The following is a 144,179-nucleotide window of genomic DNA, read 5'->3' on the forward strand; positions in this document are numbered from 1 at the left end:
TAATAAAAATATTCAACAAACTAGGAATAGAAGGGAAATTTTCCACCTGATAAGACACATCACTGAAAACTTTACAGCTAACATCATATTTACAGTAAAAGGGTGGATTCTTCCCCCCTAAGATCAGAAGGAAAAAATGTCCTTTATCAGGGATGTTCACTATTGTCACTTCTACATTATACCAGAGGTTCTAGCTGAGGCAATTAGGCAAGAAAAAAGGGAAAAAAGGCATCCAAGGGGGACAGGAAGAAGCAAAACTATCTTAGCTCATAAATAACGATTTTGTATTTAAAATCTTAAGGAATCAGTTGTTATTTCATGTTTTTCATTTCTTATTTTATTTATTTGGATCCTCTCTCTTTTCTTCCTGGTGAGCCTGGCTGGAGGCTTGTTGACTTTGCTTATCCTTTCAAAAACCCAGCTCTTGGTTTTACTGATCTTTTCTACTGTTTTACTGACCTTGTTGTTGTTTTTTAATCCAATCTGCCACTCTATGTCTTTTGATTAGAGCATATAGTCCATTGACATAATGTAATTATTGATACATGTGTACTTATTGCCATTTTAAACCTTGTTTTCCAGTTGTTTTTGTGGTTCATCTTTATTTCTTTTTTTTTTTTTTTCCTTTTTGTGATTGGATGGTTTTCTTTTGTAGTATGCTTGAGTTCCTTTCTTTCTGGTTTTTGTGAATCTATTGTATGTTTTTGATTTGTGGTTACCCTAGATTTCAAGTATGTTGACCCATAACTATACCTACTTGCTTTAAACTGATAGTTGTACACGTTCAAACACATTCTAAAAAATCTACATTTTATACTCCCCTCCCACACATTATGTGATTTTGATGTCCTATTTCACATTTTCATGCTTATTCTTTTGCTGTTCATTGTAGTTATAAATGCATTTACAAATTTTTTATTGTTTTTTTACTCTATGTAAAGGAAACACCTTAAGTAAACGTCAATCCTTTTATATATTTCTGATTTTCCCATTCCTATAGATTCTTGCTTCTTTTCAATTTAGAGTAGACTTTTCAACATTTCTCTTAGGTTAGGTTTAGTATTGCTGAATTATTTTAGGTTTTGCTTGTCTGAGAAATTCTTTATCTCTGCTTCTATTCTAAATTAAAATGTTGGACTTCCCTGGTGGTGCAGTGGTTAAGAACCCGCCTGCCAATGCAGGGGACATGGGTTCAAGCCCTGGTCAGGGAAGATCCCACAGGCCATGGAGGAACTAAGCCCCTGCATGACAACTACTGAGCCTGCTCTATACAGGGCACGTACCACAACTACTGAGCCCACGTGCCAAAACTACTGAAGCCCGTGCACCTAGAGCACATGCTCTGAAGCCACCGCAATGAAAAGCCCGTGCACCCAACGAACACTAGCCCCTGCTAACCACAACTAGAGAAAGCCCACTCCCAGGAAAAGAAGACCCAATGAAGAAAGAAAGAAAGGAAAGAGAAAGGAAAGGAAAGAAAGAAAGAAAGAAAGAAAGAAAGAAAGAAAGAAAGAAAGAAAGAAAGAAAGAAAGAAAGAAAGAAAGAAAGAAAAATCTTGCTGGGTAGAATATCCTAGGTGGTACATTTTTCCCTTTCAGGACTTTAAATATATCATACCTCTCCCTTCTGGCCTGCAAAGTTTCTGCAGAGAAATCAGCTGATAACCTAATGGGGTTCCCTTGTAATAGACTCTTTGTTATCCTCTTGCTATCTTTAGAATTCTCTCTTTATCTTTTAAAAAAAATTTTAAATTTTATTTATTTTTTTATACAGCAGGTTCTTATTAGTTATCCATTTTATGCACATCAGTGTATACATGTCAATCTCAATATCCCAATTCATCACAACACCACCGCCACCCCCCACCACTTTCCCCCGTGGTGTCCATATGTTTGTCCTCTACATCTGTGTCTCAATTTCTGCCCTGAAAACTGGTTCATCTGTACCATTTTTCTAGGATACACATATATGCATTAATATACAATATTTGTTTTTCTCTTTCTGACTTACTTCACTCTGTATGACAGTCTCTAGATTCATCCACGTCTCTACAAATGACCCAATTTCGTTCCTTTTTATGGCTGAGTAATACTCCATTGTATATAGGTACCACATTTTCTTTATCTATTCATCTGCTGATGGGCATTTAGGTTGCCTCCATGACCTGGCTGTTGAAAATAGTGCTGCAATGAACATTGGGGTACATGTGTCTTTTTGAATTATGGTTTTCTCTGGATGTATACCCAGTAGTGGGATGGCTGGGTCATATTGTAATTCTATTTTTAGTTTTTAATGAACCTCCATACTGTTCTCCATAGTGGCTGCATCAATTTACATTCCCACCAATGTTGCAGGAGGGTTCCCGTTTCTCCACACCCTCTCCAGCATGTTGTTTGTAGATTTTCTGATGATACCCATTCTAACTGGGGTGAGGTGATGCCTCATTGTAGTTCTGATTTTCATTTCTCTAATAATTAGTGATGTTGAGCAGCTTTTCATGTGCTTTTTGACCATTTGTATGTCTTTTTTGGAGAAATGTCTAATTTAGGTCTTCTGTCCATCTTTCGACTGGGTTGTTTCTCTTAATATTGAGCTGCATAAGCTGTTTATATATTTTGGAGATTAATCCATTGTCCATTGATTCGTTTGCAAATATTTTCTCCCATTCTGAGGGTTGTCTTTTTGTTTTGGTTGTGGTTTCGTTTGCTTTGTAAGAGCTTTTAAGTTTCATTAGGTCCCATTTGTTTATTTTTGTTTTTATTTCCATTACTGTAGGAGGTGGATCAAAAAAGATCTTTCTGTGATTTATGTCAAGCAGTGTTCTTCCTGTTTTCCTCTAAGAGTTTTATAGTGTCCGGTCTTACATTTAGATCTCTAATCCATTTTGAGATTATTTTTGTGTATGGTGTTAGGGAGTGTTCTAATTTCATGCTTTTACATGTAGCTGTCCAGTTTTCCCAGCACCACATATTGAAGAGACTGTCATTTCTCCATTGTATATCCTTGCCTCCTTTGTCATAGATTAGTTGACCATAGGTGCATGGGTTTGTCTCTGGGCTTTCTATCCAGTTCCATTGATCTATATTTCTGTTTTTGTGCCAGTACCATATTGTCTTGATTACTGTAGCTTTGTAGTATAGTCTGAAGGTAGGGAGTTTGATTCCTCCAGCTCCAAATTTTTCCCTCAAGATTGCTTTTGATATTCAGGATCTATTGTGTCTCCATACAAAGTTTAAGATTTGTTGTTCTAGTTCTGTAAAAAATGCCATTGGTAATTTGATAGGGATTGCACTGAATCTGTAGATTGCTTTGGGTAGTATAGTCATTTTCACAATATTGATTCTTCCAATCCAAGAACATGGTATATCTCTCCATCTGTTGGTATCATCTTTAATTTCTTTCATCAGTGTGTCATAGTTTTCTGCATAAATGTCTTTCGTCTCCCTAGGTAGTTTATTCCTAGGTATTTTATTCTTATGCTGCAATGGTAAATGGGAGTGTTTCCTTAATTTCTCTTTCAGATTTTTCATTGTTAGTGTATAGGAATGCAAGAGATTTCTGGGCATTAATTTTGTATCCTGCAACTTTACCAGATTCATTGATTAGCTTAGGTAGTTATCTGGTGGCATATTTACAATTCTCTATGTATAGTACCACGACCTCTGCAAACAGTGATAGTTTTACTTCTTTTCTAATTTGTATTCTTTTTATTTCTTTTTCTTCTCTGATTGCTGTGGCTACGGCTTCCAAAACTATGTTGAATGATAGTGGTGAGAGTGGGCAACCTTGTCTTGTTCCTGATCTTAGAGGAAATGCTTTCAGGTTGTCACCATTGAGAATGATGTTTGCTGTGGGTTTGTCATATATGGCCCTTACTATGTTGAGGTAGGTTACCTCTATGCCCACTTTCTGGAGAGTATTTTTTTATCATAAGTGGGTGTGAAATTCTGTCAAAAGATTTTTCTGCATCTATTAAGATGATCATATGATTTTTATTCTTCAATTTGTTAATATGGTATATCACATTGATTGATTTGCATATATTAAAGGATCCTTGCATTCCTGGGATAAATCCCACTTGATCATGGTGTATGATCCTTTTAATGTGTTGTTGGATTCTGTTTGCTAGTATTTTGTTGAGGATTTTTGCATCTATATTCATCAGTGATATTGGTCTGTAATTTTCTTCTTTTTTTGCAGTATCTTTGTCTGGTTTTTATCAGGGTGATGGTGGCCTCGTAGAATGAGTTTGGGAGTGTTCTCTTCTCTGCAATTTTTTGGAAGAGTTTGAGAGGGGTGGGTGTTAGCTCTTCTCTAAATATTTGATAGAATTCACCTGTGAAGCCATCTGGTCCTGGACTTTTGTTTGTTGGAAAATTTTTAATCACAGGTTCAATTTCATTACTTGTGATTGGTCTGTTCATATTTTCTATTTCTTCCTGATTCAGTCTTGGAAGGTTATACCTTTCTAAGAATTTGTCCATTTCTTCCAGGTTGTCCATTTTATTGGCATAGTGTTGCTTGTAGTAGTCTCTTAGGATCCTCTGTATTTCTGTGGTGTCTGTTGTAACTTCTCCTTTTTCATTTCTAATTTTATTGATTTGAGTCTTCTCCCTCTTTTTCTTGATGAGTCTAGCTGATGGTTTACGAACTTTATCTTCTCAAAGAACCATCTTTTAGTTTTATTGATCTTTCCTATTCTTTTGTTTCTAATTCATTTATTTCTGCTCTGATCTTTATGACTTCTTTCCTTATGCTAAATTTGGATTTTGTTTGTTCTTCTTTCTCTAGTTCCTTTAGGTGTAAGTTTAGATCGTTTGAGATTTTTCTTGTTTCTTCAGGTAGGCTTCTATTGCTACAAACTTCCCTCTTAGAACTGCTTTTGCTGCATCCCCTAGGTTTTGGATTGTCGTGTTTTCATTGTCATTTTTCTCTAGGTATTTTTTGATTACCTCTTTGATTTCTTCAGTGATCTCTTGGTTATTTAGTAATGTATTGTTAGCCTCCATGTGTTTGTGTTTTTTACGTTTTTTCCCCTGTAATTATTTATAATCTGATAGAGTTGTGGTCAAATAAGATGCCTGATATAATTTAAATTTTCTTAAATTTACTGAGGCTTCATTTGTGACCCAAGATGTGATTTATCCTGGAGAATGTTCCATGCGCACTTGAGAAGAAAGTGTAATCTGCTGTTTTTGAATGGAATGTCCCATAAATATCAATTAAATCTATCTGATTTATTGTGTCATTTAAAGCTTGTGTTTGCTTATTAATTTTCTGTGTGGATGATCCATCCAATGGTGTAAGTGAGGTGTTAAAGTCCGCCAGTATTATTGTGTTACTGTTGATTTCCTCTTTTATAGCTGTTAGCAGTTGCCATATGTATTGATGTGCTCCTATGTTGGGTGCATAAATATTTACAATTGTTTTTTCTTTTTCTTGGATTGATCCCCTGATCATTATGTAGTGTCCTTCTTTGTCTCTTGTAATAGTCTTTACTTTAAAGTCTATTGTATGTGATATGATTATTGCTACTCCAACTTTCTTTTGATTCCCATTTGCATGGAATATCTTTTTCCATCCCCTCACTTTCAGTCTGTACGTGTCCCTAGGTCTGAAGTGGGTCTCTTATAGACAGGATATATACAGGTCTTGTTTTTATATCCATTCAGCAAGCCTGTGTCTTTTGGTTGGAGCATTTAATCCATTCACATTTAAGGTAATTATCGATATGTATGTTCCTATTACCATTTTCTTAATTGTTATGGATTTGTTTTTGTAGGTCCTTTTCTTCTCTTGTGTTTCCCACTTAGAGAAGTTCCTTTAGCATTTGTTGTAGAGCTGGTTTGGTGGTGCTAAATTCTCTTAGCTTTTGCTTGTCTGTAAAGCTTTTGATTTCTCCGTCGAATCTGAATGAGATCCTTGCGAGGTAAAGTAATCTTGGTTGCAGGTTCTTCCCTTTCATGCCATTCCCTTGTGGCTTGTAGTGTTTCTGCTGAGAAATCAGCTGTTAACCTTATGGGAGTTCCCTTGTATGTTGTCATTTTTCCCTTGTTGCTTTCAATAATTTTTCTTTAATTTTTGCCAATTTGATTACTATGTGTCTCAGTGTGTTTCTCCTTGTGTTTATCCTGTATGGAACTCTCTGCATTTCCTGGACTTTGGTGGCTAGTTCCTTTCCCATATTAGGGAAATTTTTGAATATAATCTCTTCACATATTTTCTTGGGTCCTTTCTCTCTCTTCTCCTTCTGGGATCCCTATGTTGCGAATATTGTTACATTTAATGTTGTCCCAGAGGTCTCTTAGGCTGTCTTCATTTCTTTTCATTCTTTTTTGTTTTTTCTGTTCTATAGCAGTTAATTCCACCATTCCATCTTCCGGGTCACTTATCGGTTCCTCTGCCTCAGTTATTCTGCTATTGATTCCTTCTAGTGTATTTTCCATTTCAGTTATTGTATTGTTCATCTCTGTTTGTTTGTTCTTTAATTCTTCTATGTCTTTGTTAAACATTCCTTGCATCTTCTCGATCTTTGCCTCCATTCTTTTTCCAAGGTCCTGGATCATCTTCACTATCATTATTCTGAATTCCTTTTCTGGAAGGTTGCCTATCTCCACTTCATTTAGTTGTTTTTCTGGGGGTTTGTCTTGTTCCTTCATCTGGTACATAGCCCTCTGCCTTTTCATCTTGTCTATCTTTTTGTGAATGTGTTTTTTTTTTTTTCCATAGGCTGCAGGATTGTAGTTCTTCTTGCTTCTGCTCTCTGCCCTCTGGTGGATGAGGCTATCTAAGAGGCTTGTACAAGTTTCCTTATGGGAGGGACTGGAGGTGGGTAGAGCTGGCTGTTGCTCTGTCAGGCAGAGCTCAGTAAAACTTTAATCTGTTTGTCTGTTGCTGGGTGTGGCTGGATTCCCTCCCTGTTGGTTGGTTGGCTCAAGGTGACCCAACACTGGAGCCTACCAGGGCTCATTGGTGTGGCTAATGGTGGACTCTCGGAAGGCTCACACCAAGGAGTACTTCCCAGAACTTCTCCTGCCTGTGTCCTCATCCTCACGGTGAGAGACAGCCACCCCCCACCTCCCCAGGAGATCCTGCAACACTAGCAGGTAGGTCTGGTTCAGTCTCCTATGGGGGTCACTGCTCCTTCCCCTGGGTCCCGATGCACACACTACTTTGTGTGTGCCCTCCAAGAGTGGTGTCTCTGTTTCCCCCAGTCCTGTCAAGGTCCTGCAATGAAATTCTGCTAGCCTTCAAAGTCTGATTCTCTAGGAGTTCCTCCTCCCATTGCCGCACCCCCAGGTTGGGAAGCCTGACGTGGGGCTCAGAACCTTCACTCCAGTGTGTGGACTTCTGTGGTATAAGTGTTCTCCAGTTTGTGACTCACCCACCCAGCAGTTATGGGATTTGATTTTATTGTGATTCTGCCCCTCCTACCATCTCATTGTGGCTTCTCCTTTGTCTTTGGATGTGGGATATCTTTTTGGTGAGTTCCAGTGTCCTCCTGTCAATGAGTGTTCAGCAGTTAGCTATGACTCCTGTGCTCTCACAAGAGGGAGTGAGAACACATCCTTCTACTCTGCCATCCTGAACAATCTATCCTTCTTCACATTTAAATTTTGCCATTTTGATTACAATATGTCTTGGGTTCATCTTGTTGGGACCCTCTGTGTTTCCTGTACATGAATATCTGTGGATATCTGTTTTATCCTTTAGGTTGGGAAGTTTTCAGCCATAATTTCTTTAAATACATTTTTGATCCTGTTTTCTCTGTCTTCTCTTTCTGGAACCGCTATTATTTGTAGGTTGGCACACTTTATATTACCCCATAGATATTGTATGTTGCTCTCTTTTTTTATAATTTGTCTTTCTGGCTGCTATTCTGATTGGGTGATTTCCATTATTTTCCATTATTTTATCTTCCAGATAACTTTTCATTCTTTTCACCATTTAGTCTGCTATTTATTGCTTCTAGATTTTTTATCTCAGCAATTGAATTGAGTAATTTTGATTGGTTCATCTTTATAGTTTCTAGTTCCTTGTTACAGTGATCTGTATCGATGATTTTTCTTAATTTCTTTAGCATTTTTATTACCTCCTTTTTGAACTTGGGGTCTAGTAGACTGGTGAGGTCTCTTTAATCATTTCTTCTTTCAGGGAATTTGTCTTGTCCTTTTAATTGAGAGTAGTTCCTCTTCATTTTCATTTTAAGTAACTTTCTCTTTCTCTGTGAATTTAGGAAAAATGGTTATCTAGTGTGGTCTTGACGGAGTGTTTTTATGTGGGAGTGTGCCTGTGTAGAGTGTGTGAGTCCAATATTTTTGGTGTGAAGGCTGGTTTTGGTATGGATGCCAGCTGCATCTTTCCTCAGAGTGTTCTGGCCATTATCCCCTTGACAGAGGGCGGAATTTGTGTTGTGGTATTCCAAGCATGTGCTGGATGAGGGGTGGAACCTCCTCTTTGCTCTGTGGCTGTCAAAATCCTATAGGTAAAAATGGCCATACTACTCAAAGCAATCTACAGATTTAATGCAGCCCCTATCAAAATACCCATGATATTTTTCACAGAACTAGAATAAATAATCTTTTAAAATACAATTTTTAAAGGTTACTTTCATTTACAGTTACTACTAAATACTGGCTAGAGTCCCTGTGTTGTTCAATACATCCTTGAGCCTATCTTACACCCAATAATTTGTATCTCCCATTCCCCTATCCCTATATTGCCCCTACCCCATGACTGGTAACCACTGTTTGTTCTCTGTATCTGTGAGTCTGCTTCTTTTATGTTATATTTACTAGCTTGTTGTATTTTTTAGATTCCACATATAAGCAATATCATAGAGTATTTATGTTTCTGTGTCTGACATTTCATTTAGCATGAGGCCCTCCAAATTCATCCATGTTACTGCAAAGGGCAAAATTTTGTTATTTTCTATGGCTGAGTAGTATCCCATTGAATATATATGCTACATCTTCTTCATCCATACATCTGTTGATGAACACTTAGGTTGTTTCCATGACTTAGCAATTATAAATAATGCTTCCATGAACACTGGGGTACATGTATTTTTTTGAATTAGTGTTTTTGGTTTTTTTGGTTACATACCCAGGAGTAGAACAGCTGGGTCATATGGTAGTTCTATTTTTGGTTTTTGGAGAAACCTCCCTACTGTTTTCCACACTGGTTGGACCATAGAACAAATAATCATAATTTATATGGAACCACAAAAGACCCAGCATTGCCAAAGCAATCCTGAGGGAAAAGAACAAAGCTAGAGGCATAACCCTTCTGGACTTCAGTCTATATGACAAAGCTACAGTAATCAAAACAGCTTGGTATTGGCACAAAAGCAGACATGTGATCAACTGAACAGATTAGAGATCTCAGATATAAACCCACACACCTACAGTCAAGTAATCTATGACAAAGGATGCAATCATCTACAGTAGAGAAAAAACAGTCTCTTCAACAAGTGGTGTTGGGAAAGCTGGACAGCTACATTTAAATCAGTCATCATTAGAACACTCCCTCACACCATATACAAAAATAAACAAAATTGTTTAAAAACCTAAATACAGGATGTGACTCCATAAAACTCCTAGAAGAGAACATAGGCAAAACATTCTCTGACATAAATTGTAGCAATATTTTCCTAGATCAGCTTCCCAAGGCAAAAGAAATAAAAACCAAAATAAACAAATGGGACCTAATTAAACTTAAAAACTTTTGCACAGAAGAGAAAATCATCAAGAAAATGAAAAGACAACCTACAGAATGGGAGAAAATATCTGCAAATGATGTGACCAATAAGGGATTAATATCAAAAATATACAAATAGGTCAGGTAACTCAATACTGGAAAAACAAACAATCCAATCTAAAAATAGGCAGAAGACCCAGATAGACATTTCCCAAAGAAGATATACACATGGCCAACAGGCACATGAAAAGATGCTCAACATCACTAATTATTAGAGAAATGCAAATAAAAACCACAATGAGGTATCACCTCACAACTGTCAGAATGGCTATAATCAAAACGCCTACAAATAATAAATGCTGGAGAGGGTGTGGAGAAAAGGGAACCCTCCTACACTGTCGGTGGGGAAGTAAATTGGTGCAGCCACCATGGAAAACAGTATGGAGGTTCCATTAAAAACTAAAAATAGAGCTACCATATGACCCACCAATCCCACTCCTGGGTATATATTCAGAAAAGTCAAAAACTCTAACTCAAAAAGATACATGCACCCCAATGTTCATAGCAGCACTATTTACAGTAGCCAAGACATAGAAACAACCCATGTGCCCATCAACAGATGAGTGCCTTAAGAAAATGTGGTATCTATGTATCTATCTATTTACAATGGAATATTACTCAGCCATAATAAAGAATGAAAAATTGCCATTTGCAGCAACACTGATGGACTTAGAAAGTGTCATAACAAGTGAAGTAAGCCAGACAAAGACAAATATTATATGATATCACTTACACGTGGAATCCAAAATATAATACAAATGAATCTATATACAAAACAGAAGCAGGCTCACAGACATAGAAAATAAACATGTTACAAAAGGGGAAAGAAAAGGGGGGGAGGGATTAATTTGGAGTATGGGATTAACAGATACCAACAACTATATATAAAATAGATAAGCAACAAGGATTTACTGTATAACACAAGGAATTATATTCAGTATCTTGTAATAATCTATAATGGAAAATAATCTGTAAACTATATATATAATTGAATCACCTTGCTGTCCAACTGAAACTCACACAGTACTGTAAATCAATTATACTTCAATTTTAAAAAAATCTTAAGGAATGCACACAAACTTTCAGAAGTAATAAATAAGTTCAGCAACTTTACAGGATAAATTTATAAAAACAATTGTATTTTTATAGAGTAGCAATAAATAGCATAACATGAAATTTAAAAAACCAGTTCCATTTATAATTGCATCAAAAACACTTAAGAATAAATTTGACAAAACAAATGCAAGACTTGTGCACAGAAAACTACAAAACATTGCTCAAAGGAATGAAACAAAACCTAAATAAATGGAAATGTATCTTATGCTCATGAATTGTTAATGTGGCAGTGCTCCTGAAATTGATACACAGATTCAACACAGTCCTTATCAAAATCCCAACTGTTTGTTAGCAGAAATTCACAATCTGATTCTAAAATTCATAAGTAAATGCAAGGGACCCAGAATAGTCAAAACAATCTTTAAAATAAAGAACATAGTTGGAAGACTCACACTTCTCAATTTTAAAGCTTACTACAAAGCTACAGTACTCAAGAAAGTATGGTACTGATATGGGGATTATCTATCTATCTATCTATCTATCTATCTATCTGTCTGTCATCTATCTATCTCATTGGGAATAGAATTAAAAGTAATAAATAAAAAAATAAATAAGGAAACACAAGCTTTAAATGATACATTAAACAAGATGGACTTAATTGATATTTATAGGACATTCCATCCAAAAACAACAGAATACACATTTTTCTCAAGTGCTCATGGAACATTCTCCAGGATAGATCATATCTTGGGTCACAAATCAAGCCTTGGTAAATTTAAGAAAATTGAAATTGTATCAAGTATCTTTTCCGACCACAATGCTATGAGACTAGATATCAATTACAGGAAAAGAGCTATAAAAAATACAAACACATGGAGGCTAAACAATACATTACTTAATAACGAAGTGATCACTGAAGAAATCAAAGAGGAAATAAAAAAATACCTAGAAACAAATGACAATGGAGACACGACGACCCAAAACCTATGGGATGCAGCAAAAGCAGTTCTAAGAGGGAAGTTTATAGCAATACAATCCCACCTTAAGAAACAGGAAATATCTCGACTAAACAACCTAACCTTGCACCTAAAGCAATTAGAGAAAGAAGAACAAAAACATCCCAAAGTTAGCAGAAGGAAAGAAATCATAAAAATCAGATCAGAAATAAATGAAAAAGAAATGAAGGAAACAATAGCAAAGATCAATAAAACTAAAAGCTGGTTCTTTGAGAAGATAAACAAAATTGATAAACCATTAGCCAGACTCATCAAGAAAAAAAGGGAGAAGACTCAAATCAATAGAATTAGAAATGAAAAAGGAGAAGTAACAACTGACACTGCAGAAATACAAAAGATCGTGAGAGATTACTATAAGCAACTCTATGCCAATAAAATGGACAAACTGGAAGAAATGGACAAATTCTTAGAAATGCACAACCTGCCAAGACTGAATCAGGAAGAAATAGAACATATGAACAGACCAATCACAAGCACTGAAATTGAAACTGTGATAAAAAATCTTCCAACAAACAAAAGCCCAGGACCAGATGGCTTCACAGGCGAATTCTATCAAGCATTTAGAGAAGAGCTAACGCCTATCCTTCTCAAACTCTTCCAAAATATAGCAGAGGGAGGAACACTCCCAAACTCATTCTACGAGGCCACCATCACCTTGATACCAAAACCAGACAAGGATGTCACAAAGAAAGAAAACTACAGGCCAATATCACTGATGAACATAGATGCAAAAATCCTCAACAAAATACTAGCAAACAGAATCCAACAGCACATTAAAAGGATCATACACAATGATCAAGTGGGGTTTATCCCAGGAATGCAAGGATTCTTCAATATACGCAAATCAATCAACGTGATACACCATATTAACAAATTGAAGGAGAAAAACCATATGATCATCTCAATAGATGCAGAGAAAGCTTTCGACAAAATTCAACACCCATTCATGATAAAAACCCTGCAGAAAGTAGGCATAGAGGGAACTTTCCTCAACATAATAAAGGCCATATATGACAAACCCACAGCCAGCATCGTCCTCAATGGTGAAAAACTGAAACCATTTCCACTAAGATCAGGAACAAGACAAGGTTGCCCACTCTCACCACTCTTATTCAACATAGTTTTGGAAGTTTTAGCCACAGCAATCAGAGAAGAAAAGCAAATAAAAGGAATCCAAATTGGAAAAGAAGAAGTAAAGCTGTCACTGTTTGCAGATGACATGATACTATACATAGAGAATCCTAAAGATGCTACCAGAAAACTACTAGAGCTAATCAATGAATTTGGTAAAGTTGCAGGATACAAAATTAATGCACAGAAATCTCTGGCATTCCTATATACTAATGATGAAAAATCTGAAAGTGAAATCAAGGAAACACTCCCATTTACCATTGCAACAAAAAGAATAAAATATCTAGGAATAAACCTACCTAAGGAGACAAAAGACCTGTATGCAGAAAATTATAAGACACTGATGAAAGAAATTAAAGATGATACAAATAGATGGAGAGATGTACCATGTTCTTGGATTGGAAGAATCAACATTGTGAAAATGACTCTACTACCCAAAGCAATCTACAGATTCAATGCAATCCCTATCAAAATACCACTGGCATTTTTCACAGAACTAGAACAAAAAATTTCACAATTTGTATGGAAACACAAAAGACCCCGAATAGCCAAAGCAATCTTGAGAACGAAAAATGGAGCTGGAGGAATCAGGCTCCCTGACTTCAGACTATACTACAAAGCTGCAGTAATCAAGACAGTATGGTACTGGCACAGAAACAGAAAGATAGATCAATGGAACAGGATAGAAAGCCCAGAGATAAACCCACGGACATATGGTCACCTTATCTTTGATAAAGGAGGCAGGAATGTACAGTGGAGAAAGGACAGTCTCTTCAATAAGTGGTGTTGGGAAAACTGGACAGGGACATGTAAAAGTATGAGATTCGATCACTCCCTAACACCATACACAAAAATAAGCTCAAAATGGATTAAAGACCTAAATGTAAGGCCAGACACTATCAAACTCTTAGAGGACAACATAGGCAGAACACTCTATGACATAAATCACAGCAAGATCCTTTTTGACCCACCTCCTAGAGAAATGGAAATAAAGACAAAAATAAACACATGGGACCTAATGAAACTTAAAAGCTTTTGCACAGCAAAGGAAACCATAAACAAGACCAAAAGACAACCCTCAGAATGGGAGAAAATATTTGCAAATGAAGCAACTGACAAAGGATTAATCTCCAAAATTTATAAGCAGCTCATGCAGCTCAATAACAAAAAAACAAACAACCCAATCCAAAAATGGGCAGAAGACCTAAATAGACATTTCTCCACAGAAGATATACAGACTGCCAACAAACACATGAAAGGATGCTCAACATCTTTACTAATTAGAGAAATGCAAATCAAAACTACAATGAGATATCATCTCACACCAGTCAGAATGGCCATCATCAAAAAATCTAGAAACAATAAATGCTGGAGAGGGTGTGGAAAAAAGGGAACACTCTTGCACTGCTGGTGGGAATGTGAATTGGTACAGCCACTATGGAGAACGGTATGGAGGTTCCTTAAAAAACTACAAATAGAACTACCATATGACCCTGCAATCCCACTACTGGGCATATACCCTGAGAAAACCATAATTCAAAAAGAGACATGTACCAAAATGTTCATAGCAGCCCTATTTACAATAGCCCGGAGATGGAAACAACCTAAGTGTCCATCATCGGATGAATGGGTAAAGAAGATGTGGCACATACATACAATGGAATATTACTCAGCCATAAAAAGAAATGAAATTGAACTATTTGTAATGAGGTGGATGGACCTAGAGTCTGTCATACAGAGTGAAGTAAGTCAGAAAGAGAAAGACAAATACTGTATGCTGACACATATATATGGAATTTAAGAAAAAAAAAGGTCATGAAGAACATAGGGGTAAGACAGGAATAAAGACACAGACCTACTAGAGAATGGACTTGAGGATATGGGGAGGGGGAAGGGTAAGCTGTGACAAAGTGAAAGAGCGGCATGGACATATATACACTACCAAACGTAAGGTAGATAGCTAGTGGGAAGCAGCCGCATAGCACAGGGAGATCAGCTCGGTGCTTTGTGACCGCCTGGAGGGGTGGGATAGGGAGGGTGGGAGGGAGACGCAAAAGGGAGGGGATATGGGAACATATGTATACATATAACTGATTAAATTTGTGATAAAGCAAAAAATAAAAATTAAAAAAAAAAAAAAAAAAAAAAAAAAAGAAAGTATGGTACTGATATGGGGATTATCTATCTATCTATCTATCTATCTATCTATCTATCTGTCTGTCATCTATCTATCTCATTGGGAATAGAATTAAAAGTAGGGAAATAAACCCATACATGTATCATAAACTTATTTTCAATGGGGAAGCCATGACCACCCGATGAGGAAAGAGTAGTCTTTTCAACAAATGGTGCTTAGACAACTGGATATTCACATGCAAAGGAATGAATTTGAACCTGTACCTCACATCATATACAAAACAATTATTAATTTTGCATGATAAAATTTAAGAGCTAAAATTATAAAATTCTTGGAAGAAAATTTAGAAATCAATCTCTGTAACTGGGTAAGGCATTGATTCCTTATGAATGATACCAAAAGCATAAGTGACAAAAGAAAAAAAAATAGATAAAATGGACTTCATAAAAATTAAAGACTTTGTGCACTGAAGAATACCATTAAGAAAATGAAAATAATCCACTGAATGGTGAAGATATTTAAAAATCACATAACTAATAAAGGACTTGTATCTAGACTATATGAAGGATTTCTACTGCTCAACAATAATAAGGACAACTCAGTCTATAAATGGCCAAAGAATTGAAATAGACATTTCTCCAAAAAGATATACAGATGGACAATAACCTAATGATAAGATATAATACATCACTACTTATTAGGGAAATGCAAATGGGATACCACTTCACATTCACTAGAATGACTTTTTTAAAAAGGCAGATAATACAAGTGTTGAGGAGGATGTGGAAAAATTAAGATCCTAGTTTATTGTTAGTAGGATTGTAAAATAATGTAGCTACTTTGAAAAAAAACTTTGGAAGGCCTTAAATATATTAAACATGCTTACCACATAAACCACATAAACTTAGTTGTACACCTGAAGAAAACATACATCCACAAAAAAGTTGTATTCAAATGTTCATAGCAGCATTATTTATAACAGCTCCAACATGGAAACATAGATTTCCATCAAGTGATAAATGGATAAACAAATGTGTTATATCTATACAATGCAATATTATTTGGCCAAAGATTAAAGAAAGAGATGAAGTAATGGGTCAGTCTATGACACGGGTCCCAAATTCTCCACAGCCTTATCAGCACTTTTTGTTTTCTTTCTTTCTTTTTTTTGGGGGGGGGGGGGGTCGTGCAGTGTGGAGTCTTAAGCACTGGACTGCCAGGAAAGTCCCAGCACATTTTGTTTTCTGTTTTTTGTTAGTAGCCATTGTAATAGGTCTGAGGTGGTATCTCACTTAAATTTCCCTAATGATTAGTGGTGTTGAGCATTTTTTCATTGTTTATTGAAAATATCATATTTCTTCTTTTGAGAAATGTTTATTCATGTCCTTTACCCATTTTTGAATTGAGTTATTGGTTTTTGTTGTTGAGTTTTAGGAGTTCTATATATATTCTGGATATTAACCCCTTATCAGATATATGACCTGCAAGTATTTTCTAAAATCATGTGCATTGTCTTTTTACTCTGTCGGTAGTGTCTTCTAATGCATCATTTTTTTTGAAAAAAAATTTAAGAAACCCAACTGGTCTGTTTTTTCTTTTGATACTTGTGCCTTTGGTGTCACATCCCAGAAATCATTGCCAAATCCAATGCTGTGAAGGTTTTGTCCTGTTTTCTTCCAAGAATTTTATGTTTTAGGTCTTACATTTTGGTTCTTGATACATTGTAATTTTTTGATATGGTGTTAGTTAAGGGTCCAACGTTTTTCTTTAATATAGGGATATCCAGTTTTCCCAGCACCATTCATTGAAAAGACTGACATTTCCCCATTGAATGGTCTTAGCACCCTGTCAAAAATCATTTGACCATATATATATGGATTTATTTCTGGGCTCTCTCTTCTGTTCTATTGGTCTGTAAGTCTGTCCTTATGCCAACACAGCACTGTTTTGGATTACTGTCACTTTGTAGTAAGCTTTGAAATCTCTGACTTTGACTTTGTTCTTATTTTTAAGGATTGTTTTGGCTCTTCAGGGTTCCTTGAGATTTCATATAAGTTTTAGAATCAGGTTTTCCATTTCCAAAAAAAAAAAAAAAAGAAAGAAAAAGAAAAAAGTCATTGACGTTTTGATAGGGATTACACTGAATCTGTAGATCAATTTGGGTGGTATCAACAATTTAGCAAAGTCTTCCAATCCATGGATATAGGATGTGTTTCCATTTATTGATGTCTCCTTTATTTCTTTCAGCAATGTTTTGTAGTTTTCAGTGTACAACTCTTTCATCTTTTTGGCTACGTTATTTACTAAGTACTTTTTTAACGCAATTTCAAATGGAATTGCTTTTGTAGTATCCTTTACAGATTGTTCATTGTTAGTGTTTAGAAATGCAACTGGTTCTTAGGTGTTGGTTTGAACCCTGTTCCTTTGCTAAATTATTAGTTCTGAGTTTTTGTGGAATGTTTAGGGTTTTCTATACATTAGATCACGTAATATTCAAAGCAATAATTTTACTTTCTCCTTTCCAATTTGGATACCTTTTATTTTTTATCTTGCCTAATTACTCTGCTAGAACTTCCAGTACTATTTTGAATAGATGTGTTAAGAGGGCATCCTTGCCTTGTTCCTGATCTTAGAGGAAATGCTTGTAGTCTTTCACCAATGAGTATAATGTTCACGGTGAGTTTTTCATAAACGGCTTTTATTATGTTAAGGTAGCTTCTGTCTACTCCTAGTTTGCTGAGTGGTTTTATCACGAAAGGGTGTTGAGGGACTTCCCTGGCAGTCCAGTGGTTAATATTTATCTTTGCAATGCAGTGGGTGTGGGTTTGATCCCTGGTTGGGGATCTAAGATCCCACATGCCTTGAGGCCAAAGAAACAAAACAAAAAACCCAAAACATAAAACAGAAGCAATATTGTAACAAATTCAATAAAGACTTTAAAAATGGTCCACATCAAAAGAATCTTAAAAAAAAGGGGGGTGTTGAATTTTGTCAAATGATTTTCCTGAATCGAATGAGATATTCATGTGGGCTTTTTCCCTTTCAGCCTGTTGATATTGTGTATTACATTGATCAGTTTTCATATGTTGAACATCCTTGCTTTCCAGGAATAAATTCCATTTGGTCATTGTGTCTAATCCTTTAAATATGCTGCCAAATTCTGTTTCCTGGTATTTTGTTGAGGATTTCTGTATCAATGTTCATAAGGGATATTGGTCCATAGTTTTCTTGTAGTGTTTGTCTTTCTTTGATATAAGGGGAATGCTGGCCTCATAGAATAAGTTAGGAAGTATAGTCTTCTATTTAATTTTTTTAATAAGTCTGAGAAGAATTGCTGTTAGTTCTGTAAGTGTTTGATGAATTCACCAGTGAAGCCATCAGGTCCAGGGCTTTTCCTTTGTTGGGAGATTTTTGATTACTGATTCAATCTACTTATTACTTTTAGGTCTATCCAGATTTTCTGTTTCTTCATGATTTAGTCTTGGTAGGTTTTTTGTTTCTATGAATTTGTCCATTTCTTTTTTTTTTAATTTTTATTGGACCATAGTTGATTTACAATGCTGTGTTAACTTCAGGTGTACAGAAAACTGAATCAGTTATACATATACATATATCCACTCTTTTTTAGATTCTTTTCCCATATAGCCATTACAGACTATTGAGTAGAGTTCCCTGTGCTATAAAACAGGTCCTTATTAGTAATCTATTTTATATATAGTAGTGTGTATATGTCAATCCCAATCTTCCAATTTATCCCTACACCTCCTTACTTTCTGGTAACCATGTTTGTTTTCTACATCTGTGACTCTATTTCTGTTTTACGGATAAGTTCATTTGTCCACTTCATTTAGGTTATCCAATTTGTTGGCATACAATTGCTCATAGTACTCTCTTATAATCCTTTTTGTTTCTGAATCAATAGTAATGTCCCCATTTCATTTCTGATTTTAGTAATTTTAATCTTTTCCGTTTTTTTCTCAGTCCATCAGGATAAAGATCTGTCAATTTTGTTTTGATCTTTCCAAAGAGCTGTTTTATTGATTTTTCTCTATTGGTTTTCTATTCTCTATTTTGTTAAGCTCTGCTTAAATCTTATTTCCTTTATTTTGCTACTTTTGGATTTAGTTTTTTTCTTCCTAGTCTTTACATTGTAAAGTTAGATTGTTGATTTGTTTTAATAGAGTACATTATTACATTTTATAATATAAACACTCACAGGTATAAATTTCTGTTAGCACTTCTTTTTCTGGGCCCCATAATTTTTAAAAAAATTATCTCTATGTGTTTTCTAATTTCCCCCGTTGGCTTCTTTGTAGACCCATTTTTTTAGAATTATGCTGCTTAATTTCCACCAATTTGCAAATTTTCATTTTCCATCTGTTATTAATTTCTAACATCACCCCATTGTGGTCAAAGATACTTTGGATGATCTCAGTCTGTGGTATTTTGTTATGTCAGCCCTAACAAACTAATACAGATTTTAGTACCAAGAAGTGGAGTATTTCTACAACAAATATGTAACCAAAAAGTGGCTTTGGAACTAATTAATGAGTGGAAGCTTGACGAGGTTTGAGATTCTTGTTAGAAAATGCCTAGATTGCTTTGAAAGGACTACTGATAGAAATATGGATATTAAAGGTATTTCTAAGGACTTCCCTGGTGGTGCAGTGGTTAAGAATCCTCCTGCCAATGTGGGGGACATGGGTTCGAGCCCTGGGCCGAGAAGATCCCACATGCCACAGAGCAAGTAAGCCCATGCACCACAACTACTGAGCCCGCATGCCAAAACTACTGAAGCCCGTGAGCCTAGAGCCTGTGCTCCATAACAAGAGAAGCCACTGCAATGAGAAGACAGTGTACTGCAATGAAGAGTAGCCCCCACTCGCTGCAACTAGAAAAAGCCTGCATGCAGCAACGAAGACCCAATGCAGCCAAAAATAAATAAATAAATGTATATATATTTTTAAAAAGGTATTTTTCAGGAGACCTCTAATGGAAATAAGGAATGTTATTATACTGAAGAGGAAAGATGATTCTTGTTATAAAGTGAAAAACATCTTGGCTAAACTGTTTGCTAGTGTTTTGTGGACAGTAGAATTTGTAAGGGATGAACTTGGATATTTAACTGAGGAGATTTCTACTCAAAGTATTGAAATGGGCTGGTTCCTCCTTATGGCTTATGGTAAAATGTGAGAGGAGAGAGATAAATTGAAGATGAAGTTGATAAGCAAAAAGTAACCAGAACCTGATCATTTTGAATATTCTCAGCTCATCCATATTTCAAAAACAAAAAACAAAACAAAAAAAACCAAGCACGTTTTGAGAGAACATTAAGGGTATGGCAGAACAGTCATTTGAGAAGGAGATTACAGGTATGCTATAGAATGTTTGTGTCTCCCCAAATTTATATGCTGAATCCCCAACATGATGGTATTTGGAGTTAGGGCCTTTGGGAGGTCATTAGGTGATGAGGGTGGAGCCTTCACAATGGGATTGGTGTCGTAAAAAAGACACCCCAGGGAGCTCCCTTCCCCCTTCTGCCATGTGAGGACACAGCAAAAAGACAGTCAATTATTAATCAGGAAAATGGTCCTCACCAGACACCCAAACTGCTGGCACTTTGATTTTGGATGTCCCAGCCTCCAGAACTGTGAGAAATAATGTGTGTTATTTATAAACCACCCTATCTATGGCATTTCTGTAGCAGCCTAAATGGACTAAGAGCACCAGTGTTATTCATGGATCCAATTAGCTGTCTCAGCAGAAGTCAGGAATAGAGATATGGTTACACCCAGAAACACTGCTAGCTTGGACTAAGGGGGACAGAGATGGAACAAAATGAAGGCAGGCTATCGTACTTCTGGGATACTACAGAATTGGAACGTGTTTTATCCTTCAAGTAAAGGGAAGAATGACTCTGAAGGTAACTCAGAGATCAGTACAGGGCTGCCACTGCCACCACAGGATCATAGGGTACAGGTTCAGGTGCCAAGGCTGTTTCCTCTTTGATTACAAATGGCAGAGCCACCTCCAGGGTTTCAGTAGGTCAGACTGCTGCCCAGGGCTGTAAGGGCAGGCCTGACACCTAAGGCCTCAGGCTGGACTACCTCCCCAGTGGGCCTGGAAGACAGAGCATTGAGACAAAAAAATTATTCTCTAGTCTTAAAAATCTAATGGAATGTTCCCTGCTAGGTTTTCAACTCCCTTGGAACCAATGACTCCTGTCTTCTGATTTCTCCCTTTTGGAATAGAAATGTCTATCTTTTTTTTTTTTTTTTTTTTTTTAGTTTCTGCTTTATAACAAAGTGAATCAGTCATACATATACATCTGTTCCCACATCCCTTCCCTCATGCATCTCCCTCCCTCCCACCCTCCCCATCCCACCCCTCCAGGCGGTCACAAAGCACCGAGCTGATCTCTCTATGCTCTGCGGCTGCTTCCCACTATCTATAGAAATGTCTATCTTATGTCTGTTCCAGCACTGCATTTTGGAAGCAGATCTTATCTGATTTCACAGGTTCACAGCTGGATAAGAATTTTGCCTCAGGATGAATCATACTTTGACTCTTGCCCACCTGATTTAGATGATATTTAGATAAGACTTGGGACTTAGAGTTGATGATGGAATGGTTAAGACTTTGGGCAGTTGTGATGGGGATGAATGTATTTTGCCTATGAGAACATGATTTTCAGGGGTCCAAAGAATCGAGTGTTATGAGCTGAATTCTGTATCCTCAAAATTCATATGAAATCCGAATCCCCAGTTCCTCAGAACATGACTGTTTTGGGATATAGGTCCTTCCAAGAGGTGATTTAATTAAAATGAGGCTGTTAGTTTGGGCCCTAATCTATCTGACTGGTTTCCTTATAAGGAAATTTGGACACACTAAGAGACACCACTGATGTGAATGCATAGAGAACATGTGTGAAGACACAGCAAGAAGGCAACTAACTGGAAGCCAAGGACAGAACTCAGAAGAAACCAAACCTGCTGACACTTTGATCATGGACTTCTAGCCTCCAGAATAGTTAGGAAAATAATTTGCTGTTCAAGCCACCTAATCTGTGGTATTTTGTTATGGAAGCCCTAGCAAACTAGTACAGGAGTGTATGTCTCTATGTTATACCTCACACAAAATTTTGGTTATTTTATTTTTCTACCAAAATAACCAACACATAATGTTGAGGTTCTCTATTCTACAGAAATTGGTTGGTTTAAATTTTCTATTTCAAAATAGATCAATTTTGATAAATTATATATTTTTGAGAACTGTTGAAAATATCAAATTTATTTCTATAAATTTATGTATTCTCATTACTTAAAATTTTTGCTTTTTAAACTATTTCTCCTTAATAGTTCTCATTTTGTACATTTGTGCTTTATTTTTTAAAAGGTTAGCTAAAATTTTATCTATTTTACTGACTTCTCCCCAAAGCATCAGCTAATTGTCTTATTTGTTGTTTTTCTATTTTCTTCTTTGATCTTTTCTTAATTAAAATAAAATAAAGGCATGTAGATCTTACGTGTTCAGTATAATGAACTGAAAACTGTATACACCTATCACACACATCTACTTCAAGATGGAGAATGTCTGGATCATCCCCAGTAAAATTATCATATTAGTTTGCTAGGGCTGCCATAACAAAGTACCACAGACTAGATGGCTTAAACAAATTTATTGTTTCATAGTCTTGGACATGAGAAGCATGAGATCAAGGTGTTGGTAGGGTTGGTTTCTCCTAAGACCTCTCTTTGGCTTATGGATGGCCGTCTTCCTCCTGTGCCATCCTATGGCCTTCCCTCTGTATATGTCTATGTTCTCATTTCTTCTTATAGAACACCAGTCATATTGGATTAGGCACACCCTAATGACCTTATTTTAACTTAATCACCTACTTAAAGACACCATCCACATAGTCATATTCTGGGGTGCTAGGACTTAGAACTTCCAACATATAAATTTTGGAGGGATGTAACTCTGCCCATGACAATCTCTTATGCCCCTTTCCAGTAAATCTTTCCCATAAGGATCACTTTCTGACTTCTATCACCATAGTTTTTGCCTGCTCTCGTGCTTCAAATAAATAGAATTATACTTATATACTTATGTCTGTGTGTGTGGCTTCTTTTTCTCAATACAATGCTTTTCTGATTCATCCATCTTGTTGTGCATATCTGTAGCTTATTTCTTTTTACTGCCAAGCAGTAAGCCATTGCATAAATACACCTCAACTTCTTTATCCATTTTCATATTGAAAGTCACTAAGGTTACTGCCACACTTCAACTATTATTAAGATTGCTTGAAAGATTCTTGTTAGTCTTTTTGTAAACATGTTTTTATTTCTCTTAAGTAAATTCCTATGAATGGATTTTTCAGGGTCACTGAGTAAATGTAAGTTTAACTTTAGAAGAAACTACCAAACCATCCTCCAAACTGATTTATCAGCAAGACAAAAGGTTCAGTTTCTCATAGTTTTATCAACATTTGGTGTTGTCAGTATTTTATTATAGCCATACTATTGGATATGTAGTGGCTGTGGCATTTATTTCCATTACTCTGATGTTGTACATCCTTTTCAAGTCTATTCATGTATTTTATTTTGTGAAATATCTGTCCTTTGCACACTTAATTGAACGTGGACTTTTTATTTTTGATTTGTTGATTTTCTTTATATAATCTGCATACAACTTCTTTATAAAATATACATACTGTGAATATGTTCACCCAGTCTGTGGTTTGCCTATTCAGATGCTTAGGGATATCTTTTCATAAACAGAAATCTTAAATTTTGAAAAAGTCCTTAATATCATTTTCTTTGGTGTTTCTAAGAAAGTTTTGTCTCCCCTGATATCACAGGGGAGGATATCACAAAGACATCCTCCCAGGTTTTCATCTAGAAGCTATATGGTTTGGGATCTTTCTTGTAGGGTTGTGATGAACCTCAGTATCTCTGTCTGTACAGGACTGAGATAAATGTTGCAGCTCATTGTTTGGATATTCTGGTGTAAGAGCATCAGCTGTTGAAGACATTTTCTCATTGAATTTTCTAGGAACTTGGCTGAAAATAAATTGACTATGTATGTGGGGCCTATTTTAGGATTCTATCCCATTCCACTAGTGTGTTTATATATCTTTATGTCAATAACTACATTGTCTTGTTTAATATTATAATACATCTTCAGATCAGATAGTGTAAGATGTGCAATCTTTTCAAGACTGCTTTGACTATTCTAGATGCTATGAATTTCTAAATTTTACAATCAGCTTGTCAATTTCTTCAAAATATCCTGCTGGAAGTTTGTTAGGGGTTACATTAAACCCACAGATCACCTGGAAGAAATGGACAAATTCTTAGAAATGCACAATCTGCCAAGACTGAATCAGGAAGAAATAGAAAATATGAACAGACCAATCACAAGCACTGAAATTGAAACTGTGATAAAAAATCTTCCAACAAACAAAAGCCCAGGACCAGATGGCTTCACAGGCGAATTCTATCAAATATTTAGAGAAGAGCTAACAACTATCCTTCTCAAACTCTTCCAAAATATAGCAGAGGGAGGAACACTTCCAAACTCATTCTACGAGGCCACCATCACCTTGATACCAAAACCAGACAAGGATGTCACAAAGCAAGAAAACTACAGGCCAATATCACTGATGAACATAGATGCAAAAATCCTCAACAAAATACTAGCAAACAGAGTCCGACAGCACATTAAAAGAATCATACAGCATGATCAAGTGGGATTTATTCCAGGAATCCAAGGATTCTTCAATGTATGCAAATCAATCAACGTGATACACCATATTAACAAATTGAAGGAGAAAAACCATATGATCATCTCAATAGATGCAGAGAAAGCTTTCAACAAAATTCAACACCCATTTATGATAAAAACCCGGCAGAAAGTAGGCACAGAGGGAACTTTCCTCAACATAATAAAGGCCAAATATGACAAACCCACAGCCAACATCGTCCTCAATAGTGAAAAACTGAAACCATTTCCACTACGATCAGGAACAAGACAAGGTTGCCCACTCTCACCACTCTTATTCAACATACTTTTGGAAGTTTTAGCCAAGCAATTAGAGAAGAAAAGGAAATAAAAGGAATCCAAATCGGAAAAGAAGAAGTAAAGCTGTCGCTGTTTGCAGATGACATGATACTATACACAGAGAATCCTAAAGATGCTACCAGAAAACTACTAGAGCTAATCAATGAATTTGGTAAAGTAGCAGGATACAAAATTAATGCACAGAACTCTCTGGCATTCCTATATACTAATGATGAAAAATATGTAAGTGAAATCAAGAAAACACTCCCATTTACCACTGCAACAAAAAGAATAAAATATCTAGGAATAAACCTACCTAAGGAGACAAAAGACCTGTATGCAGAAAATTATAAGACACTGATGAAAGAAATTAAAGATCATACAAATAGATGGAGAGATATACCATGTTCTTGGATTGGAAGAATCAACATTGTGAAAATCACTCTACTGCTCAAAGCAATCTACAGATTCAATGTAATCCCTATCAAACTACCACTGGCATTTTTCACAGAACTAGAACAAAAAATTTCACAATTTGTATGGAAACACAAAAGACCCCGAATAGCCAAAGCAATCTTGAGAACGAAAAATGGAGCTGGAAGAATCAGGCTCCCTGACTTCAGACTATACTACAAAGCTACAGTAATCAAGACAGTATGGTACTGGCACAAAAACAGAAAGATAGATCAATGGAACAGGATAGAAAGCCCAGAGATAAACCCATGCACATATGGTCACCTTATCTTTGATAAAGGAGGCAGGAATGTCCAGTGGAGAAAGGACAGCCTCTTCAATAAGTGGTGCTGGGAAAACTGGACAGGGACATGTAAAAGTATGAGATTAGATCATTCCCTAACACCAATCACAAAAATAAGCTCAAAATGGATTAAAGACCTAAACGTAAAGCCAGAAACTATCAAACTCTTAGAGGAAAACATAGGCAGAACACTCTATGACATAAATCACAGCAAGATCCTTTTTGACCCACCTCCTAGAGAAATGGAAATAGAAACAAAAATAAACAAATGGGACCTATTGAAACTTCAAAGCTTTTGCACAGCAAAGGAAACCATAAACAAGACCAAAAGACAACCCTCAGAATGGGAGAAAATATTTGCAAATGAAGCAACTGACAAAGGATTAATCTCCAAAATTTATAAGCAGCTCATGCAGCTCAATAACAAAAAAACAAACAACCCAATCCAGAAATGGGCAGAAGACCTAAACAGACATTTCTCCACAGAAGATATACAGACTGCCAACAAACACATGAAAGAATGCTCAACATCTTTAATCATTAGAGAAATGCAAATCAAAACTACAATGAGATATCATCTCACACCAGTCAGAATGGCCATCATCAAAAAATCTAGAAACAATAAATGCTGGAGAGGGTGTGGAGAAAAGGGAACACTCTTGCACTGCTGGTGGGAATGTGAATTGGTACAGCCACTATGGAGAACAGTAAGGACGTTCCTTAAAAAACTACAAATAGAACTACCATATGACCCAGCAATCCCACTACTGGGCATATACCCTGAGAAAACCATAATTCAAAAAGAGTCATGTACCAAAATGTTCATTGCAGCCCTATTTACAATAGCCCGGAGATGGAAACAACCTAAGTGTCCATCATCGGATGAATGGATAAAGAAGATGTGGCACATATATACAATGGAAAATTACTCAGCCATAAAAAGAAACGAAATTGAGCTATTTGTAATGAGGTGGATAGACCTAGAGTCTGTCATACAGAGTGAAGTAAGTCAGAAAGAGAAAGACAAATACCGTATGCTAACACATATATATGGAATTTAAAAAGAAAAAAAATGTCATGAAGAACCTAGGGGTAAGACAGGCATAAAGACACAGACGTACTAGAGAATGGACTTCAGGATATGGGGAGGGGGAAGGGTAAGCTGTGACAAAGCGAAAGAGAGGCATGGACATATATACACTACCAAACGCAAGGTAGATAGCTAGTGGGAAGCAGCCGCATAGCACAGGGATATCAGCTCGGTGCTTTGTGACCGCCTGGAGGGGTGGGATAGGGAGGGCAGGAGGGACATGGAAGAGGGAGGGGATATGGGAACATATGTATATGTATAACTGATTCACTTTGTTATAAAGCAGAAACTAACACACCATTGTTAAGCAATTATACTCCAATAAAGATGTAAAAATAAATAAATATATATATATATATATATATATATATATATATATATATATATATATATATATATAAAATACTGAAACATAAAAAACCCACAGATCAACAAATAGAGAATGGGCATCTTAACTATATTGAGTCTTCTGATATATGAACACGGCAAAAATGTTTCAGGATTTTAAAATTCTTCACGGCAACTTATGTAGTATTCAGTGTAAAGGTCTTATACATCGATCATTTGATTTATTCTGAGGTATGTGACTTTTATGCTATTGTACATAGCATTCTTTTAATTTTCAAGTGTTCACTGTTAATACAGAACTGCAGTTTATCATTATTATTGAACTTCTAACCTGTGACCTTTCTAAATTCACCTATTAGTCCAAAATTAGTTTTGAAAATTACACAGGATTCTGTAAATATACAACCATTTTTCCTTGTCTCTTAATCATTTTCTTGCCTTTTGTATTAACTAGGGCTTCTATTGCAATGTCAAATAAAAGATTGCCTTCTTTCCAATCCTACGTGAAAAGGATTTAATATTGAACCATTAATTATGTTATTAGCTGTTAGATTTTCATAGATGTACTTTATCAAGTGGTGGAATTCTATGTCTAGTTTGCTAGAAATTTCTAATAAGAATGGTCAATTTTGTCAATTTTTTGTGTCTGTTTTTCTTTTATGTTAATGTGGCAAATTATATTGCTGGAATAAACCCCACTTAGTCATGCTATCTTTTTTTTCATTGCTAAGTTCTATTTCATTAAGTATTCTTAACATCTATATTCATGAGAGATATTAATGTTTTTCTTTTCTCATATTTGTCAAGTTTTTTTACCAGGGTTATGCTGGCTTCATAAAACAAGTTTAAAAACTCTCTATTTCTTGAAAGAATTTGTGAACTTAATATTATTTTTAACTTAAATATTTGACAGAATTCAACAGTGAAATAATCAAGGCCTGGAGTTTCTTTGGGGAAAGATATGTAATTATAAATTCAAAATTTTAATAAATATGGAGCTTTTTTTAGATTTTTTTTTTCTACTTGCATCACTTTTGACAAGTTACGGTTCAAGAGGCTTTTGTCCATTTCATAAGTTGTTGAATTTATTGGCATAAACTTGTCCATAACATGCTCTTCCTATCTTTAATGTCAATAGGCTATGTAGTGATGTCCTTCTCATTCCCAATATTAGTCATGTGTTTTCTCTATTTTTATTTTTTTTAAAGCCTCCTAGGATGTCATGACAAGTCACCATAAAGAGGGTGGCTTGAAACAAAAGAAATTTATTCTCTCACATTTCTGGAGGATAGAAATCCAAAATCAAGGCTCCCTCTAGAGGCTGTAGAGAAGGATCCTTCCTTGCCTCTTCCTAGTTTCTGGTTATTGGCAATCTTCGGCATTCTTTGGTTTGAGGCTGCATAACTCTAATCTCTGCCTCTGTCTTCATTTGGCCTTCTTTTCTGTTTCTTTGTTTCTATGCAGCCTTCTTATAAAACACAAATCATTGGATTTAGGGGCTCATTCTAATCTAGTATGATCTCATCACAACTAATTACATCTGCAAATGTCCTATTTCCAAATAAGGTCCCATTCTGAATTTCTGGATGGGCATGACTTTTGGGGGAATACTATTCAACACAATGTATTAGTCTTGCTAGGTGTTTATCAATTTTATAATTTCCAACATCTCACTTTTGATTTTGTTGATTTTCTGTTAATTTCCATCAATTCTGCACAAGATCTCAGTCAATATCTTTCAAACATTTCTTCAATACCATTCTATCCTCTTCTTCTGAAACACAATTATAAGATTAAGACCGTTTAATTTTGTCTTCAAAACTCAGATAGTCAATTCTTTTTATTTTCATTTTTTCTGATTTCCAGTTTTTATATTTGCAATTGCCGTCTTCAAGTTTATCAATCCTTTCCTCTGCGTAGTCATATTATATTCAATTCTAGAATTTTCTTTTTTGTTTTTCAAAATCTACATGTCTGCTGAAATTCTCCTTCTTTTCATGCATGTTTTCCACTCTTTTTATTAGCTCCTTCATCATTTTTATCATAGTTATTTACCTCTGATAACTGCAACACCTGGGCAATCTCTGAGTTTGCTTCTATTGACTATTCCCTGTCTGGATCAAATTTTTCTGCTCCTTTGCATGTCTTTATTTCTTACTGTATGCTGCATATTTTCTATAAAAGAACAGTAGGTATAAAAATAATAGTTGCCTCTCAAAAGGGTCATGCCTGTTTTTTTGTCAGGTTTATAGAATGGGAGGCTGAGTTAATACGATTTGCAGTTGAGGTGGAGATGAGCTTTACTGTTGTTCTAGTTTGATTCACTTTATTATTTGCTTCAAACATTTGAAGTGAACAGGATTTCCTTTCAGCAGGGATTGGAATCTGGTCATTGGTGAGATTCTACTGGAACCTTTGTGCTTTTCAGTTGAGCTGCCAGCTATCCAAACATGAGGAATTTCCCTCTGCACTACATTCCAACTGAATGTATTAGAATTTCTGAGGCATTCTCTTTATACTCCGATCAGGCCTTCTGAGTAGGTGAACTCTATTTCAGATTACTACGGCTTTTGGAGGATACAACTGTTTACGTTGTTAAGACCCATAATGCCTCAGAAAGAGTTTTCCTTTGTTTTAGGTCTATTCTACATTCTTGTCTTCTTAATAAATGAGTATGCTGTTTCTAAAACCGGCACTCTGGCTGGTTGAAAAAAGACAAGATTAAGGACAGTAATCCAACATTTACTCAACTTCATTTCACAGTGAATCTGTACAAGAACACTGCACAAAAGACAAGAAAAGTTGTCTTTCTCATTCATAAATCCATTGCACATTTACAATATGACACTATTCTAGAAATATACAATATAATCTTAGGAATCAGGATAAATAAAAACAGAGTTCTTAAATTATGTTAGATCTTTAGTTTGATATTCTAAAATCTGATTAAAAGTGGACTAGATCGGGCTTCCCTGGTGGCGTAGTGGTTCAGAGTCCGCCTGCCGATGCAGGGGAAACGGGTTCGTGCCCTGGTCCAGGAAGATCCCACATGCCGCGGAGCGGCTAGGCCCGTGAGCCGTGGCCGCTGAGCCTGCACGTCCAGAGCCTGTGCTCTGCAACAGGAGAGGCCACAACAGTGAGAGGCCCGCGTACCGCCAAAAAAAAAAAAAAAAAAAAAAAAAGTGGACTAGTTCAAGCTCCTACGTGTGATTTTGCCATCTCCTAAAAATCTTGTCATCAATATACAAATGGTGTAAAGAGAAAAAACTGGGAAAGAGCATTCCTGTTTTTCAAAATCTTAAAACGAAAATAGCAAACACATCCATTTCATTTACATTTCACTGGCTAAAATTTGGTCACATGCCTATACTTAATTAAAAGGGAAATGTAGTCTTGCTGTGTCTCCAAGGACATAGGAAATATCTGCTAATTTTGTCAGCTTAAAACCTCCTACTCTTAAAGCCAAACATTCAAAACAAAATTGATTGAACTACCTTAACCGTTCATCCAAGCTACTATATCTGACAGTGTTGGCAGGGCATATTTTGAGGTAGGATATGGTTGTCTTCCACTAATTCAGCCTTAAGATGAGGGATGAAGGCACATTCAAAAATCTCTTTATTTATAATCCCTTTTTGAACGTATTCATATTTTCAGGCCACGTTATTTCTAAAGATAAAAGTTAAATAATGGAACTAAAATACTATCCAAGTAATATTTTTTGTTTTAAAATAATTTAATGTTGTTAGTATACCTCTAATATTCTAGTATGGATGTACAAGTTCATGTGCTTCCCTGTGCCATCTCCCCCACACATAATTTATAATCTTATAAACTTTGATTATATCAATTTCCCTCTTACCATACCATGGTCCTTCACAACTTGGAATTACATTTCCTTGAGGGAAAGCAATCAGGACTAGATGCTGTTTCCCAGATGTGGTTGCACCATGATTTTCAGAGGCATGATAAAAATGTTTTATGGTTTGTATTGACAATTTTTTTTCTAGTGATGCCAGATTTCAATCAATGTTTATTGAAATGTCTCCCATGTTCACTGTTGCTTGATATAGCTAAACAGTATTTTATTCCATTTTCTCTGAGTCTAGAAGTCTTCAGAAATATTATTTAGAGTCCTATAACTAGCAACCTTTTCATAATTGAGATCTACATTTCCACCATATAACCATTTTTCCTTAAATTGCTCCCTCTTACACTTTAAACTTTTTCTCACCATCTTTTACTCTGGCTATGGACCCAATTCTTCTAAAAAGATAAACCTTGTTAATCTTCATCAGAGATTCTTTTGCAAACCAGTTTGTCACTGGGCACCTTCCAGATGAGCACTTTCTTCTTTTGAATTTTATCTGGGATCTGTAAACCATTCTCCATCTGCACAGATAGGGATCCAAGTAGAAGCTATCCAATCACTTGCATGACCAGAGAGAAAGAAAATTATTTTGGTAGATGCATGTATCACAATTATTCTGTACCTAGTTTTTCTGGATTGCCGATATTGTCCTTTAGAATTTGGGTTGTATAATACAAAGATCACATCCCATTAAAAAAGGCTCACCATTTGCCTGTTCAAGGCTACTTTTTCAAGTAATTATAATTTGCTATAAATGAAAATCTTCAGACACTCTTGAGTGCAGTTTGAGGTGACTTTTATTTTAATTATACTTACTGTTATTTACAAACTTCTCAGACTTGTGTAGGAACACTAACCATTGTCTTATGCAAAACACAACTGGAGTAAATTGACCTATAGCTACTTTTCTCATTCATTAATAATTAAAATTTCCTATCAGAGACTAAGCTTCATGAAACTATCACAAGCATGTGTATAGACCAGTTAGCATACTATCTGGCCTTGTGGCAGGAATCAAATCAATATCTACAGAATCTCTTGTGCAAAGCTTAAGCAATAAAAGTGCTCACATGAATTTGGGTCTGCTTCCCTTTAAAGTTGGATTCCAGAGGAAATAAATTTTATAAAGACTATAGGAAATGTATTAATATGGTAAAACTATTACTTCAAAACCCAATTTTAAAGGAGCTGTTGAGCATTGCTGATTATTTGGGGTCCTGAAACACATCTCACATAAGTGCTCCAAACAAAACATGGTTTGTAATGTTTTTAAAAATGTGAAAAGCTGGATTTTGCAGACTGCTTGGTGCACTTCTGGTTGTTTCTCTTAAAAAAGTAGAAAAAAATCTACAATTTTGTAGTCCTTTGGTTACATTTTCTGGGATAAAAAAGTATATGCATAAATGTTTTTTCATGGTCCTCTTGAAGATATCCTTTAAAACAACATCAAATGGCTTAATTCATGTCTCTTGATTATCAGGATTCTTTGATATCACTGTCAGCCTTGATTAACTGGTTGAAAATTTCAGAGCAGAATAAGTAACTTTCATGAATATTTCCCCAATCCCTGAGAATCATAATCACCATAGGTATATTTTGTCCTTTCATCATACATCTCTGGAAAGTAGCCGTGTTCGTTCATTGTTAATAGGGCAAGGAGCAGTGTCATAGAGGGTTAATCCGTGTAAAGTGGCTTCTACCCGTAAAGAAATTTTCTGGAACAGAAAAGAACATTACATACAGAAGTTTGCTCCTTAAAGACAGATCACATGTTCAATATTTTCTGAGGAATATCTTTTGGGATTAGGAATGTAAATCAATTCTAATGAGTAACAAGAGAGAGACAGCTGTTGTACTGCTGTAGTTCCAACAGAATTGCGAAAAATAAGCTTCTTTCCTCAGAAGTTCCTTGGTGTTCTTCGGTTTCTATGAGGAATTGGTAAAACTAAATGTTGAGGATGGCCTATGTAAATGTAGGCAGAGTTGATAAAAGTTCTCTGAATTTCTTCAAATTCAGTTGTTTTACAACCCTATTTCCAAGACTGGACCTTGCTAAGAAAACACTATTTCTCGAAACACAGAAACAATTCACCTGAGAAGTTCCTCTTCCAGCATCACTGCTTAAGAAGTTAATTTTCGAAAAGGCAAGAGTTGCTATAGAAAGCTTTCTTATTCCACCTGAAGGAGGTTTGACTGCATAAATCTAATTCTACATTTTCTTACCTGAAAATCACGAATATAAGTCAGGAAAAAACCGAAGAAGGAAAGTGACATAGACCATTCTGCTGCAGTAGTGATCATGTGAAGCACATAACCCTGAAGTGACAACAAAAAAAGAATAATTCTATGAAATTTCATTCAAATGACCTATAATTTTTCTCAAAAAACCTGTAATATTTATAAACCAATCTGTGTTCTGAATATCAACCCCTGGTTTATTTAACATATCTCTAGAATTAAGGCAGACATTAGAAAAAGTCCTAAATGATCTATCATAGTTTCATCCACAGCAAATAAAATTTTCATTTGAGTAACTAAGACAGGAGAACTTTACTCTACAACCAAGAAGTTACTACCTTTCCCAAAGCCACGAGTCATTAAATGCCACTAAAAAAAGTTTAAGTAAAAGATACTCATGATAAACTTACTGCTATTTTTTGAGCGTTAAATAATATATGGATTCTAATTAGGAGAACCTAGTAAATTATTTCATTTAGTCATTCTCACAAACATGTCCTATCTAGGCCTGATTCTTTAAAAATAATTTAAAATAAAATGCCACCTGAGTGGTTTGTGAAAACAGATGAACTCATTTTATTACCTACTCAAGTATATGTCCCACCTCGCTTTTTCTCAGTATCAGAGATGCTATGTCCATTCAGATATCCACTATATTGGAACCCAAATGCAGAGTCCATAATAATGAACTTCCAGATAACAAAAAGTAGGAAAAGAAATTTTTTTCAATTCAGAAAACAAGTATTCTACTAATAAAAGATTTCAGTCAGGTATATTGCATACTATATCCACCTTTAGAGGAGTCAATTTCTGAGAAAACTCTCTGCCATCACAATTCTCTTCAGATCTTGAAAATGTTCACAGACCACAAAGTGACAGGAGAATGTGGATGGTTCTACATAAACTCTATCATTTATAGAAAATAATCCTAATACATCACTGATTTTTCTACTGAAAAACTTAAATTGTTAGTAGTGAAATGAAAAATACATCAAAATCAACCAAAACAGTCATCTTTACTATAAAACTAAGTTTTATAGACTCTCAGTTCTTACTTTGTCCTCAGGATTCCAATGGAGTTTCTGTACTATATCAGCGCCAAAACTGCCACTGTACAAAAGTGATGAACAAGTCAGCACTGTAAAAAAAGTAAGTCAAGGAAGAATCTCAGGGAAGACCTGTAAGTTTAATTTAAAACAAAACAAAATCTCTTTAAAGATCTAAAAGGATTACACATACATTTGTTTCCAAGGTCCAAACCCATTTTCTTGAAGACTTCATGTTACATGGCAGTAGGAAAATTTAGAATGTGCCCAGAAGATTACTATGATGCATAGTCAATCCCTCTTTGCTCAATAATTCATTAGTTCTATCATAAGCTTTTGCTACATAATTGTTCTCAAGGAGGGCACTAACTAATCCTTCCTATCTCTGAAGTAAGTATGATTAGGCTAGACATTATCTTTGTTTCTAGCTCACCCACTAGGTCCCATGTAAAAATTTGAATTTCATGTTTCAAATTCTCTAATTTAGGGTTTACTAAACGCAAGAGCATCACCCACAAAAGGCCTACTTACGATATGCCAACAATGTTCACTTAAGTTTTGTTATTCAATTCCAAGTGTAGTCACATTTTACAGCAAAGGATACTGCTAAATGCACTTACTCCACACCAGATAACCAACAGTAGTCTGATCCAGAAGACTTGTTTGCCGTGAATTTTGGGCTGCATTTGGTAGGAAAGGATAGTCTGAACAAACATGTATAATGAGCCGATGCCAAAGGTGAGCACAGCTCCACATACATGTACAGCAAAAAAGGTGGTTTTCTGAGAAGTAAAAGGAAGAAATAAGTAAATAAAAGAAACCCCAAACGCATCAACAACACAATATTTAAAAGCACAAGCCCAGCGATTTCAATAGGACATTCACTGAGTGGAAAAACTCTGCAGATTCTACAAATTATTTCCTGACGTAATTTTTCCTCTGTACTCAGCATAAACCTGAGAATTACAGTAATCCAAATTACTTCATATGCTACTACTGAAAACATGATAGTAATTATTCATTTACACATTAAATAATAAACTTTAGAAATAAGTAAATTCCATAGTATAGTAAATGGTGATATGGGTTACAGAAAGAGTAGAACAAGTTAAAGAGGACTAGGATGCTTGGGAATGCAGGGGGTAGGGAGTCTCAACTTAAACCTAATTAAAATCCAAATGCAATATAAAGGCTCAAGAAATTAAAACATCCCCCCTTGTCTCTAGTTTGATTGGTTTTGATAAATTATACAATGAGGGATTACCATAAATTGTAGTTATCTTCTCCTTTACCTTACTGTTTTTACTTTTTAATTAATTTTTTTTCCTTTGCCTTACTCTTACCAGTATCCGTTTACATTTTACTCTATATGTCCCTGTTTAAAAGTGATGACAGTATTTCTCCAAAAATTCTACTATCAAAGGTCTTTGGTTGAACTGTATTTTTCTAAACTGATGCTGTCTGTATGTCATTTGCTTGAGAAGGTACTATGCAGCACTTGGTAAAGAGGATATGACAAAGGTAACAGGAGAAGAGAGGTTAGGTTAGGGGTTGGTTCCCTCCTTCTACAATCAATTGTGCTAATTCACGTAGAGTCCATTTTTTTAGTTGAAGATGTAAGAAGTTTCTAGTATAAAGAAATAAAAGGTAACAATTTATTTGCCAATGGCATTGGTTTCCTTTTGGAGAGAAAGTGCTACTTCGATAAGGTTTGGGGTGTTTTAACTGGCAGTAAGTTTGAACATTGGGAAGGGAAAAAAAGTAACTGTTACCACCACGCTGGGTAACAAAGAAAAAAAAACATTCAGCACCCATAAAACATAATACAAAATGGTAATATCTTCTTGCTTCATGTGAATTTACCTATATATATATAGATATATGGATAAAGGCTGCAAAAATGAAACTATTTTAGGGCTAAGAGCAAGAATATGGGTGAATTTTTCTCCTTAAAAATATTCTCGCATATATTTGTCGACTGAAGAGAAAAAAAAACACAACCTAAAAGTTGAGAATTATATTTTATTTGGCAGACTTTCTGAAGACTTCAAGCCCAAGAGGCAGCCTCAGATGGTTCTAAGGGACGGTTTCAAGACAAAAGGGAGGAGCCAGGACATATAGGATTTTTGCAACAAAGATTACTGTTAATTAAAGAAAACCAGGTATCTCAAATTAATTTTGTCCTTTTCTGTTTGGGAAGATGCAAGAGTCGGCGCTCACTGAAATCATTCCATTGATAAGCACCTTAGCTGTCTAGGGCCAGTATCCAGCCCCATCCTGAGTCCCCTCAGGGTGCACCGTTGGTGGGTGGCTGCAGGCCGCCCATCTGTCTCCATCCTGAGTTTCCTCAGGGCTCACTGCCCAGGTGGCTGTAGTGGCTTGATGGCTGCAATACCCTTTGTTTACTGAAATGGCAGGCAACGTTTTTCATTCACATATTGATGAAGCTAAATACAGATATAGCCTGACCAATGCCCACATGTGATCAGTACACAGTTCCATCAACAAAATCCTGTAGTTAAAAAGAAAAATAAAGAATGGAGAGCATTTACTATTGTATTTTTATAATCAAGAGAGGTATATAAAACTGGTTTTAACTGGCCAGCACTTCTGCTTAATTCACTCAATTTTGTCATTTTAGAGACTAGGAAAACAGCAAAAGATCTTGAAACGGGCAAGAGATTATCCTTTCAATGGAATACTAGAGCCTCTGGGAATGGTTCTACAGAAATGTGAATTTTACTTGTCTTTGACTAGGCTATTTTGCAGAGAGAACTTGTGCAATGATGGACATTATGTGTATAGACAAAAGTTAACTTATTGAAAATGCATAATAACACAAATAATCCATATAAAGAGAAATGCACATTGTGTCCTATTGAATGCAATTGACTATCACTCTGTGAATAATGACCAGTTTTGCTAGCTTTGCATCTATCTGTAAATTCATTTGAGCATTCCTTATCTGACTATAAATGTGTGGTACTTTGATTTCTCTTTTGAACTGGTTTGTATTACCCACTATTCCTCTCATTAATAAATTAAATACAATCTTTGACATGTACAAAAGTCACAATTTTATCTTCTTTAAAAATATATCATTTAACAAAGACAAAAATGTATTCTTTGACAAAGACAAGAGAAATTACAGAGATATGTGTGGTCAGGGGCAAATGTTTGCTATAGAACTTAAAAACTATGTATTGAGTGGTCTGTAATCTTCACCTAAAAGCAGTTAACGAAATTTAAGAACTAATCTTTATTCCTTCCAAAGTCTCCATGAGGATAAATTTTCTAGGAAGGGAGAATGCCATGTGACAACAGAGGCATAAATTATAGAGTTATGCTGCCACAAGCCAAGAAATGCCAAGAATTACTAGAAGCTGGGAGAAAGACATGGAATAGATTCTCCCTCTGAGCCCCCAAAAGGGAACCAACCCTACCAACACCTTGATATCAGATTTCTGGCCTCCTGAACTCTGAGAGAATAGATTTCTGTTATTTTTAAGCCACCCAAATTGTAGTATTTTGTTATGACAGCTCTAGAAAATTAACATAGATTTCTACCTAGTTATCCCTTTCAAGTTTCCTTGAGGATAAATATCCTAGTGCCAACTAAAGAATGTCACTCGCCATCTGGCCCTACAAGGATTGAGTCATTAGCCACTGTAGTCATTGACCTTCAACATACTCCGAAAGGAGTTCAGGGCAGAGATCAGGAATGAGGCACTCTGCTCTGTGGAAACTGGCAGAACAGGCCTTCAGACAGTTAGATGTTTTCAGGAGACAATTTTATGAACCCAATTTCTTGCATCTTCCCATACTTAGAAAAGCACTAAAATCATTAACTAAGATATCTGTGCCTTGTGACTAGCAGCGACCTTCTACTGAGATGTGTGTTTGACAGCACGTACCCTTTCTCCAATAACACATATATGCTGACCTCCCCCCTTAACCTCTTTGGAGCAGTCTCTCAGAGCTATATCTCAGAGGCTGCCTCCGGGCTATCGTCCTCAGTAAGTCCCCAGATAAAACTGCAACTCACATCCCTCACGTTGTACGTTTTTATTTCAGTAGACATTAGGAAGGGAAATATTCCTAGGCACTGAGGACACATATTTGTTTTGCTGCATGTTTTTTTTTTTTCTTTTGGCTGTGCGGCTTGCGGGATCTTAGTTCCCCAAACAGGGATCGAACCCGGGTCCTCAGCAGAGAAAGTGTGGACTCCTAACCACAGGATCACCAGGGAAGTTCCCTGCTGCGTGTTTTTATACACACTTGTTTTCAAAGAAATTAAATATGTATTTTTTTAAGTCAGAGTTTTTGTGCTAAGTACTATGTTAGGTGCTGGATATACAATGGTAAACAAAACCACTGAGCTATAATTAATGGAAATATATCAACTAAAAATTTTTTAAATAAATCTAAAAAACATAGATAAAAAATTAGACTATAGGGCTTCCCTGGTGGCGCAGTGGTTGAGAGTCCGCCTGCTGATGCAGGAGACACGGGTTCGTGCCCCGGTCCGGGAAGATCCCACATGCCGTGGAGCGGCTGGGCCCGTGAGCCATGGCCGCTGAGCCTGCGCGTCCGGAGCCTGTGCTCCGCGATGGGAGAGACCACAACAGTGAGAGGCCCGCATACCGCAAAAAAAAAAAAAAAAAAAAAAAAATTAGACTATAAGAAGTGCTGCACAGAATTAGTTTCCAGAGGCTTAGAGAACACAAAGAAAGAAAACCTGAAATATACAGGAGGAAATCTATTGACAAAAAAAAAACTTCCCTGAGGAAATATAGTCTGCCTACATCTATTTAGGCTTGGGGCTGTGGAATGTGCAACAGAAGAAACAATGTATGAAACAGAGTAAACCGGTCTTACTTAAGGAACACAGAAAGACCTGTGTTATGTACAATATTAGGAGGGGGAATGATGTAGAATGAGGCCAGACAGGTAGATAGTAGCCAGATCACAAAAGACCTTTGAGTTAATTAAGCAGTTTGGCACTTTAACAAATTATTTTTTGCTCTCTTGATGCTCTCTCTTTTCATGTGACCTTGAACCTGTGAGCTTTAAGCAGCGGTACAAGGAAACAGAATGAGGTGTACATATATTTCCAAAAGATTACTTTGGCTGAGGCATCAAATTAAAGGGATGTAACAGTGAATGCAGAGGAACTATTAGGGAGGCTAGAGCAGTAATCCAGAGGAGAGGTGATGAAATCTAAACTGGTTGAGAAGGAGATGGTAGAGACAATAGAAATGAAAATGGAGAGAAGCAGATGCTTTCAAGAAATATTTAAGAGATAAAACCAACAAGTCCCTACTTTAAAACAAAGTGCTTGCCTCTCTTCCAAGTTAAGCTCTCTAACTGTAAACCATTTATAGACCTGGTTTGTGTACAATTTTTCTATATATGAATCAACTAGAGTTTGTCTCTGCAAGAGGGAAGCGGGGACAGGAGAAAGAGACAATGCACTCACCACTTTAAATAAGCAGTGAAAGTTTACATTAGAAAGGAAGGAAGGAGAACTGTTTGATATGTAGGTAATGCTACAGGGTCTGCTTATAAATAGGGTCCAGCAATGAATCCATCAGTAAAAGACGTAGAGCATATTCACTCAACAGGTCCGAAGCTGCATGAAAATAGATGTTTTCAAGAGGAAAAAGTAATTTGATTCAAAATTACAAGGTCAATGGGACCCTTGTGATGAATGTGAATTAGAATGAAAGCTGAAAACAAAACAAAGAATGTATATAAATATAAACTGCTTTAGTAGCTGAATATCTAAAGGGAGAAAGGCAGTTTGCATGGGTGCTATTAGGAACTGCCACTGGGATTTACTGGGCTGTGTAAAAAAGTATCAGTTACTAACAGAAGGAGTATGTTATATGTGGAGGTCACTTTGGAATCCATTTTTACCATACAGTCATGAGAGATATTGTTAAACTGATCAAGGGATAACTGGAGCAAAGAATCACTATCCATATACTAAAAACCTCCAAATGCATTTTTTAAACACTGAGCTATACAAACTGATTAGGGAAGGCAGGACCCTATTTGTGGTAGGCAGCTAGCTAGTTGTCCACAAAAGTTTTTGTGTCCCTTCCATAGTATAGAGTTGCCCTGGGAACTGATGCCCAGCAAGATTACATTTCCCAGCCCCTCTTACATCTAGCAAAAAGGAATGTCAGTGGAATGATGCGAGTCACTGCCAGGTCCAAGTTTCTAAGAAGTAGGAGTGAATTTTGCATGTTCTCTTTGACTGTTTCAGGCAGCTAGATGCAGAAGACCACAGAGTCTTAGGGAATTGCAGGGCCCAAAGATGGACAGTGTCTAGGCCTTAAATCACTGTGGGAGGAAGGCCATCTATCAACCAAAAATACCTGCCCTGGATGTATGTATGTAAGAAATAAACTTCAACTGTGCTGTATGTGTATGGCTGATTCATTTTGTTGTGCGGTGGCGGCTAACACAACATTATAAAGCAACCATACTCCAATAAAAATTAAACAAACTTCAACTGTGTTAAGACACTGAAATTTTGGACTTTGTTATAGCAGCAAGCATTACCCTAATATCCACTTTGATTATACTTATACAGTTTACTAGTATTAACCATTACTAAAAAACTGAAAAATAGGAGCGTTCAATCAGAAGCATTATAGGAATGGAGAACTTTGAATAAAAAAGAGAGATGGAATATGCCTTTATACATGTATTTGTATGATGAGGGTGTGTTTGTATGTCTAAATAGTTACTAGATATCTAAACAGGTTATCAAATGTATAAATTGAAACTCTAAAGACTGCAGGGATTAATAAAAAAAAGCACCATATGCTTAGGATGCAGCTGGTATTACCAAAGACTCCTCTGAAAGAATGTCAGCAGAAAGGAACGTGGAGACTTTACAAATATTTGCTGAAGGCTGACTGCCACCTTAACATAAAGAATTCCCTGAGAAAAAAACTGGAAAAGCTATACCTCCTCCCTTAACTTCCTCATATAAGTGGCTGGGCACTTAGGGATGCAGGCAATAAAGAGGAACATCTAAACAAGAATATAAAATAGGTAAATGAGTGTAACTTGTTAGGCATAATAAAAAAAGAGTTTAAGTCTGTAATTGTATCACTTATAATTTATGTCAATTCTCTCTGGTCTTGGAGTAATCTCCAACTAAGTAGTAATAAAGAATCTAGTAAGTAAAGAGTCCCGAGGATCTTTAAAAAGTTATAATAATTTGTATTTGTTCAGAAGATTACTGAGAATGAATTTTTCTAATTTCTAAGAGGGTCAACTAATTTAAAGGCAGTGGATTCCATTTTGTTAAGGCAAAATACAATAACTACATGTAACTGAATCTTTCAGGTTTTCTTTCTTAGCATGTATTTTTATGTACTTCAGGAAAATACCTGTGCTGAGCTAAAACACAAACCTGGAAGTTTGCCACAATAGAAAGTCCTAAACAACTCAGTAATCCAAGTACAAGGCCAGCCTTGTTTAATTTGATGATACGACTCTCTTCAGGATTCAGAGCATGAACTTGCTTATAACGAACATAAATGGTCGCAATGCCTGGGAAGAGATAATCGGAAAAACAACAAAGTAATAAATAACTAAGGAATAAAGTTGCCAATAAAGAGCTCACAAAGGTCACTGCTATCCAGGAACATAGCGTTTCCTTTTAAAGCTAATCTGATAGAAGAAAAAACAATAAAAAACAAACCAAAAAAAGGCTGTAGATTTTAAAGAACTTTTAAGGTTGCATTGTGAAACTACTGCTACCTCTGTGTGACTGAGCAAATCGTTTGCCTCCCGTAGCCCTCATATTAAAAATATTTAGGAAAGGGCTTCCCTGGCGGCACAGTGGTTAAGAATCTGCCTGCCAATGCAGAGGACACAGGTTGGAGCCCTAGTCCGGGAAGATCCCACATGCCACGGAGCAACTAAGCCTGTGTGCCACAACTACCAAGCCTGTGCTCTAGAGCTCACGAGCCACAACTACTGAGCCCGCATGCCACAACTACTGAAGCTCATGCACCTAGAGCCCATGCTCCGCAGCAAGAAGCCGCGCACCACAACGAAGAGTAGCTTCCGCTCGCCGCAACTAGAGAAAGCCCACGTGCAGCAACGAAGACCCAACGCAGCCAAAAACAAACAAATAAATAAATTTATTTTTAAAAAATTAAGCAAAAATTTAAGAGATAAGTTTGATGTTTTCTGAAAATCTCTAGTAATAAATTTTACATAAAACACAAAATATTCTATATGATTAGCATTAATGTCTAAAGTAATTAGTTCTAGAATACGTATAAAATGAACATAGGCAAAAAACACCCAAGGATTATTTGCCTCTCTCTCATTTCATTTTATTTCAAATTACTACAACTTGGCTCAATCAGATATAGCAGTCAGTTACGAAAAAAAAAACCCACTTGACTGTCCTTATTGGTTAAGAATCATTTTTTTAACTTCAATGTTTGACCTGACCAAATAATAAACATCATATGGAAAAATGCAAATATTTAAAACAATCACCATTGATGGAAGAAGTATTATTTTAGTAAACCATTAATAAAAAAATTGGTTCAGGGACTTCCCTGGTGGCGCAGTGGTTAAGAATGCGCCTGCCAATGCAGGGGACACGGGTTCGATCCCTGGTCCGGGAAGATCTCACATGCCGTGGAGCAACTAAGCCTGTGCGCCACAACTATGGAGCCTGCGTGCCACAGCCACTGAAGCCCATGTGCCTCGAGCCCAGGCTCCGCAACAAGAGAAGCCACAGCAGTGAGAAGCCCGCGCACAACAAAGAGTAGCCCCCACTAGCCGCAACTAGAGAAAGCCCGCGTGCAGCAACGAAGACCTAACGCAGCCAAAAATAAATTAATTAATTAATTTCAAAAAAATAATGAACAGGAATGTAAAATACCATAGTAGAACTCCATTTCTTTGGCATGAGAATATCACTCGAAAATCAAAACATGGTTCCACAGCTATTCTCAAACTTCTGAAGTGTTTATCTTAAAGGAATTTTGTTGGGGTCAGCTGTGGTCAGTGTGTTTACAGCTCTTTGTCCTTTACTGGTTGCTTAAGAAATCCACTTAGGGCCTCAAGGAATATTTGGTTATACTTTACAACTTCTATAAGCAAGTATATTTGGTTATACTTTACAACTTCTATTTCTATAGTAGTCAAATAGCCTTATAGGTATTTTTAAAAGACTTATTCCCATAATTTAGCATTTCTAGAAATTGTTTTTACTTTAAAAGAAACATACCTGTGATCAATGATTTAGTGATAACATTCCTTCAATTGTAACTAGAAAGTAAAATAAATAACCCAACAGTGTTGAAAGAAGAAAAGGGCAATTCAGCTATTAATTTTGATTGTTAAAACCACTCTCACTACTTACATAAAACTGCGGCAATATTTAACATTGCCCCAAACAAGCATTTTTCTGGAGCTACTGTACCAGTGTCACTGAAAGAAAAAAAAAAAAAGGTATGAGGATTTCTCATATTAGATTTAGTATACACATGTATTTCTTCTAAAGGATAAGAAACAAAAGGGGTTATTTCAAATCCTTTATCTTTTTATAAATCTATGAGCTCAACGCTTACATAATTTTATAATAAGAACGTGATAATTTGAGCTCGCAATACTTGCCTCGTTCACTTTTTTCTTATATCACTTAAGGTTATTTCTTTTTCACATAATAGAAATCACTATGAATTGATAAAAAAGCTATCCTTATTATGTTAAGGCTGCGTTATTAACTTACATCAGTCAGGCTGCGTGTTTACCTGTCTCACTTGAATATTCCCTAAACACCAAAGGACCTTTCATGATTCTTTTGGCGTCTGTTATTCTCTGCCTATAATTCAATTAACACCTAATCGTTTCCTGATTAATTTAAAAAAATATTTATCAAGCACCTACCAGCATTGTCAGACAGCATTTTAGGGAAAGGAACACAGTGGTAAGTACAAGAGACCAAGCCCTTACCTTTCTAGAGATTCCATTCAAGACAGCCTTGCTGACTCACACAGCTTTCAGTCCAGACTTCTATTAAAATCACAGATCACACTGTGCTGCAATGTGTCTGTTACATGCCTGTCTTTCAGCACAGGGTGAAATGCATAGATCTTGATTAATAGCCCACCATTTACTACTAACTGGGGAACCTTGAGAACATTCTTTTATATACCTAAGATGGTTCCCTATCTGCGAAATGGGGCTATCAACTCCCTCCCTCATCAGATCAACATGAGGAAACAAAACTGGGGTCGTGCATGTGAAGTGTCTAGCACAGCAGCAGACACACAAGAGACACGCAGTAAATGTTAGTTCCTTCCCCTTCTCTCAAACTACTGAAAAGATTAAAAAGACAAAGTCTTTAGCCTCAAATTGAAGTACTATAGGAAAGAGGTAAGAAGGATCTCAACTCAGACAATGTAATGGGAATAAAAAAGAAATGGGAAGTCATATCCGCTAAGGAATCAATAAGATTTGGCGAACATTTGGATTAGGTTTAGGAAAAGTAAAGCATCAAATATGAATTCTAAGGATTGCTCCTTCCCACTCTAAAATGTTTCTTCAGACACAAAAGATTTTGTTACTCTTTGATCATTTTCAGGGAGTGGGGGATTATGTTTCATTGTTGTTGTTCCTTCTACCTTTCAAGTTTTCAAGAATAATGCATATGTATTATTCTCATAATTAGAAAAAAATCCATAATTTTAACAGTCATATTCCAAATGACGCTCCTGTTTTGGATTACCCCACAAGTAAATAACAGCATGCACTTCCAAGATGGCTGGCTAAGTACGCTCTGGATCGGAATGACAAACTGGCCTATAAGTGAAAACACCCATTAGCATCGCACTTCAACCCAGTAGTCATCAAACTATTTTGATCACACACCGTCAAAAAAAAATTGTCTGATCATCATTATATGTTATTTATCATATTATTATACATATATTAAATATAAGTTTAAATAGGTTTTTTTTTTGGCCGCACCGAGTGGCTTGTGGGATTTTAGTTCCCTGACCAGGGATTGAGCTCAGGGCCTCAGCAGTGAGAGTGTGGAGTCCTAACCACTAGACTGTCAGGGAATTCCCAAATATAAGTTTAAATATTTTGAAATAAAAAATACATAGAAGTTCTAAAAAATTCTTCTTATACCCCAGTGACTAGTCTCATGCACCCTACTTGAGCATTCACTACTTGAACTAAGAGAACACCTGAAGCACACTTGCAGTGGAATTGTCTTTGAATTGTGAATTGTCTTTGAAGTGAAATTTATATTTGGTTATGTCCTTTGGGGACTTTAATAATTAAGCCTCTTAGGTAGGGTCTATGAACTGAAAGGAATTCTGCAGAGTATCTAGTCTAACTCAACCATTTTTCAGATGAAAAAAATGAGCCTAGGAGAAGTAAAAATAAGTACCATTGAGTTTAAATATATTAGAATGTTGGAGAAAGTTCCCCGTGCAGCAATACTAAGTTCATTTGCAAAAAATTTAAAAGGTAGAAGGACAGAAACAGAAAAGGAAGTGCCTGGGGTTATAGCTATCAGAGAATCACATGCAGTACCATTAGAGAACTGAAAGTGAAAAAGAACTCAAACAGACAAGTTCTCTAAGGGGAAATAAAAATGCTGAAGGACGCTCAGGAATATCTATGCTCTCCTGGAGTTACTAAAGAATGAACTGGCTCCTTAAGCTGCATGTCCCTCTAGCAGAGTGGTAAACAGAGGTGACTACTTATCAAAATTATTACTAGAACTGGAAACTTAAATTCTAAAATATCTTTGGATTTTGTAAATCTTCCTAAAGTGGACTCAATTTGTCGGTGTCCTTTGTGCTACACCATACCATTGTGGTAACAACAAATGTAATGGCAATGCCCTGACCTCTTCTTGACATTTAAAAAAGATAAATTTAGCCTTTTGGTTTATCATCCTTTAAAAGTTCACTATTTTCTGTGTTGGAAAGGTTATTTTTCAGAAAGTAAACAAATAAATAAATGAAATAACTACAACAAGCAACAAAAAAAACCAAACTCTGGAAGGAAATCAACCAAACCATTAATCACCTCTGGAAGGGCAGGAACTAGAGGGAGGCTGGAAGAGTCTTTCACTTTTTATTTATAATCACTCTAGTACTGTTTAAAATTTGTTATAATAAGCACATATTGCCTTTATAATTGGGGGGAAAAAAAAGAGGGTTATGGACATAGCACATGTAATTGAGTACCCATACTTACATCATGAGTAGTTTTGAAATTTCAAAACTATTATCAATAAATTTAGATACTTAATGTGTCAGAAAGATCTAGGCAACATGTCATAAAGAGTAAGAGCACAGTCTCTAGAATCAAATGGCCCAGTCAAACTGAATCTTGGTTCCATTAATTACTGAGTCATGTGCCGTTGGACAAACAACTTAATCTCCCTGGACCTTATTTCCTCCTCTACCAAATGGGGGTAATAGTTCCTGCCTCAAAGGGTGGCTGTAAGGATTCAATTATTTAAGACCTGAAGAATGCTTAGAACATTACCTTGTACACAGTTAAGTGGATCAATTAATGTTTGTCATTACCATTATTTTTTAATATTATTATCATTGCTCTAGCATTTTTTAATGGTAAGGGGAGAATAATTCCAATTCTATCTTCTGAGACCTCAAGTAGTTATTTGGAAGACAAGGCACTGAGGTGTCACAATTCACTAAATGAATCTTAGCCCCCTGTCTCCACATTTCTCTATCACATAGAAAGAGCCAAATACAACTTCCTTTTTATGCTCCTTTCACTGTTGTAATATCAAACATAAAAGTTGAATTTTAAAATGTTAAATTTAAATGTTGGGTTCAATGTTAAAATATGAATAAGACATACCATTCTCCATTAAAAGAATACATTTCACTGACCTGATATAAGGCAAAACAGGGTCAACATGGTGAAGTGTTATAGCAGTGATATATGAAAATATGAAAGCAGCAGCCGTCCAAATTACAAGGGCTGAAGGAAGGAAACTGAGGCCTTGCTGAAACCACCACATCTCAAACACGTCTCCTGAAGCAGAGAAAAACAAATTAGAAAAGATTATTCACAAGTATTTCATCTATTCTACTTTAGCCATCCCATCCCACAACCTTGTACTTATCATCCTCAGCTGTTTCACTTCTCATTGGCCCCCACACCATCTACTGACACCTGCTCTCCTTCAGTTTCTCAGTTAATGAAACCAAGATTCACCCATTTGCCATATCTAGACACTATCTTTCTCCTCCATCTTTCCACACATAACCAAGTACCAAGGGCTCTTTATTCCACCTCCTAAATTTCCTCAAATCTACCCCTTCCCCCCATCTTCACTGCCACTACCCTACTTAAACCACCATCATTTCTTGACCAGATAATTATTATAACCACCTAGACTTGACTTAAAAATCAGAATGAGCCTTCTAATTCTAAAATACCAACCTGACCACTTTATTCTCCTCCAAAGAACCTTTTAGTGCCTCCCCTATGCCCTTATAAATTGTCCTTCCTCCTTAACATGTCTATAAGCTCTTTTTATTGTCCAATCTCTACTTAACCTTTCTGTATTCCTCTCCGGCCAGTTCTCTGTCTGCTCCTAGTTCCTTGCCCTAGCTATCATCATCTTCATCATCATTACAAAAGCAAACACAGTGTTTACTGTGTCAGCAAGGCTACTAAACACCTTAAATACATGATCTCGTTTACTCCTCACAACAGAATTATAGAGGTTAAGAGAATTGCCCAAGGTCATAGGGCTGCAGTAGAGACAGGACTCAAACTCAGGCAGTTCCAGTCTAACACCAATCACCATGCTATACTGCCGCAGCAAACTTCTTTCAGATCGTCAAGTGTGTCATGCCCTCTTGCGCACCTTTGAAACTTGGTGCACGTTGTTTTGCCTGGATGACTAGACTACTATGGTGTCACCCTCCTGCCCCACTACCACCAGTTAACTGCTATACATTTTCAAGCCTCAGCTCTTCTAGCTTCAGCTGAGTGTACCTGCTTTGTTCCCAACAGCAGGCTCACTTTCCCAACCAGGTCATTCATCACACTTAACTGTTACTTGCTTGTTTGGTTTTATCTTCCTCAATAAACTTGAAAGGGCCTACATATGCCCATATCACTCATCATCATTTTTTCCCTTAAATTCCAGACTGACGATGTTAGTAAGTAATAAGAGGTCAATAATATGAATTAGAAAATATTAATGTATTTCATACATTTAATTTAAAAAAATAAATACAGAAATATTTTCAAATTATAATTACTCCTACGCATGTGAAAATAATTTCGTATTTGGAGGAGTATTTTTTCAGTGTTCTGGACTGAAATTTAGTACTTCACAAGGACTCTGTAAAAACTTACAATTCTAATCTCCACACTCCTCCAATGTGCTCAGCTTCCTCATCTCAGACTGACCTTCCAGATAATAAAACCTCAGCCATTTTTGACTTGTACTTGTCATTTACTCTGATCATCTGACTTGCTGCTAAAATATGTACATCTAAATCTTGCCAAATAAGTTTCTTTTCCTTTATCCCTAAAGTCACCATTATACACTTGATTTGAGTAATTTCCTGTCTGAATTGTCATAATCTCCTCTGGTTTTTTTTTCCTGTCAGCCCTTAACATTCCATCAATTTTACTCTTCTGTTTAGCTAATCATGACAGTTCCTTGCCAAGTTCCTATAGGACTTTCCCCAACATAAGTTTCTGGGACAATAATTCTCAATTTCAATAAATTTTGATTAACTTCTAAAATCTTTCATGTTTCTCCTTTCATCTCTTTAAATGTTATTTTGTTTCTGATAAATTTGATTCTAAAATCTTTAGGAGTCTATTTCCGTATTTGTTGGTTCTGCCAGCCTTGTACATGTTTTTCTGTTTTTGACTATGAACTCCTGTTTGGATGATCTTAACAGGGAATATTCTAAGAGGCTTAGATTAAGGGTGAATCATTCCAGGGAGGGTCTGTATTTACTTTTGCCAGGCACTCTGGCACATTACGAACCTGGGGCGACTTTTAATTTCTTGGCTTCCAGGTTTTTTAGACCATATAGATAAGTAAATTTGAACCCTGAATCTGAGTGATGACAGGCCCTGTAGTTTCAAGTTCTTATGTGGTATCTTTATTCCCCCACCTGGAGCTGTGGTGAAAATGAACAAATTTCTTTGTGATCCCCCTTTGCCAGGAAGGAGGTATTTTTCCTAGCCCACCTTTCATTGAGTGTATAGATTTTTGAGGGTCCTGGCTGATTTGGGGGGAGGTGGTTCTCCAAGGCCATGAGTTGTACAATTTCAAGTAGAAATATTTACATTTTACTTTTTATGAAAAAGTCATCCCCTGACACACAGGCATCATCTACACAAACTATATCATGTGAATGGTGTCTCTGGAAGTTGTACACCTGGGAGGTCAAAGGGGTATGAATTCTATCTCTCTACCTTGGGTGGTGAGCAGGGGGAACCTATCATTTACCTTTGATTGTACTTTATTTCAAAGGCCCCAAAAGAGACACACTACTGGTTTATTACTCTGGTGTCAGCTCTCTTCGACTTCTTAGTCCTGAGAATTTCTGTTTCTTTCCTACGTGAACTGCTATGCATTTACAAGGCTAATATATTCAGCATTTCGGTGTTTTGGCAAAAGGGATTTTCAAAACATTTTGTCCACCCCATTGCTAGAAGTATGACCTCTTTTTTTTTCAAAAAAAAAAAAAACCCAAACACTACAACTCCCAGAATTCTGTGGGTCGCATTAGTCTCAGGTATGTTGGGAAGTTATGGTCCCACCCAGGTTCCAGAGTAGTAGATAATGTCAGAGAAGAGAGTGGGAGTGGTGGAGATAGATGTCAGAGGATTTCACTGGAGGGGCAAGTAGGCAATGGTTCATTTCAAAGTTGGGGGAAAGCACTGTCTTCCTCTAGGGAGAATGGGAGAGCCTATTTTATTTTACTTTTTTTGGCCACCCCACACAGCTCACGGGGATCTCAGTTCCCTGACCAGGGATTGAACCTGGCCACGGCAGTGAAAGCCGGGTATTCTAACCATGAGGCAACCAGGGAATTCCCACATGACCTCTTCCTTTAATTGTTTTTTCATGTCCAAATCCTTCCTATTCTTCAAAATCGAGCTGAAATACCATCTTCCACACACAACCTTCCCTAATCCCTTTGCATCTGGAAATAAACACCCCTTCCTCTGAGAACACTTGATTTGCACATCTGTTACAGCTCATTATGTTCCATAGTATAAAAGTCTGGGAGGGTGTCTGAAGTGGATAAAATCCTTGATGAGGGATTTCAGTTCTCTGCCCAAGCAGAGAAGAGGGCCTTGCTCATAAAAATTACTCAATAACCCAAACCAAATCCTCGTAAACCCCAAAAAGGTTCATTATTTTTCCATTTCAGTTAACAGTACAGGCGATCCCTGACTTACGACAGTTCAACTTAGAATTTTTCCACTTTATGATGGTGCAAAAGCAATAAACATTCAATCAAAACCTTACTTTGAATTTTGACCTTTTCCCAGGCTAGTGATATGCAGTACAATATTCTTGTGACAGCGAGATGCAGCTCCCAGGCAGACACAAAACTCACAAGGGTAAACAACTGATACACTTACCACCATTCTGTACCCAGACAACCATTCTGTTTTTCACTTTCAGTACAGAATTCAATAAATTACATGAGATATTCAACACCTTATTATAAAATGGGCTTTGTATTAGATGATTTTGCCCAATTGTAGACTAATGTGTTTTGAGCATGTTTAAGGTGGGCTAGGCTAAGCTACCATGTTCCCATAGGTTATATGTATTAAATGCATTTTCAACTTACGATGTTTTCAGCGTACAATGGGTTTATTGAGACATAACCCCATTGTAAGTGGAGGAAGATCTGTTCGTACTACTGTTTTTCCAGGCTATCCAGATTCTAAGGCCTCAGAGTAACCTTAGGTTCTCTCATCCAAAGCCCTCACATGTTGTCACTAAATGACAACATTTCTACCTTCAGTCATTGGCAACCATTCTTCTTCCTAGTTGCCAGTGTAAACACTCAAATCAGATTCTCAATTCTCTTGGCCTAATTTTTTCTTCCCCTCCATCCATTCTATGTGCACTGCCAAATTAACAGTCCTAAAACATTTTTCTGCTCAAAAACGTTTTTTTATTTTATTTCATTTATTTATTTATTTATTTATTTTTTGCGGTACGCTGGCCTCTCACTGTTGTGGCCTCTCCCGTTGCGGAGCACAGGCTCCGGACGCGCAGGCTCAGCAGCCGTGGCTCACGGGCCCAGCCGCTCCGCAGCATGTGGGATCTTCCCGGACCGGGGCACGAACCCGTGTCCCCTGCATCGGCAGGCGGACTCTCAACCACTGCGCCACCAGGGAAGCCCCAAAAAACGTTTTTTTTAAAAATAGAATTGTGCAAACTTGGGCAAACTTCATTAATTTCTCTGAACCAGTTTCTCCTTTGAAAAATGGCAATAACATTATTGGTAAAAGCTGCACTGTCTAATATAGTCACCACTAGCCACATGTGGCTATTTAAATTAAAATTTCAATTGATTAAAATAAAATAAAATTTAAAATTTCGGTTCCTCAGTTGTACTAGACACATTTCAAGTGCTCAAAAGCCACAGGTGTCTAGTGGCTACCATGTAGGAGGGTGAAAATATGGAACACTTCCATCATCATGGAAAAGTTCTATTGGACTGAGCTGGATAATTATTGCAGGAATTACACTGACATAGCACAAGAACCTAAACACATTGCTGATACCGGCAGCTTTTAGTAAATGGTCTAAAATAATACCCGCTTCACCAAACGTAAGGTAGATAGCTGGTGGGAAGCAGCCGCATGGCACAGGGAGATCAGCTCGGTGCTTTGTGACTGCCTGGAGGGGTGGGATAGGGAGGGTGGGAGGGAGACGCAAGAGGGAGGGGATATGGGAACATATGCATATGTATAACTGATTAAATTTGTTATAAAGCAAAAAGTAAAAAAAATAAAATAAAATAATACCCGCTTCAGAGAGGTTTATTCAAGAACTAAATAAGATAATATATGTAAAGATGCTCTCATAAGTGGTCAATAAATGTTTGTTCCTCTTTTAGAATGTAAAAGACAAATTACCTGTTTTACAAGTTCTCAAAATACCAGTCTTCAAATCTGCCCAAACCTTCACCTTTTGTAAATCCTGAAATACATATACAAAGAAAATAGAGGTTGTTTCAACCCACAGGCTTTAACAACATGTAAAATTTCAAGTCAATGCACCAATATTGTTCATGGATAGAACACTATGCTATATCATTATTAACGTTTTTTTCTGTTTCTTTAAAGAGTTGATACTTGTGTATTTTATAATGATGTACCATCTGGAGTTAAATAATATTTTAAATCTGGGATATCAATTTTCTCATCCTTTCTCACATTAGACATCTTTTGCTGATCTCAAAAAGGATAAAATAAAATGAAAAACACTGAGTTCCTTCCCACAGAAGGAAAGACAATAATGAGAAAAGAATGATAGCTTATTATTAAGCCAAATAAAGCACTGACTAGTCCCTGTGATGCAATGGAAAGAACACAGCTGTAAGATCAGGTTTATCTAAGTGCAAATCCTAGCTTTATCACATCCCAGCTGTATGATTTCTGGCAAGTTACTTAGCTTCTCTGAGTTTCAGTATTCTGATTTGTAAGGTAGCTGTTCCTTAGAGTAGTACAGAGTAAGCATACAATATAACAATGAAAGGTGATTTATCGATTCTGTCCAACCACAATTAGCCACAGGGATGGGGAATGACAACACTTCATTCTTTGTATATATGAATCATCTTGGATTCCTATCTCCTTAGGCTTTGAGGGTTCTAGTTATCTAAACTGACAATTCAGAGGAAAAGCAGGGCTTGAAATAGTTTACCAGTCTGCTAAGGACTACTGAGAAATTTAAGTGCACCGACTAGGTGAGGAAGACTACTATTGCCTATGTATTATCACACTGGAAAGCTGGAAGCATGGCTGGCTAAGTGCCAGCAAGCAAAATTAGAATTTTAATGGTTAACAATTTAAGAAACTTTTCAAGAGACTTGAAAATATGCAGGAATAACCTTCATATAGTAGTGAAAGTGTTTAACAAAATGTTCTTGTATCTCTCACCTACCTCTGCTTTCCTTGAAGATCCGTGAATCAGAACTGCAGTTACAATTTTTGAATTTCACAAATATTTAAATGCCACCGGTAAAAAGATGAATTCCTTACGCTGTCTCCTCTAAGTGGTGACTGCTTAGGAACAATAAAAAAGTGAATTCTGGATATTCCAAGTGAAGAAATAAAGCCCTAGGTACACAGAATCATGCCCAATGCAAAGCATAATAGTAAATGGTTATTTTTCTAAACTCTAATTTGGCCTTCTAACAAATGTAATATTTTCGTAACGGTTAAAAATTAAATAGTCTAGAAAATTAAGTAACTGTTTTACAAGTTGGATCAAATGTACAGGGAGAGAAGTCGGGGAGAATCTGATGATGCACGGCAAATTAGAGCTGCATTTGGGTACTGATTTACAAATATAAATTGGGAGAACTGGGAAAATGTGGTGTTTTGTAAATGTATCCTAATGTAAGCACGGTTGTGAGGATACAAAGGACCAGCCATTTACCTTTCTGTATTGGGCCCCCCGCGACAAAACTCCGCGTAGACTTGAGCTTCGCGTAAACACAAGGTCACCACATACCTCAATTTCAAACCTTCCTCCCCCTTCCCCCGCCCCCTGCAAAAAGGAATCTGAGCCCAGGGGTAACAAAGGGAATGCATACTCAACCACAGTGTTTCGTGGGACTGGGGCTAAGGTTCTCGGTAACCACTTAAAACAAATAAAACCAAAGAATTATTTAGACCCACCGCTGCCTTCTTCCGGAAGCGCGAAGCACTTGGACGAAGAGCTGGATTAACGCGTTGTTTGGTGCCGGGAAAAGATGCGGGAGGCGGAGCTCGGTCGGGCTTGGGGCAAACGGGGCGCGGAGAGGAGGGGAGCGTGGGGGAGAGAGAGCAAGAACCCGGACGTAAAGGTGAGTAGCAGAGACCTGAGCCCAGCCTGCACCCGCTCCCGGCCAGCCCCCCCCCCCCTCCCCAAGGCCCCCTCGCAGCCCGCCCGCGGCTCCGGCTAGCACCTGGTCCCTCTCCCGCGCGTCGCTCAGCGTAGTCTTTGGAGGCAGGGCGAGCTGGCACGTGACTCGCACGCCCACCACGGGGGTGGGGGGCTCCCGGCAGCGTCCGCGTCCCTACCCGCCCGATCCCATTCTCTGATACACACCCCTTAGTGGGAACTGGGGCCGGTCCTCATCCCCTTTTTGGCCTACCTTGCTTGGATGACCCTGCCCGTATGGACTGCCGACTCCGGAGGCTGCCGGCAGGAGAGAGATGGTGCAGGGCCCCGAGGCGCGCGCACCCGAGCAGCTAAGCCGGCCCCGGGGCGCGCTCACCACGCGGAGGTGCGCGCTCGCGCCGCCGCCTGTTCCGACCCTATATCCCTTTACGGCAATCGCGAAAGTGTCGTGAACGTGCTGCCGCGGATCAGAGTCACCCAGTCGGCTGGAGGCGGAGGTCTGTTTCCAGGGGTGTGCTTTTGGGGGCCGGGGTAAGGCTGCGGGGCTCGGTCTTGGGAAAACGGCCAGGGTGTGAAGGATATGTCCGGGGGCACGACTCTCAAGAGGGCTGGAGAGATGGCTGCAAGCTCTGGGGTGGGGCATTGGAATATAGCTGTGTATGGATGGACTCGAGCGAGGCAAACGCAGTCCTGCCTCGCGCGCGCTTGTGGGGAGGGCGAGGGGCGACTGCTCCTGTGGCCCCGGATGGAGAGATTGATGTGGGGCATTGCCAGCGGTAGAGTCCGGGGGCTGCTGTGCTGGGAGTCGGGGTGGGGAAAACCTCGGCGGCCCGGACTGGGCGGGCCGAGGGCGCTGCCCGCGCGGAACCGACCTTGGCTCTCAGGTCCACACCCTCCTGCTCAGGTGCTGCCAGGTCCACAAACGAATTACATCCTGTGCCGGATTTGCCTTCCATTTGCAATACGGTGCTGGTGATTCGTGGCTAGGGCCGCACTTCTTGGTCAGCAACTTTTCTAGAAATTTCAGGATATATTGACAAGCTCTGAGGTTGCCAGCTAGGGTTTATTTCAGCAGTATTCTTGGAAGGAGAAAGGACAGGAGGGTTTGGTAGTCTTTGCCGGTGTTCCAAGAATACTGGATGAATGGGATCTTTACGTTTAACTTGTTTTTTCTTCATTTCCGTGCTTGGCGTTTTTATGTCATTTTTGACGTTTTGCATCATTGGTATTAATATATAATTTTGCTTGAAGTCTCAGTTCATTGATGAATCCTTGTTACGGTAGTAGGCAAATTTATAATTATCTTTAAACAAATGTTAGTGTCTTGTATGTGAACAAAGAATAAAGATTCGGTTTCTACTCTCATACTAGTAGGTATGTGTTCAGTGGAGGTGTTGAACTGACTAACAACCCGAGTAAGACTGGTGAAGGCATTTAGGGCGTAAGGACTTTAGAACCATTGGCGTTCACGTAAAATTCCAGAAATTGAAGTTCTAAAAGCAGTTTGCTACATATTCGTTTTGTGCTGAGCAAAAGCTAGTCAGAAGCCCCTTGTACAACTTGTCTTTACAACCCTGCCATTTAAGAAATAAGCTAGATAAATATGCCTCTTGTATTAACCTGTTCTGACAAAGGTGTCTTTATTTGTTGTCCAGTTAATAGATTATTATTGAATATTTACAACTGTGGTTTCATAACTTCATTCTTCTTCCTCTCCCACACCCAGTCTCTTAAAATTTACGTTATAAACACTATTATGTTTGATATTTAACTGTAAACTTGTTTTATAACCCCAATTATATTTTATTGCATAGTCAATGTGTTTTCTAGGCAGCAGTAGACTTCTTTAAGCTGGCTAAAGTGCTGGTGATGTTCTTTTTGAGGGTCACGCTGTGCTGTCTCTTTCAAGGGAATAGGAAAACAATCCACAAAATGCTAGGCTTTGGCTTTGTTTGTTTGTTTCTAGAGGAAGTTGCTTCCTTTTTTTTAAGGAATGCAAGATTTCACTTCAGCAAAACAGTAGATCTAAATTGTGTTACACAGTACTGTTTAGCTTCCAAGTCTGCTGAAAAGGCTTTTGTTTTTGCTAACTTGTTCTATGTAGCACTTGTTAGATAATGCTGAATGTAATCCTGTGATCCTATTAGGTTTTTTTTAACTTGCTTTTTATGATTTGCTCTGCCTCCCAAATATTGTTCGCCATTAGTATTTTCCTCTAGTCGTGCCATAAAAGTGGAAAGAGCTGTGTAGTCACCAATTCCTGTGAGAGGACTATAAACATACTGCTGAATCAGCACAGCTCAAAACTTGGAACCCTTAGACATGGGAGGATGGGAATTCTGGAATTTCACACTACAGGTTGGATATTGTGTAAGCTTACCTTATGCTCTGCTGAGCAGTTGGAGATTCCTTTTTTAGTGTGATACTTGTCAGGTGTTCCCCAGTTCTGAACACAGGAATAATGTAGGCAGCATGCTATTTCCTCAGCTGCTATAAGCACAGATGTTCTACATCATAGATTTAAGGTCCACGAATTTTGTATAATTTTAGTAAAGGTATTCATTAAATATCTCTGATTTTATTTTTTGTACCTTTGTTGGACTTTTCACATAAATATTCATGCCTGCACAAAGAAGAATTTGGGTAGACCATATGTGCCCCCTCCTCTGGACTCCCACAACAGTTTGTTCACAGTATAACTTAGCTGTTTACAAGACTCCCCACCACTACTTTGAGCTTGAGAGCATGGATGGCATATTTCAATCCTTCTGTTTCCTCAAGGGTCTAGAGCAACTAGGTGTTCATTAAATACTAGATGAACCATATTTGTTCATTGTTCCACAAATAAGTACTGATTACCTACCTGATGTTAGGTATGGTCTGAGATTCTGGGAAAAGAATATTAAGACATGCAAGGCCCCTGCACTCCTGTGTCTTACATACCAGTGTGGGGAAAAGACTAAAAACAACGACATCTAGCAAAAAAGTTCAAAATGTGGGAAGTGCTATGAAAGGAGTATCACATTTGAGCCAGGTTATAGCAGAGGAGGGGTATTTGCTGACTACAAGTGGAAAGGTTACAATAGGTATAGGACAGTGATCAGTATTAACATAAACTGAATTCCAGGTGATGAGAATTTTTAAACGTTTAAAATACTCACTTTTACTGTTACAATTTATCAAAGCATTTCCTCAGTTAACAAATAGGCTGTGCTACAAAATTATAGGAATCTTTTCAAGCTAATTGATGGCTTTCTATAACATCAGAATAAAATCTTAACTCCTTGCCAAAGTCTATAAACCTCTGCATTGTCTGGCTTTTCAAACTTTATTTTATCCCACTCTTTCATATGGTTTACTACTGCCCAGCCATAGTGATCCCAGAGGTATGAATAAGAAAAATAAGCTCACTCTTGGGTCAGGGCCTGTTCTCCCTTTCTTGGACTGTTCTTCCTCTTGCTCTTGGGATGGCTAGCTCCTTCTATTCCTCTGAATTTGGTATAAATGCTTCGTCTTCATAGTCTTCAATCACCTTATCTAATAAAATATGCGCCCTCAACTATTTCCTAGCTCCATACCTTGTTTTCTCCATAGTGCCCATCACAGTGTGTAATGTTATTTGCTTGTTTACCTTCTTTTAGTTATTTTCCCATTGGACATGGGAGCTGGGACCATGTCTATCTTGTTTACTGCACTCAGATATTGGTTGAATGCGTTTGAAACTTGGAATCCATTTTCTCATAAAAACTTATGACTGGTGGGTAGGTTTCTAGGCTAATAACCAGCAATAATTTTAATTTCTTGCATTAATTTTTTAGTTCCTTAGAGTGTGGGTAGAAAAATGACATTTTCTCCTCAACCTTTTGGGCATAAGCTTGACGTTAGATAAAAATCTCAAGTGGCTAAAGTAATTTTTGTAATGTTTGTACCTCCTTTCCATATTCCCATCTCACATCCTTTTCCTCTTTCTCTCCACAGAGTCTGCTCTTCTATTGTAGCAGCCTACACTGTCCTGTTCCCTTGGTATGCTTGCTTTTCACTTGCTGAAATTCAGAAATGCCTCTTTTTTCCTGATACGGTTTTCGTGGCAATAGCCTCCTGGTCTCAGGTGATGGGAGGAAGGAGGAGTGGAGATGGATCTGTGGTAGTGACAGCAACCTCTGTGGCCACCTGTTGAATGCAAAGTAGCTAACTATATGTCAGTGGCAACATGTATCTGAATTTTTATTTGAAATCTTGTTACTAATAAGCTTCATGGAGACAGTGTTCCAAATTGAAATATTCTTTTTTTTTAATGTATGAATTATCTAATGACTAGATCTAGAAAGGTTTGTCAAAATGTAGATTTTTCTAAAAGAGAAATAGAAGGAAAAAAAAATCTAGGTCAGAAGGGGAAAACACTTAGAGGGAAAGTATCAGTTTATCAAATAGTCCTGCCAAATGCTCAAACTTAAAACCATTAGGATCAGTTGCTTGTAGCTGTTTAGTGCCAAAAGCAGGCCAGCATCCTCAATATGTCACTTTTTAACTATAGGAGAATGGAACACTGCAATAATAAAATATAAATTGAGTTGGCTAAACTTTTTATTACCATTTTAAGTGGAAATCCATAAGAGCTGATTGATTATAGCTCACCAAATATGAAAATACATCATTCAACTTGACTTTTGAAAATTTGGCTGCTTTATAGTACAGTATTTTGGTGGTTATCAGTCTGTCATTTCATCTAAAGTGATTTTGTAACCAGTTGTTTGACATTGTATAAATATTACTTTAAAACAGTTTTAATCAGTTGCTTTTGGTACAGTTGGGTGTGTGGAAGAATTCTTTGAAATAGTAAGAAATTAGCTTTCATTTGACTTGGCTTGAAAATTATTACAATATTTTTATTTCAGAGCCCTTCAGTTAGTTAAATTGGGGTACTGATGATTCTTTATAGATTTTTGAAAATTTATTTAAGTCAGTTAATGACTACAATAACTATTCTCTAAACCAATTATTGAGATACATGATTGACTGAGGTTTGGGATGCCACTTTAGATCATTCGTGACATTGAAATTTTGGAATTTGTTGTCTTTGGGAGTAGAGAGAAGTCATGGGCATGTTTTGCTACCAGATCCATTGTTGAGATGTCCTAGACCCTGTATCACATTCTGTGTTCCCACAGTGCAGCATTTCTGGGGATTTCATATTGCATTCTGGATAGCTTTCTGCCAGGAGATCAGAGTACACCTGTGTTGGTTTAATGCCACTACCCTTTTAGTTCTATTAAGATTTTCTTTTTTTTTTTCCTTTTTTAATCCTTTTATGGCTTCTCTTCCTGCTCACTAACCATGAGTTTCCCACAAGGTTCTTTATTCTTTTCCTTTTCTCTTCATACTTAATGCCTTCAAGAAATATTCTACTTTCTAGTCTTTAACTAGACTTTAGCTTCCAAGTTGAAAACTTGAAATTTCGATCTCTTACCCAATCTCCAGTCATTTGATTTTGTCTAAAACATCTCTACTTACAAGTTGCATGTATGTCGTTCCTACTCTCATCCCGAGATCCCCTCTCACCCACACCCGCCAAAAGCCAAAATAACAAACTGATTTTCCTTCCAAACTCTCCTTTTTGACAGTAGTACCACTAGTCTTTGACTGTTGATTTCTTTTTTCTTCTACTTATTTACCCCTCATATCTAATTCCTAAGTACCTCCTCTTGATTCCTCTAAGTAGAAATTACTTAGAGATTTGACTGTCTTTCATATTTCCATTTTTACCACCCTACTCTAGGCCCTCACCACTTCATACCTTTGATATCACCATACTGATTTTTAAGTGTTAAACTTGTCATTGTTTTCTTACATTGGTTATTAACTTATGATAATTATGTTATTTCTGATCTTTTCGAAGTCAAGTGCAAGTACTTCAGGGATTTAAATTTAAGTTTTTTTATGAACAGTCATCACTTAATGTAGCTACAGTTTTTTCTTACTACTTCAATTTATCAGGTCACTGCTAACACATAAATAGTGTCCTCTTAAAGTTAATTTTTTTCATTGTTGTTTATCCCCTCCTGGAATATCATTTATATCCCTTTCCACTAATAAGTTTTATCTTTTAATTTAAACAGAAACCTTGTGTTTGTTTGAACCTTACTTACCAGCTGTGTGAGTTTGGACAAGTTAATTAGCCTCTCTGTGCCTTAGTTTCATTTTCTGTAAAATTAGGGATAATTAATAGTCTTTACCTTCTGTGTGGTTGTTGTGAGGATTAGATGAGTTAATATATAAAACTTGCTTAAAGTGTTTAGTACATAGTAAGTGCTCAATAAATATTAGCTATTCACATTAAATAAATATCTAGTTTAAGACCCATTTGGTTCAAGTCATTCCTCCACTATTAAGACTAATTTGCTAGCTGTCTTTGGGTATGCCTTGGACCTCAGTTTCCATATATGTGAAATGATTAGGTCATTTCTAGGATTTTTTTTTTTGATTTATACTACTGAAAGCAGTGTGAGATAGAAACAAGAAGATCATGAGCTTCGAAGTCAGATAAACTATAAGGTAACAGGAAGCATATTACTATTAAAGTTCTTAATTTTCACTTAAAGGTGAGGTTATATGACTTCTTCTGGCTTACATCATCAGTAAGAATTAGAGCTAAAAACAGATCCCTGGTGTTCTGATCCCTGTTTAATATGTAATATTCTATTACCAGTTTGATTTTTTGTTCAATTTACTGACATTGATATAAACAGTGGCTGATGAATATATCTTTTTTTTTTCCCCAGGTAAAGACTATCCACAAAAAGCTATAAAACAAGATAAATTATACTCCCTAAATTTAAAAAAGGCAAGATCCATGAGTGGGCATCGGTCAACAAGGAGACGATGTGGAGATTCTCACCCGGAGTCCCCTCTGGGCTTCGGGCATATGAGTACTCCAGGGTGTGTATTAAATAAATTGTTTCAGTTACCTACACCACCATTGTCAAGACACCAACTTAAGCGGCTAGAAGAACACAGGTATCAGAGTGCTGGACGGTCCCTGCTTGAGCCCTTAATGCAAGGGTATTGGGAATGGCTAGTTGGAAGAGTTCCCTCCTGGATTGCCCCAAATCTCATCACGATCATTGGATTGTCAATAAACATCTGTACAACTGTTTTATTAGTCTTCTACTGTCCTACAGCTACAGAGCAGGTAAGAGGAATTTCTTTAATAACAGATATAAACATTTATTGCATGCCAGAAACCCTATAATTGGGATTTTTAGGTCATTTAACTAAAGGTAAGATAATCTGACAGCTATTTGTCAGCTGTTTTAAAGTATCCTATCATATATATTGTTAATAAAGCTCATAGCTACAACCTACTTTATATACACTATGCTTATGAGAAACCAGAAGCAAAGTGTGGACTCTGATCCCAGTAGATAAATTAATGTTAGTTAAGATTAACATGTAAAATATTCCTTTAAAATCAGTAAGTCTCAATTCTTTAAAAAAGAGTTTTATCACATTTTTTAAAAATGGCCAATAAAGTCTTAGCAAAGTTTAAAATGATCAGAGAGGAAAGTCTGTGATAGTAAGATGACACAGCTATAAATCAGTCTTATCAAAAGTATTCTCTTGATTCCAGTAAGAGTTATTGAATATCCCTTTTCCCTTCCTGTAAACATATGTGGCTGATAACCTCAGGAGTATCTCTCTTATTCTAAGAAGGCAAAAGAAGTGTAAGAAAGAAACAGTATAATGTATTTCCTGCTCTGTATCCTGCTATGGCTGCCATTAAAAAAAGGGAAGCATGTTATTGCTTACAAAGACTCTCCCTGGGCCTTCTCAAATATAAGTCTCTCCACTGCTATTCCCTCTTTTACTTTCTCTACTCCTTAAAACCAAAACTGAAACTAGAGCCCTTCATCTGAATGGGTAAATTGATGTTTAATTGATTTTAAAATGTTCTTGTCAAAAAGTGAACTGGGTAAATTAATGTTTAATTGATTTTAAAATGTTCTTGTCAAAAAGTGAACTAAGGTAGTTAGGTAGATGAAGGAGAATCAAAAACATTTATTGTTCCTGTATTAATCAGAATGATCAGCCAGAGGTAAACCAAGAAGATAGAAGGTGATCCTCAACTAAAGCTGTTAAAAGTGACTGAACCATGTAAATCATAATGGCCACAACATTCCTTGTCTTGTTTTAAGCTTGAAGTAATTTTTTTTTATGTAGTCTTTTCAGATGATTTTTTGAGATAAAATTATCACCATTCAATTCTTTATACCTTTCTGTTTTCATTAATTCATTTGTTACCACATATAGCTCTTAAAGTAGCTATTGAGGGTCACAGTTACCTATAAAACATACTTAGTTTTTGTTTTTTGTCTTTTGCCAGATGTTTATTTTCCCCTCACCATTGAATACCTTTATTTTAATTCCTCTTTTACTATACAGGTACAGTTTATACAGATTGTATGGATATATTCTGGTTTCCCCTCATTTTCGTAACTATCTTGCTTTACATCAATCAATAAACTTAAAAATAAACACCAGTACAATTGTTTAAATATGTCCTGGGATTCTTTATAACATTCTTCGAGCTGTTTTACTCTTGGCTTACTTGAGGACCTGACATATGCTTCCAGAGGAATCTGGTCCAGATCTCACACATCTTTAGAGGTACAGAAGAGCAGGGAACTGGGTTGGTTCCAGTTGAAGCCTTCTAAGTCCGAAACTAGTTCCAGGATGGGGATCAGGGAATGAGAGCAGGGTGGAAGTTAGCTTGGCCACAAATAGTCATTTATTCAACACCCAGAGTATACCAGGCACCATGTTCCCTATAATACTTTTCCTTATCCTCTCTTCTTAAGTGATTTGGAATTATTAGAGTAACCTTAGAATTAGTTAAATCTTTGGGGAAACTTCCAGAATAGGAACTACACTAATCACAGAGAACTTTTCAGAATGCTGCTGGGAGGACTCAAGGTGGAATATGACTGTACAGTAATAGTTTCCTGATTGATACATTCAGTGTATCAGGCTCTTAATGCAGCTGAGACCAGACTGGCTCCTGAATGAGAAGGCTTTCTTCTTAAAACACCTATGAGAGTTGTGAAATAATGGAAACAAGGAAGAAATATATAAATATTAGTTTAGCGTTCTACAGATTCACCAGAAGAAAGAAAAGTCCAAAGATAAGAAGGCTTTGCTCTCTCTTATATATGTAATAACCATCTTGCTGTTTTCTAGGATTATGTATATACTAATACTTGAAGTTGTCTCTGTTCCAGAGTAACACTTTTCCCCATTAAAATCCTAAAACCCCCAAGAAGTTCCTTGTTTTCTAGTCCCCTAAAGCAGTACTGTTCAATAGAAATTTCTGTGATGATGGTAGTGTTCTGTGTCTGTGTTGTCTGATATGGAGGCCAAGGATACTTCTGGCTATTGAACAGTTGAAATGTACCTAGCAACTGAGGAACTGAATTTTTGGTTTTATTTAATGTTAATGAATTTAAACTAAAATAATCACAGATGGCTGGCTAATGGCCATTGTATAGGACAGTGCAGCTCTAGAGAGTTACTGGATTCCTCTAAGAGTAAGAAGCAGTAGACCCAATGTCTAGAAGGGTAGAGTTCTTAGTCACATAAGATAAATCACTTAGTCCAGTGCACTGGCATGTAAACTATGGTTACATAACCACAGTTATTGTTTTCCAGGTTTGTAACTCGAGCCTGGGGGAGGTATGTACAATGATCCTTTTAGCAACCTCAGTGTTTTAAAATATGAGATTCCAAGAAAACATTTAAGAGAAGATCTTTACCTTTAATAACTGAGATCTAAATAGACCTCTGTCAGAGAGATACCTCTTTGCAGTGCAGAATATACTGAATATTTTTTGCAGCTCTGAGTAGTTTTAATTTGCAGCCCTGAGCATTTAATATGGTTAACTTGATACCAATATCTGAGAAATATCTTGTGGTTATAAAAATTTTGTCATGGCCTGGGCATGGGGAAACAGTAAAAAGTGATGCAAAACACTCTGACACATTCTTACGGAGAACAGACCAAATAGAAGCTCTCTTTATTTATTTATTTATTTATTTATTTATTTATTTATTTTATTTGTTTTTGGCTGCATTGCGTCTCTGTTGCTGCGCGCAGGCTTTCTCTAGTTGCGGCGAGCGGTGGCTACTCTTCATTGTGGTGCGCGGGCTTCTCATTGCAGTGGCTTCTCTTGTTGTGCAATATAGGCTCTAGGCGCACGGGCTTCAGTAGTTGTGGCAGGCGGGCTCAGTAGTTGTGGCTTGCGGGCTCTAGAGCGCAGGCTCAGTAGTTGTGGCGCACGGGCTTAGTTGTTGCTCCGTGGCATGTGGGATCTTCCCAGACCAGGGCTCAAATCCGTGTCCCCTGCACTGGCAGGCAGATTCTTTACCACTGCACCACCAGGGTAGTCCCAAAGCTCTCCTTTTTTAATTCACTACATTTAAATTCAGTATTAGTGGTTCAGTTTCTGTCTGGGAAAAGAGAAACCATTCCTTGAAAATGTGACCATAAATATTTGAAAAATAATATAAGCACTCTGTCTAGTAAGTAGATCATTATTTTCCTAGTGTTGTTTCATGGAACATTGAAGAGATGCCTAGAGCCCGTGCTCCACAACAAGGGAAGCCACCGCAATGAGAAGCCTGCACACTGCAACAGAGTAGTCCCCGCTCACCGCAACTAGGGAAAGCCCACCCGCAGCAACGAAGACCCAGCATAGCCAAAATAAATAAATAAATAAATAAAATAAATTTATAAAAAATAATAAATAAGTTACATGCTCAAATAAGTTTGGGAAATGGCAGCATGTTGTATCCCCCTTGAGTATGCACAATATGCTTTAGTGAATAATCACAATATGCATTAGCAATCTTAAGGGCTAGAAGGAGTCTGGCAATTGAAAAATCTGTTTTAACATTGTTTAATCCAATGTTACCCAAGTGAGTTTAGCATGGAAATTTTCTTTTCGTGTAATACCTATAAGCGTCTTGAAAGATACAATTTGGGAAAAACTGTACTGGATTATTCATTAATTGATTCTTAGAATCTAAATGTTAGGAGAGATCTTATAGAAGTTACCTAGCCTAATCTCTCATGGGATTTCTATATTATCCCTGTGAAGTAGTTATCCAGCATCTGTTTGAGTACCCCTACAAAGCAAGGAATCTTAATTCTCTTATAATTCTGATTGTTTACAGAAGTGTTTCATTATGTAGCACCTGGATCTTCTCTCCCATAGCCTCCAACTTCTCTGAAAAATGAAGATAAAATATCTGCAAGTAAAAATATATTAGCCAGATATAGTAATTAATATGTCTTATTACTCTTGCTTTTCTTATTTTATTTCACAGGCACCTCTGTGGGCATATATTGCTTGTGCATGTGGCCTTTTCATTTACCAGTCTTTGGATGCTATAGATGGGAAACAGGCAAGAAGGACCAATAGCAGTTCTCCTTTGGGAGAACTTTTTGATCATGGGTGTGATTCACTATCAACAGGTATTGTTGATTTTTTAATATTAATGATTAACAGAGTTAAAAGGAATATGATAAACAGTGATAATAAGATAAATAAGAGGTTCCTGGTGTTATAATAGTTATCAGAGTAAGTGGTTTTTTGTATTACAAGTTTTAGTATTTTCAAAAAATATAAATCTGGTTAATATTTGTTCATTATTTGGTGGTATTGGGAAATTTAGAAATTAATTTCTACTTAAGTTATTTTTAACCCTAAATATTATTGTTTTGGCACCTGTTTTTAAATTCTAAGGGCATAAATTGTTATCATGAAAAAATCTCATAAATTATAGATGAGAGTTCAATAATGGGAGACTAGGAAATACGTAGTCTTTATATTTAAATGGATACTATGTAGACATTTAAAATTATGTTGTAGACTTGAAGTATAACTGTGATAATGGGCTTGGATGCAAAGACTAGAAAAAAATACACTAAGGTGCTAGCAATAGATAGGTTACTGTAATTAGATTATATGTGGTATGTCTTTATTTGTACCATTTAAAAAATAATATTTCGGTAGTTTTTTAGAGGGAAAAAAGAAATTAGAAATTAAGTGACAGTTTCTAACTAGTCTTCCTTTGAAGAAATCCCCTCACCCTGACTTCCCACCTGCCCCCGACACACACACACTTATTTTTTATTTAGCAGCTCAATTGGTTTCTTGTCATTTGGCATAGCATTTAAAATATTTTAAAAGAAGCAAACAAAAACCCTTGATGGTTTTACCTTGTGAACTCAGATTCACAGACGTAGGTGTATGCTAAGATCATTGTTTCAGTGTATCCTGACAGCAGCTTGCTTAGTAGAGGGGAAGGAACAGCTAAGCTCTTATAAAGGCTAGTTGGGCATCTTGAAAGGCTATTATAATTTAATTAGTTGGCAGCAGAATGATAGGTGTCCTGTTTTTTAAGTGATAGTCATTTTTGCATTAGTAGTTTGAGTTCCAGAGTTTTATAGCAAGTCCTTTTTTTTTTTAATGTATAGTACCCATAATGAAATCTGCTAAATAAGAAAAGACAACTAGGTCCCTTTGTGAATTATCTAGGCCTTTTGTTTTTCTTTCTTTTTGACCTTCTGCCTTGTAATTTTTCACTGATAACTGGTACTGTAGAGTTGGGGGAATACAGACATACCTCAGAGATATTGTGGGTTTGGTTCCAGACCACTGCAATAAATATTGCAATAAAGCGAGACACACAAATTTTTTTGGTTTCCCAGTGTATATAAAAGATATTTTTACACTACACTTTAGTCTATTAACTGTGCAGTAGCATTATGTCTGAAAAAACAATGTACATACCTTAATTAAAAAATACTTGGGCTTCCCTTGTGGCGCAGTGGTTGAGAGTCCACCTGCCGATGCAGGGGACACGGGTTCGTGCCCCGGTCTGGGAAGATCCCACATGCCGCGGAACGGCTGGGCCCGTGAGCCATGGCCTCTGAGCCTGCGCGTCCGGAGCCTGCGCGTCCGGAGCCTGTGCTCCGCAACGGGAGAGGCCACAACAGTGAGAGGCCCGCATACGGCAAAAAAAAAAAAAAAACTTTATTGCTAAAAAAATGCTATCATCTGAGCCTTCAGCAAGTTGTAATCTTTTTGCAGTAGTAACATCAAAGATCACTGATCAGAAATCATCATGACAAATATAATAATAATGAAAAAAGTTTGAAATATTTTAAGAATTACCGAAATGTGACACAGAGATACTAAGTGAACAAATGCTGTTGGAAAAAAAAAAAAGGCACTGAAAGACTTGCTCAATGCAGGGTTGCCATAAACCTTTAACTGGTAAAAAAAAAAAAAAAATGCAGTATCTGGAAGCATAGTATCTGCAAAGTGTAATAAAATGAGATATGCCTGTACTCCAAAAACTGCTAAAGTATTTTAGTTGCTTTCAAGAAGTTTGGTTCCACTAAGTGGTGTAGTGAAAGAAGAGATTGAAATTACAGGGTAAAGGATAATGTAAAAGATTATATCCTACTTTCCTGTTTGCATAGATAACTGAGAGAAGATTGTACGTTCACGGCATGTTTTCATTTTGCCTCATGTAAAATCATTTCCAGCTCAGTTAATGTTTGTTATTCAGATTTTTCAGTTTTCATTGTGATCTTTCTTTTTCAGTTTTCGTGGTTCTTGGAACTTGTATCGCAGTGCAACTGGGGACAAACCCTGACTGGATGTTTTTTTGTTGTTTTGCTGGGACATTCATGTTCTATTGTGCACATTGGCAAACATATGTTTCTGGAACATTGCGATTTGGAATGTAAGTAACACTTAATGGTGATTTTGTTTTCTCTTTCAAATATGTAGAATGTTGCTTATAGGTATTTGAGTATTAGGACTTGATTAAATCACTAGTTTAGTAAATAAAAGAAGTTTAAAAGTCTCATTATTTTAGCTACTATGTAACGGCCTCAATCATGTGTCCTTCTGTCACACTTTTTAAAAGGAAATATTAGAACCTCCCAACCAATATTTTTAAAGTAACATGAAAAACAGTAGGCCCTTCACTCATATCCACTGTATTTCCCTCAGACAAATTCATTTTTCTTTTTCCCCACTGTTATTCACCTTAACACTATGTTTTACTTTGACACATGAAAATGTATTTTCAGGAAAGAAAAGATAGTTTATGAAAGCAAAGAGCAACTCTTATCTCTAAATATCATAGCTTAATTAGATTTTATTCTTTTCACATCATTTTATTTATGAATCTATAAATATCTAAGCTCTTGATAATTTAGTGGATATGAGCACACCATATAGATTACTACTGCCAACAAAATGCCTAACAATTTAAAAAATGAAATAGAAACTTTCTTCAAACTCCGAAGTGAATAGTTCCTACCTGGTGATTAGTACTTTTCCGTAAATATTAATGAGTAAACCAGTCTTGGAACAAGGTTAAGGATGGAATTCACCAACCGGTGTTTAATTAAGTATCACAGATCCTATTTACACTGCTCAAGTTAGTCTTTTATTTTTTTAATGGTGTAGGATTAAAAGATAACCTGAGAAAAGACTCTGAAAACTTCATGGAATATCAAAATAAAAATCTTGATGTCAAATGATAGGAGAATATCTTAACCTAATCTCTCATTAAGGCAAATCATTAATGAATTTTAAAATTTTAGATCACTGATAAACTTAGTTTTCTAGGCCTTGAAAAAGCCAGAATGCATAGAAATTTTTAGCTGTTCCCTACAAGTTCACTTCAGGTGATTTTTGCTAACCTTGTTTAAATAGAATTTAAGATGTTCTTATGACAGTAAATGAATAATTATTAATACTTTGGATATTAACTAAAAGACATGTCTTGGAAGAATGTAAAAATAAAGGGATTTAGAGAATATGTTTAAGGCACATCTCAAGTGACAGTAGCGGACATGAGTGTCCAGTTGAAAACTGTATGCCTGTGCATTAATCAGCAGTTTATAAAATGATCTATGCTCAGAAAATATTGAAGATATCTGGTATTAAAAAAGAGCAGTAATCGAAAATATTATATGCAGATGTTTTTCCTCAGTATTTTCATAGCCTTTACATTATCTCAGTAATGTTTTCATAGTTTTTTTCTGCTTTAGGTAAAAACCACAAATTATGATAGACTTCTAAGATCACTTGGTTTGCCCTAATTCAGTTTTAATTGTTAGTGATGTTACTGTTTTCAAAAATAGCAGAATTTGTAGTATCTGTTTTTCACATAGTTTATGTTCATTGGTTATTATCTCACAGTTAACTTTCAGACCCTTATTTTGAAAGCTTATCTAGCCCTAATTTATTTTCTTTCCCTTTCAAGTAAAGCAGCACCAGCTACATGGTGTAGGAACTGAAGGAAGGAAAGAAAATGAACCGTGGAAGCAAGGGAAGAGTTAAATAGACAGTGTTTTTAGGAGTGATTTGCTATCACAACTTTCTTTTTGCCGGTCTTAACATTTCCCTTGCAGTGTATTCCTTTGATGAAATATGTACTTGAAGAACTGCAAGCAGTTCTATATTGTTAAATCATAAGATGCTTATAGGGGTGTGGCAGGAGATAAGGCTGGAGAAGATCCAGAAAATTGAGGGCCTTCTATGTCCTGCCAAGAACTGAGGGCTTTTTATCCTGAATCTATTGAGAACCTTTGCAGGACCTAAAGCAGGGAAATGACAAAAGTACCTTTTGGAAATACCAGTCTGGCAACAATTTGGAGGGTGAATTGGAGTGGGCTGTGACAGAAGTAAGAAGATCCCTTAGGAGGCATCATCATAATTAAATGTGAGGAACAATGAAATCTGAACTAGCACAATGACAGTGCTATCGAAGAGAAAGGGATAGGTTGGAGAGAGACTTAAGAGGTAGAAACTGTAGGACATAGTCTGTATTTGGTTATGGAGAATGAATGAGAGAGCAGAGACTGGAATGACTCCCAGTTCCCCTCCTTGGGTGGTTCGATGGAAGGTGGAGAAAGGCCCTGAAGGGAGAGGAACCTATTCAAAGGAATAGTTTTATCTAGAACATGTATGTGAGGGATTTTAGACATCCAAATAGAATGAGAATAGCAGAAAACAGAGCAAGCCTAGAAAGAAGCCCATGAAAATTATTGAACAGCCAGAGTAGGAGGAGGCATACCAGAATGAAAAGCCAGTAGAGGGATGAATTTCAAAAGAGAACAATGCTAAGTGCTGCCAAGATTCAAAATGAGGCCAGACTGTAGGGAACAGAAGTGAACGAAATAAATAAGCACACAGTTAATACAGGTTACTTACAAAATGTGTAGCTGGGATGGGAAGGAGCAAGGCATCAGTTAGAGGAGCAAACATGGGCTCAAAGGAAGAAGGGGTTGGTATTTTTAATGGGAAAATTTTGAACATACAGAAGAAACTGACTTAGAAAAGAGATTGAAGACACCTGAAGAGAGGGGGCGGGGTGATGTATCGAGCTTAGACTGCTAAAAATGCAGGACCCAAAGGAGTAGAGTTATCAGGCAGTTGGGACTAGATTAGGAGCACACTCTCCCTCTGAGACTGCAGTGCTTCCTTATAATGGTGTGAAAAAATATCTAGAAATATCGAGACCAGTTGGAATTAATTTCTCAGTTTAAATTAAATATTTGTATTGTAAAGGATTTTTTTTAAATTGAGTTTCTTTCTTTCTTTCTTTCTTTCTTTCTTTCTTTCTTTCTTTCTTTCTTTATTTAAATTGGCCGCGGCTTGCGGAATCTTAGTTCCCCGACAAGGGATCAAACCCATGCCCTTGGCAGTGAAATCATGGAGTCTTAACCACTGGACCTCCAAGGAATTCCCTAAGGGATTGGTTTTGATTTGGGAAAACTGTATACAGTTTTCTGAAATCTTGCATCCACATTAAAGCAACACCGAATTTAGTTATTTTTAAAATTAAAAGCAAGCTACAACCTTCATAGAAATATACTGCGAGTGCTTTACATTTAAGGAAATATTTATCAGAATACCAATGTAATGGAAGCATATGGAATAATATAGATATTTCTAAAGTAGTTTTAAAAATGCCATTTTAGATTTCACATATTTTTTAAGAGCAGATATAATAGGCAGATGTATAGTAGCTTAAATATTGAAGTAAAGTTTATATGTGTAGAAGAGAAAGTCCAAATTTTATTTATTTAATTAGGAAAGGTCAATCCTCAAATATAATTTGAGAAAAGAAATTTTTAAAAATCACTTGCTTTTTCTTCCTCCTTAGGGGAAAGCAGCCTTAGGCATCTTGGGAATTTTATTTTAAAACATTTTTATTTTAATTGTTTTCTTTTGATATTTATACACGAGTGACAAAAAAATCACGAGGTTTCTCTAATATATATATAATAAATCCAGGTTGTTATATGTTTAATAACCTTATAAAATAGTATATTTACCAAAGAATAAATTTTGTTTGTTTTCCTTAGTCTCCTAATGTCCCTATTTTTTGTTTTTAAGTGTGCTTGCACAAAAAATGGCATAATAATTTATCCATAACTAAATAATTTTCATTCACAGTCAGGTATTGTGAAAAAACCAATGTGATTTGGATACTTCTTCCCTGAAAGTATGAGCTATACTTTATAAAGATAAATATATCTTTATTCTGATCACTAAAATCTGATTTGCTAAAAGCTGCCTTGCACAGAGAATATCAGTACCTGTCATAGCTAGACAGACCTCTGTCCTGACAGTGCTTCTGGACTGAGTAAGTAGAGAGCTGATGGAGATGGGTACTGCTCATGGGGACCTTCCAAACCCAGCTTAGACCTTTAGGATTTTTACTAGCCTGGATATGAAAAACTGAGGGAGGGATATGGGCTTAGAGGCTAGAACTGCATAGAAGGATTGGGTTAGTGGAAGAAGAGAAGAATTATGAGTTGAAGCTCATTTGTAAACGTTTATAAAATATTCTTTTAATGTTTATGGATTATATTAAATGGAAGAGTTCACATTTCTTAAGACCTAAACCCTCTATATCCAGATACTTTTAAATATATAACTTGTAGATGTATGTATAGAATCATTTTTATAAATTAAATGCTTAGAAACCCTAAACAATCTATAATAAGATTATATTTCTGTAAAACATAGGTCTTAAAAAATCTTATACACTGTGAAAGGTAAAACTCTTAAGTTATTTCAGAAAAAAGATACTCTTGTTATCTTTTTGGGAGAGAATAAAAGAAAGGAATTTTAATAGATTGAACTCAGGCCAGTGTGTCTTGCCTCAAGTGTTATCTCCAAATTATCTGTATATCAGCTTGGGCAAGGCCCATGACTTTTGTGGGCCTCATTTCCCAATTTGTAACGTAAGAGTTTTGGATACGTGATATCTAAGGTTCCTTCTGAGAGTCTATTACTTTTACAGATATTATTTCTAGTGTGCTTATTATAGTTATGGCAGGCAGAGTATCTTCACTTCATGACATTTTTCAATTCATGCATCTAGGGTTTCACATTTACATTAGCTAAAATGCCTGCCACCAACATTTATTCCTATGTAAGTAAATAACTTCTGGCTTTTTCTTTTCTGTAGTTAATTGAAAAAAGTTAATAGTCTGTGTATTTACTAGTAGTGTGACAAATCCAGTTCATCTTCAAATCCAAATAACCTCTAAAGAATAAGTATTCAAAGACCTGCTACTTGCAAGTAATTAAAAACTGTTGTCCGTCATATTGTGTTGGCCAAAAAGTTTGTTTGAGTTTTTCCGTAAGATGGTATAGAAAACCCCGAATGAACTTTTTGGCCAATCCAATACGTAATCCACTTTCTGTGGATTAAGAGTTAGGAAATTTCCTATATATAAAATAGATAAACAGTAAGGTCCTACTGTATAGCACAGGAGACTATATTCACTATCCTGTAATAAAACATAATGGAAAAGAATATGAAAAAGAATATATATTATGTAACTTATCTATTTATAAAGTATGTTGTATGACATATACATACTATACATATTATATTTTATATATACATATTATATTTTATTAACTGAATCACTTTGCTACACACCAGAAACTAACACAACATTGTAAATCAACTATATGTCAATAAAAAATAAAAGAATTAGGAAGCTTCCTACTGAATTCCTATATAGGATCTGCCTATCTTTAAATGTTTAAGATTTATCGCATGAATTATTAAATACCAGAGATTTTCCTTTTAGTTTCTAGTTTACCTGTTTTGTTTTGTTTTTTTCCTCAGCAATGATTCATTCATTTGGACTCTGCCCATTTAAATTTTATCAAATTATTATAGACAATATCCTAAAACAACTACAACATTTGTATTAATGTAAAACCTAGATTGTAGTTTGAACTATCAGATCATCAGGTAAAATCATGGACCTCTTTCTATCTCATTAGCATTCCTCAGTTCTTAATTTTGATTATGTAGTTTTTATTTGAAGCCTGTTCTATACTACTACTCTATTTCTGTCACCATTGAATTGGATGTTTTAACTATTTTTACGACTAATAAACTAATCCAATATAGTAGAGAGTTATAATGCTGATGGGGAATTAAGGGAAGAGAAAGGAAAAAGGATAAGATTCTTAGACTAGAGGTTATCAGGAAACAGGATAAGGAAATGGCCAATTTGATTTTTGCTTTGGCCATATCAAAAGAAGTCATACTTTCACTTTCCCTCTTGCCCCTTCCACATCCATGTGGTAATTTTACTGAAATAGCAGAGGTAGGAGCAGGATGAGGTGTGGAGAAGTGAAGGGTATAAGATGATAAGCGGTTTTTCAAGCACATAGATAGATGACTGTCCGCTGGGGCTTCTGAGAAGCATTTCTATCCACAGGGAAGTCTGGATAGGTTCTGGCACTGAGGGGACCTGAATCACAGACAGTGTGATTATTTGGCAAGTAGTATTCACCATTCCTAGGTAATTAAGAATTGACTGCATTTTTAGTTCCAGTGTTTCCAGCTGCCTATTTATAAGTCATTTATTCAGTGTATTACACTTTTAAATTTTAAACTTTTATACTGTTTTGATTTGGGTAAAAAGTATACCTGTATGCGTAAGGATAGCAATTGTACTGTATAAATTGCTTCATTGAATCTTTAGATGTCTTTATAAGGAGAATGCTACATTTTAAATCTATTTTTGCTACCTTGTTTTAGTAGGGCTCTTTAGCAAAAGCTCTGAATAAAGTTATTTTGAAATGTTTGTTTCCTTATGCATAGATTCGATGTTACAGAGTCCCAGATCATAATTATAATATGCCAGCTTCTCACAGGAACCCTGGGTCCTTGGTTCTGGAACTTCACGGTAACTGCTAGAATATTCATGCTGTCCAGTGAACAATGGCATGAACTCAATAAAGACGGCACCTTTGTCATGCACAGAGTAATTTAAAAACAAAAATTCAAAAGTCTTCTTGTGGTATTTCACAGACAAACAGGTTATTAGAAAACAAATAATTTTAAGATATAATAGGGCAATAAAAATCCACCCTATTAAACAAAATTTTTTGAAATATAATATTTCTGGTGATTTGATGCTAAAAACAATTCTCTCTCCCATTTACCTACTGTACCTTGTAACATTTTTGCTCTATGAAATATTTTTGAAACAAATACCTTTCCACCATTAAACAGAACTTTTTGATATTTACATTTTTAACAAAATAAAGCAAGCAGAGTTTTCCTTAGATAGGTAAGTTGAGAGGACTCGTTATAGTAATGTAGGAAAAATTCTGTTTATATATTCTCTTAATATTCTTTAAGAAACCTGGTACTAGTTTTTCTGCTTCTATTAAATGATCTTGGTTTTAAAAAAATAAAAAATTTAATGTTAGAAGCTATTCTCACTTCTATTTGTTTTGTTTACTGTTTTCCTCTCTTAGTTGTGCTTTAAAAACTAAGTATTCTTAGCTTTTCATGTTACTGTAGTTATTCTTTGAATACCCTCCTTTTTCTGTTTTGTTTTGGTAAATACCTATTTCCTGAATTAATGCTAAGAGAGTAAGTAATATCTTTTTTTCTTTCATATTAGAATTGTAATTTTGGCCTTATGACTTTTGAAAGTTTAAAAAGATTTATTAAGAAATGGTTTCCCAGTGGAATTTTGCAGAATCCTTCACACTTTAGTATGAAAAGGTTTATTTACAAGAAAAATAGTTTTTTTTAAATTTTTGCAGTTTAGGGAGTATTGGGGAACTGTTCATATTACAGATCATTCTATCAATACAAGGCTGCATTAGGTTTTGTGCATTGAGTCCCCATACCCAAACGTGCTTCAATAATATGATAGAAATAGTGAGTCTCTGATAGCAGTTCTTTCTGAAAGGTATCTTGTAGCATTATAAATCCAGTTATTCAATGGTAGTAATGATGGCTTTGGGGACAAATCAGTAGTGAGGGATATCCTACATCATGTTTTCAAATAAACTTGGAATATGAAGTATACTAAAAAGTACTATAGGCATGTTTTAGGAGCAAAACTAAAGCCATTTTCAATTGAATTTACAATGTATTGGCATAATTATTTGTGGGATTCCCACCTAGAGTAGAATAATGTGCATAGCTCAGGATGTGTCATCCTTTAGCACTCCTTTACCCTTAACCTGTTTCTAGTAATTTCTCCAAAGACCTGAAGCTTTTTATGCTCACTGCAGTTGTCTAGATTTATAATTTTTGATAGCTCATTTATTAATATTAATTAAACTTACAAAAGGTTTTTTTCCACCAGTGTTCTTAATGAAATTAATAGTCAGGATACTGGCTATTATTTACCTTCACCTTGTCTGTCTATAATAACAAAGTACCCTCTGTTTATAGAGCCCTTCCTATTAAAATGTTTCTAGAACTAAAGCATTTTAACATCATGAAAAATGTTTTGGAAATACATTTTTTCTTCAGATATACTGTCTTCACTTTTATCAGTTGCTAACTTGCAGAGATTTTCCTTTGCTTTTAATGTGTGTTGCTTTAACTGATTTGGTCATTGAAATGAAATTGTCAGATGTACTTTCTTTTTTCTTTACAAAGTCAGAGGAAAATATAAGCTTCAGAAAGAGTTGTTCTTTGTAATTTGTTTCCAAATTATTTTAATTTATTAGCATCTAAACTCCTGTGTTAGCTATTGCCTGTGGTATTCTGCCATTTTAGGGAAAACTGTGTTAGAATGCAAGAACCTTCATCCTGAAACATACAGACATCTTAGTGATAACAAGTTAAAAACGTATGACAAATGTTTGTCCCCGTTGATTAGCAGACTAAAAATTAGAAGAGTTTTAGTACTGTGTAGGAACAACACTAATTCCTTTCAAGGCTCTGCCACTTATCATTTCTGTAAAGTTTGAAAAGTCACTTACCCTATCTGACCAGATTTCCTCATCTATAAAATGGTGGTAATATTTCCTACCTCCTAGGATAGTTGTAAAGATTAAAAGAGTAAAGCATGTTATGTGCTGACTACAGTGCTTGTCATAGTGTTTATTATCATTATTATTATATTTTAAAACCTGTGTTAGTAATTCCCAATAATTTCCAGATTTCTTTCAAAATTGATTGTGCTATTTTGAGAGGAAGAATATGTCCATGATTCCTTTATTTAACTCTGAGATGATTACTAAATGAGGTGAGAGGACTGTCTTCTAATTTTTCTGTTTCCAACAGTGATAAGGATAGGCTGCCCCCTTAAATTTGAGACCTAAACTTTAGTTCCTCTTAGAGGACTTGTTCTATTCTAGCTTTTGCCTATTTTTTTCTTATTCAAAGTCACTGGGTGGGTTGTTGTTTTGTTTTAGTCTTCTCAGATAGTCTAAAGATCTGTATAGTCACTCATGTGGTAGATAATACTGTTTTAAATAATTCAACTTATCTCAAAAATAGATGCTTAGACTTTCTCTGTATATAACACTTGACTTTAAAATACTCATAGTTGTCACTCAGCTGTATAGTTTTTTTTTTTTTTTTTTTTTTGCGTTATGTGGGCCTCTCACTGTTGTGGCCTCTCCCGTTGCGGAGCACAGGCTCCGGACGCACAGGCCCAGCGGCCATGGCTCACGGGCCCAGCCGCTCCGCGGCATGTGGGATCTTCCCAGACCGGGGCACGAACCCGTGTCCCCTGCATCGGCAGGCGGACTCTCAACCACTGCGCCACCAGGGAAGCCCAGCTGTATAGTTAATGTTATTAACATTAAGCCTGTCTTGCCCCTTATGAAGGGTAGGAAGTAAAATATTGGAAGGCAGTATGTTGAATTTCTAGGTCAATCTTCATTCCAGTGTACCAGTACTTCACCCACCCTGTTCCCTAGAACATCATATCCATTTACAAATAATTGCAAATCTGTAGTTAACAGCAATCTAATCCTTGACTAGGACTCCAGCCCCCTTCAATGACTTCCTAAGCAAAATGCTTCTCTTAAAATAGTAGTTAACAAGTCAAATTGTACAAATCAGAATTTCTATGACATTGCAAATCTAGCCCTAGTGCGTATTCTCTGTTAAAACCAAGCTAGTAGCCAACCCAGTGACAACGAAATTATGTTTATTATGTATAGTTTAATTTAAAAAATTATGTTTCCAAATTAACTGCAAGTATATCTTTGAAATGCATATGCCATATGTAGATGAAAACTAGATTAAATTGTCTTATTTTTGATATTAAAAATGCTAGGAAATGACGATTAACATGCTTATCAACGCTCACAGAATGTCAGTTAAATCCCTTCACATTCCTCAGTTAATGCTGAGTCTTGTTGGAATTCAAACCAAATGCATTTCTTAGGAATCTCTCTGAACACTAAGAAATAAAAATGAGACATTCAAAATAGAAATTTTCTTTATAGTTAGCTAACTTAGATGGTTTGGAGTTGTTGCACCCCTTAATCACTTTTAAAAGCTGTACTTCTCATGTAATAACTGTCCTGATCAGGGAATTTTTTAAGCTGTCTTTCTCTGGTAATGAAGCTCCCCTAGGATCCTCACTCCAACTAGAAAGCTTCTATTTCTTGTTCAGAAGTTAAAATTACTCATAATTTATTTAGGACGCCTTGATATCTGTACCTCTTAATCAGTTGACCATTAGGATGTTGTAAGGAGTGATGGGCCCAAGGGATTTGTTATGAGTGTTGAAGGTTATTTTCACTGTGAACTGCCACACTTACAGCTTCCCTGTCAGAAAAATGGGAGAGCTCAATCTCCACAACTGGTTTGCTTTTCTCCATCTTTCTTCTGTGACAACCATCAGAATGGGTTGTTTGTTGCTGGCTTGTTGTAGTAATTTAAGTGTGTTCTGACCAGAGTACTCATGGATTATCCACAGCAGTTGGGGAAGTTCTTTTTGTCCTTTGACAAAACCTATACTAAAATAAAGTAGAAGTAAGAAATTATTTAAGCAATACCAGTCAAGATATTTAAATACTTTCATGGTTATAGAAAATTATGTTTATTATCATCTAATTTCCCCCCTCTGAAACTTTTAGGCTGTGAAAATCTAATGCTATAGTTAAGAGACTTGTTTTCCCATGTCTTTTTAAAAAAGTCACTCTGGTGTTTTAGGTGGTTTTCTACCACATAGCCCTTGTCCCTTGAAGGGCTTATTTTTGGTGTAGTTGTGGAGGTTGATTTTTTTGTTTGTTTTTGTTTTGGAGAAATAGTTCCAACACTCGGAAATATTATCACCCATGTTATTATTTTGAAAATAACAAGTGACTACAGAAATGCCAAATTCCTGCCTTATATAATATTCTCCCTCTAGATAATTATGTCTTTCCTGCATAGCCAAAAAGCGTAAAATGAGCCCCCTCCTAATATGTGTTACAGTAAATTCAACCCATATTGAGAGACTTCTTAGTGGAAGGGTGGAAAAATGGACTGTCAGATAACCACTTCTCTTCTAAACAGAATCATTAACTCTTGTTCACTGTTAATCATTTCTGCCACCTGTCCCACTTAGCTTGCTTAGTTTCTCTCTTTCCGGATGGCCTCGCACTGCACGTTTTTTCATTGACAGTCAAGATTAGAGCCACACATCCAGAAGTGGTGATAGGCAATTCTCATGATTCAGAGCAGTAGGGCTTTATCCTGGAGTACAGAGTATTCCACTAAATCAGATAATCACACAGGAAAAAAATGTTCTTAACTAATTACCAACTGGTAAGTAAGTTCTCCCTCCTAACATTAAAGCGTTGTTGATCTCAATTCAGTGATAGTATCTGAACGGTTTACAGAATTCTGTCTTCCAAAATTTCCAAACAGGCTAATCCATAAAAATTTCCCAGGAATCCCAATTTGGGCTTTGTAAAGATCTTTCATGTTTCCTAATCTCTTTTACTTACATTCATCCAAGGTACAAAGATTAATTGCATGAGGTTCCCTCCATTTTTATTTTGTAATTCTATACTTCTGGCCCTTCCCCTCCCAAAAGGCTACTTCACATATCCAGCAAAATGTTGTAAGATGTCTACCCTCCTCCACCCAAGACAGAGTCGATCATCTTTGACACCTGCTTAGTCTCCTGAGTCTGCTACTGAGTGTAATTCCCCTTATTGGCAACATCACTCACCAGGTCAGCTCTACAGATTCTTTTGAGCCTAATTCAGTCCATTTTTTTTTCAATAAATGTGTATATCAAGATAACTACATCACTATATGTTTGCAGCTTAATATGCTTCTATTTAAAAAACATTCTTGAGCAATCAAAGATAATTTTTTTTAGTTGTGAGAGATTGGTTTCAATCTAGTTATTTATTATAAGCATAAAACTTACGTATCGTAAGCTCACATGATAGATTGTCTGCTTGAAGTATCAGTTTTAGAAATGGGGGCTCTATTCTGCTCTGGGATTTGAACCCCCTTGCTGTTGTTGCTATCAGTTTTCTTAGACTGACTTTTTTTTTAAGTTTACCTTCTTAATAGACAAATTATTCACTTTGTTTAAAAACTAACATTATAAAAAAGGTGTGCAGTGAATAGTCTCCTTCTCATCCTCATCTCCAGCTGTCCAGTTCCCACACTGTCCTCTCCAATAGGTACCCACTGTTCTTAGTTTGTAATGTATCTTTCCAGAAATTTGTTATGTAATTATCGGCAAAAATTAAAATGTAATATTATTTTTCTTCTTTTTTTACGCAAAAAGTTCATATATACATTCTGCAGCATTTTTCTTCACCCAATGTAACTTTGATATTTTTCCATGTCACCACTAGAGAGCTACCCCACTCTTTTTTTAAAGCTACCCAATAGTTCACTGTATGGAAGTACCATAATTTCTATAACTACTCCCTCACTGAGATATATTTTTAAAGTTTTGCAACTATTAATCTGTAATAAATAACCTTGTACAGACATTTTGTGCAAGCATATCTGTAGGGTAAATCCGTAAAATTAAAAGGCATTTATTTGGATCCAGTAATCTGAGAATGACAATCTCAAGATTATAAAAAATGCTAGTTTACAGAAGGAAAGGAACACCAGTTTTTGCTTTGCTCCTCAGTCTTCAGAATATGCCCATATTCTTTTTTCAGACTTTCAGGCTTCTAATTTCTACTGCCCTGTTTTTGTACCAGGTTTGTCTCTTCTTGACTGTAAGATCATTTTCAGCAACCTCAAAGCTAATTCTTGGCTGCTTTCAGTATCTTCTTTCCAGACATCTTAGAGTAGTTGACCTAATAAGCATAAGAATTTGATTGAGAATTGGGTGAAGTTTTTTTTTTCACACCCATATCATGGAAGGCATTAAATGAATATATCTAAAGGGCAGTAAGTTTTGCCAAGGTATCAGAGATTTATGTTACTTTAGTAAAAGCTCACCATTTCTTCCATTTGATACTACAAAGCACTTATTTCAAGATCTCATATTATATAGCAGTACAATGCAATCCTCTGCTTGACATTCAAAATTTAATACACACACACTTTTTTTTTTTTTTTTTGGTGAGAAAGGTTAAGCTGTAGTTTCAGCCCAACTTCAATGAGTCAGAAATTTTCTTTAGAAAGGAGGGGTTTTTATTGCTCTGTGAAATTCATCAAATTAAATTAAAACGCTCTGGATTTTATTTGATTTTGCTCATAACAAATTTTTGACTCCTCCTTTTTCCCTTTCCTCAATATTTGAGATTTTTTTTATATTGTGCATGATAGAGGAATGCTGCTAAGCTTGCAAGTAATTAACTTGAAATTGTTTTGAGTAATTCTGCTTTTTTGGATTTTTTGTACCTAATCAGAATTGATGTGACTGAAGTGCAAATCTTCATAATAATCATGCATTTGCTGGCAGTGATTGGAGGACCACCTTTTTGGCAATCTATGGTAACTCTGCACATTGTGTATCCCATGTAATGCATGTTGTCTTTTGCTTGTGTTTTTCTAATATAGTATAATCCAGTTAAAGGATGATACGTAAAATTATTTTATTCTTTCTGAAAACAAAACGTAACAGCAATGATAGGACACAAACTTCTCTTTAGGGCATAGTGAATTTTACTACTTGGAGTTATGTTGTACAGTAGATCCATTTCAGGGTTACTTTTTTTTCTTTTCTTTGCGGTACGCGGGCCTCTCACTGTTTTGGCCTCTCCCGTTGCGGAGCACAGGCTCCGGACGCACAGGCTCAGCGGCCATGGCTCATGGGCCCAGCCGCTCCGCGGCATGTGGGATCTTCCCGGACCGGGGCACAAACCCGTGTCCCCTGCATCGGCAGGCGGACTCTCAACCACTGCGCCACCAGGGAAGCCCCAGGGTTATTTTTGAAGGCTATCAGAATTATTATTTGTTGTCCTATTTTACAGCTGAGGAAACAGCAGGTAGTGTATCAAGTTAACCAATGACAAGATTAAACCAAATCTTTTATTCTCTTTCTGAGCTACACGAGTCTACTAGTTTCTCTGTTATATGCTTAAAGCTGAATAACAAATTTTGGTAGTAAATTAACTCTGGCCCCAGAACAGAATAAGTGCTTATTGAAATCAGTGCCTTAGGATTGTTTTCACAAGCCAGGAACTTGATTTTCAACTTGACTTGAAATGCAGTCACCCCTACAAACACAAGTTCTTTTCCACAAAGTTCTGAAAGAGCGAATATAATATATATAATACGGGGGCCAAGAACACAGTCTCAGGAACCAGACTGTGTGAGTTTGATCCTGGCTCCACTGCCTACTGTATGAACTTGATCTGTTACTCAACTCTGTGGCTTAGTTTTCTTCTCTGTAAAATGAAGACAATAATAGTACCTGTCTTATAAGGTTATTTTGTGTATTAAATGAGTATGTGTAAAGCACTCAGACCAGTGCCTATCAAATAATGAGCCCTCAGTAGAAGTTGTTGCTGCTCTTACAGTTGGCATGTTTGCTGCTCCTAAACAAACACAGTTCTTAAAAATCAGATTAATTTTAAAGTATAAGGGAAATTTACTGAGCAAGATTTTTCCCTTACCTAACTCACTTTATGATGGTAAATTAGATACTTAAGGAAGTGTAATTAACATGCTTCCCTAAGTATCTATTACCAGAAATTGTTTAATGCCTTTTGTTGGGAGGATAGCGTTGTGAGGAGGGAGAAGATGAAGGAATAAAGATAATCCATAGTCAACCAGGAAAATTCTGAAACTGTTCATTCATGTACGTAATATCATTCAAAATCACATCTTTTTTTACACATTACTCTCAAAAGTCAATACTGTCTCTAGTGAAATCTGAGGTCTGTAGATACATACACACTGTATACATATAGATCTATATCTATAGATCTCAGATTTCACTAGAATGTTATTACTTTTGCTCTTGTGTAGGTTAAATAGTTAACAGTTATAAATAGCTATAAAACTATTAAATAGGGAATAGTTTTAAACAATTTGGCTGTAGAAGAAGGAAAGAAAAGATTTTCTTTTCCTGAAACTAGGTAATAAAGCCTAAAGCCTACCTCCCACTTATTTTTTTTAATTTCTTCACTATATTGATTATTATTTTCATAGGCTTTGTGTTTTATACCAAGATCTCTCCCCCTCCAAAATTATTTTGCATATCTTACACACATATAAATTACCTTTAATGTTTCAGCATATCAGTAACAAAAAAAAATGGGATTTCTGGCTTAATCATCCAAAATCAAGTCAGCATCAGGTATATATCCCTAATTATCTGTATCAGTATGGAGGTACAGAAAGCATTGTTTTCAGTGCAGTTATGTATTCACGCAGGCTATACACGTATCCATAATTTTTAGGTGGTGCCTGGTAGTAAATTTGCTTCAGGTAAACTTTTCACCTTTCTTTATTAGGATTTATACACACAATCTATACATGTACATAACAGATGTAATTTTTTTTCTTTTAAAAGGATCAAATATTTTGTCCTATCTTTATTGGCATTAAGATAATATAATCATTCTTTTTTATTATATGTTTTAAAAAAGTAATCTGAGGAACTCTCAGATCCAAGACTGAAATGGAGGTCGCAGTAGGGAAAGAGATTCACAGGCCACTGTCTTATTATTAGCATCATTGGTTCTACTGTTACCATCATTAAAATAAAAGGAAAGGACTTGACTTCTCTGGTGATATTCGGAGGCTTAGAGAAATACCCTGGGTTCTTTGAGCAGATTTCAGTACAGATTCCCATAATTGACTTCAAACCACTGTATTTCTTTTTTTCTTTATTCTTGGCCCTGTGGGCTCATTGCTGAATATGCTGTTTTGAATTGCATTGTGTTAGTTCAGGAAAGACTACTACATGCAGTGCTCTGATTTATTTGTGTGCCAAAATGGAGAGAAGATGTTTATTTAGGGCCCAGCTGTGATTTTTTTTTTTTTTTTTTTTTTTGCGATACGCGGGCCTCTCACTGCAGCGGCCTCCCCCGCTGCGGAGCACAGGCTCCAGATGCGCAGGCTCAGCGGCCATGGCTCACGGGCCCAGCCGCTCTGCGGCACGTGGGACCCTCCCGGACCGGGGCACAAACCCGCGTCTCCTGCATCGGCAGGCGGACTCCCAACCAATGCGCCACCAGGGAAGCCCCAGCTGTGAAATTTTTATCGCTTTTGAGGTTGAGGCCATAAAATGGAAATTGCCTTCCAAATCCTCATTAAAAGAATTTTACTGATATTTAAGAAAGCAACTTTATAGTAAAAACAAACAAAAACAGTGCAAATGTCTTCTTAAAGCTGATTTTAGAAAATGAGCTGTTTTGCAAAGGTAAGTGATTTCTATCTACTGCTTATTGATTACCCATTTCTTGACTTTTTCTTTTTTTTTTTTTTTTTTTTTTCATTCAAAGAGATGTTTTTTTACCAAAGGTTGTAGTTAGTTTTTGTTGGTTTTGGTTGGTTGGGTTTTTTGTGTGTGCATAGTTTCTGTTTTGGATTTCTTACCCCCCCACCCCGCCATTTTTTACGGAAAGAAATTATTTTCATGCACAAAAGTTAGTATATGGTTTACACATTGCAAAAAAACAAGACTTTTTTTGTGTATTGCTTCCCTAAAAGAATATATCCTTTTGAGATGTCTTGGAACTATCTTCTATCATATATATAACTTTAAAAAAAGAATGTCATCACTTTGGAAGGGACCCATAAAATCCCCTCACAGTTACTTTTACTGACATTTGATTCTTTTAAAAGTAGTAGCTGAGGACTTCCCTGGTGGCGCAGTGGTTAAGAATCCACCTGCCAATTCAGGGGACACAGGTTTGATCCCTGGCCTGGGAAGATCCCACATGCCACGGAGCAACTAAGCCCATGTGCCGTAACTACTGAGCTTGCACACTAGAGCCCGCAAGCCACAACTACTGAGCCCATGTGCTGCAACTACTGAAGCCCATGTGTTCTAGGGCCCATGTGCTTCAACTACTGAAGCCAGCATGCCTAGAGCCTATGCTCCGCAACAAGAGAAGCCACCGCAATGAGAAGCCCACGCACCACAACAAAGAGTAACCCCCGCTCGCCACAACTAGAGAAAGCCCCCGTGCAGCAACGAAGACCCAATGCAGCCAAAGATAAAAATTAAAAAAAAAAAAGTAGTAGTTGATTAAACGTGTATTAAACCAGGAGACACCTTCTGGAATCCAGTTAAGGCAAATGGTGGGTGTTACTACAGGTGAAGTTTCAGAATTCATTAGGTAGAACTGAAGACTTGCTATATAGTGTAATTTATTTGTATCTCATTCTTAAACTAAAAGACTTAAGTAGTGGCTTTATACTTAACTAAATCAGACATTATAAACAGGCATTCCCACATTCTTTGGAAGGAAGTATCTAATCTCAAAATGATACTTTGTTTCTGCTGAAATTTACAAAGCCTGTAAGAATATTTTATTATGCTCACAAGAAAAACTAGTCTAACAGCTTAGTAACCAATACTCTGCATTAATCCAAACGATTAAACCAAAACCTGTGTCCATTTAATCTGGTACACCTGAGAATTTAAGATTTTTTTTAATCTCTGAAAAATGAACTACATTAGATTGATATTATTTGGCTACATAATTTTATGGCATGAATCCAGAGGATTTTACCCTAGCTGTAGAGCAGACACCATGACCCAAGGGAGTTCTTATTCTTCCCAGTCTCAAAGACTATCGACATTCTGGGTAGGCCTGAGATAAAAGTGTTTCTAGTACAGCTTTCTGGCTGTTTCTATAGAGTGGATGCACTTTGATCACCCTGGGTATGTTCCAGGAGGATGAGGACAGAAAGAGAAAGACTGGGAAGGACAGTGTGTCCACCCTCCTTGATCTTGAGTGTGAGGTGAAAATGGCAATACTTTTAATACTTTTTAAAAGTGATTGAGTCAGTGCTGATTTTTAAGTGATCACCTGGTGAGACTTGGGGTTCCTCTGACTTCTGCTTTCCCTTCACGTTGCCTCAGATTTTTTTGTAGTTAACTTCCTTTTTCCTTCTTAATGTGGGGGCAAGGTGTGTCTTCATAGTATTTCAAAAAAGACTTTCTATGTAGAGAGAGAAAGGGAGAACATCTTAATCTATTTGATAAGTTTACACTGAGCACCTACAATATCCAGGGTTCTAGAGAGAATATAAAAATCAATTCAAACATAAACCTACATTCAGGAGCTTATGTTTTGGTGTATGTGGCTATCATATATGACAGAAGTGAAGAGGGCCCTAAGAATGTTTATGATTCTTTGCCCCTACATCTATAGCTTGCTTACTTGGTTTGTGGTCCAAGCCATTTACTAATTTGCTTGGCTTTTGTAATGTTGCTGTTTATCCTTTGTTCTTTCAGAGAGCAAAAATTTCCATGATCCTAAAGCATTTTCACCAAATTTTAAATACAGTTGTGATGCAATGCAGTTCAATTGTGGCACAGACTACTGCTACACTAGAGTTGGCACTCGTTTAGTGCCCTGGCCTTAATACAGGCATGCCCCTGTAATGGATTAATGCTTCACTTCTTTTGAAATCTAAGTGAGTGTAGTATTTCCTCCTTTGCCAGACAGGTCCTTTGTCTTTGGAGGGAAAAGGAAACTAGACAGAATATTGAATTTCAGCCAGGTGCATCAGACTTAGATTGTAATATCCTTAGTTTTCTGAACTGGAGCAAAAAAATCTCTTGGAGTTCAAAGCAACCATGGTGTTGATTTTCTCCTTTATTGAAAACAAGCTTTGAATTTGGACTGTAGGGTTTGGAGATCAGTTAGAGAAGGAAGGAGACAATTTAAGATGCTCTGTGAAGTTCTGGGCTTAAGTTTTAAGTTGACCTATTTCATTTTAGAAAATTAAACACTGCCACAGTACAACTTGAAATTTGAATAGTTGATTTCCCTTTTTTTTTTTAGACTGCAGTTTTTGTAAGAGGTCATAGAGTTTGTAAATAAACTGAGTTCTTGAGAGTTTTAAAGAAATAGAGTAGCTTAGCATTATATTTATCAATTTTACTGGGGTTTTATACATACAAAAAATGGGAAGTGTCACATTCCTATTTGATTTTAAAAGTGTAAACATGGGCTTCCCTGGTGGCACAGTGGTTGAGAGTCCACCTGCCAATTCAGGGGACACGGGTTTGTGCCCCGGTCCGGGAAGATCCCACATGCCGCGGAGCGGCTGGGCCCGTGAGCCGTGGCTGCTGAGCCTGCGTGGCAAAAAAAGAAGTGTAAGCAGCTGGCATCCCTAAAACGTGTAGACAGCCCTGATTAAAATGTCTTCATTGTAAGAACTCATTGCCTATTAAACTACTGTGGGCTTTTGGAATCTTATTCCTAGAGTCATTTGTTTCACTTAATAGAATATATCATTTTACTATTCCTTTCTTTTCAGTCCATATTGGACAAAATTGGAGACTTCAGAAAAGCTAAAAAGAGATGTGCAAAAAGAAAGAAAATCTTAAATGATTTTTAAGATTTAGTATTATATAAGTGTATTTCATTTTAAATGAGGTATATTGTGTTCACAAGGTTAGATACATGATCTCAATGCACTCAGCCCCCATTACTTTAGGTAAATCAATTCATATTTTCAATATACTGTAAAAATTTATTATTTACTTCTTCTGAAAAGTAAATGTCTATGTTAAAGTTTTGGATTCACAGTTATAGATCTGTACCTGCTTGGGTGTGCTTCACATATTTTTCGTCCTGTCCCTGAGTTTGCTCTGCTCCAATCAGAATCTCTTGACATCAACATGGGAGCTGTTTCTACTCTTATGTGAAGCTACAATTTGAGATTACAGAAGCTGCTTGAATATGAATGCCTTCTTAGTTGCTCTCTACTTTTACTAGCTGCCTGTATTCTAACAGTATGGAATTGGGAATTCTCTAGTTTGCAGATGTTTTAAATCTAGTTGCAAATATTTCTAGTCCTTTATGCTCCATGCTTTCACTCATAACAATTAGTAACAAATTACAGATTTAGCAGTAGAGTTCAAAAAATGCACAAAGATAAAGGAAAAGTACACTTCTTTTATTAAAAGGCCAGAAGATAGCCTGGTTCGTTATTGCCAGATTTCTGGGATGCATTAGGTGAACTTTATTTAACTATGACATGAGCTAATAAAGTTGGATCAGTTATTTTTTTAAAGTTGGTATCAGAAGTCAGATTAATTCTTATGTAGTCTCTCATTTCTTGAGACTTTTTATATTGTTTATAATGGAAAGGTTAGGGAAACTTCCATTAATTTAAGTATTTACTAAACTAGAAGGAATGGAGAATATATCAGAATATGAATCAAATGTTTGCTTTGTTTTCTTATTTTGATTTATATATATATTAATTGTTTTCTCTCTCTACCCATTAAAGATTCCAGTGCTGAATATTCAAATGAAAATTTTTCCTGCACTTTGTACTGTAGCAGGGACCATATTTTCCTGTACAAATTACTTCCGTGTAATCTTCACAGGTGGTGTTGGAAAAAATGGATCAACGATAGCAGTAAGTATTTCTTAAGATTTCCAATGATTGTGCTAGGACCTAGTTTTGTAGTCGCTTTGTTTTTCATTTGAATTGTTATTTGAATTAATTAAAATCATTGTTAATTGAGAGTTTCTACTTAGTCTTAAAGAAAAAAAACCCTGAAACTTCTCAGTTTTATTTACACATGTATACATTTATATGCTTATATTTGCATATTTTTTGTACATGCAGACACACACTTTTATACACACACATATATATATATATATATTTTTTTTTTTTAAGTGCGATCTGCTTTGTAAAATGTCTGGCCTCTTAAGTAAAATCCTCAGTTTGTGCCTAACTAATCTATGCTGCTACTTTTCCTTAGCTGTTCTGGTATTCAGTTATAAAAACTGCTGGCTCTCAGACACTGTGAGGTTCTTAGAAGTTCAAGTTGATCTGTCTTCCATCAAGCAAATCGGTATAGAATACCACTAACTCCTCACTTCTCTTTACTCTGTACAGGGAACAAGTGTCCTTTCTCCTTTTCTCCATATTGGATCAGTAATTACATTAGCTGCAATGATCTACAAGAAATCAGCAGTTCAGCTTTTTGAAAAGCATCCCTGTCTTTATATATTGACATTTGGTTTTGTATCTGCCAAAATCACCAATAAGCTTGTGGTAAGCACCAGAGTTTTTGTCTGTTTTCTTTTTAACTTTCATCTTATTTTGGTTTTATGGCCATAGTTTTCATTTCATAATTTCCTAAGCAGGTCTAGAGTTTGCTGTCCTCTAATCAAAATCTCTTGATGTCAATATGGGAGCCATTTTTACTCTTACGTGAAGCTACAATTTGAGATTACCAGAAGCTCCTTAAACCTCTACGACTCTTCTTTCTATCCACATTCTTCATTCTCATTCTTCATTCTCATTCTGTACACTCAAGTTAAGGGTCTTTGTGAAAAGCATATTTAGAGGGACTTAGTTGGCATGGTATATACCTTCGGTGTATAGCTTTCACACCCACTTCGTGATGTTGTTTTAGTTTTGAAAATTCAACAGATATTGCTAAAGAATTCTTGAACTTGATATTTGATCACAATACTGATTTACTGTGTAGCTCACAATTGCTTTAATATAAAAATGCCTGCCTACATCACCGATTCTCTTTATTCATAGGTGGCACACATGACTAAAAGTGAAATGCATTTGCATGACACAGCATTCATAGGCCCAGCACTTTTGTTTCTGGACCAATATTTTAACAGCTTTATTGATGAATATATTGTACTTTGGATAGCCCTGGTAAGTTTTGGACTGTGTTCTATTTCATGATTTGGAGGTTACTTGTTTTCTTGTTTCAGTGGGCCAGTCCTGAGAGATAGATCATATAATTGTAATGATTTAGAATACTAGAAAACCACATTTATGGGCTTCGTGGGAGTTCCTCATGGCTTCATCTTTGAGTCATTTTTTGTATTATTCTTATTAGTCCTGGCTCATAAATTCCATATTTCTAACTGTAAAGCAGGAGTTGGCAGACTATAGCCTGTGGGCCAATGGCCAGTTTTTGTAAATAGTTTTATTGGAACACAGTCATGGCCATTCATTTATGTATTGTCTGTGGCTGTTTTCATGCTACAGTGGCAGAGTTGAGCAGTTGTGACAAAGAGAGTATGGTCCACAAAGCCTAAAATATTCATTAAGTTTGTTGCTCCTTGGTGTAAAGGAAAAATCTTTGAGGAAATTGAGTTGTTAAATTTTATGGAATTGAAGGTGAATTTCAAAAGAAGAGAAGAAAGAAGCCTCTCCTCTTGGCTTTTAGTTATCTTAGGGATGGCCTAAGCAGATTGCTGAGAATCTAATAGTACCTTTCTCTATTTTTTTTTTTCAGGTCTTCTCTTTCTTTGATTTGATTCGCTACTGTGTCAGTGTTTGCAATCAGATTGCGTCTCACCTGCACATACATGTCTTCAGAATCAAGGTCTCTACAGCTCATTCTAATCATCATTAATGATGTAATTGATGTTATAGGAAGCTCATGTTTTCTGCCCGAAAGAATCTGAACGTATTAAGGAGAATGGGGTGGTTAAGAACAAATATAATTTATAATAACCAACGTTATATATAACTTTTATTCTTTGTTATTGGTAACACTCCTTAACTATCCCTGTGTGAGAATGGGAATGTCAAGTTCCATCCCGTAAATTGTACATGTTGTCAAACAGGGTTGGCCCAAGAAAGCATGCAAGAAAAAAATGCCATGTGTTTGTAATCATCCTGGATTCATAGTAAAATTGTCATGGGGAGCAGATCCCCAGTGGTCGAGATTTCTAATGTAGAATATTTGCAGGCCAAAAGATGGTTGCTTTATAATTTTAACAAATCATCATCTTTTAGTGACGTCCTTGTTTAGTATCTTCTCAAGCTTTCTTTACTGAGGAGCTCAGCTTGTGGCACAGATATATCTTGTGAGGTGGAACCTAGTGATAAAGATCTTGAATTTGGATTGAAAGGTTTCCTATCTTTACATTATTGAGGAAGTCATTTTTTTTATTGCTCAAGAAATGGTATCTCATGGGCTTGGGAAATCCTGTTAGCATGCATAATAATGTGGTAACTTTGTCGATCCATTTTATTTTTTTAAATAAATATATGATCTGAAAGCCAGTCTTCTTCTCAGTTTTATTCAGTGGAAAGATAAACTAAGTTTTAATGTTGTTTTTAAAATTTTTAAGCAAAATTTATTTCTGTTCTTTAATAAATGAGGAAATTCAGTCAGCTACATCATCATTATGTGTCCTGTGACCTATTTTGTATAAAACTGTATAACTTAAAACACAGGAGTGCTATGTTCATTTTCCCTCTTGGTAGATTTTTTTGGTTGTGGCTGTCACCCTTGAGATTATAAATCTTTTTTTCCCTTTGAGAAAACAGAATCATAATCTTAAAAGTCCAAAGGGGTTTAATAGTCACCTGGTCTAGGAATCTCAAACCCTTCCCCCAGATTTTTAATTAGAGAGGCTTGGGCCTCTCGAGGCAATTATTGAAAATTTGCACTCTCCTTTTCTGGCTACTCAGTATCTGTACAACAGTTTGAAATGAAAACCAGGTGTCCTCAGTAACTATAAACCAGATCTGTTTCCATTGTATATAGTTCAGTTGCTTGAATGAAGAGGGAGACAAGCGGAAAAGGTTTAAGCTATTGACTAAAATGAGGTATCTTATTATTGATTTTTATTTATACCCTGTTTCCGTAATCATGGATACACAATAGCTGTGCTGCCTTGCCTGGCAACCGGAACTCTTCCTTGCACTTCTAATGATTTCATGAATTCCATGTAATCTTGATTAGCAATGACTGTGAAACCTTTCATTTCTTTACTAGAATATAGCAGGAAGGGGAAGTTTCTCACTGCCTTTGCTTGCTAGCAACTTCTCCAGCATCTGGAGTAGAGAAGTACATACAGAAAAATGCTAGGGCGGATCAAATGTTGCAAGCTAGGACAAAGGAAAAAGAAGGAGGGATAATTAAGTAAAGTTATGTCATTGTCTTATTATATTAGATGGACAGAGCAAATGTTAATTACCTACAGTGGAAATTGAGGTCTGGAGAAGCTAAATGGCATACCAGTGTCACAACAGTTACTCCTTTTCCAAATGGGGACTAGAATCTAGATCTTCTGAATCCTAATCCATTGTTCTCTCCTACACCACACTAGGTTTTAGTGGGCTGAAGCTACAAACTGAGATTGTAGAATCTTTTTCAGCGTAAAGGAAATCTGGAAGACGTTCAGGTATTTGGTGTGTGCTTCCTTCAGCTCTAGATAACCATCCGCATCATATCAAGGGTACGTTTATAGTAAATCTCAGCTGGTCCTAATTCTTCTTGTGATCATATTATATATGATTTTGATACCAAAATCATCTGAAGAATTTTAAAAAATACAGGTTCCCAGGTCCTATCTCTAGAGATATTTGATAGGTTTGAGAGGGGGCCTCATATTTTCATAAGCTCACCAGGATTCCAGTCCTTGTTAAACCTTTTGAGTTACAACTAGGCTTAGGAACCACTGCCATAAACTACCTGAAAAGGTGCAATAACTCTTGGAAGCTGTGAAGAGTAGCATAGGTAGGGGTGGCATGTGGACAGTAGAACATGTACCACCTGCAGTAGGTCTCTGTGACCCTAAAATAAAATTATATTGGCTTTAACTTCAGTTTGGTAACCCTAGTCCCCATCCCACCCTCCAACAACATTTGTGTTCTTTGTACAGAATGCAGGGGCCTCTGAGGGCCACACTCACATACACACATTAAAAAGATGGAATTTTTGAAAAACAAGATGCTCCTAAAAGTTTCCCATCCCTTACAGTGTTTAAACAGAAACCGTCCGTAGAGATACAGAGGGAAGATGGACCAGGTGACTACTAAACTCGTTTGGACTTCTAAGATTTTGATTCTCTTTTCTCAAAGAGAAAAAATGTCAATGCGGGGATCCCTCTACCTTTAGCTAAAGAGTTGAACTGGGCTTCTCAAAATATTGAAGTTGGAAGTAGGATGTCTAAATTGGAAAGTTCCAAACTGGAAGTGATGGGGAGACAGACCTATTGATGGAAACAATGTCGTGTTCTTCACCGGCTTCTGTCAACTGAAATTCCTACCCTCAAGTTACTCGACTACAAATGCTTCACTCTGGCTATCAGCCTTTCCTCCCAGGATTCTGGAAAGCACACCGAACTAGAACCAAGAACTGCTGCCGTGTCCCCAGTGCTGTTGCTGCTTTTACCAGTATCCCTCACCCTTCCTATTAGAAGGCTCTGCTGACCCCTGTAATTCCACCACTCCAAACACAGTCCCAGAGTTCCGGGCACTACTGCCAGGTCCTCTACTTCTAGCGCAGTTTATTCTCACATCTATTGCCTTGTTTTCCTGGTTTTCTCTCCATAGTGGAAGCCAGAGATACACATTTAAAGAACAAGAAGATTTTCGTCTTTATTCTTATCCTCACATGTCCACAGACCTCTTCTTTTATGTGGAGAAACTGAGCCTTTGGGCCACAACTGCTTTCTCTGTTGAGGATTTTGTAAGAGAGGTTCCTGGAAGAGGGCAGTTACAGCAACTTCTAAGATTCTACAACACCTCTACTACTGTTTCCTGCCCGGTGTCACCTCTGCAGGAAAGGCAGCTTTGTGCCCAGCTCTGTGAGCACAGAGGTCAGAGCCTTCCAAAGTCTTGAGAAAGCTGATTCCAGGGATCCCAAACTCAAGGCACCAACTTGAAGCAAGACCTGGTTACCAGGACTCGGAAGAAGGCTGTGGATTCTGGGGGCTGAAAGCTTCACATCCTACCATGCTGGCAGGGTCCAAAGTCCACAACTGACCTATAGGTCTAGTCACTTCTGTTCACCACAGCTCTTATTTCAAAGTCTTTTCCTTTGGTTTCTTCTGTTTCTTCCGTTCCTCGTATTCAAGTATTTTCTGTTGGAAATAGCCTGTGGGTTCAGATACACGTGTTAGAGACATCTAATCTGGCCAGGCAGACTTAAGATGAGCTCAGGAGTGAGGGTCAGGAATATCCTCTCTGCTGCCCACGCTCCCTGACTACACCCACATTCCTGCCAGGATGCCCAAGCCCTCACAGGCCTTTGGAGATACAGGTATTTGATTTGGCCCCAGAGGGGGCCTAAAACAAATAATAATTAGTAGGAATTAGCTCCAGACTAAAACAGAGCATACGGCCTCCTGCTGGCTGATGAACAGAGCAACTTCTGCAAAGTATCAGCCCAGGAGGCATTTTCTTAGGCTTCAGGTTCTTTCCTTCCAGCCCCACTTGGTAAGATTACAGCTATTTTTGTGGGCCTCTAGAGAGAAATGCTCTTTCCTCCCCTCCTCTTCATCGTAGGGCCACACCTGACTTGGAGGAAGTGACCCTCTGGGCTTGGATTGATAGGGGCCTATCACTGTATACCTGCAGGAGGGTTCTTGCTCTTCTCAGCTTCCTGGATGAAAAGGGAAAAGAGCTGTGTCTTCACAAACTTCTTCACAAATCGGCGGTTGGCCTTGGAGGTCAGAGCCTTATAGAAGGCCCGTTCTTGGAAGTGGCCTTGCCCATTTGCTTCCCGCTTGATGTAGGAAGCATAGTGGCCCACAGTCTTGACAAAGAACTGCACAAAAGGGCCTGAAACATGCTCATTGATTTGTTCAGAAGCTGCAGGGAACAGAGACCATCTCAGGACAGTGGAAGGATGAAACTACCCACTCTTACCTCCAGTGGCTTTCATTGCAAGCTGAAAGCTCTTGGAGAAGGGGTGAGGTAGGGTTCATAACTACTAATTGACTGATTAAAATGGGAGACTAGATATGGGTTCACCATTGCTTAGGAAGAATAAAATCTCATACTCGCCCTAGAATCAAGGCCTCTGGGACTAGCCCAGGACTGCTGAGTGAATTTGTTTTAGTTCTGGAAGGGAATTATTGGGAATCATGCCCTCAAGCTCTTAGGAGAAAGCCAAAATAAGAGGAGCCTAGGACTTACTCTGTGACCCCTTGATCCCCTGACCAAGAGATTCTAAGATGTCCTCCTGAAGCTTGGGTGGTAGGATGTCTTTTTCATCACCAACCTAGGAGACGACAGAGGCAGCTCAGAGGTTAAGCAGTCAGGGGGGAGGTGTGGAGTGAAGTGTTTGCAGAGAGTGTGAGGTGGGGATGAATTCTACACCCAACTCTTTCCCCCCAGATAATTGGCCACATAGAAGAGAAGCAACAGAAGCTTTGACTCTAAACACTAGCAAGTTTCTCTGTCCCTCTGGTACTTGGTTTATATCCTTGCCCTAAAGGCACTAACACCGACTGCCTTGTGAAGTCATCTGTCTTTGTCATGGGCTCCTTGAGAGAGGAGAGATCTTGTTAGCATGGATTCTCAACAAAAGTACTTAAAGTTTGTTAAAGTAAGTGGAACATCAATGAGACTAGAGCAATTGAATTGGTGGTGGGTCTGCAGGGGATCTGAACCCAGACACTTACTGATATTAAGAAGGTTCCTTCACAAAGATTCACCAACAGGACCTGAAAAAAACAGAACAGCTTGATCCCTTCCCCTTTCTCCATTTCTGCCTGTGGTTGTAACTTTCAGCCCAAGTAGCAATAAAATCAGCACCTTCAGTTCTCATTTCCTGTCTGATGCTCTCCTTTCTCACCACCCACTCTTTCCTGGGAAAAGGGTGTGAGGGTGTAGGAAGCAGGAAACAGGAGAGAGCTAAGGAAAATGGGATATACGATATGGGTAAATCATAGCCAGTCACTCCCTTAATAAAACATTGATCATGGTAATAGCTTCTACATATGTAACATTTAGTACATGGCACACATGGTGCTTTGCACATTTTATCTCATTTAATCTTCCCAATGCTCCTGTAGAGGCAGGTACTGTGCCTGTTTTGCAAACGAGGAAACAGACCCAAAGAAGCTAAGCTGCCTGAGGTGATACTGCTAACAAATAGGACAGTTTCCAAGCCGAGGTTGTGCTGTCGTTGGGACTGCATCTTTCTCCCGACAGCTCTCCTTCAACTCCCTTCCCTCTGGTCAGCTTTAGGACAGGGATGGACATCTTTTGATTTTTTTAATGCTTATAACAACTTTATGTACAATTGCCTAGAGTTCCATTTTTAAAACTCCCACAGAGCTTTGGGCCTTCCAGCAGGAAACAGCAAAAGGAGGAAATGAGCCCAGGGTCAACAGGAAGAGGGAAGGAAAGGCAGTAACCTGTGTCTATAGGCTGCAGGTAGGACAAGCACAGGGCTGGAACTTGGGAGACTTGAGCTCCAGTATCAGCTCCATCACTGCCTGAGAGGCCTTCAGTCCAGACTAGAGATGACAAATAGGCATCCTGCTAGTTGGATTCCAACCTACAGATCTGTTTCTTTTTGCCTCAGAGAATTTTTAAATAATTGAATTAGTTTCCAATATTTAAATTGGAAAATTTCACATAAAATTTGGATTTGGGGCTTCTCCTGAAAAGTCAGGAGCTCTAACACTGGTCCACATACAGATGGAACTGAGTTACAGCTGCCCCCTTTAGTTAAGGCCTGTGCTCAGCAGTTTGTCATAATCCCCCAAAGCCTGTGTTGGCCATTTAAATGCCTGCTGGCTCCCTCTTCTCAGTTTGTGACCCTTGGTCTCGACAGGTGAGTGAGTGATCCCTGCATGCTCCCTTCTCCCAAATAAAAAGAAAGAGAGGAACTGGGAAGTGTGCCAAGAGACCGAGCAAGCACTGTAATTATCCATCGTCAAGGGAGAAAAGTTGAACTAGTTCAGGCCTGAAACCACTTGTATACATAGTCTCAGATGTCTTCACTCAGGGCAGGCTGTTTACTTCGGGGGCTGGGAGGTAAGAGTGTGTGAAGAAAGTTTTTGTGAAGTTGTTCCCAGAAGTCTTTCCAGTACTTGGAAAGACTGTCTGTCAAGCGATCCGCTCCAGAGAGTAGACGTGGGGAGTCAGGGAATCCCCCTCCCCTTCCCTGGCCCCTAGCCCTCTCCCTTCCTCACCCCCTGCCCATTTCATGGAGCAGCTGCCGAGGAATAAAATAGGCCAAGGCTCTTAGAGAGCAGGAACTGGAGTCTGAGTAGCCTTCGGGTGTCTTCCCGCCAGGCCAGTGGAGGAAGAGCCACAGCTTCCGAGGAGATGGAGCTGTAGCATCAGGAAGTTTCATAACTTCTGGGTATGGGGCATTTTAAGTCACTGCTAAACATGGGGCTGATACTCTGTCCCAGTTAGTCACAAGGCAAATACTGGCTCAAAGGGCATGTGTACTCAGCAGTCCTGAGGAGGGTTGAGCGGGCCAGCAAAGCAAGGAAGGAAAACAGAGCCTGCTTCTTTACCTCCCAGCAGCACTCTGTGGAAGAAAGGCTTTGGTTCTATCTGTGCTAGATTCCATCCTTGCCTGTGTGGCCTCAGATAACTCAATTGAGTTCTCTGGACCTCAGATACTTCTTATGTAAATGGAGGAAGTCCTCCCACTAGGGTGGGTTGCAAGCCTTCAATAGCTTACTTCTAGGGCCTGCCTCTCCCCTTGGTAGGCCCTTTGTCTACACAGAGGGAGTCAGTGGTTAACCCCTGCAGACAAACCTAAGTAGCTCTTCTGGCTGGAAATTATAATCACGTGCTATCTCTTGAAAGTTCCTATTGACAACTCAAGCAAAGCACATGTTTTGAGTTGTTCTTCCAACACTGGAGATAGATTTATGTTATTAATGCCTATTTTCACCACTGAGCTTTCTGGTGTATCTGGAGGCACTGCCAAGAAATAAGAAGCTGACAGAGATCAAAGGGAATTTGGACCTATATCCTCATTAGCCAACTGAGCTCTGAGCTAATCAGAAAGATGACCCTTGCTACAAAAAAAAAATCTCCATTTTTAAGGCTCATTGTTTGCAGGAAGGCTATGTCAGTTCACTTCTAAGCATCGTGAACAGCCCCCAGTGGGGTGTGTGTTGTATAGACCAGCTGTTGTATAGACCAGCTGTGCTCATCCATTCAGAAGAAAAATGGGACACCTGGGGCCTTCTCATTAGGACTAGCTGGCCTAGGACAGTTGGGTGAGCCATGAATAAGCCACGTGCTGCCCCTTAAGCCCAGGGAAATCATTCAGGAGGAGGGAGCAGACACTTACTGAGTATCAGCTATATGTCAGGCACCAGGCTAGGTGCTTTATGCAGATTATTTTTAGGATCCCTAGGAACTGAACATTGTCATTCCGATATTCCAGATGAGGAAGCTCAGGCTTAAAGAGGTTAAACAACTTGTGGCAAAATCACCCAGCTGTTAGTAGCAGAGCTGGGATACGGATCCAGGTCTGCCTGGCTCCAAATCATGCCCTCTTCTTGCGGCATCATACCTCTTCCATGGGGCTCTCCATAACCTCCTGCCGAAAGCGCATTTGGACTCCAACCATGAAGGGAGTGGGGCAGCAGACAGTGGCCAGAAGGCTCTCGGGGACAACAGGGATGTAGGTGTGGGCCCAGCTGAAGGGGTAGAGCAGCGCCGCAGCAGCATGGATGCACTGAGACAGTGTGCTGGGGACAGGGCACAGACAGTGAGAGTCAGAGGGGGCCCCCCCGCCTCCACCCCCAAGGACCCACCCCTGCAGCCCACCACTGACAGTAGCTGCTCATGCCGCCTGTAAAAGCAAGTCTGGGAGCCATGCTGGTCACAGAGCCTGTGACTACTTGTAGCTGGGAGGAAAGGTACAGAAACTGGGAGAGGCTGAGGCTCCTCTCATCAAGGATGGGGCCTCTATGTGATCCTTCTTTTCCCAGTTAGTCTTCTCAATTCACTTCCGGGGTGGGGGGGCGGTGCCGGGGGAGTGACTCTAAAGAGGGGAGGGAAGAAGAAACGGCTTCATTGTTCGAGTCCCTTCTCTGTGCTTACCACTGTGCTAAGGATGTGGATACCAGGAAGCATGAGACTGGCTCTGCTTTTAAGGAACTCAGTGTAGTTAAGGACACAAACGTGTAAACATTGGGGTGCGGCAGAGAGGTCAAGCCTGTTTCCTCCTTATGTCTCATCCTGAGTCTTTAACTCTCACAGCTCCCTCTGGTCACTTGTGGTTATTTCAAGTTACCAGGTTGGTGCCTGAGTTTGCTTGGGAAATTCCTGGATTCCAGGAACCTCTGACCAGCAATTCCTACCCGGAAAGTCCCACAGAAGTGGCTCCTCCACCCCACCCTTCCCAACGAAACATTCCCTGTGTAATTATTGCCTAAGTCACAACTCGGGCCCAGCTCCCCCCAATCCCTCCCCCATTTGCCCCTCCAACACACACACACACAACCTCCCTTTCTGTCTTCTCTATTCTCCACTGGCTTTCATGGCTCTTCATTTCTCCAAATTACCCCAAGGCCAAAGCCAATCAAAACACAGATGCAGAAACCTTGTTTCAGCTCTTGGTATGGAGCTAGCACTTCCTGAGTTAGAAAGATGGAGTCTCTGAGAGTCTCGCCAAGGCTTAGGCTGACTGGAAGTCCCCTTCCTGCCTGAATTGCAGAGATCTGAAACACTCAGTGTAGGAAGGAAGTGGTGAGTGGTGGAGTCTCCCTGAAGAAAGTTAACGCCTGAGAGATGAGTCTTGCCGGCCTTTGCCCATGTCCAGGCCAGAGTCCCCTTCACTTCCTAAACACTGATCTTAGGGGGAAAAGGCCAGAATCCCAGCTCCAGCTGTGACAGAAACTTCTCCGTTCCCTACAGGGCCGGCCAAGAGTGGAAGAGCTACTTCCAAAGCAAAAGATTACACCACTTTCCGCAAGGATTGGCCTACAACTGGTGCCTTTTTGGTTATCTGATTTTTACAGAATTTTCAACCCACAGACCCCCACTGCCTGCCCAAGCTTCCTTTCCTCTACAACCCATGACATTCACCTGGTCCTCTGGCCTAACATTTGGGTCCCTAATATCCTTTTCTTCTTCTTCCCTAAAAGATAAAACCAGGGTTGTCAGCCCAATATAAGCAGCTTTCTCCATCCCAAGACATAAATAGGTCAACCTTCTACTGTCTTACGATTTTTCTCCCTTCTCTATTCTGTCACACATCTCCCCATGTCTTTCTCAGACTTGAAGCCCCTAAGAGGTAGAGACCAAGACATGATATTATTCTGCTTCAACTATACACAGGGATATACTCAACTATGAACTTATTATTAAGAAAAACAACTAGCACTTACCAGTGTGTGCCTGGCAGAGTGCTAGTTACCTAATGTGCATTACTTCATTTAATCCTTACCACACCCTTATGAAGTAGCTACAGATCTCCATTTTACAGATAAGGAGATCAGGACTTCCAGAAGTTAAGAACCTAACCTAAGGAACACCATGTAGCTAAAGGTAGAGGAAAAGAACTTGAACTTTGTTCTGCTGATTTCAATACCTGTGCTTTCTTTTCAAATGAGGATAATTCTACATTCCCTTAAGGTCTAGGACCATGTCTTCTTTGTCTGTATCTTCCTGATGCTTGGCATCTGGTAAACAGTTGACACACAATAAGTGTTTGTTGAATGAGTGAATAAATGGACAGATGACATGTGTTTGCCACTAAAGATAGTTTGCTTGACCTCCCTACCACTCTATGACTTCCTGCCCTGTCCTCCCTCAGCTTTTCAAGAGCAGAATCATGTCCACATCCACCCTAACTGGTCTCCTCCTGGGCTGTCACGGGAATACTTCATGCACTTCTCAGAGCTAAATCACAAACCTCCTTCAGGCTTAGGCAGTGATCAAGTTTGGACGCAGAAACAGGGAATTATAACAGCTATTTTCTAGGCTTAGTGCAGATCAAGGCAGGGTGGCAGGAGGGTGGGGAGCACACAGGTCCTACAGCCTGATTCCCTTCGAGAACCCTCCGGTTTATTCCCTGGAACCCAGGGATGCCAGTCAGTTCAGGTGACCCCGCTCAGTGGCTGGACCAACCTGAGACCTTCTGCCAGGAAGATGATTCTTCTCTCCAGCACTGCAGAGGCAAAGATCTGAAGAATCTGCTCAAAACTGAGACAGCGCAACAGAGAACTAAAATCCACGTGCTCTAGGTGGGAGTCAAGGGGCCGCGTCAGCGAAATGAACTGTGGGGAAATCAGAGAGAGGGGGAGTCACCACACTGAAAAATCACACAAACCCCAGAAAGCTGGGTCTCTACCAGCCTCCACCCTATCTTCCCCAAAGGAGTACATCTGACTGTGCCTCCCCACTGTTAAAAACCCACTCAGGGTTTCCCTACGCTCTGAGGATGACACTGATGTAATCCCCTACGTGGTCCACAAGGCCCGCCTCTCTCACCGCCTGCCTCACCTTGCTTCCCCACATCAACTCCTTTCCGTTCCTTGAGCATGTCATGCTCTTTTTGCCGGAGGTTCTTCCCTCCCCTGGGTTGCCTTTCACCCTTTTTTAAAAAAATTAACTTATTAGTTTTTTATTGAAGTATAGTTGATTTACAATATTTTCTCTCTTCATTCTTATCCTCCTTTATGTCTCAGAGGCCTTCATTGGCCACCTAATGCAAGGTGACAACCTGTGTTTCTCATCATTTTCCCATATAGCACCCTGTTTTCTTTTCATCACAATCATAAAATTTTTATTTATTTATTTGTGTGTTTACTTATTTAAGTCTTTAGACTTTTAGCTCCATGAAGTCAGGGACCACATTCATTTTATTTACCGCTTTGTGGCCAGAAAATAGTATAACTTGGTGCATAGCTAGCCTGCCACACTTATTTTTTGAATAAGTGAACAAGCCTAGCCCCTCCCCTTATTCTGATATGGGGAAGCAGAGGACACACAGATTACCCAGAGCACCAGGGCTCGGGACTGGAACTCTTAAAACAATGTTCTACTTGCTGCTTTGTCTGCTTAGTGTCTTAAAACAATAGCATCCCCACTGTGGCATGGGTGGGGACTCAGGGGTGGGGATGTGTGATAAGAAAAAGACAGGTGGAGGCTATAAGGTAGAGATATAGGACAGACACAGGAAGATAAGTGAGGTAATGGGGAAAAGTGGCAGGTTGGTGGCTGGGGGCAAAGGCTATTCTAGTACCAGGAGCCTCAGCTTCCATGGTTTATTTATTATAAATAAAAGTCTTGGTGGCTTAAACAGTAGCTAGGTCCTTGTGAGCATCAGGTTGGGAGGATCAGAACATTGGGGTTTGACTTTCAGCTCTGCCACCAATAATTCGAGCCAAGCCCCAGTGCCTGCCTGGCTCAGTTTCTCGGCATGTTAACCTGGTGAATGGGAGCACTGTGACGAGAGGTGCCACAGGAACACGCACCCTGCAGTCAGGGAGGGTCTTGTCCATTTTGCTCACCCACCTCAGTGCCTGAGTCGGGGATGAAGCTCTTGAGGGTGACGGTCTTCCCAGGAGCAGGGAAGGCTGCCTCTCGGAGGCCCTGCATGAATGGGTAGATGACTGCCATGGAGATCTGATGCCTCTTTTCCACTTCATCCAGGATCTGTACGGAAGAGGACCACGGGAAACATGACTCCAAGGGATGCTCCCAGGCTGGTAGCTGAGACCTCATGTGTGCGGCTGATCCAGCCAATCCTTAACTGGTTCTTTCCTCCCTGGCAGAAACCAGTCTGCTGTTTATCTCCTGTGCAAGACCTGCTTTTGCTCCTAGCCTTCTTCTTTTCATCTTCTCTCTCCCGATCCATATTCCTTCCTTCTCCTAACATCAGCACGAGCTACCTTCCCCAGGAAGTCATTCTAGAGTAAACTCATCATCCCTGATGGTACCATGTTCATTTGTGCTAGATGGAGTGGGAGACGAGAAGCTGGGCCTCTTGGGTGCCACTCTGCCCTCCAACTTCCACCAGAGACTCCCCAGATCCAGGGATGGCCTTCATCCACAGAACCCTGCACAGATGAACCATCCACCCAAGCCAAGGCTGATGGAGTATATTACCTTCATCCTTCAAGGGGCCTGCCTGGGGCAGAGCACACCGATGCCCTTTTCTGGCCACTAAGACATGCCGCGTCCATTCGGAAGGACTCCTCTCTGATCCCAACTCGGGTGTACTAGCACTCAAATTAGCTCCAGCGGAAGTCCTGGAGACCTCAACTTCCCCCTCTACCCTGGAAGGAGTCAGAGGGAGTCCCCCAAGCCCCACTGTATAATTGTCTTTTTATCTGTTTGGTATTCTATCTTCTTCATGTATCATGTCATCTGAGCCTCACACCAACCCATGAGATAGGAAGGTGAGGAATCATTACATACATTTGACAGATGAGGAACTGGAACTCCCAATTCCTAACCTGGAGCTCTACCCATGTCCCTCTCCAGCTGCATTCCTACCTGACTAGACGGGGAGTAGTGGGCTTTCTGCAGGGGAGACAGTCCTCTAGCTTCAGTTCCTACTTTTCCCTAAAGCCAAGTCAAGCCCAATCACCTCTCTGCCTGAATCTCCCCAGGGTGCCTCGCCTGACCCCGGCTGTGGGGGAGGAGCACAGGGAGCATGGGCAGGGCAGGCAGCCAGGCGGAACTGGAGGCTGAACAGGTCCAACAGGCCCCGAGGAATCCCGTTCCACCCCTACCTTGGAGAACAAGCCGAAGCAGCCAATGCAGCTGATGATGCAGTACACCCTGGGGAGGCGAGGACCACGGCCGGCGGGCTAGGGAGGGACGGACAGGCTCCTTCAGTGCTGCAGCCTCCTCAGGGCCTCTACACAACTGGGGCTGATGGGGCACAGAGCTGGTGGCTGGGGCTGGGGGATCCATGGTGAATGGTGGGCTGGAGGGAGAAAGACCTGGCTGTGCAGAGGTCCCACTCATGGGAGAGGCAGCAGGGAGGCCAGAATGGTCACCGAAATCCAAATAAAATGGCCTTGAGGGGGCTGGTTGGCTCAAGGGCGAACACTGCCTACATCGGCACCAACACTATCAGGGGTGAGCAAAGAGGGAGCAAGTGTGTTGTACAGACAAGGAAAAAGCTAGAGAGGAGAGCGCTATGAAAGTGACTTGAGAGCCCAAGGACTGAGCCTCGTTGTCCAAATCCCAGGCCAGGCTGTGGGAGGCAGGGGCCAAGTCAACGAGGCCTGGATAGAGAGGGCAGGGAGCGGGTTAGAATGAAGCCTCCCCTCAAGCTGGGTAGAGTAGAGACCAAAGCATGGCAGCAAAGGTGCCCTGGGTGGGTGAGGAGGGGCGTGTGTCCCCATTCTTGTGAGGTGGCACAGGGCACTAACATGGCAGCAGGTACTGGGCTGTGCTCTCTCTACAGCCACCTCTGCCAGGGAGCCTTGGCTTTTGCAACTGAGGCTTGAGCAAACCCAGCTGTGGAGCAGAACAGGATGCAGAGAGGAGGGGGCAGTTCTGAGCTGCACAAACCAAGAGGCGCCTGCAGTATCCAATCTTCCTGCTGCCATCCACGTTGGTCAGAACGAACGAGAAGGTCTCCCTGAGGAAGAGCAGACAAGATCTGGTTTTCATTTGCTCACTAGGTTCTTTTTTTCCCTTAAGATTTACTTATGATTTATTTATTTATTTTTGGCTGCATCGTATCTTCGTTGCGGCGTGCAGGCTCTTCGTTGTGGTGAGAGGGCTTCTCTCTAGTGGCGTGCAGGTTTTCTCTCTCTAGCTGTGGCACGCAGGCTCCAGGGTGCGTGGTCTCCGTAGTTGTGGTGCGAAGGTTCCAGAGCACGCGGGCTCTAGTTGAGGCATGCGAGCTCAGTAGTTGTGTCTCGGGCTTAGTTGCCCTGCGACGTGTGGGATCTTAGTTCCCTGACCAGGGATCAAACCCGTGTCCCCTTCATTGTGAGGCGGATTCTTTACCATTGGACCACCAGGGAAGTCCCTGCTCGCTACATTCTAAAGCAGGAAGGCAGCCAGCATCAGAGCAGGGCTGAGGGGGGTGAGGAGGGTAAAGGGGGAGCTGCTGATTAATCCTGAGAGTAACCGTAACATCAGTAATTTATTTAAAGTGCTTATTGGTGTCAAGCTCTAAATGTATCATCACATTTAGTTCTCAAAACAACCCTTTGAGGTAGGTTGAATCACTACTCCCACTTTAAAAATAAAGGAACTGAGACTCTGAGGGAGTGTTTCTCATCCAAGTTCATTCAACTCATAAGTGGTAAAGCCAAAATTTGAGCTCAGGCAGTCAAATTCCAGGACTCACGGTGGAAAGGGCTCTATCATATAAGGGACTCCTTAGAGGCCAAAGGACATCTTCTAAGTCCATCTTCTGCCAGAGCCATTCATTTATTTATTTATTTGTTTGTTTTTTGTTTGCGATACGCGGGCCTCCCACCGCTGTGGCCTCTCCCGTTGTGGAGCACAGGTTCAGGATGCGCAGGCTCAGCGGCCATGTGCCAGAGCCATTCAAAACACAGTGACTAGCTCCTAGGACAAGTGAAAGAGCCTCGCCCTTCTGTTAGAAGGGACTGCTTAACCTGGTTACCTGAGCTCTCTTGCCTCGAGGCAAGATGTTTAGAAATGAATCAACTCCAGCCCCTCCTTATCAGGAAGGAAGCTGGTGAGAAATCCAGTTGAGGAGGGTGCAGCAACCACGTGGTTCGCCCTTCTGCTCCAATCCCAGATTCCCCCGTCCCAGGGCCGAGCGATTACCTGGGATACTCAGTGAGTGGGGCCCACTCATTCCCATCTGGGAAGCAAAACAAGGGGATGGCTCCGAGCAGCCGTTCCTCCTCCTCCTGTTGTCCCCGAAGCAAGTTCTCTCGCTACAAGGAATGGGAAAAGAGACAGGTGAATGTGGAGGTAGGAGCAGGTGGAGAGGGCTTGGGGGCTGGCGGGCTACTCTGTGCCCATCACTGCACAGAGGCTGCGTTCTGGGTCTGGCTGGAAGAACCCCAAGGCTGAAACAGCCCCTCCTGGCCAAGTCTACATGAACCAGAGTTGGACTTCAGTATCCTAAGGATCTACATAGTCAGGAAGGGGGCCAGGACCATGCTGAATGCAGAAAGGCCCAGAGACCTCCCGGCTTCCTGGGAGGACCACATCAGAGAGATACCGGATCTGAGAAGAGAAGCGGCCAGCTCAGTAGCCTCACTGTCAGGGTTAATGAGAAAGATGCCCTAACCCCACCCCTTCACCCGCTTTGGGACCAGACAAGAAGGAGCCTGATGCTTGGGCTGTGGCCACCAGCTAGGTGCCTGCCCCACCCTTTCCCTCCCACCCACCCCAGGGAGGGGATTCCTGCAAGGACCTCTGGCAGAAGGTAAGCTTCTCTACAGAGAAGGGTGGCAGAGCATAGAATTTGGAAGAATTAGGAGGTCCCCCAAACGGCAGAAGAACCAGCCTAGTTTCCCAGCTAGGGAGCCTAGGTCAGTTCGTTGCAGAGGCCAGACCTAGATTCTGCGGGTGATAAGAGAAAACGGGGCTGGGCCTGAAGGAAACAGGAGCAGTGAGCTCAGGGCAGCTCCAGACGAGCCCCGCAGGGTGGGGGGTTGGGGGTGGGGAGACGGCATCCCCCCATCCCCCCTCGCCTCTCAAACACCCGAATCCTCTGTCCCCCATTCCCCCTTCCTTCAATCCTTACCTTAGGGAACTGGTAGGTGATTGTGGGCTCATAATCATCCCCCGAAGGCTTTTTTTTGAGAGAAACCACGAGGAGGTATTCAAAGAAGTGCTGCCCTCCGGCAAAGTTGGGTAGACAGTGCTCCTGGGCCCTTTCTGGTTCCTTTACAACTTCCCCCAGATTATCCTGGGGAGGTCCTGAAACCAAGACACCAGGGCCCATTGGTATCTCATTGATCCAGGCCCTGAGTGGAGGATGTGAGGCTCCAGCATCTTCGGCACCTCTAGGCCGTCATACCCACACCGAGGTCCCTGGAGCCTGTCCAGCACCTCAGGTCCCGGCACGGGATTAGAGCCAACTGGGCAGTTTCCGTGCCTACCTGGGAGATTTGGAACCACCGGGGCGGGGGCAAGAGGAGCAAAGAAGTCACTGATTCGGAAGCCAAGGAAATATACTGGGGAGGTCACCTGGGAGGCCCGAGGCCCCAGGGTAGCAGAAACTCTGCCTAAGTGAAACAGTACACCCCGAGTTGACTTGGACTCAAGAAATAGGAACAGGCCAAGGGCCACGTGACTGTGACCACACCAACCCCCGCAGAGTGTATGACCAGCTCTAAAAACCAACAGGGGAAACCTCCTGGCCCGGTCACATGGGGAACCAGGGGGAGGATGAGATATAACAGAAAGAAGAAAAAGAAGTATTTCAAGGAAGAAACAGCCCGATCGAAGAGGGCCACCCTGGAAAAAAAGAAGTAGCTAATCCAGTCCAGACCTGCTCCGTGTCGAGGCAGCCAGTTGTGGAAGTGCCTGAGTATCCCGCCTACCACTTGTCTTTCCATCTTCTTGGGCCTGTAAGGCATGGAGTGCTTCCCTTTCCTCTAACAGACTGGCTACAGAAAGCCTGAGAAAGCGGCTGCCGTTTCAGTCTCCAGCCACAACTCTATGAAGCCAAGCCACGTGCTGTCTTCCAAATAGGGGAGAGCAGTTTCCATCCTATGCACCCAATGGCTGAGCAAGAAGGCTGTGTGACAGGACCCAGAAAGGCAGCAAGACGCCCGCACTGACAGAGGCAGCATCCTGGCACTGCAGCTCAGACCTCAGCTCCTCCCAAGAGCCCCAGGGTGTGGTGAGAGAAAAGGTCATAGGCAAACACCTCCAGAGCCCAGCTGCTTCTGGGCTAAGGGCTTTTAATTCCGGGCTGAAGGTTGTGCAATGGGTTTATTTACAACCCCTTGACAGTGAAGAATGCCTTGCCAGCCCCAGGACAGGGATTTTATATCTCCATAATTGATTCCTGACCTTTCACTTCTTAACTCAGTCAATGGTAGCAGATAACCTCTGCACGGCCCCCTGCTGCACTCTGGGACTTCCAGGACTTCAAGGCTTCAAGCAAGAGCACGGGACCAAAAACTCCTCACAGCAAGGTTGCCCCTGCCTTCCCTGATTAAAATCAATAGACTTGACCTCATTCATTATCTAAGTGGAGAAATTGTTCTAGCAAGAGGAATTCCTGGATATTAACATGAACCTAAAAGCTTCCTCTCCTGGTCGTGAAATAAAGAGCAAGGTCCATCTCTGGGTTGGAGAGTTCCTGATATCTCAGCACGATCTACAATGGTGCATCTTTCATTCCCTGCAATATGTCCTATGGCAAACTTGTCTCACTGGGACTTGTTCCAGGGCTCCAGCAAAGAATCTCTCCTCCCAGGTAGGAAGCACTGACTTAGGACAGTCTCCCTGGCCTACAGTAGGGGACTGGTTGCATCAGCAGCCTGAGGGGCACTCAGTGGAGTGGAAAGCATCTGGGTGATCTCCACCCCACCCCCACTCCTGCTCCGTCTTTTTTCCTGGTTTGTCCAGGTCAACAGAGCTCTGCTAAGAGCAGAGCAGCTGGGCCCTGGGGCTCCAGTGGTGCTGTATCTGGAGGCTGGGGAAGAGAGACAGAATAGCAGTAAATCACCTGGGATTCTCACGTAAACCCTTGAGTGTGTAAATGCACGTGGTAAGAGAGAAGGACTTTTGCCAGGAGGCTGCCCCTAAGAGGAGCTAGGAGGCAAAAGGGTTTGGTGCCAGTGTCTGCCACTCCTGCAAAGAATTAATAGACCTCTGGAAGAAAGTGTGGTGCTGAAATAGGGGACACAGCTGCTTGCTCTTAATAGCTCCAGACCTGGCTTCTGTGGACTAGTAAAAGCCAGTACTCAGTGGCCCAGCCATGGCTCCTGGGGAGATCAAGGATCACAGTAAATAAGAATGTTTCAATCACTGTAGGGACTTCCCTGGTGGCTCAGTGGTTAAGAATCCGCTTGCCAATGCAGGGGACATGGGTTCGAGCCCTGGTCCGGGAAGATCCCACATGCTGCGGAGCAACTAAGCCCGTGCACCACAACTACTGAAGTCCATGTGCCTAGAGCCCATGCTCCGCAACAAGAGAAGCCACCGCAATGAGAAGCCTGCGCTCCGCCATGAAGAGTAACCCCCGCTCGCTTGCCTGCAACTAGAGAAAGCCTGTGTGCAGCAACAAAGACCCAATGCATCCAGGGAAAAAAAAAAAAAAAAGGAATGTTACATTCACTGCAATGGTGAGAGCAGTGACCTGGAACACTCGGATCTGTCACCACACCTTATCTGCAACCTGCACAGACTGGCTGCACAATCCTCGCCACCAATCTGAGAAACAAGCATCTGAGAAACAAGCATCTCCGGATACAGATGGGGAAACTGAGGCACAGAGTAATTCAGGGACTATTTGGGGAATACAACAGAATCTGTTGGGGGTGGGAATGATGAGAGTTTCATGTTCATGCTCCTGCCTTCTGGATGCAGTGCACACCAAACATCCCACAAATGTGGATGCCTCCTGTTTTCAAAAGACCTTGAGAAGCAAAATCTTTTCCCTGGGCATTCCAGAACCTCAGGAAATGATTTCTTTCCCTAAATCCTTCGGGTTGCATTTTCAGCCCATTTCTTCCTGCTTTATCAGAAGAGCCAAGAGAACAGCAAAACTCACAATCGCAAACAAAAGAAGTTACTGGACTTTGGGGCTGAGGACCAAGAAATCCAGAAAAAAGTCTCCCCCCTTTCAAAGGGGGTTATCAACAGAAGAGAAAACCTCCGTCAAACACACGTTTAACATGGGTCTTCTCATTTAATCCCCAGTGCCCTAGAAAGGAATTATTATCCTGAATTTTCAGTTTAGGAGGGAGACGCCCTTTCTAGGGAAGTCAGGAGTTGGTTACACTTGTTCCTCCACCAGGAAGCGCTTCCCACAGCCCTCTGACAAAAGTCCCAGAACCAGCTGGAATATAGGTGAAGGGACTTTCTGGAACCTTGATCTGGAAAGCTGGCCCTTCCTCTTCTAGCTCAGCTGCTCTCGACCCAGGACCACCACCACTGCCAACCCTCCCATCAGGATGATTTACATCCATGCGTGTGTATACACACACACACACACACACACACACATCCTCCTACCACACAGTTGCCTTGGGGCCAAAAGGGCAAAAGAGGGAGGGGGAACTTCCGGGAAAGGTGGAGGATAGTGTGGAAGGTAAAGAAGACACACTCTCCTGCCCAGTAGGTGCCAGACCTCAGGACAGGTAATACTGGCTGTACATCTTACAGTCCCTCATTGTCATCCGACACAGTCATCAGCCCTGTTTTGGGAACAACTGAATGTTTCCTCTGGGCTGCAGGGAGCAGATCCCTTCCATTCACACAGGCTTCTGAGGGTCGAGGGAGACCAGGAAAGACCAAGCCAGTGCTCTCCAGAGAAAAGAGGCCACCAGCCCCACCCTGCATCTGCCCATGGTCTCTGACCTCTCTGCCTCAGTACAGGTGGAATGACCAGATAGATACTGGAAACCTGTGCTCAGGGAGAACAGCGAGGGCTAGGGGTTGGGGACAGGGGTAATGGCAGAAAGAGCACTGATTCCCCCCTCCCAGGTCTCCCCAGCTCTGGGGCCTGGAGTAAGAGGGGGTCTCACTCAATCTTTTGACCACCAATGTTAGAAGGGGTGGACTGTCTTGGTATGACCCCTGCTTACTTTCCAATCGGTTCCCTTCTTCTCAGAAGGTGGGACCTCTGGACAAAGTATCTAAGGGTTGTGGCTGCTCAGCCATCGGACTGGTCAGTGGTAAGCAGCAATAAATATTTGCTGAATGAATGACAAAAAGAATGAATGAATCCCTAATCCCCTTCCTTCCAAAGCCCAGCGCCCCTGCTGAGAAGAAAGGAAACGAATACTGACTTCTAATTTAATCCCTACAGCCCTGTACGGGAGGAATCATTCTTCCTTCTGTAATGGGGGACCAAGGGATAAGGGAGGCTTGCCTTGTCGGGTTCGCACACTCTAAGGAAGCAGCTGAGCAGGCTCTATCCCAGCTCTGCTGGAGGCCACACTCTCCAGAGCTCCTCGCCGCCCCTGGGGGAGGGAGGGGGGGTGACGTCGCAGGGGAAGGGCAGTGCTGTGGCCGGCGGCTGTGTGCGGGGCAAAGTCGCGGGCTCCCACGAGTGGAGTCCGGGGGCGGGGAGGCGGGGCAGCGCGGGGAGGCGGGCGGCCGGGGGCTGAGGATGTGTCTCTCGGGCGGGCGCCGCGGCCCGGGAGCTGCAGGCACCCTGCGGTTGCCCCACAAACTTCCTGGCTGGTAGGACACGTGGCCCCGGGGCCCCACAACGGTTTCCTTTGGCTGGCGACCTCCCCTTTGCCCCTGCTGGCGTGGCTTCTCCTCTGACCTCCGACCCCTTCCCCACCAGCCCGTTTCTACCTCTACCTGCGCCCTTTCTCTCCAGCTCACCTGACCCCTGCCCAGCACCCCCGGAATGCCCCTCAGACTGCTCCCCGATGGATCGCGACCCTTCGCACCGCCCTGCCTTGGCCCTTCGTCCCCGTCACCTCCTGTCCTGGCCCGCGGTCCCCCCGCTATGCCCGCGCCCTCGCCCCGGCGCGCCCCGGCCCGGCACTAACCCCCACGGCCGCGCTTCAGTCTCAGGCTGGCTCGGAGGCGGCGGCCGAGCCCATCCATGGCCCGTGGAGCACCCTGCGCCCGCTCCCAGGTCCGCGCCGGCCCCGCCCCCCAATGCGCGACCTCGGCTGGCAGACACTTTCACTTTTCCGCGGGGGAGAGGCAGAGGGGGACGAGCCGGGACGCGGCGGCACACCTTCCGGACTCCGGCCCAACCCCCGGCGCACCTGGGCGGGCCCGCTCTTCCCTGGGCGCTGGGCAGGGCTGCGTGGGGTGACAGAGGGCGCTCAACGCGCGTCCGGGAGGGGCGGTGCCACCTGGCTCCCACCCTCTGTGGGGCGTCCCGGGAAGCTTGACTTTCCGAGCCCCGCGGTCCGCAAATGCTCGGGGTCGCCACGAAGTCACCCTCTGCCTCCGCGGCAAGCGCGGGGAGTGCCCGCCCGGTGGGCATCCCTACACTTTCCAGGTGGCTCGGAGACTTATCCCAGAAGGAGACAGTTTTCAGAGTCGGCACACCTTTCCAACCTCTCCACTTCGCCCCCTGCAACTGCGTTAGCCTCTGGCCATTTCCAGATCTCTTGCTATATTTGTCCTTCTCCTCCGTGGGGCCCGTGTCCCTGCGTTGCTCTTTTCCCTATTCCACTCGCCCAACGAAGGGCCCTGGGCCCTGTGGGCTCTTGAGGAGGGACTGGAGATGCAGCTTAGGGCCTTGACCCTGCCTTCCATCCAGCCTGCTCTTGGGCAGTTCAGCAAAATGAGAGTAATCCCTGCCCTGCCACCCTGCAAAGACGTGAAAGTCAAGGATTAGAAAGCTCTTTGTAAACTCTTATGTGATACAAATTTAAGGGCTGATGATAATAATGATGACAATAGTGATGACGACAGTTGCAGCTAGCCACACTCCCCTTCTTCTAATCCCAAATCCCGTTAGAGCCATTCAGCTTTTCCTTTGCCCTTCTCGCCTTCATTGGCTTCCTTACACTCCCAAATTTCTAGCTTCCTTTGTCAGAAATAAAAATTTGCATTTGATAAGCCCCTCTTGCTCCTGGGGGATCTGCCCTGGCTCCCCTCTGCCTCCCAGGACCTGTAGGGTGGAAAGGATAGAGGAAGTGCAGAGTCCGTCTGAAATTTCTCCATTCACAGAGGTTTTAGCCTCTGTTTCAGGTATGGGTGGCAGAGGGAAGAAGACACTGTGGCAGAAATATGTCTAGGATCTATAGAAATGACCCTCAGACCTACAGCCCCCTTCCTCTCCCATGCATGGCCTCCAGGCGACTCTTCTGTCACAGACTATGGGTGAGCAAGGGTGAGGAATCCAGCCCTGGTATTAAACTGTCTAGTCTTAGCCCAGAGGTTCTAAAAGTTGCCTCTACTCTGGGCCTATGCAATTTTGTACTTAATTACACGGTCTGTTTCTGTTCCCTATTCTCTGTGAATTTCCACACACGAGGACACATCTCTTTCTCAAGTACCTTCTCTTGGCTCTGCATTCATGTCTTCTGCATCTCCGTGTAAGTATAGTAGTTGTTCATGATAAACTTGTCCCACTGGTTGAACATAATTGTGCCTTAACTTTCCCAACCTATTTTATGGTGGCCTTAACCAAACTATTTCCTTCCTGTAAAAACAGATGAAGAAATATGTGTATAGGTACAGCAAAAAGATATGTACAAGACTGTTCATGTTGAATCTTGTTTGAAATAGCCTCAAACTGTAAATAACCTCAAACGTCCATAAACAGTGACATGGATGAGTTGCAGCATATTCTTACAATGGAGTACTATACAGCAGTAGGAATGAATAAACCATGACTGCATGCAATAGCATGGCTACACCATACAAATATAATGTTGAGCAAGACAGTCAGACACAAAAGAGGACATAATGTAAGTTTCCATTTATGTAAAGTTAAAAACAAGCAAAACCAATATATGGAATGAGAAGTCAGGATGATGCTACGTTAGGGAGGAGGGAGGAAGTAATGATTGGGAGAACACCATAGGGCTTCTGGGGTGCTAGTAGTGTCCTACTTCTTTTTTCTTTCTTTCTTTAATTAACATCAAGCCATTTACTTTCATTTATCTGTCACTATTATTAAAGGATTCCATGATGATGTATGTTTCTTAAAGTTTAGGTGTGAATCAAAATGAGCCCTTGTATTTAAAACTATATACAATACATCTTTTAGATGGTTTATTGTCCACCTTTGATTATGAACTATTACATTGAAAATGAAAAATTGGGCAACATTGGTACAAGCTGTGGCTTTCGCATGCCTTACCTTGCTTCTTTTTATCCCTGTCTTTTTTTCACTTATTTGATGTTTTCTGCCTCAGCACGACCATTTCAGTTGGTGATACTGTGATAGTGAACTTATTTGCCAGTTGGAAATATAAACCTTGCTCCCATCACATTTTGTTTCACTGCCGAAGGTCTTAATAATTTTTCTCCACCCAACTTTTTCTGTCTGTGGCAACCAAGGTAGTATCATGAGAAATTCTCTCATGAATAAAGCTTAACTTCTGAATCTGGGGGCAGGGAGTAGAGTCCTGTTCAGTCAAGTTACTGGTTTCTCTAGTTTATCTTTTTTGGTAACTAGAGCCCTCAGAACAAAATGGTAGCCAACAGGCATTTCCCAGAGAAGAGGAATTCAAAAAGGAGTTCTCCATGATGTAGTAAGGACTCTTAGGAATTCATAGGACTTTTATAATCAGTATTTTCTCTCCTCTCTCACCATGACCCTTGTATATAAGGACAATATTGGGCCATCAATGTCCTATTTCTTAACCTGGTGGCAGATACATAGGTGTGGTCATTCTTTGCACTGTATGCTTACATGTACTTCTTTCTATGTATGTGAAACTAAATAGTTTTTTTTTTAAGTATCCATTAGGACATTAGGATGACATAAATGGAGGCATAAGCTAGTTGAGAATGAATTGAGAAATTATTGGGATGTAAGGAAGTAAAGTTAGCAAGTATAAATCTACATTTTTGAGAAGTGTGGATAACAATAGGAAACACTGGTCCATAGTTAGAGGGAGATTTGGGTTTAAAGTGGTGGGTTAAGATGGGAAAGATGAGAGCATATTTATGGTGTAGGAGCAGGAACCAGCGGGGAGGAGATGAAGAGTACAAGAGAGTGGCAGGTGGAACAAGATCTGAGAGGGGGGAGAAGGTAGAAGTTGGAGGCTTTGGCAGAAGACTGGCTTTAAATGGGAAAAAGAGTTTTGTTTGTGGGAAATGAATATAGATGTTGATTAATTTGTAGATGAGGAAGTGGGAAGTTAAAAGGATAAAATAAGAGGCCTCAGTTTCTACTAGAAGAAAAGTTTTTTTCCTCCTTTTCTTCTTGTAGCTGTGTTACTGAGTCCAAGCTCGCTCTGCTCACTGCACGACAGGCCAATAAATCAGAGACGAGGTGTTGAGGCAGGGAATACGACTTTATTGGGAAAGCCGGCAGACCGAGAAGGTGGCAGACTAGTGTCTCAAAGTAACTGTCTTATCTGGCTTTGGATCCCAGTTTCTTTTATAGCACAGAGATGGGGAGGAGATGAGGAAGTAAAGTAAAAAGGCCATAGTTTTGCAAATGTCCCCTGGAATGGCCAGCCTCAGGCAGGGGGTGTGTTCATTTCTTCTTTCTTGCAGCCATCCACAGGTGGACAGGGTCAGGATGTTTCCCTGAACAAAGGCACTCTGGTTTACCATTCAGGCAGAGGGGCAGGGTTCCCCGAGGCAGGCCATTATGTAGAGACAGTATCCTTTTAGTGAACAAAAGCAACGGGAAGCAAAGGTTAAAGTAAAAGAAACAGATCCAACATGGAGTCAGATTTGGCTCTTCCCTGCTACAGTTGCTTCCTCCCTCTCTATCCCTCTGCCTGTTCTCCCAGAGTCTGACTGTGGAGTGGGAGAAAATGAGCCAGCCTTCTTTCTTGAAGGTCTTGAAACGAAGCCCACAGGTAAGTTTTATTCAGGAAGGCAGCATGGCACAACAGAATGACCTTGGGTGCATGGACTTAGCCCCAGAATGATGCTTACTTACCCAGCAGCCTTGGGGTAGGCATTTCCTATACCTTACTCTCCTAAAATAAATAAATCACTTTCAGGGTGCTTGTGAAAACTAGAAAGAATAGATTTGTAATCCAAATGTCCAAATTTCACATATCTCTTTAATGCCCAAAACACTGTAGTCTCAAATCATCTCTTTTAATTGCAGAAGTACTGTCTATTACCAGGCTTCTCTTTCTGGGGATTTCTGGGCAAACTTTAAGAAGTGTTTACACATTCCACAAACCAATTCTGGTAGTTGCTTGTCATCAGAGTCCATAGTAGGGATCCAAACTATTACTTCCTCCTTCCTCAGTTATGTGTTTGTCTCCCCTGTGCCATTTTGCCCAACTTGGACATTGGCCCTATCTCCAATTCAGGATGGTGATAGCTGAGGTCAGGAAATAAGATTTGTTAGGATTTTGCTGACAGCTTTGATAAGAAAGGATATTACAAAACAGAGAACTTAAAAATGAAGTATCGCTGCTCTTGGGGTCCAAAGAGGGATCCTGTCCTGGCACTTCTCTGCCTGCCCCTAGGGCTGCCCCTATGTTGCAGGGACCAGCAGACTTGACCTCAGTGGAAATGCCCTTGAGTCTAGCCTTGTCTCTGTGTTCACATATTCCAGAATGATCTACAGTGGCAAGGTTTATTACATTCCGGGGGAGCCCTGCCCCTGAATGCAATCCTGTCCTTTGGCACAAAGCATCAGAACAACAACAACAACAAACCCCACAAAACTCCTCCAAAGAATGGGTCCTTCAGTACGGAATAACACTGTCCATAGTCCTGTACAGTTCTTCTTCACAGCTTGAGGTGCACAGAAGCTCAACTATCTGTCCTTCAAGCCACCTTGGAGTCCTGGTTTCTAATCTCCTGTGAGAAACAACTTGAACAGTGACCCACGCCTCTGCTAGGAATAATCAACAATAGCCAGGATTAGCAAAGGACCTCTGAGTACTGGAAACAAAGATTACCTTCTTTTTTTTTAATATTTATTTATTTATTTGGCTGTGTCGGGTCTTAGTTGTGGCATGTGCTTCCTTTAGTTGAGGCCTGCATGCGGGATCTAGTTCCCTGACCAGGGATTGAACCAGGCCCCCTGCATTGGGACCATGCAGTCTTAACCACTGGACCACCAGGGAAGTCCCACAAAGACTACCTTTTACATTCCCACAAAGAGATCCTGGAGCCAAAGTTCTCAAGCCTCTCTCCTGGACAAGGGTCTCTGCTCTATATTTGGATAATTTTGACCAAACCTTGACACCCCTCCTCCCCATTTAAATTAGATCCTCCTGTTACAACCTCAGATCACACGCTTTCCTTTGTTTTCTTAAAAACACTTAACGATTTATAGTTAAACATGGATTTCTGAAATTAGTTGTTCAGCTATTCTCTGCCTTTCTAGAGTCACCCCAGGAGGCATGAATCGTGTCTCTTTTGCTCATCCCTGTGTCCCCAGTGCCTAGCACAGTGCTGGGCACACATTAGATAATCAGTAAACATTTCTCCATTGAATAAATAAGTGAATGACTAGGGGGAGAGTCTACCCTTAGCGTCCACCTCTAAGGAGACAGAAAATTACTTGAAACATTTTTGGTCTTCCAAGTTCTATCAGGGCTAACACTTAGATTGCTTAACACTCATTCTGACTCTTTCTTTGCTGGATGAGTCTTTGATCAGAGATGTATCACATCAGTGGGATCTGATCATGGGGGTCCCAGTCTCCTTTCTTGAGAATGATTTGTAGTGGGCAGGTGACTCAGCTCTGGCCCAGTAAAAGGTAAGGAGGTGTCTGTCCTAGTCAAGGGGAAATCTGCTGGGGACTGCTGGTATAGGTTTCTCTAGAAGGGATGGTATTTTTCTGCCTCTGGACATCACTGAGTTTGGATATGATGACAGGAACTGCTGAGATGAAGCCAGCACATGCAGCAGAACAGGGCAGACCAGCTCTCAGAGTAAGGGGACCAGAGCCAGCTACAGCTGGGCTGGCAGGAGCCTGGAGCTGCCTCAGCTCTGCGATTCTTGTTACCCAAGGTATCAACTCTTCCTATGGATTAAGGTGGTGAGCTTTCTAAGTACATTTTACGTGGCGTCAGACACAATACACACACAGGTAATATACAAAAAACACAAGCTTCACAAAACAATACCACTCCTACTATATACAATGTATTTCTGCTTTTTTTCTTCTGTTCTATTATTGCATTAAAAAATATGCTTTTTTAAGGCACCCTAAAATGATTTCATCACCCCAAATGTGCGTAACCTGCAGTTCAAAACACTTTGCAGTTTTCTGGTACTTTTAACTGCAGACTCTGGGGCCAGACTACCTGGGTTGGTATCCCAGCTCTGCCAGTTACTAGCTTTGTTACATTGGATAAGTTTCTTAACCTCTCTGTGATTCGATTTTCTCATATTTGATGGGGATAAGACTGACCTACCTCATAGGGTTGCTTTAAGGATGCATAAGTGAGTTAATGCACCCAAAGCACATGGTAAGGGAAGGCATTGAGAGGTCTGAAGAGAAGACTGACATGATCTCACAAAGATGAATAAGCTACGGTCCCTGTCCTCACAGAGCTTACATTCTTGTGGGAAAGATATAACGTAGAGGTGCTGAGATTAAGAGAAATACAGAACAGTCCAAAAACATGAAGGAGAAGCATGCATTCTAGCTGTGGAATCAAATCTAATCTCCAGGAGGTAGGACTGGGAGATAAAATGAGTTGTGAAAATTCTACTTACTTAAAAAAAATAGACTAATTTTTAGAGAAATTTTAGGTTTATAGAAAAATTGAATGGAAAGTATGGACAATTCCTACATATATCCTTCACTCACACACAGTTTTCCCTATTATCAATATGTAGTACATTTGTTACAGTTGATGAGCCAATATCGATACACTATTATTAACTAAATTCCATAGTTTATATTAGGGTTCACTCTAGGTCTTGTAAATTCTGTGGGTTTTGACAAATGTATAATGACATGTCTCCACCATTACAGTATCATATGGAGTAATTTCACTGCCCTAAAATCTCCTGTGTTCCCACCTATTCATGCCTCCTTCCCTCCCTGGAATCCCTGGCAACCACTGGTCCTTTTACTGTCTCCATAGTTTTGCCTTTTTTCAGAATGTCATAGAATTGGAATCGTACAGCAAGTAGCATTTTCAGATTGGCTTCTTTCACTTAACAATTTCTACTTACATTTTAAAAGCCTCTCTGAATACAGAATACATTCAGAAGAAAAAGAACAAAGAGTAAGAATTTGAAAGTATCTTTCATCACTATTCAGGGCTCTGAGCAACCAATAGGCATAACCAATGTCCTTGACAAGCATCTGCTTAATAAATATTTGTTGAATAAATATGAATAAATTCCCAGTGCTATGACTGCAACATTAGTACATGGTTAGTACATATCTGCTGAGGGGAACTACAGTCCTAACACCTTGATTTTAACTTAGGAGCTTCCCGGTTCTCCTTGGCCATTCACTTAATAGGAACAGACTGTTCTCATGGTTTGAGCTCTTTATATGTTCCAAGAACAATGCTAAGCATTTTACAAATATTATTTCAAATCAGCGTTACTAATAATCCTTTGAGCTAGGTGTTACTATCTCTGCTTTATAGATGAAGAAACAGGTTCAGAGATGCAAGGTCACACAGCAAGGTAAAGTGAACCTTTCATTCACGCTCAGATGGGACCGTCATCTCCAGGTTCTTGAGCCACTGCCAATGAGTCCAGCAGCAGTTGCTGTGGAGTCTTCTATGGAGCTGACAAGTGGTCTGGCCCTCAAAGCCTTCCCTGATGTCCTCAGACAGATATCCTGTGTGATTACAGTCAAGTCAGTCTGTTCAGTGCTCCTAAATTGCCCTACCTTCCACACTGAGGAATTCCCCAAAGTCTACAATGAAACCCAAAGTGGGTATCATTGTTGTTGTTGCTTTTTCTTTTTTGGGACAGAGGCTCATCATTATCGGTGTCACAGCTACTAAAAGTCCTCAGAGATGTGAATGATCCCCTAGAGATAAGGCAGACAGTTCTACTGAAATGCTAGGAAAATAAGCCCACCATTCACCATTGTATGGGGAAAGAAGGGGCCCTGAAGGTCATGTATGGCTTTGTAATTCATCGAGGAGCCTTAGACATTTCTGCATTTAGAAATTTTAAATGACTGAGTTCTCCAACGCTTCAAACTTCTGGCAGGGAAGACATATTAATCCAACAAGCAAATCTTCCAAACATGTAAATGAGTCTTGCAAATCGAACATATCGACCTGCTAAATGTGGCAAGCAGACAGAAGATAACCAAAGCAACACTGTGAAGATAAGTCACTTTACCTGAATGAACACAATTTACCAAAAGTACTGATCCCACTGTCATCTATTTATTGTCTCCTTGTTTATCTGTACATTTTCCCAGAACTACATTTTTTTCTCAGCCAACCAAGGGAAACTTAAAAACCCTCAGTCCCATGACTACAGTAACTGACATTTCAGAATCAGAGTTTGGTCTGAGACTCTGGATAACTAAACAAGGCTTACACAGTAATTCTAAGATCATTCTAGATGAGCCATAAATAAGCTGAACTCTTCTTAAGTCTTTTCAGTCCTATACCTTTTCTTACAATATAGTGCATCTTCTATCACCTTTTTGATATTTTGAACAGTAACCTTTTATAACACTTTTACTGAGATATCTTCCATGTGAATTTTGATTGACTAATTTGAACTTCTCTTCTCCTTGTCTAGTTTTCAATGAAATGCCTTTATTGCCTGCAGTGAAATCTCTTTGTTCCATACCCTCTTTGTTTCTCTACATCTCATTTGTCTCATTAACCCTATTCTGGGCATTTATTGACAGAAAGAACCTAGACCTGTAAAATGTCTGGTTAGAAGGAACAGGATCAGAGGCATTCCTATGCCCCAGGCTGGCCCTGTTAAGGGCTGCTACCTCTGCAGGCCCAGTCTCAGCAACAGGAAAATCCCCGCCTTGAGAACTTAGAGTCTGCCAGTCCATGGCCTCCCAGGCCATGTGTGTGCGTGTGTGTGTGTGTGTGTGTGTGTGTGTGTAGCCTTGTCATCATACAGCTAATTAGTAGCTGTCCAAGGACAGGCTCTGTCCAAGCCCTTATCTTCAGCCCAATGAAGGGATCTGATGGATAACTGTCTTCATTTTTTCCCCCTTTTTCCTTTAATGAGCAAATACCACAGAAAGCAGTGAGCACTTAGCACAGCCCTAGAACACAGAGATCAGTAAATACTTGTTCATTGACTGATTAATGACACTGACCCCCAGCTGTCCACATTCACCCTAACAACAGAGCCTAAGAATATATGAGCCCCACACCCCCATGGGTCTCTTCCTCTCCCCTTACACCTGCCCAGTTCAGAAAGGAGCTGTGCTGAACAACCTTGACCATGGCCGTCCTGTAGTGGAAGCTAAGGAAATGATGAAAGGCTTTGAAAGACAAGTATGTGAAGAAAGGGGGAAGGTCACAGTGGGCAGGGACCTGGAGAGAAGAGAGAAAGGTGGCTGGGTAGAGAGGCCAGGGGCAGGACTGTCATCCCCCTCACAACCAAGGCTGCCCACTTGGGTCTCAGAGACTGCTCTCCTTTCCTTCCCTTTGGCTCCTGCAGAAAATATTATTTTGTCTTATGTCTCGGTCATATTTAACTAGATGGATGCATATAGGTGTATTTATGTACACATACATATACTCACATAGGTGCCCACATGTCTATTTAGCTATACATACCAAACTGATACCTGTTCCCAAACTGGACTCTGCTGAATACAGCCACTCAAACTCAGTGCCCTCAGGGAGCTTGCACTCTTGGGATGACACATAGACTCAAGGATAAGGGCCTGCCTCCCCTTGGGTGGATGCCTATATCAGACTTTTCTAAGAGCTGAAAAAAACCACAGCCTACTTCATCATTTCTCCACTTCTCTCCTCACTTTACATCTCACTCTAACATTTCTTCATGCAGCTGTCATTTCCTGAGTGTCTCCTGTGTCCCAGGCATGCTTCTGGGTGTTGTGGATTGAACCACACAAACTTGAACCCGGCTCCAAGGAGGTACCCCCTCAGCGCTCAGAGGAGTTTCCACAACCAATGCAAATTGCTGGCTTCTTGTGAGGACCAAGGGAGATTGTAGTTATGAAAATGCTTCGAGTAATTGGAATACCCAAGCTAATATTTTTGCCATATACTTCAGTGGTATGTATAACAGAGCTCACTAGTGTTCTTGCAGCTGAGAGGAAGCAGAAGGTAACAGTACTCAGCACCTTCATGGACCACACGAAGGGTGTGAGGTCTGAGCAGCAGTCAGGTTGTGAGTACGTGAGAACCCAGGAGCATCCTGGTCCCATAATGAATGGGGCTGTGCACTTAAAACGCACTTTGTTTTATTTTTGCTTTCTTTTTTTCCTTTTTGTAATATACAAAGGAAACTAAATGCAAATTGGTACTTATTCTATAGGGGCCCAGATACCGGTCCCCTGCTTATCAGGAAATGGAAAGTATCGGTTGCCCTAGCAACAGAGTCCTGGTGGCAAGAGAGCTGAGGGCAGGAGGAGGGGCTATGGTTGTTTACCAGCTTGTTCTGGGGAAGGAGGTGGAACCCTCACCCACTGCACTAACCAGAGGAAACCGTCTGTTCCCCAAGGTCATTATGGGCTTCCTGCAAGAGCACCTGAAATTTCAAGTCACGAATGAAGTGGGCCTTCACCTCAAAGTCTTTCCGTAGATGGAGATGGAAGGGTGGGTTTGTGAATGACCAACCAACCGCCTCCCAGCTCAAACTTGAACTCCTTCGTGCTGACTGGGGGAAACTGCAGGTAGAAGGAGCACCAGGCTTTTGAATTCTGCGTTTCAATCCTGGCTCTGCCATTTGAAAGCTGTGTGGGGAGAGGGTACAAAGTCCATTGGCTATGAGGTTTACATAACTATCTCCCATCCATTTTAATTTTTCCCCTTTCCTTCCCAGTTCTCAGGATCCCTTTATCTCTCCTCTTGTGCAGCCAGTCAGAACTCAGAATTCTTCTTACTTTATTGTGCAAAGCAATTTTGTTTTCTTTGTTTCATTTTTTGCTCTCTAAACCAGATCCTGAGACCTAACTTTTCATAATTGAGCGACTATATAAGTGTTATGCTAACAACAACAATAACATTCTTCTCCAAAAGGAATTCTGTCTCCAGCTTTAATATAACATTGATTTTTTTTTCCTCATGGCTACTCGGGTGGTTCTTCACTCTACACTTCCCTACCTCCCTTGCTCCTCAAGATAACCTAAAATGAATGAGAGAGCCAAACTGGCGTGCCATCTCTACAGACTTTTCCCTGAAGATAATGTATGACTTTGTAATTCATTGAAGATCCTTAGATATTTCTACATTTAGAAATCTAAAATGACTGATTTCAGGCTTCCCTGGTGGTGCAGTGATTAAGAATCCACCTGCCAATGCAGGGGACACGGGTTCGAGACCTGGTCCAGGAAGATCCACATGCCGCGGAACAGCTAAGCTTGGGCTCCACAACTTCTGAGCCTGCACTCTAGAGCCCGTGAGCCAAAACTACTGAGCCTATGTGCCACAATTACTGAAGCCCGCGTGCCTAGAGCCCGTGCTCCGCAATAAGAGAAGTCACCGCAATGAGAAGCCCAATGAGAAGCAACAAAGACCCAATGCAGCCAAAAATAAATAAATAAATAAATAAATAAATTAAATAAAATAAAATGACTGATTTCTACAGTGCTTCAAACTTCTGGCAGGAAAGACTTTTTTTTTTTTTTTTTTAAGTACGCGGGCCTCTCACTGCTGTGGCCTCACCCGCTGCAGAGCACAGGCTCCAGATGCGCAGGCTCAGCGGCCATGGCTCACGAGCCCAGCCGTTCTGTGGCATGTGGGATCCTCCCGGACCAGGGCACGAACCCGTGTCCCCTGCATCGGCAGGCAGACTCTCAACCACTGTGCCACCAGGGAAGCCCAGGAAAGACATATTAATCCAAGTCCCCAGGGGTAGAATACTCCTCACAGGCCATTTTTCAAACAATCTGAAACCAAACATGCCCACCCTTCTCCCCTCCATCTTCCTCCTGTGTCTTTCTTTCAATTAGCTTGTTAATGAAGCCTTCCAAAATCAGTCTGCCATCTTGCCAGCATCATAGCAGTACATGTTTATTATATACATCTGCCAAACACTGGCGGGGGCTCAGGGGAAGGGGTGGTTTTGTAACAAAATTGCAAAAAGCAATCTATGATAGAAATTGTCCATCACCAATTTAACATTCTTCCTGCAGCGTGCCCCTTCTACTCTGCCACTAGAACCTCGATGTGTTTAGCTATCAGTAGAAATCTTTTGACTTTAGGGAGAGAAGATCTCTTACTCTGGCCATAAGGAATGAATTGCAATTTGCCTGGACCACACATAGTAATCTCATTCTCCTAAGGTTGGCTACATGAACCAATGAGATATGAGGGGAAGTTTGCTGGATGGGGTTTCCAAGGAAGTTTTTGCTTTCTTGGGTAAAAAGGGACAAACTCAGCTGGCAGGGTCCCTTTTGTCCCTTTACCATTGCTTCTTTCCTGGAATACTGACATCGTGCCTGGAAGTACAACAGCCATCTTGGGACCATGAGGCACAGGAAAAAGGACAAAGATACTATCTTTTATGTATGGTTTAAGAGAAAGATAGCAAGACCCTAGGATACTAATGGTAACCTTGAGTAGCTGACCATCCCTGGTCTAATCAGTTATGTGAAACAAGCCTCCATTTGTTTATGTCCTTAGATTTTCTGTCATGTGTATCTAAATGCAGTCCTAACTGATATATAGTTCTCGCTCTCAAGAAACATTTAATGGCTCTTGAGAGCCATTAATGTACATGCATCTTGACATCAATCTTGATTCCAAATTCAGTGCATGGAAAAAATTCCATCTGCTCTACTATCAAAATACATCCCAGATTTCAACCACTTCCCATTGCCCCTACTGCTACCTGGTTTAAGCCACCCTCCTCTCTCAGAATAATGTAGTGTTCTCTTGACAGACCACTTGTGTCTGTTCTTTTGCCTCTTCAGTCTATTCTCAACACAGCAGCCAAAGTGATTCCATAAAATGTAAGTCAGACGGTATCACTCCTCTCATCAAAACCCTCCAATGGTGTCCATGTTACTCAGCTTAGAAGCCAAACTCCTTAGAATGACCTACAGGGCACCTGCATGATTTCACTCCTGGTTTTAGATAGTTTCTGTTATGCCACCTTCAAGTTCACTGTTATTTTCTACTTCAGGATCTAATCTACTTTTATATCCATCCAGTGAATTTATCATTTTGAATATTGTATTTTGCAGCTCTTGAGGTACCATTTTTTAATGGTTTCTATCTCTCTCTTCATTACATCGACTGAAATAAAAACACACAGTATGAGAGATGTGAGTTTCAGTCTTATTTGGGGACTTACTGAGGACTATAACCCTGGAGACAGTGTCTCAGATGGCTCTGAGGAACTGCTTGGAAGAGGTAGGGAGGATGCCAGCATATATGTGATTTTGGAGAAGGGGTACATGCAATCAAGCACACATCTTGGTAGAAGGTTGCTACTAGTCAAGAGGAACAACTACGATTAGTGCTTTTCTAAGTATGGAAAGATGCAAGAATCCAGGTTCATAAAATTTTCTCCTGAAAATATCTGACTCTCTGAAGGCCTGTTCTGCCCGTTTTCCCTTAGCACAGTGTGCCTTGTTCCTGATCTCTGCCCTAAATTCCTTTCAGGGTGTGTTAAAGGTCAGTGACTTCAGTGGCTAATGACTCAATGATCGTAGAACCGTATGGTGAGTAAAATTCTTTAGTTGTCAATTATATTTATGTTTCCCTTTAAGTCCTTGAATATACTTCTTATAGCTGCTTTAAGGCCTTTGCATGTCAATCTGCATTTTCTAGGTTTGTTTTTATTTACACATTTTCATCCTGGTTATTAGTCATCCTTCCTGTATTTTGGTATATCTAGTAATTTTTTACTGGATGCTGAACACTGTAACTGTTATGTCATTGAATGTGTAGATTTTGTTGGCAGGCAGTCAATTTACTGGCAGATTGGCTTGAGTGTTTTGCAACTTGTGTTCAGGCTTTGATAGGGATGGTCTTGAGTGGTTGTTTAGCTTTCAGCTCTCTAGTGATGTTTTTTCTCCTTGGTGATGGATCTTCACCCATTCTTCTGGAGTTTCACCCTTTGTATGTACAGCTTGGCATTCAGCAAAGATTCAGGGGAACCACACAGATTTCTGAAGCTCTTTTTATGTATTGTTCCCTTGTCTCTGGGATGCTATTGCACAATTTCCATACATCCCAGGCTCTTCCAACTCCAGTCTTTGTCCTCTCAGCTCAGTGAGACCACCATGCTCTTCATAGGCCCCCCTTCCTTGTGCTGCAATCTGGAAATGGTCCCAAGGCAGAAATCCGGGAGAGCAGTAGGGTTCACTTCATTTGCTTTCCTTCTGGGTTCACAGTCCTGCACTGCATGTTGCCTACTGCCTGCAAATAATGGTTTCACATATTTAAACTAGTTCTCTAGTTTATGGCATGAGGGTTACTCAGTCATAACTGGAAGTGGTCACAAACCCTTCCTTCCTAAATGTGTAGTGCATTTCAGCCTCTGTGCTAGTTACTAGGATACGAAGTTGAGTGTAAGTACATTGGCACGTGGTAGAGGAAATGAAACTCAGAGCGGGGAGATAATTTGCCTAAGACAAAGCTGTCATTGGTGCCAGGAGGAGTGTCCAGGTGTTTTACATTCTCAGGCTGTTTTTTATGCGCAAGCCATATCATTTTTCCCTCAGCTTAGCTCCTCTGAGCACTTTCTCCTTCTCAGTCCTTGTCTTCTGACATTTGGAATACTGACTCCTTCAACCAGCTCCCCTCCAACCCCTCTTTCAGACTAGCTGGGAAAGTTCTTTCAGGCCCACATGTAACAGACCATTTAGAAGGATTGAGACCCATGCCATCACGAGCCAGTGGGTTGAGCTTTGTGATTCTCTCCACTTGGACATCTGCTTCAGATTTGCCCCAAAGGCCCTTCATGCCAACATGCAGCAAGATGAGCCCATGTCGAGGAAATTGTGACGAAAATAGCAACACCTAAGCAAATGGGATTCATCAAAAAATAAGCAGAGTAATAAACATCTGCCTCTGTGCGTCAGGCCCCAAGGGGCTAAGGGTCACAAATAAAAGGCCTCTTTTCTCCAGGAGCATTCATTCAAGGGACTGGCGTTGGCAGACACCTCCTGCTGCTGGTTTTTCAGGGTCTGCCTCAGACACAGATGTGCCCCTTTCCCGAGGTCATGCCCTTACCAGGGTAGCCCACATCTGGGGACAAAATTGGGTGGGAGGATAAAGGTCCAGGTATTTTAGTCTGAAGCAGGACAACTCAGATGGACACCACTTGTTCTAGAGCTCCTGGCCAGGCTGGCCGAAGCTTTGTCAAGGCTGTGTCATGATTCAGCTTCTCCCTCTGCCAGTCCTGCCCCGTCTCCCTTCCTTTCACAGGTGATGATTCCTGATAAACGACTTGTGCCCAAGCTCTGACTCCACATCTGTAACCAGACTACCTAAACTGTGACATAGGAAGCCACCACTGGGCTTTGGCAGCTACATAGAGTCCAGGTTCCCTGCAGCCAGGGCCTCAAGGTCAGGCAGTGGGTGATGACCCCACAGGAAGGTCACCCTGATGCACAGGTTCTGGCCCCTCACAACTCTCCACCTCCCTTCTTTACCAGTGTGACAGAAAATTGACATGAACATCCAGAATATATCGGAAAATAACATTAGATATTTACTGAGTGTACATTCTGATCCAGGCACTATACTAAATGCTTCACATGTGTGATCAAATTTAATCCCCACAGGCAATCCCACACGGAAGGTCATCTTATTGTCCCTATTCTCTAAAGGACTTTCCTCTTCCCTGGCCTGTGTCTGCAAAACGTTGGCGCAGGTCCATGGGCAGGTGATGTATGATTATCTCAGGCCCTCTCCAGGAATCTGGCCCCAACTTCTAGGGCATGAACCCCTCACAACAGCTTCCTTTCATGTCTGGCTGGTGCGCTTACGTCCTTCTTTTCCTCGTTCCTCCCCCAACTTTCAATTCTTCAGATCTGGCAGCTCCCCGCACGGGGCCCACTGACAAATCAGAGGCACTTTCAGAGCTCCACCCCAACCCTCAAAACTAGGAAGGTGAGAAGCACGCAGCCCACATCCTGTATTTGAGCCCAGTTCCCACCTGTGGTTCAACCTAGGCAAGTCTTTATGCAACAGCTTTCAGCTTCCCTCCAGCTTAGCAAACACCCACTTGGGGTCCCAAGAGGTCACTAATTCACTCATCCGTTTATCAATGGCGCACTACCAGTGGTGAACCTACTGTGGACAGGAGCCGGCTGGAAGGACACAGATGAATGACCTGTTCATTTATTCTTACATTTGTTTATTTAATAATAACTTACTTTATTTATTTATTTATTTTTGGCTGTGTTGGGTCTTCGTTTCTGTGCAAGGGCTTTCTCTAGTTGTGGCGAGCGGGGGCCACTCTTCATGGCGGTGCGCGGGCCTCTCTTGTTGCGGAGCACAGGCTCCAGACGCGCAGGCTCAGTAGTTGTGGCTCACGAGCCCAGTTGCTCCACGGCATGTGGGATCCTCCCAGACCAGGGCTCGAACCTGTGTCCCCTGCATTGGCAGGCAGAGTCTCAACCACTGTGCCACCAGGGAAGCCCTGAGATCCTATTCTGTTTGAAGCACAAGTCTTAGAAATATGTGGGGGGAGAGCGGGGAAGCAAGAAACAGTCTTTATTTATTATCGAAGTAGAGTTGATTTACAATGTTGTGTTACTTTCTGCTGTACAGCAAAGTGATTCAGTTATATATACATTCATTTTTTTTTTTTTTTTTTTTTTTTTTTTTTTTTTGTGGTATGCGGGCCTCTCACTGTTGTGGCCTCTCCCGTTGCGGAGCACAGGCTCCGGATGCGCAGGCTCAGCAGCCATGGCTCACGGGCCCAGCCGCTCCGCGGCATATGGGATCCTCCCAGACCGGGGCACGAACCCGTATCCCCTGCATCGGCAGGCGGACTCTCAACCACTGCGCCACCAGGGAGGCCCTACATTCATTTTTATGTCCTTTTCCATTACGGTTTATCACAGGCTATTGAATATAGTTCCCTGTGCTATACAGTAGGACCTTGTTGTTTATCCATTCTATATATACTAGTTTGTATCTGCTAACCCCAAACTCCCACTCCATCCATCCCCAACTCCCCCTCCCCCTTGGCAACCACAGGTCTGTTCTCTATGTCTGTGAGTCTCTTTCAGTAAGAAACAGTCTTGACCTTACACTCCACTTAGTGGAAGGGAGAAGGACTAGAGTCCATGATTAAACTACTTTACCATAGTCCCATCTCACACACGAAGTCCAGAAGAATGGGCAAGATATTTTTCGTTCAGGTTTAACAGCAAAAGGGGTTCTCAGAGAGGTAGGTAGTTCTTTTGGGGGGGTGAGTCTTTCTATTTAGATCCTCTGGGTGCGTCACAGGCCAGTTCCTCTCACCAAGGAGCAAATACCTCTGTCTGAACCTGCTCTCTCCCCTCCCACTCATGGACACTTGGCCTCATTTAGCCTCCCTCCCAGCATCCTGCCCCGTAGTTGGGCCTCTCTCAGCACACATCCCATGTGTCTCCAGGCTGACGTGCTGAAAGAGCCTGTCTCTTCCTCTGACTTGAGGCACATTAACAAAAGCCCCCTCTGTTACACCAAGTGTAGGCCTGAACCAGGTCCCAGAAAGCAAGGTGGGAGGTGCCAAGCCTCAGGAATGTGTGCAAGTTGGGACAAACAAGAAAAACCCATTTTGCCATATTTAGAACAGAACATTTCTTTATCCTTTTTCTGCATTTTTCCCTTCTAACTTCCCTGGCGTTCTGCCTCTGCTTCGTCCATTTTTTCAGTCCATACCTATTTCCACAGTGAGCTGGGTCACAGACTCATTCCTATATCCCTATTCCTATCCGCATTCACCCTCCCAGCTTTTGGGAGACATTCTCTATCCCAGCAAGAGACTGAGGGGTTGGGGGACACAGCACCTTCTCAGGCCACAAGCCCAGGTGTTGAGCCACCCACCAACCACCACCAGAGGGCGCTACTCCCCCTTGCCTCCTGCTGCCAAGGCACTCTCCCAGTCCAGGCTGGTGGTGGTTCAGCCCAAGTGCAAGGGCCTGGTACTAGAACTCTACCTGGACCAGTGACAGTGCCTCACTTTCCTCACTGGCTAATGAAAAGCCGTCTTTCATTTTTTTTTTTTCAATAAAAACATATGTATTGCCCATTCCACTTATTTTCTGCTTCTTTTTCTTTTTTTTTTTTTTAACATTTTTAAACATCTTTATTGGAGTATAATTGCTTTACAATGTTGTGTTAGTATAACAAAGTGAATCAGCTATACATATACATATATCTCCATATCTCCTCCCTCTTGCATCTCCCTCCCACCCTCCCCTATCCCACCCCTCTCGGTGGTCACAAAGCCCCGAGCTGATCACCCTGTGCTATGCAGCTGCTTCCAACTAGCTAGCTATTTTACATTTGGTAGTGTATATATGTCCATGCCACTTTCTCACTTCATCCCAGCTTACCATTCCCCCCTCCCTGTGTCCTCAAGTCCACTCTCTACGTTGCGTCTTTATTCCTGTCCTGGCCCTAGGTTCTTCATAACCTTTTTTTTTATTATTATTTTTAGATTCCATATATATGTGTTAGCATATGGTATTTGTTTTTCTCTTTCTGACTTATTTCACTCTGTAGGACAGACTCTAGGTTCATCCACCACATTACAAATAACTCAATTTTGTTTCTTTTTATGGCTGAGTAAAATTCTGTTTTATATATGTGCCACACCTTCTTTATCCATTCATCTGTTGATGGACACTTAGGTTGATTCCATGTCCTGGCTATTGTAAATAGTGCTGCAATGAACATTGTGGTACATGACTATTCTTTTTTTTTTTTTTTAATTAGTTTCTGCTTTATAACAAAGTGAATCAGTCATACATATACATCTGTTCCCACATCCCTTCCCTCATGCATCTCCCTCCCTCCCACCCTCCCCATCCCACCCCTCCAGGCGGTCACAAAGCACCGAGCTGATCTCCCTGTGCTCTGCGGCTGCTTCCCACTATCTATCTACCTTACGTTTGGTAGTGTATATATGTCCATGCCTCTCTTTCCCTTTGTCACAGCTTACCCTTCCCCTTCCCCATATCCTCAAGTCCATTCTCAAGTAGGTCTGTGTCTTTATTCCCGTTTTACCCCTAGGTTCTTCATGACATTTTTTTTTTAAATTCCATATATATGTGTTAGCATACGGTATTTGTCTTTCTCTTTCTGACTTACTTCACTCTGTATGACAGACTCTAGGTCTATCCACCTCATTACAAATAGCTCAGTTTCGTTTCTTTTTATGGCTGAATAATATTCCATTGTATATATGTGCCACATCTTCTTTATCCATTCATCCGATGATGGACACTTAGGTTGTTTCCAGCTCCGGGCTATTGTGAATAGAGCTGCAATGAACATTTTGGTACATGTCTCTTTTTGAATTATGGTTTTCTCAGGGTATATGCCTAGTAGTGGGATTGCTGGGTCATATGGTAGTTCTATTTGTAGTTTTTTAAGGAACCTCCATACTGTTCTCCATAGTGGCTGTACCAATTCACATCCCCACCAGCAGTGCAAGAGTGTTCCCTTTTCTCCACACCCTCTCCAGCATTTATTGTTTCTAGATTTCTTGATGATGGCCATTCTGACTGGTGTGAGATGATATCTCATTGTAGTTTTGATTTGCATTTCTCTAATGATTAATGATGTTGAGCATTCTTTCATGTGTTTGTTGGCAGTCTGTATATCTTCTTTGGAGAAATGCCTATTTAAGTCTTCTGCCCATTTTTGGATTGGGTTGTTTGGTTTTTTGCTATTGAGCTGCATGAGCTGTTTATAAATTTTGGAGATTAATCCTTTGTCAGTTGCTACATTTGCAAATATTTTCTCCCATTCTGAGGGTTGTCTTTTGGTCTTGTTTATGGTTTCCTTTGCTGTGCAAAAGCTTTGAAGTTTCATTAGGTCCCATTTGTTTATCTTTGTTTTTATTTCCATTTCTCTAGGAGGTGGGTCCAAAAGGATCTTGCTGTGATTTATGTCATAGAGTGTTCTACCTATGTTTTCCTCTAGGAGTTTGATAGTTTCTGGCCTTACATTTAGGTCTTTAATCCATTTTGAGCTTATTTTTGTGTATGGTGTTAGGGAATGATCTAATCTCATACTTTTACATGTCCCTGTCCAGTTTTCCCAGCACCACTTATTGAAGAGGCTGTCCTTTCTCCACTGTACATTCCTGCCTCCTTTATCAAAGATAAGTTGGCCATATGTGCGTGGGTTTATCTCTGGGCTTTCTATCCTGATCCACTGATCTATCTTTCTGTTTTTATGCCAGTACCACACTGTCTTAATTACTGTAGCTTTGTAGTATAGTCTGAAGTCAGGCAGCCTGATTCCTCCAGCTCCGTTTTTCGTTCTCAAGATTGCTTTGGCTATTCGGGGTCTTTTGTTTTTCCAAACAAATTTTGAAATTTTTTGTTCTACTTCTGTGAAAAATGCCAGTGGTAGTTTGATAGGGATTGCATTGAATCTGTAGATTGCTTTGGGTAGTAGAGTCATTTTCACAATATTGATTCTTCCAATCCAGGAGCATGGTATATCTCTCCATCTATTTATATCATCTTTAATTTCTTTCATCAGTGTCTTATAATTTTCTGCATACAGGTCTTTTGTCTCCTTAGGTAGGTTTATTCCTAGATATTTTATTCTTTTTGTTGCAATGGTAAATGGGAGTGTTTTCTTGATTTCATTTTCAGATTTTTCATCATTAGTGTACAGGAATGCCAGAGATTTCTGTGCATTAATTTTGTATCCTGCTACTTTACCAAATTCATTGATTAGCTCTAGTAGTTTTTCGGTAGCATCTTTAGGATTCTCTATGTATAGTATCATGTCATCTGCAAACAGTGACAGCTTTACTTCTTCTTTTCCAATTTGGATTCCTTTTATTTCCTTTTCTTCTCTGATTGCTGTGGCTAAAACTTCCAAAACTAGGTTGAATAAGAGTGGTGAGAGTGGGCAGCCTTGTCTTGTTCCTGATCTTAGTGGAAATGGTTTCAGTTTTTCACCATTGAGGACAATGTTGGCTGTGGGTTTGTCATATATGGCCTTTATTATGTTGAGGAAAGTTCCCTCTATGCCTACTTTCTGCAGGGTTTTTATCATAAATGGGTGTTGAATTTTGTCGAAAGCTTTCTCTGCATCTATTGAGATGATCATATGGTTTTTCTCCTTCAACTTGTTAATATGGTGTATCACATTGATTGATTTGCGTATATTGAAGAATCCTTGCATTCCTGGAATAAACCCCACTTGATCCTGGTGTATGATCCTTTTAATGTGCTGTTGGATTCTGTTTGCTAGTATTTTGTTGAGGATTTTTGCATCTATGTTCATCAGTGATATTGGCCTGTAGTTTTCTTTCTTTGTGACATCCTTGCCTGGTTTTGGTATCAAGGTGATGGTGGCCTCGTAGAATGAGTTTGGGAGTGTTCCTTCCTCTGATATTGTTTGGAAGAGTTTGAGAAGGATGGGTGTTAGCTCTTCTCTAAATGTTTGATAGAATTCGCCTGTGAAGCCATCTGGTCCTGGGCTTTTGTTTGATGGAAGATTTTTAATCACAGTTTCAATTTCAGTGCTTGTGATTGGTCTATTCATATTTTCTATTTCTTCCTGAGTCAGTCTTGGTAGGTTGTGCATTTCTAAGAATTTGTCCATTTCTTCCAGGTTGTCCATTTTATTGGCATAGAGTTGCTTATAGTAATCTCTCATGATCTTTTGTATTTCTGCAGTGTCAGTTGTTACTTCTCCTTTTTCATTTCTAATTCTACTGATTTGAGTCTTCTCCCTTCTTTTCTTGATGAGTCTGGCTAATGGTTTGTCAATTTTGTTTATCTTCTCAAAGAACCAGCTTTTAGTTTGGTTGATCTTTGCTATCGTTTCCTTCATTTCTTTTTCATTTATTTCTGATCTGATCTTTATGATTTCTTTCCTTCTGCTAACTTTGGGGGTTTTTTGTTCTTCTTTCTCTAATTGCTTTAGGTGCAGGGTCAGGTTGTTTACTCGAAATGTTTCCTGTTTCTTAAGGTGGGATTGTATTGCTATAAACTTCCCCCTTAGAACTGCTTTTGCTGCGTCCCATAGGTTTTGGGTCGTCGTGTCTCCATTGTCATTTGTTTCTAGGTATTTCTTAATTTCCTCTTTGATTTCTTCAGTGATCACTTCGTTATTGAGTAGTGTATTGTTTAGCCTCCATGTGTTTGTATTTTTTACAGATCTTTTCCTGTAATTGATGTCTAGTCTCATAGCGTTGTGGTCGGAAAAGATACTTGATACAATTTCAATTTTCTTAAATTTACCAAGGCTTGATTTGTGACCCAAGATATGATCTATCCTGGAGAATGTTCCATGAGCACTTGAGAAAAATGTGTATTCTGTTGTTTTTGGGTGGAATGTCCTATAAATATCAATTAAGTCCATCTTGTTTAATGTATCATTTAAAGCTTGTGTTTCCTTATTTATTTTCATTTTGGATGATCTGTCCATTGGTGAAAGTGGGGTGTTAAAGTCCCCTACTATGATTGTGTTACTGTCGATTTCCCCTTTTATGGCTGTTAGTATTTGCCTTATGTATTGAGGTGCTCCTATGTTGGGTGCATAAATATTTACAATTGTTATATCTTCTTCTTGGATCGATCCCTTTATCGTTATGTAGTGTCCTTCTTTGTCTCTTCTAATAGTCTTTATTTTAAAGTCTATTTTGTCTGATATAAGAATTGCTACTCCAGCTTTCTTTTGATTTCCATTTGCATGGAATATCTTTTTCCATCCCCTTACTTTCAATCTGTATGTGTCTCTAGGTCTGAAGTGGGTCTCTTGTAGACAGCATATATATGGGTCTTGTTTTTGTATCCATTCAGCCACTCTGTGTCTTTTGGTGGGAGCATTTAGTCCATTTACATTTAAGGTAATTATTGATATGTATGTTCCTATTCCCATTTCCTTAATGGCTTTGGGTTCGTTATTGTAGGTATAGTCCTTCTGTTGTGTTTCTTGCCTAGAGAAGTTCCTTTAGCATTTGTTGTAAAGCTGGTTTGGTGGTGCTGAACTCTCTCAGCTTTTGCTTGTCTGTAAACGTTTTAATTTCTCCATCAAATCTGAATGAGATCCTTGCTGGGTAGAGTAATCTTGGTTGCAGGTTTCTCTCCTTCATCACTTTAATTATGTCCTGCCACTCCCTTCTGGCTTGTAGAGTTTCTGCTGAGAGATCAGCTGTTAACCTGATGGGGATTCCCTTGTGTGTTATTTGTTGTTTTTCCCTTGCTGCTTTTAATATGATTTCTTTGTGTTTAATTTTTGACAGTTTGATTAATATGTGTCTTGGCGTATTTCTTCTTGGATTTATTCTGTATGGGACTCTCTGTGCCTCCTGGACTTGATTAACTATTTCCTTTCCCATATTAGGGAAGTTTTCAACTATAATCTCTTCAAATATTTTCTCAGTCCCTTTCTTTTTCTCTTCTTCTTCTGGAACCCCTATAATTCGAATGTTGGTGCGTTTAATGTTGTCCCAGAGGTCTCTGAGACTGTCCTCTGTTCTTTTCATTCTTTTTTCTTTATTTTTCTCTGCATCAGTTATTTCCACTATTTTATCTTCCACCTCACTTATCCGTTCTTCTGCCTCAGTTATTCTGCTATTGATCCCATCTAGAGTATTTTTCATTTCATTTATTGTGTTTTTAATCGATGCTTGATTCATCTTTAGTTCTTCTAGGTTCTTGTTAACTGTTTCTTGCATGTTGTCTATTCTATTTCCAAGATTTTGGATCTTGGAAATAGAATCTTGGATCAGCTTTACTATCATTATTCTGAATTCTTTTTCAGGTAGACTGCCTATTACCTCTTCATTTGTTAGGTCTGGTAGGTTTTTATCTTGCTCCTTCACCTGCTGTGTGTTTTTCTGCTTTCTCATTTTGCTTATGTTACTGTGTTTGGGGTCTCCTTTTTGCAGGCTGCAGATTCGTAGTTCCCGTTGTTTTTGGTGTCTGTCCCCCGTGGCTAAGGTTGTTTCAGTAGGTTGTGTAGGCTTCCTGGTGGGGGGGACTAATGCCTGTGTTCTGGTGGTTGAAGCTCGATCTTGTCTTTCTGGTGGACAGGTCCACGTCTGGTGGTGTGTTTTGGGGTGTCTGTGGCCTTATTATGTTTTTAGGTAGCCTCTCTGCTAATGGGTGGGGTTGTGTTCCTGCCTTGCTAGTTGCTTGGCATAGGGTGACCAGCACTGTAGCTTGCTGGTCGTTGACTGAAGCTGGGTGCTGGTGTTGAGATGGAGATCCCTGGGAGATTTTCGCTGCTTGATATTATGTGGAGCTGGGAGGTCTCTTGTGGACCCGTGTCCTGAAGTTGGCTCTCCCACTTCAGAGGCACAGCACTAACTCCTGGCTGCAGCACCAAGAGCCTTTCATCCACCCGGCTCAGAATAACAGTGAGAAAAAGTAGAGAGAAATAATTAGTAGAAGAAAGAAAGAGAGATTGAAAGAAAGGAAGAAGGGAAGAAAGGAAGGAAGGAAGGAAGGAAGAAAGAAAGGAGGGAGGGGGGAAGGATGGAAAGAAAGAAGGAAAGAAAGGAGGGAGGGAGGGAGGAATGAAAGCAAAAGGAAGAGTGAATGGAAGAAGAGAGGGAGGGAGGGAGGAAGGAAAGAAAGAAAGAAAGACAGGAGGGAGGGAGGGAGGGAGGAAGGAAAGAAAAAGAAAGTGGAAAGAAGAAGGGTGGGAGGGAGGGAGGGATGGAGGAAAGAAAAAGAAAGAAGGAAAGGAGGAGCGGAGGGAGGGAGGGAGGAAGGGAAGGGAGGAAAAAAAGAAAGAGCAGGTAAAGTAAAATAGAATAAAGTATGAAATATAGTAGCGTTATTAAAATTAAAAAGTAATTATTGAAAAAAAACACGGACCGATAGAACCCTGGGACATATGGTGGAAGCAAAGCTATACAGAGAGAATCTTACACAGAAGATTACACATACACATTCACAAAAAGAGAGCAGGGGGAAAAATCAAAAATCTTGCTCTCCAAGTCCACCTCCTCGATTTGGGATAATTCGTTGTAAAAAGAGGAAAAGGGCGAAAAGTCTGAAATCTTGCTAAGTCCACCTCCTTAATTTGAGATAATTCGTTGTAAAGAGAGGAAAAAAAAGGGGGGGGGGGAAGTCTTAAATCTTGTCCTCAAGGTCCACTTCCTCAATTTGGGATGATTCGCTGTCCATTCATGCACTCCACAGACGCAGGGCACATCAAATGGACCGTGGAGCTTTAATCCGCTGCCTCGGAGGCTGCACAGAGAGATTTCCCTGTCTCTGCTCTCACAGCTCCCGGGTCTCAGCCTTGGACCTGGCCCCGCCTCTGCGCGTAGGTCGCCGGAGGGCGTCCGTTCTTCGCTCAGACAGGACGGGTTTAAAGGAGCCGCTGATTCGGGGGCTCTGGCTCACTCAGGCAGAGGGGAGGGAGGGGAATGCCCTCTCCTCGCGCACCAGGCAACAAAAGGGAAAAAAGTCTCTTGCCTCTCCGGTAGCTCCAGACCCTTTCCCCGGACTCCCTCCGGGCTAGCACTAACCCCTTCAGGCTCTCTTCGTGCCGCCAGCCCCAGACCTCTCCCTGCGCTCCGACTGAAAGCCGATACCCGAGCCTCAGCTCCCAGCCCCGCCCGCCCTGGCGGCCGAGCAGACAAGTCTCTCGGGCTGGTGTGTGCCTGAGGGCACCGATCCTCTGTGCCAAAATCTCTCTGCTTTGCCCTCCGCACCCCTGTTGCTGTGCTCTCCTCCGCTACTCCGAAGCTTTCCCCCTCCGCCACCTGCAGTCTCCGCCCTCGAAGGGGCTTGTAGTGTGTAGAAACCTTCCCTCCTTCACGGCTCCCTCCCACTGGTGCAGGTCCCGTCCATATCCTATTGTCTCTGTTTATTCTTTTTTTCTTTTGACCTACCCAGGTATGTGGGGAGTTTCTTGCCTTTTGGGGGGTCTGAGGTCTTCTGTCAGCGTTCAGTAGGTGTTCTGTTGGAGGTGTTCCACGTGTAGATGAATTTCTGATGTATCTGTGGGGAGGAAGGTGATCTCCGCGTCTTACACTTCCGCCATCTTCCTCCGGCTATCTGTCTCTTTTCGACTATTCTTGAATTATGCTTTTCTCAGGGTATATGCCCAGTAGTGAGATTGCTGGGTCGTATGGTAGTTCTATTTTTAGTTTTTTAAGGAACCTCCATACTGTTCTCCATAGTGGCTGTATCAATTTATGTTCCCACCAACAATGCAAGAGGGTTCCCTTTTCTCCACACCCTCTCCAACATTTATTGATTGTAGGTTTTTTGATGATGGCCATTCTGACCAGTGTGAGGTGATACCTCATTGTAGTTTTGATTTGCATTTCTCTAATGATTAGTGATGTTGAGCATCCTTTCATGTGTTTGTTGGCAATCTGTATATCTTCTTTGGAGAAATGTCTATTTAGGTCTTCTGCCCATTTTTGGATTAGGTTGTTTGGTTTTTGGATATTGAGCTGCATGAGCTACTTGTACATTTTGGAGATTAATCTTTTGTCAGTTACTTCATTTGCAAATATTTTCTCCCATTCTGAGGGTTGTCTTTTGGTCTTATTTATGGTTTCCTTTGCTGTGCAAAAGCTTTGAAGTTTCATTAGGTCCCATTTGTTTATTTTTGTTTTTATTTCCATTTCTCTAGGAGGTGAGTCAGAAAGGATGTTGCAGTGATTTATGCCATAGAGTGTTCTGCCTATGTTTTCTTCTAAGAGTTTTATAGTGTCTGGCCTTACATTTAGGTCTTTAAATTACATTTTGAGTTTATTTTTGTGTATGGTGTTAACAAGTGTTCTAATTTCATTCTTTTACATGTAGCTGTCCAGTTTTCCCACCACCACTTATTGAAGAGGCTGTCTTTTCTCCATTGTATATTCTTGTCTTCTTTATCAAAAATAAGGTGACCATATGTGCATGGGTTTATCTCTGGGCTTTCTATCCTGTTCCATTGATCTATATTTCTGGTTTTGTGCCAGTACCATACTGTCTTGATTACTGTAGCTTTGTAGTATAGTCTGAAGTCTGGGAGCCTGATTCCTCCAGCTCCATTTTTCTTTCTCAAGATTGCTTTGGCTATTCAGGGTATTTTGTGTTTCCATACAAATTGTGAAATTTTTTGTTCTACTTCTGTGAAAAATGCCATTGGTCGTTTGATACATCCTTCATTTTTATTTCCTCCTGTGGCAGAACTGAGTTCTGAATTTCCTCCTCAAGCAAATCCCTGAAAAGCATATTTCTGACCAACCTTGGCTTAATAAGTATAGTTTTTTTCACATTTAGGGATTCAGGTGTTCCCTGGGGTTTGAAACAGAGCTAGATCTTCCCTTCTTAGGTCCCTGTAAATCAAGCTGACCCAGAGTTGGCATTGAAATCTGGCCTTATAACAAAAATGGACATCCTCACGCTCCCCCCATCTGTTGATTCTCTGTTCCTATGATGCTCATAAAGTCTCTCAGTCACTCTTGTTCCCACCCGGAGACTTGCTTGAGATTTGGCTGCAGTGCATGTTTCTGACTCTTCTCTGCACCCTAGCAAAGTCAGTGTCCTCTTTCTAATCCTGTCTGAAAGCTTGCTTTCTGAAGGAAGCCAGCCCAGTTCCTCCCAGGGCACTGCAGCCATTCTCTAGCCACAGTCCTCTATTCCATTTGCACTGCTGTTCTATGTGTATTTTATTCCCTATTCCTTCATCCTGCATCTGACACAGGTCTGACCTATGTCCTCTTTCCCGGGTTAGATGCAGAAGCTATAAATAAAGATCGACAGATCAGACTTCAAAAAAATATTTTTAACTGCACAAAGGAAATATAAACAAAATATAAAGTGAACAAAATGGGAAAAAATATAAAATAAATATGAGAGAGAAAAGATTAATGTATATATAATAGAGAGGAACCTCCTAAAAAGCAATACCAGAAAAAGGACAATCTAGTAAGAATGGGCAGGCAATAGTATTGGCCAATAAACAAATAACATAATTGCTCAGTTTAATTTTAATATAAATTAAAAATAAGGCATCATTGTTTAATATAAAATATATAAAAGACTGATAATAACTATTATTTGTTAGAATGGGGGTGATGGGCCGACTCCACATATTGTTGGAGGGAGTATAAACTGAGGAACATTTTGAAGACTAATATAGAAGTAGTAAATGCATGTTTTTTGGGTACAAACTCATGTCATTGCAGTATTTACTGTAATCATGAAATATGGAAACTAAAACATCCATCAGTGGGTAATTATAGCTGTTGAAAAAGGCATATAAATTGATATATCTTCATTGGTGACACATAAGGATGCTTTATCACTAATTGTTGAGTGCACATATGTGCATGTGTGTGTGTGTGTGTGAGAGAGAGAGAGAAAGAGGAGAGTTAAGAATGATGTATCCTATAGCCACTATAGAGAACAGTATGGAGGTTTCTTAAAAAACTAAAAATAAAACTACCATATGACCCAGCAATCCCACTCCTAGGCATATACCTGGCAAAAACAATAATTTGAAGAGATACATGCACCTCAATGTTCATTGCAGCACTATTTACAATAACCAGGACATGGAAGCAAACTAAATGTCCATTGAGGGATGAATGGATAAAGAAGATGTGGTACATATATACAATGGAATATTACTCAGCCATAAAAAGAATGAAATAATACCATTTGCAGCTACATGTATGGACCTAGGGATTGTCAAACTGAGTGAAGTAAGTCAGACAAAGATAAATATCATATGATATCACTTATATGTGGAATCTAAAAAAAAATAGAACAAATGAAGTTATTTACAAAACAGAAATAGAGTCATAGATGTAGGAAACAAACTTATGGTTACCTAGGGGGAAAGGAGAGGGAGGGATATATTGGGAGATTGGGATTGACATATACACACTACTATATATAAAACAGATAACTAATAAGAACCTATTGTATAGCACAGGGAACTCTACTCAATACTGTGTAATGACCTATATGGGAAAACAATCTAAAAAAGAGTAGATACATGTGTATGTATAACTGATTCACTTTGCTGCACAACAAAAACTAACACAACATTGTACATCAACTATTCTCCAATAAAAATAAATTTAAAAAATAATGATATATACTAAACTGTTACAGTACTTTCTTTAGAGAATGACTAAGTACTTTCATTTCCTGCTTTATATACTTTCTTATATACTTTCATATTCTTTAGAGTTTTGGTGCAGGGTACATTTGCTACAATTATAACTTTTTTTCAAATTTTCAGTTTTGGGTACAAAGGAACAATTCATTTATGCATTTGTCTCCACCACTAAGGACATAAGTTATTGGAAAGCTGGAATCATATCATATTAATATTTATAAAGTAGATGACATAAACCTTCCATTATCTATTTTGAATTGGTTTTCTTTTATACAGTTTAAAAGCTGATGTTCTGTTTAGGATGTACAGCATTTCCCCTTACCCACAGGGTATAAGTTCCAAGACCACCAGTGAATGACAGAAACAGTGGATAGCACTGAACCCTATATATACTATGTTGTTGTTTTTTTTCCTATACAGACATACCTATTGTAAAGTTTAGTTTATAAGTTAGGCAGAGTAAGATAATATCTTAATCGCCAGCGTCATTACTCTTGCACTTTGGGGCTATTATTAAGTAAAATAGGGTTACTTGAACACAAGCCCTGCAATACCAGGACAGTTGATCTGATATCCAAGAAGGGTACTAAGTGACTAAATGGGTGGAAGCGGATACAACACAGATATGCTGAACAAAGTAATGATTCACACACCAGGTGGGCTGGAGAGGAATGGCCTAAGATTTTATCACGATACTCAGAACAGCTCTCAATTTTAAACTTATGAGTTGTTTATTTCTGGAATTTTCCATTTAATATTTTCAGACACTAGTTGACCACAGGTAACTGAAACCATGGAAAATGAAACCAGGGGAAAAAAAACATGGATGAGAAGGGACTACTGTACTTCATTTCCCATAGTATTATACTTAGCTGTATAGTTGACCCTTAAATAACTTGGGGGTCAGTGATGCCAGCCCTCTGCACAGTAAAAAATCTACATAAAACCTTACAGTTGGCCCTCTGTATCCATGGTTTTACATCCAAAGATTCAACCGCAGATTGTGTAGCACTGTAGTACATATTTATTGAAAAAAATGTGCATATAATTGGACCCATACAGTTCAAACCTGTGTTGTTCAAGGGTCAACGGTATTTACAAATCTGTCTTCATAAGTACAAGTTCCTTGAGGCAGATCACATGCATCCCCTATAGGCCTCTAGAAGTTCATTGCAAAGTGTCGACTTCACATAACGTTTGCTGAACTTGTTGGATGGTGAGTGACTGCAAAACTTACTCCCTGCTCAGGCCCCAACGCTTCCACCCATATTCTCCTTCTCTTCCACAGTGGAGCTTTGAGTTTAGAACATACTAATGTCTCTTGTGAGAGCATGAATCTAGTAAGGAATGTCTCTAATTTAGGCTTTGAGTAAAAATAGACAGTGGAGCAGAAGACCCTGCTTGGGACAGAATCCACAACTTGGACCTGGAAGGAGACTTGTTTAAGCAGAAGGTCTGCACACAAATGTCATGACCTTGATAATGAAAAACCAAAATATGTTTGCTCTTTTAGTCTTGGGGTCAAATTTATTATTTTCCAGAATTAAAATAAAGGGAGAAAAAAGATACATCTCTTCTACCAACATAATAAAGCATAATAACAGGAAAGAAGAGATGAATCCTGAATTACTTTCTTTAGGATACTGTCCATGAGCCTGGCCATCTGATTAAAATACTGAGATGAACATGTGCAAAGAAATGCAAGCCAGTGTGCAATTCACAGGTACACTCACAAAATGCTAGGGTTACCTTTTCTAGCAAGGCAGGAAATACTCACCATAGGATGGGAAGACTTCAGTTCAAACTGAATAAATTATTAGTCAAATAAACTAGATTAGGTGATGTGATCTTGTGGAAATGTCAAAGATACCAAATTGAAATTAGGAGGTTGGGGGTTTGATTTCAGGTTCTGTCTTTAACTAGGTGTAGGATCTTAGACCTGTAATTAACACTTCTGGGCCATGATTTTCTCTTCTCTAAAATGAGGAAATTAAAATTGATAAGTAGTTTTCAAAATTTTTGTTGTTGTTTTGAAAATTCCAGAACAATTTCTTCAAATGTAAGTTTAGAGAATCTCCATGTATACAAACATAAAAATGAAACTACTCTAATTGAAGCTGATGTGGGTGCCTGGAACCATCTGTTCCCATAAGGCTGCCTTTGGTTGGAACCCAGGGAACTCCAAACTCCATGAAGCTCAGTGTAAAAGTTGCTGGACAGGATAATCCTTGGAATCACTTTCATTTCTGACTGGCTACAACTCAAGGACTCTAATAAAATTAATTGCTAAAAGTTACAAATTCAGTCATTATGTTGGGCATAGATTTTAGCCTGGGAAACATGGAGGCACCAACATCCAGTGATGACATGGTTAGTTATTTTTCACACCTTGGTTGCCCTGTGTCAGAAAATCTTCTATACGTACTAGAAAATTTCTATAAGAAATTTTCTATAAGTCAAATCTAGTTTATTTGACTAGTTATAAGCAATTGAAAGGTCCTAATAGATATTTTTCTACTGGAACTATTGAAACCTAATTCTGATTTTTATAGCAAGTCCCCTACTTTACGAAGTTCTAACTAAGCAAATGTGATTATCTTGGAATAAACTCAAATTACCTTTTCCCAGGCTACCTATCTCTGACTGTAGCTAGTTCAGCACTCATCCAATGACAATTACTTGGGAACCATTGATCTACCCTAGTTTCAAAATTATGAAGCTCTGTATTCACCCAAAAAACA

At 39.6% G+C, this 144,179-nt stretch overlaps 3 protein-coding genes across 5 annotated transcripts; 1 reads left to right on the forward strand and 2 right to left on the reverse strand.

The window, feature by feature from the left end:
* Positions 1-32,835: 32,835 nt before the first annotated feature.
* Positions 32,836-47,575, reverse strand: DRAM2 (DNA damage regulated autophagy modulator 2; the record flags this gene model as incomplete). Its single annotated transcript, XM_079697500.1, has 7 exons — positions 32,836-32,943; positions 33,452-33,544; positions 34,522-34,604; positions 35,117-35,294; positions 41,945-42,084; positions 43,922-43,989; positions 47,445-47,575. 7 exons carry the CDS (start codon positions 47,573-47,575, stop codon positions 32,836-32,838), a joined length of 801 nt encoding a protein of 266 aa, XP_079553626.1.
* A 13,951-nt stretch (positions 47,576-61,526) lies between these two features.
* Positions 61,527-91,801, forward strand: CEPT1 (choline/ethanolamine phosphotransferase 1; the record flags this gene model as incomplete). Of its 2 annotated transcripts, none has more annotated exons than XM_079698285.1 (8): positions 61,527-61,865; positions 66,056-66,203; positions 68,344-68,485; positions 74,903-74,987; positions 88,910-89,041; positions 89,531-89,689; positions 90,188-90,313; positions 90,903-91,801. In XM_079698285.1, 8 exons carry the CDS (start codon positions 61,527-61,529, stop codon positions 91,020-91,022), a joined length of 1,251 nt encoding a protein of 416 aa, XP_079554411.1. In that variant the 3' UTR covers positions 91,023-91,801. The 2 variants fall into 2 exon arrangements, with proteins under 2 accessions (XP_079554411.1, XP_079554412.1); XM_079698286.1 differs by lacking the exon at positions 74,903-74,987 and adding an exon at positions 81,892-81,976.
* A 2,196-nt stretch (positions 91,802-93,997) lies between these two features.
* DENND2D (DENN domain containing 2D) lies at positions 93,998-112,039 on the reverse strand (the record flags this gene model as incomplete). Of its 2 annotated transcripts, none has more annotated exons than XM_079697472.1 (12): positions 93,998-94,502; positions 94,979-95,218; positions 95,546-95,630; positions 96,034-96,075; positions 98,904-99,081; positions 101,468-101,616; positions 102,857-102,997; positions 104,080-104,157; positions 104,870-104,939; positions 106,109-106,221; positions 107,040-107,215; positions 111,982-112,039. In XM_079697472.1, the coding sequence occupies 12 exons, from the start codon at positions 112,037-112,039 to the stop codon at positions 94,426-94,428; spliced, it is 1,407 nt and encodes a 468-aa protein (XP_079553598.1). In that variant the 3' UTR covers positions 93,998-94,425. The 2 variants fall into 2 exon arrangements, with proteins under 2 accessions (XP_079553598.1, XP_079553597.1); XM_079697471.1 differs by lacking the exon at positions 111,982-112,039 and adding an exon at positions 107,790-107,877.
* Between the last annotated feature and the right edge of the window lie 32,140 nt (positions 112,040-144,179).

Source organism: Hyperoodon ampullatus (genome assembly GCF_949752795.1).
Source record: "Hyperoodon ampullatus genome assembly, chromosome: 2".
Lineage (NCBI taxonomy): Eukaryota > Metazoa > Chordata > Mammalia > Artiodactyla > Ziphiidae > Hyperoodon > Hyperoodon ampullatus.